General features: G+C 39.1%; 7 protein-coding genes across 8 annotated transcripts in view; 4 read left to right on the plus strand and 3 right to left on the minus strand.

The window, feature by feature from the left end:
• Positions 1-23,115: 23,115 nt before the first annotated feature.
• Positions 23,116-37,503, plus strand: pgf (placental growth factor; the record flags this gene model as incomplete). The annotated part of the gene is made up of 6 exons (XM_022750988.1): positions 23,116-23,506; positions 35,152-35,188; positions 36,289-36,485; positions 36,603-36,682; positions 37,373-37,402; positions 37,488-37,503. Coding segments are annotated over exons 1-6 (423 nt in total), but the record flags the coding sequence as incomplete, so codon positions are not given.
• Positions 37,504-39,641: 2,138 nt separating this feature from the next.
• Positions 39,642-45,279, plus strand: cipc (CLOCK interacting pacemaker). 2 transcript variants are annotated; one of them, XM_022751213.1, is made up of 5 exons: positions 39,642-39,817; positions 41,010-41,126; positions 41,594-41,763; positions 42,225-42,266; positions 42,868-45,279. In XM_022751213.1, the coding sequence occupies exons 1-5, from the start codon at positions 39,793-39,795 to the stop codon at positions 43,663-43,665; spliced, it is 1,152 nt and encodes a 383-aa protein (XP_022606934.1). In that variant the 5' UTR covers positions 39,642-39,792; the 3' UTR covers positions 43,666-45,279. The 2 variants fall into 2 exon arrangements, with proteins under 2 accessions (XP_022606934.1, XP_022606935.1); XM_022751214.1 differs by lacking the exon at positions 42,225-42,266.
• A 112-nt stretch (positions 45,280-45,391) lies between these two features.
• On the minus strand, positions 45,392-48,003 carry zdhhc22 (zinc finger DHHC-type containing 22). Its single transcript, XM_022751216.1, has 3 exons — positions 47,924-48,003; positions 46,700-47,257; positions 45,392-46,607 (listed from the first exon to the last, which is right to left on the minus strand). The coding sequence occupies exons 2-3, from the start codon at positions 47,253-47,255 to the stop codon at positions 46,330-46,332; spliced, it is 834 nt and encodes a 277-aa protein (XP_022606937.1). The 5' UTR covers positions 47,256-47,257; positions 47,924-48,003; the 3' UTR covers positions 45,392-46,329.
• Positions 48,004-49,180: 1,177 nt separating this feature from the next.
• On the plus strand, positions 49,181-78,653 carry tmem63c (transmembrane protein 63C). The gene is made up of 23 exons (XM_022751266.1): positions 49,181-49,205; positions 60,180-60,408; positions 62,887-62,966; positions 64,448-64,535; positions 66,687-66,724; positions 67,483-67,625; positions 68,571-68,622; positions 68,728-68,836; positions 69,255-69,328; positions 69,491-69,571; positions 69,661-69,781; positions 69,995-70,128; positions 70,311-70,433; positions 71,545-71,698; positions 71,809-71,915; positions 72,555-72,641; positions 72,743-72,808; positions 72,926-73,088; positions 73,183-73,288; positions 74,116-74,283; positions 74,382-74,494; positions 74,584-74,658; positions 74,934-78,653. Exons 2-23 carry the CDS (start codon positions 60,196-60,198, stop codon positions 75,162-75,164), a joined length of 2,526 nt encoding a protein of 841 aa, XP_022606987.1. The 5' UTR covers positions 49,181-49,205; positions 60,180-60,195; the 3' UTR covers positions 75,165-78,653.
• Positions 78,654-98,063: 19,410 nt separating this feature from the next.
• ngb (neuroglobin) lies at positions 98,064-99,244 on the minus strand. Its single transcript, XM_022751120.1, has 4 exons — positions 99,147-99,244; positions 98,586-98,694; positions 98,339-98,458; positions 98,064-98,216 (listed from the first exon to the last, which is right to left on the minus strand). The coding sequence occupies exons 1-4, from the start codon at positions 99,242-99,244 to the stop codon at positions 98,064-98,066; spliced, it is 480 nt and encodes a 159-aa protein (XP_022606841.1).
• A 1,676-nt stretch (positions 99,245-100,920) lies between these two features.
• On the minus strand, positions 100,921-108,084 carry fam161b (family with sequence similarity 161 member B). Its single transcript, XM_022750994.1, has 9 exons — positions 107,833-108,084; positions 106,046-106,269; positions 105,435-105,964; positions 104,767-105,071; positions 102,858-102,976; positions 102,576-102,743; positions 102,356-102,455; positions 102,101-102,270; positions 100,921-101,852 (listed from the first exon to the last, which is right to left on the minus strand). The coding sequence occupies exons 2-9, from the start codon at positions 106,261-106,263 to the stop codon at positions 101,771-101,773; spliced, it is 1,692 nt and encodes a 563-aa protein (XP_022606715.1). The 5' UTR covers positions 106,264-106,269; positions 107,833-108,084; the 3' UTR covers positions 100,921-101,770.
• Positions 108,085-108,104: 20 nt separating this feature from the next.
• coq6 (coenzyme Q6, monooxygenase) overlaps positions 108,105-113,147 on the plus strand; it is an 11,384-nt gene continuing 6,341 nt past the window's right edge. Inside the window, exons 1-3 of the mRNA XM_022750524.1 lie at positions 108,105-108,507; positions 108,845-108,979; positions 110,525-110,583. Coding sequence (XP_022606245.1) covers positions 108,306-108,507; positions 108,845-108,979; positions 110,525-110,583 — 396 coding nt within the window. The 5' untranslated portion in view covers positions 108,105-108,305. The remainder of the gene's footprint in view (positions 108,508-108,844; positions 108,980-110,524; positions 110,584-113,147) is intronic.

A 113,147-nucleotide genomic window follows, 5' to 3' on the forward strand; every position in this document is an offset into this window, starting at 1 on the left:
ATCAATGAAAGATAATCTGTCTAAAAAAAAAACTGTGCATGTCTGTGGCTATTCTGAGGATAGAAAATCAAATACGACAACCTGCAGGGATGAGATGAGTGTTAACCTTTCATTTAACCCCAAACAGAAATAGTCCAGTAAAGCACCAAGAAACACTTTTTAAGACAGTATTTTCAGCTTCCATTCTCTGCTTCCTCTCGCGCTCTGATATCTGTGGACTAATGCTGGACCTCTCAGTGATGCTTCCATTTGTTGTTCACAATAAAATATGTATGCGCTCCTCGGGAAACACAGGTTTGTCTCATGCACTGGTTCACAGCTATTGACTCCCCTCTACGTTTGAATGTGGGCCACAAGTGTTGCTTCTATTTCCAGCACTTTCACTGTTTTTCTTTAAGTATGATAACTTACAGATTATGAAGTTTGTGCACATTACTGTATGCCATACCATATAAAGTTTTTTTCTTATTATTTTCAAGCACTTATAATGACATGAATTTTATTCTAAAGGTAAAACCCAGAACAATCTCTTTTCCTCAGCTGGCCTCAGGTTCTTGTGCTGGCTCGGGGAAGCTCCCCTCGACTGGATCCCCCAGCTTGCAGTTGTTGTGTAAAAAAAAAAAAAAAAAATTCAGAAAACTGGGCTCCAAATCCAATAACACAAGATGCAGTATTGCAGTGTCTCCCCGATACGCCTCTTTCCAAGTCCTCCACTCTCTGTGTTAAATCGATTCCCAGTGTGTGGAGAATTTGCGCCCCTGTTGGCATTGTTGTGCAGACACATGCTGGGGTTTATGATGCCCTTGGACGCCAGAAGTGCTTCCTCCCCCTCTCTTACTTACTAAACCAATCTCCACCTCATGTTCTTTTGTTTCAGTTTGTTTGTGCTCCAAAGCACTTATCTCACACATTCAGTTCAGGGACAGCTTTGTGGCTACAACAATGAAATGCCAATGCCCAGAAAGTTTCTCCACGCCTTTTGAGAATTGCTAATTTATTATTGGACCCTTTCTTCTGTGCAGCTACAGTCCAAAGAAAGTTTTCTTCACTCTCCTACTTTTATTGTTCTGCTTTATAATTTCCGTACAGTTTATGCAACACAAAATGGTAAACGGCTACATTAGGAGATTATGCGTTGGTTGATCTCTTTCCTGTCCAAGGTACTCGTCGAAGTTATCATTTTCCATCAGATGCTAATGCATTAAAAAAGAATTCAGCTCAAAGAGAAAATTGCTCTCTGACAGCAGAGTGCTCATTAAAAGTCTCTGCAGCCACAACCCACATTAAGAAAGCAATTTATGCATGAGCTGTGTCAGTGTAAGTTCTGGCTTTAAATGCACATTTACTGTAGTGCGTTACAATGTCATTGCCAGATAATTTCTATTGAAACCATTGAATCCTCTGAGCAATATCTTTAAAGCTATCATGAAAGGAAGATCCTTGTATCCTATTTAATAACGTCTCTAATTGTCCCCCAGCAACGAGGATGGAATGAGGCTGGCTTCAATCTCAGACAACATGATTAGCATTCAGAGTATCCCCAGACAAGAATCCTCTGTGCATGACAATTGTCTCATCTTTGCCTCGTCCTCTTCTGTTTCAGGAGAATAATACAAAGGGCCTCATTTGAAAACTCCAATTATTCATTAGATCCCTAAACATTTCCTTTCACTTTTTTTTTTTTTGTTTGTTTTACCTGTGGTACAACATGGGATTTTCAGCTACTGTACAGCAGTGCTTGCTCTGTGCAGCCTGTGCTAGTTGGTGTGTGCACAGTGTGTGTGTGTGTGTGTGTGTGTGTGTTAGGAGATTAATCAAATGAGTTTGACCATAACTGCCTGACTGTAATAGCTTGTTGACTCTTGTCTTCAGTGCTTGTGGTAGGCATTCAACCATAAAACACAATCCTTTGCCTAAGTGGAATAAAAGGACACGCAGAGGAGACAATATGTCCCATGTGACTTCATCCCAGGCCAACCCCAGTGCACCAGCACCCCCCACAGAGGCTCAGCAAGTCACCTTAGAGATCAGTGACCGACTCCCCAGCCACCTGCTGTATAAATATTCAATGTGCACTAAAGATAACCTGGCTCGTGCAGCAGGGAGAGAGAAAGAGGCCTGTTCGGCAGAAGAAGGGGTTGTCATTTGAATATAGTGAGCGCAACTGTGTCTGCATGATGTGTTGGCCTGCAAAGGTCATGTTTGAAAGCTTGGTAAATATTTAATAGCTTTGATCGGCAGGTCTCTGAGGTAATGTATGGCTTTAATTAGAGAAAGGAAAGTGAGAACAATGAAGAATAAATAATCCTATTAAAGCTGATTTACAGTATGAATAATCACATTTTTAGGCAATGAATGTGTGATCATGCCAGAAAAGATTTGATATTTGTCCTCTTACAATAGAGGCCATTCTCTTACACAACAACACTGACAGCTAATTTTACTTTCCCTCTTCATCTATTGTGGCTGTGCACAGGATTAAATATCATAATGTCCTTTGAAGCCAGATATGACCTTTCTTTGATGTCTCCGTGCAAAGAAAAACACAGTCACCTGCTTATGAAGTCTCACAGAGCATTGAACGGCCTATAGGATTTCTTCCTCCTCCTCCTCCTCCTCCTCCTCCTCCTCCTCCCTCTTCAGCAACAAAAGTTGATTCGCCTCGAGGAGGCAATTGGCAAACAAGTCTGCTTGCTGTATTTTAACGATGCCAGTCCGCATATAAATAAAATATACAATGACCAGACCGCATTTTTAAAAATAGACGATCCACAGAGCGTAGCCTCTCCACCATGCCAATCCACTGCTCGGCCATGTTTCATGCCTGTTTGAACATTGTTTTTATAGGAAAGCAGTTAAATACTGTATGTACAGTAACACTACTGACTGTAAGTGCTGTGTGGCACCACAGTCACATGTACTATACATCAGACCCAGCTGGCAATTATCCTCAATATCACATACATGATCATCATCGAACCAGAAGTGTTTTTGCACATGAAAATTTCATTAGCAACAGTCTAGGTATCCACTTTTCTCCATATGAGGTCGGGCACTGTAAAGAAAGTACAACATGATTTAATGTTGCCTGACAGGTGACAGGCAACTGTCAGCAAAATGGAAATTAAAATATATCTTAATCATGTGGCTTGTACATGAGAAGACACTTAAACTTTGACCCTAGACAATATAGTTAAAAAACAATCAATATACTAATCGAAATGAGTGTTAATGTTACAGTGAGAGTATCCATCCCTTCAGTAGTAGGTTGTCAGTAAGAGGAATGTGTAAAAGGAATACTGTATGCGCTTTTTAGATGATTTATTGTAACATATCACACAGTTGTAGGCTACTTATACATAATTGTGTTGATATATTTTATATCACAGCCTCTCTCCTTATGATGGAAATTCAAGAGTCTATTTAGATATATCTGGAGATGTTATTCACGTTGTCCATGAGATGAGGATGAAGAAACATGAGTGCAGTTCAGTATTAACAACGCAGAAAGGCAAATAAAATGCTTGAAAGAGTTTCTGTCCTGTTATTAGGGCACATTGTTAGTCCAGAACAAGTTGAGCAGAAGTATATTTTATTCTGTGATGATACCATTTATCTTTGAGATATCTTAAAGTCGGAAAAACTACATACAGAGGAAAAGAAGAACAAGAGCCTTTCACAGTAGCCTCATGCACATGCCTCTGTATCTGTCATGTCATGTGTTTAATCATATTACCATGATGCAGAGTGTTTCTATTCTCATTTTATAAAAGTGGACAAAGGCTGGGTTCCCCAAGGGACAGTTTGACTTGATCTCACCTGCAGAATCTGAGAGGCCTCCACTGGAGATTTATGGCCCCTGGAGGTAACAAAGTTAAATCCCTCTGCGTAGTTTTTCTGCATGCTCCATCCCTCCTCGATGCAGTCAGGATGATTGATTAGGCTGCTAGTGTGGGGGAGCTGACGAGCAAAGGCTGGACGACAACAGCAGGGACGAACATTTAGTCTGATTGACCAGATGGGATTGTGAATAATGTTCACATCGATATTAGCTCAGGGTCTGCCTCACTGTCAGCCGCTATGAATTTAAATAATTCCAGGATGTTTATTGTAACAGATTCTGTTCAACAAATTGCATCTACAGATATTTCGTGTCTAGTCCACCATTGGGATGCTGACAGAAACATGATTGTAAATAATAGTAGACAAACACGCATATGCTGAGCTGTTTTGAGATAAATAGATAAAAAATAAATAAAAATCTGGCACCACTCTCTGATAAGGCACCATGTTGGGTTGTTATGTTTAATGCTCATAGGTCTCTCATAACCCATCAGGATGGCATTGGTTAAAGATAATAAGATTTTTAGAGATGAATTTTGGTTAACCTGGTCGATGGAATTTTTCACAAACAGATAACACAAAAATTTTTCATGTAAGTGGACTATGACTGATCTGTAAAGCTTTAAGCTCTAATTCCTTTTTGGCAACATTATTTAATTAAAAATGAGTGTTTATGTTTAACATTATGTTGCCCCTTATGCTTAAACGAAAGTCGAACTACAGCTATGTGAGACTGTACTTAAGCAAAGTGGTGCTGTGAGCTAAATGCTAACATCGGCTGTTTATCATGTTCATTGTCTGCATTTAGTGTGTTACTATGCTAACATTTGCTAAATAGCTGCACAGCCGACACTGATCGGAATGTCATTGCCAATTCACCAATCAGATGAACTATCTTTTTTGTTGATCTGGAGACACACACACACACCACTACCACCACCACTACCATTGCTTAAGAAAATCCGGGTACGTATATCGTACAATCAGGGTCAGTGGGACATCAGCCCCAGAAAAAGATGAGCTGTAACTTGACAGACAATCAATCAGGACTTAAACCTCAATCCATTACGCATCAGTCATTGAACCACAGCTGACCTCACTGTCTTGCTTATGGATGGTCAGCTTTTGATTTTGTGATGCTAACACTGTACTGCATCAGTACATCGACTCAGTTACCACTGATGGTAGAGATGGGTGTCTCTCCTCTGCTACACCGGCTGATTAATGGTCCCATTGAACTCTCAGCCTATGGCTACTCTCCCCACAGCTCATTAAGTACGATCTAATAGAGGGTGGGGATAGGTTGGTGGGGTGTGTGTGTGTGTGTGTGTGTGTGTGTGTGTGTGTGTGGTGGGGGGGGGGGGGGGGGGGGGTCTCAATTCTCAGAGTTCAAACTCGTTGAACTCTGATGCAAGAGAGAAACACGCTGACACTGGGAATTCAAGGTCGAGATGGGTATTGACTGGGAGATCTATTAAGAGAGTTGGAAATTCTCCACAGAGCCTTCTGTACCAGCGTTGTCATTTGTCCTTTAATGAAGAATAGTGTGGGAGGCTGCCATTGTTCTAGCAGTTGTCTCCTGTGGCTTTTGCCCAGGGCGATGTGGTTGAGACGTGGCAGAGCACACGGCCTAGTGGGTCAGAACCAGTATTGCTCTAAATGATCTTTTCCCAGCAGCTCCAGCCGTTACTGTATGTCCACTTCAATTCATTAAACCCTTGTTCTTTATGGTTCTTCATACACACAGAGCCGCCGTACAAGGAAATAAGTGTTGTCAGGAAGTGCTAGTCAGCAAACACTACCTAAATAATGCCACAAAACAGCATTTTAGTAGCAAACAACTACAACAAAGTGAATAAAAGTAAGTGTGATTATAGGTCTGTTGCAGGGCTTTTTGCTGTAATGGGCAATATGTCTTCAAGTAACACAAATTAAGCTGTTGCTCCCAGCTAAGATAAGAGTCCAGCACAAACCCCACAGTAACACTATAAGTTTTCCTTTAACAAACAACATATAACATATCAATTAATGAGCTTTAGGCAGAGTTTGTTACCTGTTGACAGTGCCAGGCTAGCTGTTTTCATATTTCCAGTCTTTGTGCTAAGCTAGGCTAACAGGCTGCAAGCAGTAATTTCATATTTACCACACAGAAACAAAAGTGGTATCAATCTTCTCATCTCACTCTAAGCATATTTCACAAAATATACTCCTGTACCTGTGAGGATAATGTCTAAATGCCTGGTGAGCAGATGTTTGACTGGTTAGAGAGGCAAAGTTGCACATCTCTGACTTGTTATTTCCGTTCGTTTTACATGTTTTGAATTCCAGTTCAGCCTCTAAAATTTCCATGCCCTCTGACCCTGTGTGCATAGAGCCCATGTCTTCCTCAGTGGTCCAATTTGAATAAACCTCTTACATCATCAGGGCGTTGTAGGTGCAGGGTCTCACTCTCTCTCTCATGGTCACTGTCTCAGCAGAGAGGTGTTTACAGAGAATCAATGCTTGCTGAAAGCTCCCAAGGGGTTTTCAGAGACAGGAAATGGTCCCAAGCACCTGCTCTGCAGTCAGCAACTAAGCAATAACGGCTGGCGTGATGGGGTTATTGGTAATTTATCATTTGTTTTGGCTGTGTGCAGTGTTTCAAATAACGATGCTGCACAGTCAGTCACTGTGTAAACTAACTCACTAACCTACTGTACATCTGCCTGTCAGCAAAAGAGGAACTTACTGACAATTTCAGGAAATATCCCTCAAACATCCTGTTGTTGTCATTGTCTTATAAAGTACTGTGATAGGTTGCAGCACCTTCAGGAGTGCGAACACAGAGTGATTGTGAATGCAGCTAGAATCTCTAATTCAAGCTCTTCTCTTTTTAGTTCTTGTTCAACACGAACACTTCAATTTAACATTAAACTTTTAAGTGGACTCAGAGTAAATGCAGCCATTACTATGTGTCATCACATTAACTTTAATGAATAATAGCTTCTTTTCACATTTCTGAATCTCAAGCGCCAGAGAATTAGTATGATAGCTTTTTTTTTTTAAATCACTGTATGACAATCTTGAGGGTTATTACTTTGCAGATTACACTGCATGTGTGTTTGTGTAATATAGGGGACTACATGAGCCCTTGTCCTGAAACACAAGGTGTCATCACATGTATCTATCTTTTTTCAAGCACTGGTGCTTAAATTCATATTATATTTATAATGTCTTGTAAATGCAGAAATGACGCAATAGAACTCATTATGTGTCAGCAGAAAATTTATGTTAATTGTAATTGTTCATACTTTTAATTAATTAGATCCATTAAGAACTGATTGCAGCTGAATGAAAAGGATGAGTATTTTGACATGATTTTTTCACAATCAAATTTTTGAAAGTGAACTCTTGTGAGAGTATCACTTACTCTCTTGTTCCTGCAGCTTGCCATGTGCATTACACAGATGTACATTTTCTTCTCTGGAGCCCAGTTTCTGATACACATCCTGGTTCTACAATGTGAGCATAGTGTTGGTGCTATATTTATCCTGCCTTGCTATTACAAGATATTATGTTGTTTACCATCATTTTACAGCTGTTACCAGAGTGCCACCCTCTGGTCAACTTGCTAATCACGGATCCACGATGGATCCCACAGGCACAGTGGCTACAGAGATGCTGCAGACAGCAGACACAAAGGCTATGGCTAGGCTAGGCAATGATACAGAGGGATTTATTGGTAAAAGGTTTCAGAGTTCGTGCAGAAGGATTTAGGATGTAGGAAAAATTATACTGAGTTGTGTCCTTTTCTGGTCTGGTGGTTCTGTTATTTTGGACAGAATATGTTCTTACGGATGTAGATGTTCTCAACTAGGACCTGCACATTGCAGATGGGCAATCAAAGTTTGTCTGATGTTCTTCTTAACTGCATTGATTTGCACTAATCATAGAATATTATTATGAAATTCAATATTCACAGACAAGGATGATGTTTTATTGGCTGAGCTTTGATTATTTTTTTGTAGATTACATGTAGTCATTCATAACTATATGTTTTCTATGTATTTGTAGTTATGTAATATTCTATAATATGTTATAGAGTGTTTGAATGTGTGTAACCATTTACATGGGGAGTAGTGTTGAGCTGGAAAGTAATGAAAGGTTTAACAGAGTGATTAGAGGAAAGAGTGTTTTTATGTGTTTTAACTCGTGGTTTTGTTTTTAGTAACGGTGTTAACTTGAATTTGAGTCTATACCTCCCAACAGAGGGGAGAGGGTGAACAGTTTTTCCTATACAAGGTGCTTAGTCCACAACCACATTTTAATGGTGCGGTCATTGAATATATATTTTAATGTTTAATATTAATATTTAATGTGAATTATTATAGATTAGGTGAAAGCTAAAGAGGGTTAAAGGGGCAGCAAAACTGAGACCACACATAATGTTATAGACAATGTTAGAGACATATTATACAGGTAGAATCGTCATTAAGCGTGTGTTGACGAACCTAGGTGGTCTTCATAAGACCAGTGAGTAGAACAGTGTTACATATTATATGTTTTTGATTTCAGGAAATCAGATAACTGCCTCTAGAGGGACACAAGAGTCATGTACTCCCTCCAATTAAAACTCATGCTCACTGACAACAGATCCCACTACTGCCTTTCAGGACTTCTAAATACCTGCTGTCTTCTATAAAGATTTAATTGGAGTCTTTTTTTTTTTAATATTATATTTTTTATTTTTTTCATATTATCAAAGACGACACTCTCATCACTTGAGGAGTACGGCATAACATCGGGGAAATGACAATGAGCACTAAATTATCTTGTTTTTCTCTGTTAAGTGCAATTATTATTCTTTCTTTTGTTCAGAATCCAAGAAAAACTGCTTTGATGAAAAACCACTTTTGTCAGGGTGCACTATGTTTGTGAGATTGAATTTATGTGCTTTTGTCGCAAATACCTATTCTGTAAAATGTATGTCATTTCTAACTTCATACTACAGGTATATACCATGTATTTAACAGCACAGTGTTAAATTACATTGATTTTCACAGTGGTGTGGAGAGATCCTGCTGAAAACTGACAGGATGGATAAATGGTCAGCTTTGCGGTAGACCAAGGCTGTCCTGATTAGAGTCATGATTAGAGCATTCACAGCTGGTTTTTTTTGCCACCACATGTGCAACAACAGTGCAACAGCCTGTAATCTTGAATACTATGCTGTTTTTATCAGATGGTTAAGGTGTCATATGCAATATTAATGAGTAAAACAAGCAAGTGAAGGTCAACATTCCTTTGAAACAACTTAATACAGAGTAGTATACACACTGTAAGACAGAAAAAACGTGTCTGGCTAAAGAACCTGTCTGTTTATACCTCCCTTGGGGGATTTAGATTCAAAGCTTTTATTTTTCATTTCATAAACTGGGATGAGAGCTGCTTTAACTGCTATAAAGGCAGGGCACAGAGGATGCATAAAACATGGTACTAAAGATTGGATTTGAGGTAAAATCCTGGTGCTCAGTTAGACTTAATGTTCTTTAAATGAACATCCTCCTTGGCCAACTTGTATCACAGATTAAAGAGTTACATCAGTTACATTCCTTTTTATCTCAAATATTTGCAACTATTTACTAGCTGACAGTTCAATTTAATTTAATTAACTAGGCAATGCACCCTGTGACCTTATATTCACGAGCAGATGAACTTTATCTGACATGCATATCCAGAGGTCTCATGACTCCGTCTCTGCAGTCAAAGGCACTGCTGCCTCTCACTCCTCAGCCTGCTGTGTCAGTGTTCACTGTGAGTTGACCAGACTTCTTTACACATGCCAAAAGTTATCGCACTGGCACCTCATGAAAAACAAAATTTAATGGGCGCGGGAGTCAGGGTGCTCCAACTGCACAGCAAGACGGCGTTTCCCAACAACTTTCTGGGAATTGAGATTAAGAGTAATTTCAGATGCTATAGCGATTGCCAGGTCTCCCAGAGCAGAGCTGAGTCCAAAACAGCAGTTCTTATAGTCAGTCAGTGAGATCAAATCTATCTATAAAACATGGCACATATGGAACTGACTGATCAGTTCAAAATAATCAATATTGCTTGTGACAGACTGGGGCAATTGAACAGTGTATCTAAAGTTTATAAAATGGTAATTTGCATTTGATTGAGCCTCCAATTATCCATGATAACGCAACGTCTCAAATGTTGAAGTATGACGCATTTGGATTGAAAATGCATGTTCATATATATCACATATGGCAAAGTTCACCTTACATATATCCCAGCTTCAATCCATGTAGACATTATGTCACAACTATGTTTTACTTTTCCTAAACACTGCATTACTGACAATTCTCTTCTCCACTGAATGCTGAGTTTCATAGAACTGCATGTATTCTATTTATAAAAAACTCAACACATATAGTGCTTTCTTTGTCAAGTCTTTCTCTCAACTTTGACACACAGCACACTCATCAGATTTAAGAAATGCTCATTGAAAAGTTTCTCTGCTGCTGAATGTGGTTTCTTGCTGGGAGTGGGGCGTGGGAATTGTTGTCTGACAAGAGCTTCAGCCATTGTTGTCTAAATATTACAAGGGGCTAAAATACGCTCTCTGAGCAGCGCTACATCTTCAGGACATTTTGGAGGCTACAGTGAGTTGCTATTGGAAGGTGACGACACCAGGGCTAGCAGGTTAGTGTGCTAACTTCAGCAGAAGAAAAGACGTAATAGAGACAAGAGTTAACATTGCCGTTGCTTTCCACCAATGGAGAAAGCTCTTGGTTAGTAAAGGAATGAAGTTTGATGCTTAACTCAAAACATTTCCTCTGACTGGTAAGTAAACAGCTGCTGAAGTTGTCTATGTAACAACAGCAAAACTTACAAATAGCTCCTTTAATTGTATTTCATTCATATTTCTACTTGAATATCACAACACAGTTTGTGAACTTCTGAACCTCAAAATGTCTTCTGTCCCTGATGGCTCATTCTTTATTCTGTTAATAACTGCTGATGTATGATTTTATTGGACATTTTTGAAAATGTGTTGAGAAAAATGCAGCACTGATCTGATAAGTGAAGCTCAGTTAAGTTTTCATGACTTCACAGCTGCTGGCTTTCAAAGACTTTGAAGCCATTGCAATCATTGTACTATTGAGGTCATGTGTTTTATACAGATGCTTGTTAAATGGTAGTCTCGACTTTTCTGAGAATTATAAATGTCATTTAGGTATTTCCAAACATTTCAACTACACAAAAACAATAGCATCACATCACACAATGACCCTAGAGTTATATTTCTATATTTTACATAGTTTTAAATCTTGTTCCTAAAGATCTTTTTTAAAAAATAGTGTTTTCTACGTCAGGACAGTGGATAGCACACTGTAACAGATGTTTCTGATTCCGATATCCGGTACAAGTCTTTACAGTTTAGACCGTTCCTATTTTCTGTTTCTCATTAAAGGTATATCAGTTCTCGTAAGGTAAATAGCAACATCTACACAAAGTGACGGCAGAAAACTGGCAGAATCAAATGCCAAATTGCATAACGTATTGTCCTCTGTGACCCAGATCATGGGACTGAACATTTCTTGTTAATTTGAGGTTTTTCACTTATTTCCCTTTTCTCAGGAGACTCGCTCTTGGCTTGCAAAGTATCACATCAACTCAGATACCATCTGCTTTGGACTGGACAATGACTGTAGTATTTTAGCTCATATCTGCCCTGCATCTTTGGAATTACAGAGTGCTCTCATCTCTTCCCCTGCTCCACTTTCCTCAGCTTCCATCTAATTTCAACAGCAGGAGATAAATACGCAGCACTCAACTGTCATTTGTGCCTTTTTGAAGTTTAGAGTATGCACGTGAGAAAAAATACAATTTCTCAGAAACGGGCGCAGCGAAGATCAATTCCATCTCCATTCACATGCTATTAAATGTAAAACATCACAGGCTATTACATGTAAAACTCAGCAGCGTGAACTGTATAATATATTTCATGAGTACTTATTTCCCATGCTGTAGTTTCTGATGTCTCCCAGCTGTTCAACATCTGCAGATTTCTGTTTCCTGCCCAGAGTAAAAAGGTCTGTCGATTCATGAGCACATTTCCCATGCTTGCGTGCTCAGCCTGATCCTGTTGCTTCCATGCTCTGTACCACTCCGTTTCTCTGAGGCCTGTAATCTGATCCTGGACCCAGCAGAATGCACAACCCAGATCTTGTAGCACACCATCCGGAGTGCCACAAGGCACCCTGTCTAATAGTTATGAGACATGCTGCCCCCCTCACCCCTTTCCCTGCTGCAAATCCCTTGTCACTGTAGACAGAAGATGAACAGCAGTGTGCAGGCTCCTCAAGTTAAGTTGGCATTTCCTTCAGTGACTTCTTCACATTGATAAGAGTCCTCTCAGGGGACACAGGGAGCAGAGGATGGGGAGGGGGTGGGAGCAGGAGCAGGGGCACCAGTGTAATTGCTGGTATCACGTGAGTGTGTTGTAAAACCCACTTGCCAGAATCCATTTGTCAGAGATTATCTGTTATTTGGAGGACTGTAGAGAACTTGTCTGGGGTTGGGGTTGGGGTCCCCTGGGTTGGCGAGCCTCTCGCCCATCTAACCTCGCCCCCGGCAGAGCCATAAAGCTGCTGGGTATCTCTGTGGCGAAAGTGGACAAAGTCACAACAGAAAGGACCCAGATTCTCTCTGGTCACAGTGTGGGAATATGTCCTCTCAGCAAGAGGCAGGAATAATAAGAAGATGAGGAAAACCACAGGGAAGAGGACAGGGGGGGGGAATCACTTGTAACTGCACCATCAAAGGCGGCAGATGTGGGACTGCTCCTTCCCCTCAGTTCCCCTTGTTACCAGACAGGGGAACCCCCTTTGGTTTGAGTCCGAGCATTGAATTCCAAATAATGGCCCATTTAGTTTCCTGCTGTACCATTTAGTCTTCAGGCCTTCCCGCATATACATTTCTGTGTGTTATGACCACACCGTCACAGTTTCCCATAAATCACCAGCATCGCACCATCCACGGTGTGGTTAATCTCTCCATCTGCAGCGTGCTGGCTGCGCAGGTGCCTTTGGGCTGGTGTTTCTTTACAGCCAGGTGTAGTGGGGTGCGAATAGAGAGACTCAAGAGGTTAGACAGTGGAACATTAGAGCAGAGTGGCAATTGTTCAGTTTCAAAATATGTCAAAAATGATAGATGAGTTCAATGCTAAGTGCTTGCTTTTGTATGTTGAGAGAAAACGGGATCAGGTGTAAACAAAAGGCGGTGATTCTTCTCTGATCACGGGCACAAAGACACCTGATGATTGTTACACTATTTTCACATCAGATTTTCAACATGAAGAGTCATTATTTGTTGAGTCAGAGGTCACAGAACAATCATTAAATCCTCCAGACTACATATGGTTAATGTCATCTGTCAGTAGCTGCTGTTTTATCTAAAATGCTCCAATCTGTCGCTCACTTCTTTTGAGTTTCTTCTGTATTACCAGCTCAAGAACTGGGGTCAAACCTAACTTACTCACTTTAGTGCAGTTTATCTGACCTGTTCATGTTCTTTGGGGTAGATACAGACTTTACCGAATGATAAATCTAATTAATGAGGTAGCAGCTCTGTGGCTGATGTGAACATGCATACCATGGCTATCCTGCTGATATGAAAGCACTCAATACTTCCTGAACAGAGATTTCAAACCCACATCGGCACCAGTTTGTCATCTGTGTGTGTGTGTGTGTGTGTGTGTGTGTGTGTGTGAGAGTGTGTGTGTATGAGTGTTCGTGTGTGGGTGTCTACCATCAAGCCACCACTAGCCTCCTTTTAATCCCAGGTCATTCAGGTCTGCTTAAACACTGAGCCACAGAATGTAAACACAGCCTTATTAACACTGCCAGACTCAGTAATCTTCCTCAGTAACCTTCAACCATGACTCAGGCTTCAGCTTCAGATGTGCACAGCGCTTTGCTCATTACTGCATGGTACAGCATAGTAAAGTTTATAGCCAACATTTTTCTCGATTTGATTGGTTTAATTTTTAATTGACATCAGCATGTTGTCACCTCACACTGCACTGAGATAAAACTGTCATCAAAAGATTTTAAATGTGTATTTTGAAATGGATTTGAATGACTTAGCATTAGCGAAAAGATAGTTGTTGGGTATTTACAAGCTGTTTAATATGATGTAAACAAGGCTCTCTTCATGCGCAGATGATAAGGGTTGCAAATAGTGTCCCAAGCTTATAACAGCAAACTATTTATAAAGGTTTAGGCAACAAAGTCCAGATGTTCCCTGATGTTCTGCTGCAAATGTTGACAGTTGTCCTAAAATGCCCTCGTAGAATTTTTCCCAAACACTTAGGCTCATGATTCATGTCAGTACTCCACCAATTTAACATTGCACTCCTGTAACATTGTTGGACTCATGACAGTTAAAAAAAATTGCCTTATAATTGTCGAAGCAGGACCAGATTAACATCTCGACCACCAACATTTCCATCATAGATTCAGGTCTGCAGAGGTAGTTGTTTTCATTTTCACACTTACACTCTTTGGTCCGAGCCGACGCTGCCTCACGTTACATCAATTGAAGCAGTTTATTAGACTTTAAAATACTGCTACAGGCTCAGCCACCGAGCAGCATCACAGAGGCTCATGGGGATAATGTGTCTTGCTCAAGGACACTTCACCGAGATTTTTTTTTTTCCTGAACTGGGGGCTTTAACCTTGGAGTTTTAGTTGAGGGATGATCTTTCTAACCACTAGGCCAGCCTGCAATCCTAGCTGCCTGAACAGTCTCATACCAAAAACCTTGTCTCGGATGATGGCACGGCAACATGGACATTTAACATGCCTCCATGTAAGCCTTATATCTTGTCCCTTTGCTCTCCCACCTCAGGATAGTGAGTCAGTCTCATCTCCAGTGGGAGCTCCTGTTCCTCCTTTTGCTGATCTGTTTACAGACCAAACACCCGGTGACTGGCCCAAAGTTCGCCTCTGTCTGTTTACGCTGTGAGACAGAGTATGCACGTCAGAGCTGAGCCTCAGGAGGAAAGGGGTTGGACTCTGGGGAAGCCGGAGCAGGGCTCGGGGGAGATGCAGGTGCACGAGACAGAGACAGAGAGGATTTATGGTGAAAGTACCAACTCCAGAGGCATGATGAGAAAAGGTCTGATCTCCATAATTCCTCTTCCTGCTGGTAGTCAGGGGTCATAAACTGGATCAACACTGGGAACAAACAAATCAAGCTTGAGTCCACCTAGAAAAGCCAGCTAACCAGCACTTGTCCATCTGAAGTGGGAATCTCCAGAACATGACGTTTTTATCAAATCGCCTTGTTTGTGTTTTTCCATGAGAAAGTTGGGAGCTCTTGGACCAGCTCCATGTGATCACAGCTCTGTACCTAAAGGCAGTGCCTCCCACAAAAAGGGCTCCTTCATCATGTGATTGGGCTCAGGGACAGCCACCCTTCCCATGGTGCTCATGTTCCTCCCCCGTCCCCGGGGGGACGAAGGGCCAGGTTTGCCTCAACGAGGGAAGGACACAGAAACAGAGTCGGTGCGACAGTGCGAGAGCGAGACAGAAAAAGAGAGACATCTGCTTCTCATCTCGATGGGAAAATTCCCCTGATCCTGGAGATTAGGATGGAGTCCCCCAGACAGAGCATGCTGGCTCCTCCGAGGTTCACCATTTGTAAGCAGGATCCCTCAGGCCTTGTTGGCTTTAATCCAGAGTAACTCATTTGAGTGAGTGAACCTCTGCTTGTATCGTAGTGACACACCCCCAACAAGCCATACAAAAACATATCAGTGATCACGGGTCTGACTGTTTCTTCTTCCATGTAAATCATATCTCATATTCTGGAGAAATTGTGATATTCTTATAATTCGTTAAAAACAAAAGTGAAAGTAATATGGGTTGACTGTGTCTCATGATAGGCCTTACCCTCCTACAGTCATTCCTCAAGTTCCATGATGCCAGGGGGTGGTGCTCTGTTTATTTTCCCCTGATTAGCACTGCACATTTTCACTTGTTCACAGCTCGGGGTGTGGGCAGTCAGTTTGTGGTCTGCGTTCATTCAACACCAGCTCCTTCCACTGAGGTTCAAAGCTTATCACGACACCTTCTAACCCCCCCACCCCCCCGACTCTTTCAGATCTGCTCCCGAGCACCCAGACGAGACCCACGTCCTGATCTTTGTTGATCTTTTCGTCAAACACCAGTTTTCAATCATTCCCCAGGCCGATCACCGAGGAGATAAAAAGCATTCACCATTGGTAAAGCAGGTTTGTATTGTCTGAAAGCAATCATGCCTGTAATCACACTTGATATTTCTGGGATGTCACAGTCTTACAAACAGGATGGATGTCCTGGTCTTCATCAGAGATGGATATTGGAAGGACCTCACAGTTGGTTTCTAAAGAAAGGAGTCTTGGCTCCACTACAGATCCTTTTGGATAAGCACACTGGATTACTGAAATCTCTGCAAATGTAATAAGAGAATTAAAAGGTCTTATGGTGTAATGTAAGAGCTGTGAAGGATGCGTAGATCAACATAATCAGTGATCAGCTTTTATTTGAACATAGGGATTCAACATACTTAATAAAATTTAAAATTACTCAAATTCAGTCACCAAATCATAAGAAAACAATATTTTATGTCTTATGTCTTATTTTATGTAATTATGTTAAATTGTTTCCACATATTTGAGGGATATGTGTGGATTAGCTGAGGTTACTCCTGTGCGATGGAGATGTTTCTAACCGCAGGGCAGACAGGCTCCTCCTTTCTCACAACCCCAGCTTCACCATCCTGGAACTTGTGTATTTATTTGCTTATTTTCTTTTTGAGGGTAATGGAAAATTAAACTTCAGCCAGTGTCATTGACAGTGTTTCCTTTATAAATGGGAAGTCAGACTGATTTTGTAACAGAGAACTAAGGCTGGTTTGACTGAGCCAAGTGAAAATATCATTCAAGATGCTCAGGTCAAACTTCCTTTTATCCACTGCATTTGCTTCAACTTAGTTAATATAATGCATGTCCATCCTGCAGACCCAGTGTCACTGTCTGGGCGTTTTATCCACTCTGGTGGTCCTCATTTATCTGTCCCCTCTGGGCAGAGCGCCATCTGGGATTGGTTGTCTCCACCATCTCCCTGGCAGCAACACTTTGAGACCAGAACCAGACACTAAATCACAGGAGTAAAACAACAAATATACACATTGTCTTGAGTAACGAAATCTCCTGTCCCAGCAAGTGCACAGTAGCCGTGAAGCATTTAGCTCAGTCTTTTTTCTTTTTTTTTTTTTTAAACCAGAGTAAATCTACTCATGATAATAAATGGAACTGCAGCCAAATTCCCATCAGTCGGCTGTATTATTTATTATTTCAAGTTATTAACTTTCCCTAGCTCTTTGACCTCCACCGATCCTCTCCCCGCTCTGCTCCCATTTCGTTGTTCCTTGTTCTACAAGCTATAGCTATTTGAGTAAATGTACTTCTCTACACAAAAATAAATCTCAGTGCACAATTTTGCTTGGCTGCGGTTTGTGTAAATACTTGCACAGATGAACTTCACCTAACACTTGCTCAGGCCGTGGCCTACTTTTGTCATTTTTCTCTCAGGGCACCTCTTCTGACAGGGAATTGGTTACTTCACCACGAAAACCTCAAAGTCACTGCCTTTAAATATGAGTCTCCATGGGTTCATTTGAATCATTTGAAAAAGTTGAGTCGTTCCAGCTTTCTCCCTTTGCTGTGTTGTTGGTATTTTAAAGATCAAGCTTGCTACAGTCATATCTGTCCCACTTATCCTTTTCATCAGGATCCAAGCATGTGTTATTTGTGGAGTAGTTTCTTTAGTAGACATTTTGGGACAGAAATTGTGTGGTGGATAATCCCCTGTAAACCATAGTGTCATTTTTACATTTTGGTTTTTGTTCAGATTAAACAAAAGAGATGAATCATATTAAATAGTGGTGGATTTTGTTACCTTTGAACAGATCCTGCTAGCTGCCCTCCCCTCCGTTTCCACTGTTGATGCGAAGTTAAAGGAGCTATTTGTAAGTTTTGCTATTGCTACATAGTTAACGTTAGCATTAGCAGCTGTTTACTTAGCAGCTTTGAAGAAACGTGAGTTCAGCATCAAACTTCATTCCTCCACTCACCAACAGCTTCTACTGAAGTTAGCATGCTAACCAGCTAACACCAGCCCGTCTCCTCACTTTCTGATAGCAACACCTCCAGCTCCTGACAAGAAACGATTTTCGGTGGCAGAAAAAACTCACAAATAGCCCCTTTAAGGTAACCGACTGCCATCCCTTGCTATTACCACGCAGCCATGAGAGTGATAGCAATCTTCTCGTCTAACTCTCTGTTAGAAGGCAAGTAAGCTAATTTCCCAAAATGTCCATCTATTATGTTGTAATTGTGAGCAGCAGAATTACAAAGTCAAGCATTACAACATATTTGTGTACAGCTATAGAAACATTTACTAGACCTTTATAAAAACTTTACTTTTAATGCCATCTTTACACTAATTGCCCCAGTTTTACACAGCTACTGTCAGTTTGCCCAGGTTTGTGAATGTGGCTGATGTGTGTGTTTATTGAGAAAACCTTTTAAAAAATCTTACACAAAGCCCCTGAGGGAGGATAAACTAATTTGAGTTTTTTTTTAAAAAAAAAAATCACTCTGTACACTGAAAAAATAAACACCAGCACTCAAGTGCAAGTGCAGTCCAGTAAATCTCGCTGTCTGATTGAATTCATGTTTACTCAAGAGTCTACCACTTCTAGGAATAAATCTAATCTCATTGCCAATCAATCTCAGTGCAACATTTACTATTAAAAGTATTCCATTAGCCTCAGCCTCCTTTATCTCGTTTAATAACATGTCAGAGTGCTGAATGAAAGGATCCTGTTGGTTTTCAAGGAAGCATGTTTACAGAGTAATCTGAGTACACCTGCTGGCTTTTAAATTATATTTACATTAAACATAATTTGGTGGTTATTATTTGAAGAGAATGTTTTAGCATGAGAGAGATGTTAGAAACATCTCATTTATCTGTTTAATGGTCCAGGCTGAATCACCACCACCAACAGCGCCAACCCATGAACTCGTGAATGTGCTCCACATGTGGGATCTCTTAATGGATTTTAGAGTATCACCACAGGCCTGAGTTATAACCTGCTCTGTGACTGCGGGACCACTTCCGCACAGTTTGCACTGCCCGCTCTTCATTAATAAAGCTAACGGCTTTTTTAACCGGCAGTGACACAAGCCGCAATAACTCAATCTCAGTGCTGTTTTTCCTTCACTATATTACCAACCGCAGGACTGTGTGGAGGTGATGAAGTTTTATTTTAGACAAACAATCAGTTTTCTCTCTGAGCTGCTTCTGCTGCTGCTGCTGCACCAGGTTCCCTGCACAGTTAGCAGGGGGTGCACAGAATCACAAACAGACACAGAGATCCTAACACAAAATCTCTCTGTCTGTGGATGTGAAAATAGTTTAACAATTTGGGAAATTCAGTTTCTTGCTGAGAGTGAGATGCACTGTTCCATCTATATGTACAGCAGAGCCAGCCAGCAATTAGACTAGCCTATCCTAAAGGCTGTAAACAGGGGAAAACAGATAGCCTGGCTCTCTCCTAAGTTAAAAATAATCACCCCATCAATATCTCTTAAGATCACTGATTAACATGTTTCCTGCTTGTTTAATCTGCACACAAACAGAAATCTAAAAAAACTGCAGTTTGTGGTTTTAGAGAAAGTCACATGTTGTAAATGCTTCTTGACCAATTCAAATACATCCATCCATCCTGCATTTAATAAGCTCGAGCACATTAAACTAAACTGACCAACTAAACAGAACACTTTCTGAGCTTCAATGGTGCTGGTGGGAGTATTTTTTTTAACTTTAGACAGTGCCAGGTTAGTTGTTTCTAGTTTTTATGCTAGGCTAATCAAGTCCTGGCTGTGCATGTAGCTCCTCAGACATAATGACTGTATCAATCTTCTCATCTAAATCTGGGAAAGAGAGGAATATTTCCCAAAATGTCAATGTATCAAGTCTTTTCCATTCAAATTTTACGGTATGGTTTGCTGTAATTGCTCCTCAAATTAAACATGATAAATTGAGCCATATTTTTGTGACATCAAGAATTAAATCCTCATTTAGCCTGTGGTTACCACTGCCAACTGACATTGTGATGTCCAAGACACAGCTGCATAAAGTTAAATAGTATCCGGAGATTTCTGCAGTGACTGATTCATGACACCTCCAGGCTAAAATAACTTCCAATTGTCTCTTAACATGTTGACTGGCTTCCTACAAAACAAAACAATGCTCACATATGAACAACAGACTGAGCATGAAAACAGGATGACACCTGACAACCTTGGGAAAATATGTCAGACATAAATATGTCAATGAGGCATGGAAGTGTAAACAGGATTTGACATGTTTTAAATGAAAGAACTTGTTGTGATATAATGCTAATCACCTTAGGTAACAGTAAGCAGCTTTTTACTCACGGCTGGAGCACTTCCTATTTACCAGTTATTTTAAATATAGTTTTCTTCACAATGATACAGTCGGTGTGGGAGGAAAGGATTCATGGTTGGTCACAGCTAATTAATGGCAGGAAAAAAGAGGTCTGGGTGTTAAATATTGCCATATCCTGTTTGGGTCTGCTGTCCAGGTGGTTCAACATGAGTAAAATCATTTTACATCATCTCCCAGAATCCTCTTGTTCAGGTTGTCCCTCCCGTAATTGTGCATTTTCTTTTTTTGGTTCGCATGTCTAAAATATGTATTCAGCATTTGGCACAGTTTTGGACCACACCATAAAATGATACTTACAAGGATTAATTAATCTATAAGAATTACAGTGACACTGTGACTAACTTCTTCTCCCTGAGGGGCTCTAACTATTGTTAATGAGATCCTTCAAAGTAAGGGGCTCTGGCTCTCCACCTTCCCCTTCAAGGCCCCACTGTGGAGGAAACCGAAGTCGCCCCAACAATGATGAATGGACATCATTAATGTTGTTCATCTGTTTACCTTTTACTCTGCAATCTGGGAAAATTAGGGGTCAACAGCATAAGGAAATGTGCTTACTTTGGCACTCCAGTTCCTGAGAGCCACCCATTTGGTCCTCACAACATGAAGAGACACAGCAGACTGCAAGGGACTTATTCATTCGACCAGCTGACCTTCCTTCAATCGCGAGGCCTTATCGCTAAACCTAATTAGAGACGAGGCTTAGCTGACATTTTGGTCTCTATTTTCCATCAGTGAACGCTTTCAAACATTTTTGATATTAATGAGCAAATTGTGAGTCTTTCTACCCCCTGTTATAGTCCATCTGTACAGCAGGCAGAAAACAGCAGACTATTTCTTTTTTTTAAAACATGTTTTCATTAAAGAGGCATCATTTAAATTTATAGCGTCGCCTCAGAATAATTCTTTAAGGAGATGAATATCCAATCTCCGAAAAAGGAATGGCCCTTTTTTTCTCCAACCAAACTGTTTGACACAGAGCAAGACAAGACACATGGTTAACACCATTAAGCTTTGTGGTTTTAGTAAAAAGCAATGAGGGCCTCAAGGTTGTTTCACACTCTGACAACATAGAGATCCATCTCCCCTGGAGTACAATATCACTCGAGCCCGGTTTGTTTGTCCTGTCAGCTTATATTTATAGTGTAAACAATTTGTGATCTTATTAGGCCCCATCAGCTGGTGCACCTTTAAAAACACTGATAGATCACTGAGCAGATGGCGAGACGGCGTTAAGAGTCTGGTTCTGTCTGCTGAGCACACAAACAAGCCTGTGTGGCAGCTGTAGCAGGGAGGAGAAGCAACGATCTTCAAGTCTTCCATTTAAAATATCTTTCAGACAAAACATGAAACTGACTTGCACTACATCATTATAGTCTTACGTAACCCTTTCTAAAAGTGGAGGTATTAATCTCACTACTTAGGAGGGAGAAAACAGCTTCTGGGCCATCTCTTGTTCATCTGCACCAGCAATATTTCAGCAATAAGATGGATAATTAGATAGTTAGAAGGAGAAGATTTATATTGCTGTACAGGAAAATGTTCACCATCCAGACAATGACAGCTCAGTGAGAACACTAAGGGCAGGACTAAAACAAAATAATTGTGGAGTCCAATTCCCTCAAGAATCACAGTTTGCTTTGCCTCCATTCTGTCTGACTTTTGAAGAGCATCCATCACTGCAATGTAGAGATACAATTTAGGTAAAGACTACTGTAATATTGCCCAGTATAATTAGAGGAAATGTCTTTCATCATCCCTGACTGTCTGCATTTACTGATGCTCCGGCCAGGACGGCTAGATGGTAATGGGTGAGATGGCTTACTTCTGCTTAAAGTGTCTGAGATGTTTAGAAACCCCACACTCCTGAGTGTGGTCTGTACAATAGCAGGAGGCAGTGGAGTGTATTGAGCACTGCTGGAGGAATGTGTGGAAGCCCACGAGGAATCCATTTGATTTTGGGGTTTCTGCAAACACTGAAGTCCCACGCTGAAGATTAACTCTATGTGTCAACAGTAATGGAATCTCCCCTTCTGTCTCTGCAAACTTGACTAAACACCAAAGCCTCCAGAGGAAAATCTCCCCTGCATCCTGGAGCCCGGGCCAGCAATGAGTATACCATCCATGTCACCACTGAAAAAGATCTCTAAATGTTTATCTTCCTGAGTAGCTCTCACACAGAGTCCTCAGAAGAAGTTTTCTCAGCAGGTCTGTGTATACTCTGTGGTGTAAATCACCTGTGCTGTATAGTCTAGAAATCAGAAATAAAGCATCAGCAGCAGTGTCGAAAGCTCTGTGATAACCATTTACAGCATCACATGATTTACCATTACAAGCTGCAGCTTAAAGGGGATATTTAAAACAAAAAACAAAAAAAAAACCTCATCGGTGAGTTCTGTGAGGACAAATGAAGCAGGGCAGAGAGGAGGACAGAGAAGGGGAGGAGATTTAAATGGCCAGCTTGTGAAAAGGTAGTGTGGGGCAATTAGAGGCAAGTGTGTGTTTCTGCCGACTGGAGCTCAGAGCAGGAGTGAAAACTGAGACTGTCGCTGCAACTTCATGCTTTTTTTTTCAGCAGAGGATCAACAGTTTTGGGCTGAACACACTACGCTTTTACTTTGTCAAAACGGGGCTGCCGCTATTTCATGTTTTAAACAATAGTTGTTGTTTTTTTTTTTTTTTTTTTTAAAGCTTTGTGCTTCGACTCAGTTGGTTTTAAATGTAAATATAAAAACAACTTTTTTTTCTTTTTTTTTTTGAGAGTGTATTATTTTATTGTCCCAGCACCTCCAGTTCGCCTCCGGGGCCTTGTTCATTAGTAAGCACAATCTACTTCATCAGGTTACACGCGGCAGAGGAGCTACGTGACTGCACTCATTCCCAGCACTACACCAAAGCGGGAGCAGATGACTTGGAAATTCTCAGTCAGCATCTTTTTTTCTTTATGAGTATTTTGGGACTCTTTTGTTGGATTGTTTTATTGTGAGCACCGGGAGCCGCCGCCCCCCCTCTCCACTCGCAGACATCGCGAAATGAAACTCGGTTTTGTCATCGAGACTGCGGTGGCGCTTTATCTGCTGCTCTCACCTGCACAGGTAGGAAGTTTAACATTCAGAGAAACTTTACTTTACTTGAAAAGGAGATGATTTCAGAGTTAAATCAGACTGTGACATAAAGATTTTCTCTCTAGTTAGATTATGTGCGTGTTCCGTGATGTCTGCTATTTAAACAACAAAGTAAGAAAAAATGTCCAAATTGTTAGATATGTTAATAGTCTGCTATCAGTCAAATGTGCACAGAAAATGCCTGAGTCAGCAGAACACTGTTAATAATGAAGTGATAACAATCCATTGTGCTTTGACACCTTCACACCGTTTTGAATGAGCGCCATCCTGCTCATTTCATTCATAAGACGGAACGTGACAAACTGCATCACTCTCCCTGTGGAACACATGATGCAAAGTGACTCACTGTTTTATTTGGCGAAGCTTACTGAGCTCATAATTACAGCCGCATCGTGCTTTAAGGGCCAGTTTCACAGACGTGGATTACGTTCACTCCTTTATGATGAGGACTTTTTTTTTTCTTTGTCTCTGTAGATTTCCATAAAGGAAATGCTCTGATTTCTACTTTAGTTGTCTAAGTAATCCCTTCTTCTATAAATATCTATATGGTAATACCTAGAGTATCTGTATAACAATATATCTGTATGATATATAATCTAATATCTATATAATATCTATATAATAACTGTATAAAGTGTTTGCAGGTAAAACAGGTGAAAAGAAAGTTTAGTCTTGAATTCTTTGCATGTGCACCGACAGTTCTTCCTTCCTGTCTTTTATCTCTGCATCCAACTTCATGTTAAATGGATACAATGCAGGGTGAAATATCAGGACAATGAAGATGAACCAGTGTGTGTGTGTGTGTGTGTGTGTGTGTGTGTGTGTGTGTGTGTGTGTAAAACTCTATTGAAGCTTCATTTCAGGCTAGTCATATCACTGTCAGGCGACAGTGGATTTGTACAAAGCCGTTCTGTTCTCTGTTGCCTGGCATTGCCTTTTAGTCTTTTAATGAAAATGTGCCAGAACAGGACAGAGCTGAAACTGGAGTGAGGCCTCTTTCAAAGGCCCTGTGTCGCGCTGTTGAGACACTTGTAAGAAGATGTGCAGTGGACAGCAGGACTTGTGCCAACTAACGCTCGGGCTGTTGAACCCATTCAGTCTCTGATTTCCTCCCAAGGTGGCTGAGGGCTGGCAGCTGTCTCTGATGTCTCTCATGTTTAATGCAAAACCAGTCCATTCCTGCATCCATTCATTGTTACTGTCACACTCCATACACTGCTGCTGCCTGTCGAACTAAAAGTAACACCGCAGCAGTTTACCTTTTTCCAGGCTGCAGTCCACATATAGAAGTATTACACACAGACTCAGTCAGGCTCTCAAGTTTGGAAAAAAGCTCCATGTCCCACCAGATTGTCTAACTGGAGACTTTGCAGCTGTTGCTGAGTTGAGGGTGAGTGGGAGAGGCATGGGATCACCACATCTCCACTAATCCTCATAATCAGCTCATGGCCTGCTTAGTCAAAACAGGAGTGACAAAATCCAGGGCCCTCAACATGTAGTAGGCTAAATGGCCCCCCGCTGCCATGAAGACTGACAGCAAATGTAAACGGTTCATTTCAGAAATTCAGCGTCCACTCTGTCATGCAGACGGTCTGTGAGGATCTGAGTTTGTTATTTGTGAGCTCTGGGTCCCTCTCTTACCTTTCAGTTGCCATTAATGGCTTTTTGTTGAAGGATCATCTGAAAAAGGAAAGATTGTTCTATTTTACTGCTTCACTGCAAACAAACACTTTGAGGTTTTTAGGCTTGAATATGTTTGAGGAACTAAATATTTCACATTTTAAGCAAACAAGTGACACTCACACTAGCAGCTCTTTTCTACTCACAGTGACAAAATGAGACTGTTATGGTGGGTGTCTGTCTTGCCAGCTCCCGCAGTAAACTGTCAGACTGGAATACCAAAGTGGAAAAAGCAAACATTGGCCATGTGGTTGGCAATGCTATTTATAAATGTCTTTCTTTGGGATTCTCAACCCATGAATATGTGCCACTAATTGATAATGATGATTCTTCATCTCTGTCACAGCTGGATCTGCCGTCAGCAGCCTTGTGACTCATGCAGTCATTCATGTCCGCTATGAAACATGGAGCGGCCAAGAGAGGGTGGGGTTAAGTTTAACTTCTTAATCATTTTGCTTTACTACCAGGGATTTACAGCAGAGTTCAGTGTGTGCGTGTGTGTGTGTGCATACGTGTGTGGTAGAAACATGTAGTGTATCCCTTTCTTTTATAAATGGAAATCCTCAGTCATTTAAATATGTTTTGATGAAATAAGGCAGATGTTAATTGTAGTAGCTGCATATTGTTTTCATCATCACATCTTCATACTGACTTGTGGTTGCAACATTGTAATATTAGTCTACTTTGGTGAAACCCAAACTTTTGGGCTTGTGACCTCATAGACAAAGCAAAGTCTACTTGTGTCTACTAGTTTACGACCTTAGAACCTTAGAAGCCATCTGAGATAAAAAAGAAATGATCAGGGTATGGTATTCACAAGAGGAAATCAATTATAAGAGAAATGTCTGAAAAAAATAAACATAATCTTGTTTACCTCCTGATTTATCTTGTGACCCCTTTTAGGGCTTTCAAACGCCATGTTGGGAACCATTGTTGAAAGTTAGCAGTGACTGTAGTTGTGCCATTGTAAAAATGAGACATCAGTGCTGCTTTAATCTTATTTTACTTAGCTGGCGACAGCAAACAGGGCACAGCACTAAGCCAGCAGCCACTGCTGTTATAGTTTGGGAGAAATAGTGGAAATAATGTCAGTGCAGTGGTCATGTACAGGCATGTGCTTGGTGAGATGTTAGGACAGCTGAGTATATAAATGATGCATCACAGATGAAAGCATAAAGTACCACATTAATTAAGTGTCATATAGTGAGTAACAATTTCACAATAGATCATTTTTGCTTAATGTTGTGATTCATCCAACATCAACATTGCAGCTGATAGAACTATGTAACCCTCTGTCATCACGGTGAGTCATATGTGCACTCTGTTAATATGTGCAGTTGGGATTCATTGTCATGAAACTCTGGTCCCATGTATATACAGTATGGCTCTTGACTGTCGGTGGAAGCACCTGGCTTTCCCTTCTAAACAATGGTGGCCTCTTGGTCACCCTATCGCCAGGGCTGTCTGGTGGAGAATATGACATAACTGCCATCCACCGGTTATTTTGCTCACATTCCTTGACACTCTCCATTTTCCTGTTTGATGTATTATTGGCACTTCCTGTGTATGCAGTGTTTGTGTATGTGTCTGTGTTTAAGCCACAGCAGTGTTACTATCCCTTCTCCGTTCCTATCTGCACTGCACTCTGCACATTCAAGGAGCTTTGCCAATAACTGCACTACCTGTTGCCTCCTGCCCATTTCATAACTTTCCCCACCTTATCACAAAACCACTGGAATGCTGTACATATCCTTCTCCTTTACTGTCATTGTGATTGTGTGTGTGAAACATACAGGTGAAATCTTGCATCAACATAACCAAACCCGACTGACATTAGTCAGTCTTTCCACGAAGAAACACTGCAGTGCTGGAGATGCTGCACTACTCAGAAATCAGCTCAAATCCTCCAAAAAAAAAGTCCATTATATTAAGCAAATCAGCGAAGGATAAGAATTATAAGCCTCTTTGGTATGAGATTATGAAATTCTTTGTTGGTTTCTCTTTTAAAATACAGCATTTTCTTCAAATAAAATCACAGAAACCAGATATGGGAAACGCTTCTTGCCCAACTCATTTGTCTTCTACTCATCACTTCTCCAGGAAAGCATGTTCCTAATGTCACTGAGCAAAAACAAATAAAAAAAAGAAGGCAATGAGCCTCACCTTCTGTTCTCATGTCTGTGTTTGTGAGGACGTGACGTTACACAGGTGTTTCCTTTACATCATCACCGGCAACAAAACAAGACTTGAGTCTGACCATTGGCATCGCACACGTGTGTCTGTGTTTGTGCTCAAGATGTGTTTTTCTTGTTCTTGTTCATATTTAGCCAAGCGAGAGTTGGCGTGATGTCACATTTCGAGCTGTTACAATGAGGTTTCATAAGCAGATTGTTTTCTTTAACAGCAACAGAAAACACAGAGTGTGGCTTTCAGTTTTTGTCAGGATGCAGCTCGAGTTATCAACGACCTAACATTAAAAAGTCAAGTCCTGCCTCCACCCTGTGTGTCTGCCTCGCTCACACACTTGAACATCTTCCTAGTTATACATATCTGCATGTGAGCCCATGCAGTGGTAGTGACCTGCTGACTGATGGGGCTTTTATTTGCATTGTTGTGGTATTTCTCTCGAGTTGTAATGTCCCAGCCCAGGGGAGAGTCTCAACCTCAATCAGGAAATATGGATTTCTCCTTCCTCCTGCGGAGGAGGAGGAGGAGCAGCGTTGCTCGGGGCAGCCGTCTACTCAGCGAGCTTTAATCTCCCATCTGGATGTAATTTACTGTGGTTTACACAGGGAGAACAGCGTTTACTGTAATAGAGACCACAATTACCACCGGTCAGCCTTATCTCAAGACCTGTGTCGTGTGTGCGTGTGTGTTTGCGGACGGGGTGAACGGTTTACACAGTGGTTGTGTGTGTTTGAGTGTGTGTCTTAGGGGGGGACGTTTGTGCATGTATTAATGGACTTATACTGAGGAAATGGTGTTTATCTAAATCAACATTTATATGGACCTTTACCTCTCCCCTGTTTTTTTACTACTCGAAGAAAACATGATCGTTCGTAACCAAGCTCACTGTCAAGAACGAAATAGTTCTATTAAAGGGGATGATTATCTTTGCATTATCTTGACAAAACTGCATCATAGTGGAATAGTTTTACATTTACATTTTGGGAAGTACTTTTATTCACTTTCTTGCTGAGAGGCTCATGAGAAGATCGATACAACTCTCGTGTCTATGCATTAAATAAGCTAGAGCCAGGAGATGGTTAGCATATGTTAGCATAAAGACTTGAAACGGGAGGGAAGCTGCCCTGTAAGTTTTCGTTTTACAACGGGTTAGGTGCCTGGGTATGTCTTATCTAACTTTAGGCACAGTTATTTCCTGGAGTCTTTTTGTCCCCATGAGGCCAGGCAACCCTCAGGGACTCCAGGAAGTCCCTGCAACCTGCCAAGACAGTACGTTACATACGCATAACTCTGGATTTCAAAGGCCCCATTCACCCAGATTTCTTGAGAAATTGTTGTGGCACATCTACCACGCTCTGTTGAAGATTGCTGGTGTTTTGGCAGCGCTCTGTGATCACAAGCCCTGACCTGACCACCCTAGAGACCCAGCTGGTTACTGTCAGACCTGTAATGGCACCGCTGTCGTTTGCAGTTTCACCCCTCTCGTGTATACAAAACAGAACCCAGCTTTCTTTTGTAGCGCTGGAGAATAGATACAGTGACCTGCAGGCCCCGTGAGAGCTCTGAGAATTAATGTCGTGGTCATGGTGTTGATGATGTGGAATCTGGCTCTCGATAAAGGATGGATGAGGGAGATCAGTGAGGCAGGGAGGTAGCTCTGTTTCTCACTCGTCTAGCTGTCTCTGTGTTTGTATTCACTCTCTCTGCTCTAGTGCTCTCTGTCCTGTGTGGTCTCATGTTCAGAGTCGAGCTTTAGTCAGAACGAGGATACAGTCCTCTCTGCCTGGCCTAGATGTTTTCAGTGAGTTGGAGATGCAGGTGCTTCACTGGCCCGGATTATGGCCAGGCCTAGCTTTGCTTTTTATTTATTATTATTATTTTCTGCTGAACTTCCCCATACCATGCATTCAACTCAGTTCAAGAGCCACAAGCTTGTGTCTCATCCAAAGATTGTTTATCCACTCTGTTACCCTCACCGAATAAGGTTAAGTTTGAACCATTGCAGAAAGCTTTGTAAACAATGGCATTATGCCCAGTAGCTAGGATCATTGTTTGCCAGAGTCAAGAAGAACTGAAGAGGGGAGGCTTCCAAAACTCAGCCAGGCCACTTTTGCTCAAAATTAAACCAAGCACATACTGTAGCACTCCTGAACTCTGACACCTTTACTAATTTCAGTTCTTTGATACTAGTGAGTCTGGTGACAATCTTCACCTCAGGTATTGCAAACCTCAGTCAGTCAGTCAAGTTGAATCTCTGGACTGAAGTGATAAATGTGTTAAGAGGCCTAAAATACACTACTACAGCCATAGTAGCTGTAAATCTGATAATACACGCGTGCCAATTGATTATACTGATAATTACATGTTTGTGGTTTTAATTTTTCACTGTTATTCTTAAGGATTTGGAACTGAAATCCACATTTTCCCTCTCCAGCTGCGGTAGGTCACTAAACTAGACCAAATACGGCAAAGAGTAGAGTACTTCTTGTAGAAGTGGTATTTAGCCAAAGTGTGCCGACTGGTAACCATATCATGCTGTTGACTTTGATGTGTGGAAATCCTAGCCATGAGAATACTAGTAAATTGTTGTACTGATAGTGACACCTTTCAGATTCTTGGCTCTGTTTTGAAAAGCATAAATGAAACCCGTTGGCACTGTCAAACACAAGAGGTGTGAACCAGAATGTCAGTCATCATTGGTGAAGTAGAGCATATGAAATAACATCTCCAAACTACCATGAATGAGCAGGTTTGGTGATATTCTGTCATCACTATGGAGATGTCAACAATATATGAATGAAAATCTGATTATTTCATTGCTAGAAATTAATATTTTTAGCATATTAACATTTTACCCCCCAGATTAAAAAGAAATTGTTTCTGTTGATTGTTTGGTGATTAACAGGATTCTTCAAGTTCCTTCTGTTTCAACTTACATGGAAACAAGGCAAGCATGATTCACCCTTTACAGTCATTGTTTTGCAATCCAAAGGAGAAGAGAAACCCCAATGATTTTTTCTAGTTTTGTATCATTCTTCAGTCCAGTCACCCAGGAGAAGGAGTCCTATCTATTTAGGTTAAACTGTCGAAGAAACCTGTCTGCATTTTGTTTGCAGTACTTTACACTGTGGAGTATACAACCTGGCTTGTATCCAGATCTTTTTGGCAACTGACCATGGTACCTGCTGTTGAATTGCCCAACGCCCCCACTTCCTCGCTTGACCCTCAAAGTTGAAAAACCTTTTATGACCATTATGCTGGGTCCCCATCATGTTTTATTTTTGCTCCCTACGCACAGTGCCCTTCCTCTGACAGATGGAGTTAAGCAAGGAGGTTAAAGATGACGCAGTTCAGCTGTGTGGGAGTGGAGAGTAATGAGGCCCGGGGCCTCTGTGGCCTGACAGCAGGAGCCCAGGGACACAACAGCTCCTCTGATCTGACCCAGAAGATGGAGCAAACTCTCAGGCAGCAGCTTACAAACCTATGCTGGAGACTTCAGAAACATAGGAGACTATTTTTTTTAAAGCAGCTTTGTAATCAAACATGACAACCCATAATGCCACGGTTTCATTACTGCTGTAACTGCTAGAGATGTTTTAATCTAACTTCTCTTGCTCCAGCTAACTGCCCCTCACTCTGCAGACCAATCTGATCAGCGGCAGCACAGATACACTGTGCTGCTTATAAAAACAGCTGTTTGAAGAAGAAAACAACTTGTACAACTATGGGACAGAGATCAGGGAAGCCTGGGGGACCGTGACTCTATTACATATCCAACATGTTAATTATCCAATGAGAATGACTTTTAGACAGGAATCCTCTGGCCCAACAGTAGTGATGAAAGGATTAGACAATTAATCAATGACAATTTTGCTAAGTGATTACTTGCTTAAGTCATTCATCAAAGTGCCAGGAAAGCTTCTCAAATTTTGTTGTTGCTCATTCTGTGTTATAATATGTAAATCTATGACTTTTTTAAGCTGTTGTTGAGAGTAATGAGCAATGTTAAGGTACCATCTTTGGGCCCTGGAACATAAGATGGGCATTTGATTTTTATGGTATTTTAAGAAACATATATATGGTATATATATAAGCAGTTTATTTAAAAAAAAATACCAACACAGTATTTGATAAAGAAAGTGTTAGCTGTAGGCATGCGATTATGCACTATACCAACTTTGACATAGATCAGTGAACATTTGTGAGCTCCAAATCTGTTAACTCTCCCATCCCGTCTTTACTCCAGCATCCACTCTAGATTTTTTCAATGCAAATGTACAGTCACCGAACACTTTATAAGCCTCGGTTAATGTTCACATCAAAATCAGAATGGGCGGAAAAAGTGTGATCTCAGTGACTTAGACGATGACGTGCTTGTTGGTGCCAGTTGGGTTGGTTTGAGTATTTTCTGAAACTGCTGATCTCCTGGAATATTCACGAAAAACAGTCCCAAGAGTTTTTACTCAGAATGGTGCGAAAAACAAAAAACACCCAGTGAGCAGCAGTTGTGCGGACGGAAACGCCTTGTTGATGAGAGAGGTCAGAGGAGAAAGGCCAGACTGGTTGGAGCTGACAGAAATGCTACAGGAACTTATATAACCGCTCTGTACAGCTGTGGTGAGCAGAAAAGCATCTCAGAATGCGCAACACGTCGAACCTTGAGGTGGATGGGCTACACACAACAGCAGAGGACCACGTCAGGTTCCACTCCCGTCAGCCAAGAACAGAAATCTGAGGCTGCAGTGGGCGCAGGCTCACGAAAACTGGACAGTTGAAGACTGGAAAAAAGCAGCCTGGTCTCACGTAGTCTCAGTAGTCTCATGAATCTGGATTTGTGCTGAGGCACACAGATGGTAGGTTCAGAATTTGGCATCAACAGCATGAATCTATGGCCCAAACATGCCTTGTGTCAACAGCCCAGGCTGGTGGTGGTGGTGGTATAATGGTGTGGGAAATATATTCTTGGCACACTTTATGCCCCTTAATACCAATAAATCATGGTTTGAATCTGAGTATCATTGCATCCCTTTATGGCCACTATGTACCATCCTCTAACAGCTACTTCCAGCATGATGATGCACCATGTCACAAAGCTGAAATCGTCTCAAACTGGTTTTCATGAGCATAATGAGTTCAGTGTACTTCAGTGGCCTCGTTAGTCACCAGACCTGAATCCAGTCGAACATGAATTTGCAGCTTACAAATTTGCAGAAATGATGTGATGCAATCATGTCAACATGCAGCAGAATCTCAAAGGAATGTTTCTGACAACGTTCCTAATAAAAATGCTTGCTGAATGTACATCACATACATTTTTCTTTACACAATTGTTGTTACCAAATAAGGGTTTGCTCCGCTCTACTTACTCCACAGCTGCTTTTCGCTCTCTTGATGTTTAATCGACCGTCCACAGCAAGATATGTTGTGTTTTTTTGTTTTTTTTGGAAATCAATCTTGCAAACTCAGTTAAGATATTTGTCCTTCTGTGAAATGGCAATAAGCTGTAAGGCAGTAAGCTTGTTGTTGTTGTTTTTAGCTAGTATCAGAATATAGCTTTTAAGTGATTTCTTTTCCACACCCCAGATGTTGTACATATAACACAGAGGACGCAGTGTAGAGGTATTTCATTTGCCAAGACTAAAAGAATTTATAGTCAGGTCGAGTGAAGTCAAGTTTATTTGCATAGCCTTTAATCACAGTTAGTCGCAAAGGTCTTAACACCCACATTATGAAAACAATAAATGAAAATGACACATGACAATGTTAGACCCTCACAGAGGACAAGGGAAAAAACTCCCTGAAAAAGGTCATCAGAGAATGAAGTGAAACCTTAAGAGTGAAGTGAAACCCCTGAGAGGACTACTCAGGAAGTGATCCTGCCTGTGGGGTTTATTCAACAAGTTTATACACTTATTGATATAAAGTGGTTCTCCCTTCTTGCAAGAGCTGAATTACCTCCCAGTCACCATTAATCACACAGTTAATACTGTAAGGAGGAAGGAATGACTACGTGAGGATCCTCATGCAGCCTGTTATAATCTGGCAGCGTCTTGTGGCCAACTCACTCTTCTGTTCTCAACCACAGGAGGTTGCCAAAGATGCTTCCTCGCCATGTCAAGGCTTAACCCATGACAAGGTCAGAAAATCCTCCCCACCTCACCACATTCTCAACGGCAACTGAGGCCAGAGCCAAAAAGCCCTTGTGATGTGGAGCAGTCTCATGAACACCCGTAGACGTGAAGAGAGAGAGAGCAGATCATATGCCAATTAACACTGGAAAAGGATTTATTTTATCAGCCTGGCATTGCTGCAGAGGATGAAAAAAAAATAATCGATGCCCCAGAGAGTGAAAATGACTTTTAACAATAACTTAAACTGAACTGTGACTTTCCCATGCTGTGCATAAAGAATATTCTGCAAGTGGAGCTTATATCCTGTGGTGCTGCTATAAAACCAGCACAGTTCAGTGAACGCCACTCTATAGAAAACTGTGCTGTCAGAGGAACAGCTGTAAACTTTGGCCAGATGACCAGCCACTCTGAGGAAAAAAAAAGGGAGATGCCTCAACAGTTCCCCTAACACAGGGAGGACTGAACCTAAGTGGTTGACCGGAAGCCCTTGTATCTATTGATATGAAGTCTGTCATATGATATGTTCTGCTGCAGAGAAGACTGATCGGCCCCAAATACAACAGACCTGTCTGACACTTATCTCAGTGACAGTTTTACAGGAACCTCCGAAATGTTTGTGTGAGTGTGAATGCATCATCATCATCAAAGCAGGACATTCCTCTTTAATCACATTGTTTGGGAGAAAAAGAAAAAAAGCTGAGTATAGCACTGTGCTGACAGATGCTATCCTCACTCTCAAACTAATTTTGGTTCATAACAGGAAGTGGATGCAATTTAGCAACGGACAGATGGTGTAAAAAGCAACAGTCCTAACTTCCATCATCTCGGAAAGTCCTTGTCTGTCTGTTTTCTATCGTATATCAAGTTTTGGCCCAACACTTTCAGCTAATCTCACTATCAGTGTGTATACAGTGTTACAGTGTGTGTGTGTGTGTGTGTGTGTGTGTGTGTGTGTGTGTGTGTGTGTGTGTGACAGAAACACTGATATGTAACACCAGTGGTGAGGGGAGATTGCGGAAGCAGGTTGTCTGCCGCCTGTCCTGGGCTGTCTGCTGGAGGGTATTTTGTTAAAATGTAGATTTCCCTTCCTGAGATGGAGTCAACTAGAGGTTTTGTGTTTTCCCTGGCGAATGAGAAATGCACTCTGTTTATCATGGGATGATGGGAAAAAATCAAGACGGAGGAGGAAACCATTAATGGGAAAATAAATAGAGAGCTGAATCTTACACCACAGGAAACAGGTTTTGAATCTAAACAGTTGGGCACACAGACAAACGTGATATATATATGAGGGACTGAATCTGCTGCTTGTCAGGAAGACTTTTCCACCGGAGAGTGGAAAACAAAAAAGCTGCATGATCATCCACTTTATATCAGTGTAGCTCCAACTTTCACCACTAGAGGACAAAGATGCAAAACTGCAGGCTCATGCTGTTTTCATATCTACAGGAAATTTTGTTTGTATTTCATGTTCAAGTTTGAAAGGTGTGGGTTAAGGGAAGGGGGGGGGGGGGGGGGGGGGGGCTTGTAAGGTTTGAACATGTCTATTTCTTTTGTTTGTTTTTATCTATGTTTCAGTTTTCACCATTTCATTTGGATGTTTTGTGTGTTTTGCAGAGTCTCCCTTTGGCAAGTATAAACAGTACAACTGAAGGTAGGAATTTCTACTTGTTTTATTTCTCAAATGGGTGTTACTTTTAAAAAAAACATTTTACAGCAAGCGAATTAAGATTACTTTGAAAAAGTAGCTCACTGTTTTTGTAACTGTTTTCTTAAACTGCTAGAGTCCGATGCTAGTTCTGACAAAGTACCTTTAAACAGAGGTGTATTCACCCACACTGTGTTTGTCATGCACTGCTGATGAATATAAATGACTAAGCTCATAAATGGGGCACGTGCGTTCGTCAATGAATTTGATTTGGATTTAAAGAATAGCAGGACATGTCTGGACTAGCAGGGATTACTCAGCTGCTTACCTTCCCTCCTCATGTCCTCTTTCTCCCTCACTATGAATTAATGCTGCTAAAAGGAAAATTGATTGGACGTTAAAGACTTGTAGAACTTGCAGCCAGAGAGGATTAAGAGGACATACAGTGAGCTCAAGGAGCAGTAACTGGCCAGTGAACTGGCCCCTTTGCGCTGTACAACATTACGGTTCGTGGCTTCATCTTTCTACCGTAGATGCTTCCCCAGCCATCTCCTCCCAGCCTGTCTGCTTTTATAAACAGCTGTTGTGGTGTCAGGCTCCATTCGGTGACCCCAGGGGTCACTGCAGTCCCAGAGGTGCCTGCGGGGTAGCTCCGCTCCAGCTCCAGCAGGGTTCTGTTCATGGCCATGTTTCCAGTGTTTGTTTTCTCTTCCCTCTCTGTTTGTTCGGCTGTAGTCGTCCCTGTTCCTCCCACACAGACTGTGCAACTGGGACACTTTTACACATATACTCCCACAGGAAAGCATACTGTACATTATACAAACATTTTTATTTCAAAATGATAACAGGATACACAGTGGCGTATCGCAGCTGCTTTTAGGTTTCTGTGTATGTGATATGAGGATGGCATAGTTGGATTATTGAGGTAGCTACTGATACTGCTTGTTCACGACAGCATCATCAACAGTGGAGTTTGCATTTATTCGCCTGTATTCCGCTCTGCAACTATGTCATCGTTTGAAAACAAAATTCCTCATAAGAAACACAAGCTGAGTGGCTTATAATTCCAAAGTGACCCATTCTTAACCTCTTATTCTCATCCACAGTGTTAATGTTTCAAGAAGTGTGGGGTCGAAGCTTCTGCCGGACCATTGAGAAGCTTGTGGAGGTGGTGCAGGAGTACCCGACAGAAGTGGAGCACATCTACAGCCCCTCCTGTGTGCCGCTGGTGAGGTGTGCAGGTTGTTGTGGGGACGAGAACCTGGAGTGTCATCCAACACACACCACGAACGTCACCATGCAGGTAAGAAAAAAAAAATCGCCTGGTTCAATATAATTGCTCTTGTTAAATTTGTGTGATACATTACAATGTCTACTGTATTTCCTTCTATTGGTAACCTTACCTCATTTTACCCCTCAGCTGTTGAAAATCAGGCCGTCAGAGCCGGGTCAGGAATATGTTGAGATGACGTTTGTGGAGCATCAGACATGTGAATGTAGGTAAGAAAACAAGTCATAATTTGTGACATGAAATATTCATAAGTATGCAAATACCAACCCTAGAAATGACATTTGTATGCTACTAATTTATAACAACAAAGTAATGCCGCTGAGTTGCATTTTTACTTTCAACATAATGAGGAAAAGTTTTTCATAAATCTATCTGCCAAGTTGCAAAATGTACACACTGTATCTGCCAAAACTTCACTGACAACATATTTCACTTTTTTCCCTACAATATCCTCTCATAGCAGCTGACACATGATAATGTTTCTTATGGTTAGGTTTGGGCAACAAAATGGAAAAATCTGTGTCCTGGTCAGATACTGAAAAAGTCAGTGGAGACAGAGATGGGACATGTTTACTTCATTAGCACTTAGCTGAAACCACAAGCTTTTCCTAAATTTACAAAAAGTGCTTTTCTTGCCTTAACCTAACCACACAAACCCCAGTCTCCAGGTTCCATCATCCACCCCACCCTCCCACATGTAACTTGTGTGTGATACAAAAATTTAATGAACTTCCTTCACTAGACAAAATGTTACCAGTGAACATAATCGTAACAATCATATTTGGTAAAACAAATTAGGGGTACATAAATGTCTCTTCTAGGAGACAGGGTTGGAAAATACTTACCTTGACTTTAATAATATTGCACCTGGATAATCTTTCTAATATTTTACTCCTCAGAGTCAGGAAACCTGTTGTGAAGGTTGAAAGGTAAGAACACAAGTATACTGTTGTAACATCAGTTTGTTGATCTTAGTGAACTAGAGGCTTACTGGTGATTTTGTTCTCGTTGTAGGAAAAGGCAAAGAGGAAAAGGAAGGAAGAGAAAGGACAGACAGAAAGTGAAAGAATGTGACAGGTGATGGCACAATCTTGGGAGAAAGAATTCAAATACCCTCCAGCTATCAATTAACAGCTTTCTTTATTGTGTCTTTCAGGTGCCAGATCCCTCGCAGGTAACTGCAGTGGTGACCCAACCCCCTGTTGCAGTGTGGCTCATTATTTATTTCTAGCCCAGTGACGGCATCAGGAGTCTCCTCCACTCATCCATCAGTGCTGTGTCTGCAGCCAAAGACTCCAAAAGCTGGGTTGTTTTGCTGACGTGCCCTCCTGCTGATGGGCAGAGCGTTTGTATTGACAAGGTTCAACAGGAAGTGTGTTTTTTAACTGGTGGAAACACTGCTGTTACACACCTGATACAATGGATATCCCTGGGAGCCAGTGCAATGTAGAATCAAACAGACTGATGCCTTTTCTTTTATACTAGTTATTACTGTATCAGTTATTGTAATTTGTCGATTTATTTGGTATTTAAAGGTGGTTATGTTTAAAAAATCTATATTTATTGATACAGCTGAATATATTTGGACCAGCAACTTGTAAAAAGTTTGTCAAACAGTCTTTGTTCAAACATTATCCAAAAGATCTTCACTTGTCATAGCAGCCTATGTTGGACTGAGTGTGCAGATGCTTTGTACATGCAGTAATGAAATGTCTCCCTCTAGTGTTTATGTTCTAAACTGCTCTAAATGAAAGTATTTTTCTCTGTCAAATATACAAATAAGATTAGACAGACAGTGTTATCAATCACAAGCAATCATGCCATCAGCTTAAAGGCAATTTATCAGTTATGAAAGTAACAATCCCATTCTCCCTCCATAGCGCCATGTGACCAGACAGGAGTTGGAGGTGTTTTACTGCTAATTCACACCTATATAAGAACAATATTGATCAGAAAAGTTTATCAACTGAAAACTCCGCAGAAGGTTGTATATAAATAAATATATCAAATTGTCAAATATCCAAATTGTTCTTTGAAATCTCCCTTTATTGCTTGTTTTTGGTGGACAGGATAGAGCAGTAATTATAGCTGCTTTCTAAATAAACAAACCTCAGCCATCTGGAATCAGCTTATTAAAAAACACACCAGAAAGTGTGCAGTAGGCTGCATGGTGGACATGACAAAGCCCAGTAGGAAAGGGCAGATCACAGGGCAGATTACTACAGTAATCAATACACTCAAGCAGCCCTCATTTGCTTTTGATGCTTATTAAAGAATATTGATTACAATTATTGTTATTTTGTTGTAATTTGGTCACAAGGTTTTCACAGATATATAAAAAGTATTTCTGTTTGTGTGGACCCTGGTGACACATGACTCACACACGCCCACACCCCAGGTGTCTTCCTTTGTCTGTTTTTGGAAACACTGAAGTAGTTATGTAAAATGATGTCCTTTGAAATTTTTTTCATGAACTACACAAAGAAAATCTCTATGAAAATGTAAGAAGTAACATTTCTACTGTTTTAGCATTTTATTTCATTTAAATATTTATTTTGTAATTAAATTGTTATGGTTTCAGCTTGTCTTGTGTGATTTATTTTATTTAACACAGACTAACCCCTACAAATGATATCCTAATAATAGCCTACCTTTAAATGAATTGCTGTCAATATCTTTTTTCACATTCTCACAAACAATAGCCCTACAATACCATATCGATATTTGTTTTATAAAAGACGTGTATCATATACAGTAGAATTAAAATATGAGTAAATAAAAACTAACAAACAGGTAGGCTATTTATCCCATATCTACAGCTTGAAGAGCCACATTAGCCTGCAGGGGCCACACACACTGCAAAATCAAGAGCCTCTGTTGCCTCATCATCTGGATCAGACCCGTTTCCCTGGCAACTCCTGTGCCCAGTCATGTTTGATAAGGGCATTTAGCCCCTTAGTACTGACTTAAAGGTCCCTACACTCAATTCACTCCTCCCTTGAAATAAAAAAAAAAGACAGACAACCACTGATTTATAACCTATCCTACTTAGGCATTATGTTTCCAAAACAAGAGAAAGCACTGGGTTGTTGCATAGTTTTTTGCAGATTAGGAATTTAACGCCCTTGATTAATTGCCAAAGAAAAAGAAGTCTGCGGCAAAGCGAAAGTTTCACTGGAGACCTGCGGTTGCCTGTAAGACGTCGTTGAGGAATCAGGTTCTCTGTGTAGTTTTAATAAGGCGTAGCTAACATTAGCTTGACAAGAGACTTGGTAACGGTAGGAAAACTATAACCTTGGATGCCAATATAAACGCATACATGTTTTCAAGCAAACGACGCATCGGTAAGGATGGCAAAAATTAACTATTAGCCAAATATTTTATCGATAGTACAGTGATGAGCTGGTTGCTAAGCTAAAGCTAAGAAAGCTAACGTTAACCTAGCTAGCTGAGCTAACAGCGAGCAGGGTAGGGGCAGGGCAGTAAACGGAGAGACAGACTGTCGTGGATACAGACAACAGCTAACGTTGCTGTTGTTAATGTTGCATTTCACGCACTGACATGTTGTTACTTGTCGCAGCTTAGTTGTTTTTACAAGTTGAAGTTAACCAGTGTATGTCAGTTTCCAGCAAGTTGTTAACAGTTAACTAACGTTAGTGTTGAACAAAGTTGCGTGTGTATGCAACAACCGCTAGCTGCATTAAGATGTTATAAACACTGGAGAGTTCAGACTCCCAGCTAATGCTATTTATTGTTAACCTTGAAGTCTTTTCTTCCTTGTGATATATCATACGTTACATATATATATAATGACGGGTAATGGAGAAATCTTCTCTTTCATTAGCTTTATAATCAGACTGGTTGGTTGAGGGGGAGTGGCAGGCCTTTAAACGCTAACCTCAGATCAACAATTAAAATAATATTGTACGTTTTTGACCTGCTTCATGTCCTATTCCAAACATTATCTCAACCTATTCGTTGTCACCACAAGCTTTTCTCTCTAAATGAAGAGGACAAAATAAGCACCTGTTTATATAATGATATTGAATACAATACCAGCACAAAGCACATGCTTTAAACATATTGTGCAATTTAGTTAACACACAAAAAATTTAAAGTAGCAGTTTTAATAAGATGCAGTATTTTAAAGAGGGAAGCATGTATAAATAGCAGGGTTGTTGTGTGGCCTTGCAGACTGCTGTTTCTGATTTTGGCACTGACTTTCTGACCCATCAGTTATTTGTAAATAATTTATGTAAACACAGATTAAATAGTAATTCAGTCAGTCCTCAATGACCCATACTTTGAGACACCAAATTTATGGAGGAAGATAAACCAAACCAAAAAAAAACCAAAGACCTACAACATTATAGGTACAAGTTAACTGTTTCTCTTTACTTTTTCAGTCTTAGTTCCTATGATCTTTGCAATTACATAAACTCAAGGCAGAAACAAACTGAACTCCAGCAGGGCTTTGCTAGGCTTTGCTCTTATGAAATCCAGGCTAACTGTTTTGATTTTCAACCCTTAACACAGAAGAGACAAGGATGAGCAGTTTTAGTAGACCTGACAGACACAGGACACCGGCATTCACCAGGGCAACACACCTTGGAACATCCAAGCCTGACCTGGAGAGAGATTCAGGCTTCTCAGGTTTGATTTAGTTATGTTTCTTCTCAGAAATAAACATTTGAGTTTCTTGTTTCCATATAGGTCTTTTATCCTTCTATATTTTTGGAGGCTCACTTGATGAAGTGGTGTAAGTTCATATAATTAGTAAGTTCTGATTAGAAAAATTACAGTCAAGACATAAGCAACATAAACAAGGTCAAGTTTAATCAAATCTGGAGATCTAGGTCACATTCTCTATGTAGCTTATCCTCTATTGGGGCAGTTTTTCTAATGACCTTTATTTCCACTATGAAGATAGACTTGGATTTGGTATAATCCTTCTCATCAGGTTGATGGTATCCTTTTCAAGTTGCTCTAGAGGTGCTTATCTGCAGCTGCCACAATTTTCATGGTACTAGTGTTCTGTCTCAGTTACTGCACACAATAGAGAGGTCAATCTGTTGCTTTTAAACATGATGAGACCCATATGCTTGTACTCCCCTCCGCAGATGCCAGCTCTGAGTACCTCAGTACAGTTGATCTGACTGACAATGAAGATGCAGGAAGGATTGGGTCCATATTCGGCCAGGACCCGAATGGTCCGCAGGTGGCTGTGATGGGAGGCTCATACGCTGGACTGTCTCCCATGATCATCATGAACAACTTTGTTCTAAATCAGGTAAAATACAGCAATGTATGTTTGTCTCTCCCTAGCACTGTTTGTTTCATTACTACTAGAAGATTTAACATTGGGCTTGTTTGGCTTTTCACCCTAACTGTCAATATATGGTTTTCCATCCAAATGTTGTGCAAATTTAGCTGAATTTCATGAAATCTAGGAAAAGAATGTGAGTTAATGCACATTTCCACCCACTGCTGTTATGCAAATATTAGGAGTTGGGCCGTAAAGATAAACAACTGGTGCCATCAAAACCATTGTCGAAGAGGAGAGTGAACAAGATGATGCAGATAAAAGAGCATTAATCAAACCTTAAGCAGTGAAAACTATATAGAAAACATGATGGAAATATGGCATTTTTGTGTGTTTTATGTATTAATTTAAGGAATTTAACAGTCTCATTGCTCATTGCTCCACACATATCTGATGTTTTCGTCTGCTGCCAATATCTGTCCCTTCAGTGGAGCAGAGACTCCAGTGAACATTTAAGTCACATGCTTCATGTAAGTCATTCATTTGTTAGGTTTGTTTCCCATTTTTCCAATTTGGCTTCACCACATTTCCACTCTTTTTTTTTTTTTTTTATACACAAATTGAAAACAGGTGGAAGGACACACATCTAAGGTGTTTCACTCAGGACATTAAATTAGCTGCTAACCCAGTCTTTTTTCTCAAATCATTTTGTCACTGTGATTGTCTGCGTTTGTTCTGGTAACTTAAGGGGCTTGTGTAGAGATTTTTCTCCCAGTTTATAAGAGAAACTTGACTTGTTGTGGCGGCTGAGTTTCCAGCCAACATTCCTACCTTTCTACTGTTCTGTTTTTTGGTTTAGGCTTTTCTCTCATTTGGTCATAACTCTTGATTGCAGTAAACCAGGGCTTTATTGTCAATTCATGGTTAAATTTCCATCAGCTAAGAGAATGCATATGTACAGTCTTCATGGTCATTGTAGTTTGATTGTTATTTTTAATGTGTAATACTTACAAAAGAAAATGATTTCATTGTTTTTTCCATTTGTATATGATCCTTGTGTTTTAATGACTAGTGTATCATACATAATGTATTGTATTATAGTGTAATATTAAAGATATTTTTCTCCCCTAGGCATCTTCAATGGCTCCAGCAGAAAAACAATGGGGTTTTCCTTCACCCTTGGAGGTGATGCCTCAATCACAGGTGGTTCTTCTCCAACCCATGGTGTCAAATGGCAGCAGCACCTCTCCAAAGACTTGCTCTGAAAATGTCCGGCAATCAAAAAGCTACATGCCCATCCTTAAGTCGTACCCCAGAATCGCCCCTCACCCCTCGGAAGTGCCCACTAAGAGGGCGGGATCCTCCAGGGTGAGGGGGCACTCAACATCAGGGTATGACCAGCGACAGAGGAGGCACCACCACAGCCACAGGCTCTATAGTTCCCCAAGCCCACAGCCAGCACTGCAGACTCCAGTCAAACCCGTCTCCAACTCTGAAGCTTCAAACAACCAGGCACAGACAGCCGAGAGTCACGAGCAGCTCAGTGACAAGGCTCTCTACTCGCTGGCAGGAATCAGCTCTCCACCCCCCTGCACAGATGATTTCAGGACAGAGGAGGACAGTGACAGGATCCCTGCTGACAAATACCAGGACGCCCTCTCAATAGGCACCAACAAACTGAAACGTTTCAGCAATACCTACAATATTCTCAGCAAGTCAGGCTTGCTGGGGATCACCATGCGCACAAAGCAGCTGATCAAGGAGAATAAGCGCACTCAAGGCCAGCTACAACAGCTTCAAGAGCAAACAGCTCTGCTGCTGGAGGCTCTGAGCAGCAGAGACCCACAGCTCTGGACTAAACTCCAGCTCTCTCTGCAGGACATGGACAATGAACAGTGCGGGGCTAAAGCTCAAGGAGTCCTGGCTTAATGTATCGGTGCATGGGACCAGCAGTTCTCAATCATGGGGATAGAGGATGATTTACAAGAAAAGCTCTTTCTTTTTTGAAATAGTCAACACAGCATCAAGCAGTATAACTAACCAAACAATAACAGAACTAATCCATATGCTTTCATGCTTTGGCAGGAGGTTGTAAGTACAAATCATCTTAAATTTGCAAATAATAGAGACAAAAACATTCAGAACTGCTGGTCTAAGTTCCAAACATGAAGCTGCAACACATCCACTATTCTCAAGTGGGAGGTAGGAAGCATGCTTAAATTTCAAACCCTTGCCTATAAGAAATTTTCTTGCCTCTGCTGTTTCAAAATAGCAAGTATCACTTGCAATAGGGCTATGCCTTCTATATGTCGAACTTTAATTGCATAAACGCATGCCTTACAGCACATGTGAGGACACATGGGGTTAATTCCTCATACATGCCTTGAATGTGATTTCCATAGAGAAAGTATAAGCATCATTTTTACTTTTTAGGTAAAATAGAAAACCCAGTTTGTTTGTTTTGTTCTATTAACTTTTTTATTACATTGTATAGTAATGTAACTGAATGGGGAGATGTCTCCTTTGTCAGGAAGTGGATTGCTTACAGTTAAGAGTTCATTGTTTTGTTTTGTTTTGTTTTTTAATATAATGTTGTTAGTTGGTGTCAGTATTATTTATTTTTAATATTGTTTTTGACCAAGACTAAAGCTGTGTGACTAATATAAACAAACCAAGCACATTATAACGAGTTTGCCAGTTCTCTGACAAAACAAGCTCTTTTTTTCAAGATACCTTTAAAGACGTAGGATCGTAGGAATTTGCGAAAACTTAAAATGTAGCAAGTGAAGTGCTGTAGCCATATAATTGTCTTGACTTTGTATATGTTGCTGCCATTCTCATTCCTCCCTGCAGTTTTAAGCTTAATATGATGTAGTATTAACTGACTTTAAGACAGAAATGACAGCTAAATATTTACATATAGTTTCCTATTACAGACTCTTGCACTTTAGTTAGAGGATTACTGGCAACATTATTAGACAAATGTTACGACTTGTTTCTTTACATGAGCGTTCTGTCTTGATAAAATAATGTGAATATAAATGTTTAACTGGATGCCTGTGCCTTTTGAATATGTTTATGTTTGTACTTCATATCAACGCTTGAGCAGCTTTGATTTCTGTATTTCTTTGTGAGCTTCATGTAGAAGAAAGTTGAATGTACTAAAAGGTCTCCAAAGAACTAACATTCTTCTTTAAAAGTTTAAAACAAACCATAGCTCTGGTGCCATAATACATTCAGAGTTGCAGTGGAAAGATAACCGTAAAGACAAATGAAGTCATAAATGGTTCAGTTTTAATCATTAAGTCTAGGTCAACTGTTGTTTTATTTATTTCAGCAGCAAAACACTGCTGTTGCGATATTTTCTAATCATGAGAAATTGTAAAACTAAGAAATCATCAAATCAGTCTTGGTTTTAACGGGGGAAAAGGAGAGCGACAAAAATTTGTTTTCAGAGATTGCTTTTTCCCTGTTATTGTGAAACGTGCTTTCTGTATCACTTTTAGTCACTTTGACTAATAATGACCTGTCATAAAACTTTGTTTGAAGACAACTTCCTCTCTGTCATTTATTGCACTTTCCTCAGCATGTGCAGTTTTGAAAAACAAAGATTCGCTGCTTGTTGCAATTTGAATACTTTTATTGTTATAACAGGAATAGACAAAATAGCTCTAAAAAGTATACTTATTGAAATCCAAAACATCTTTCACATGATTTTGAATATGTCAGTAGCTCTAGCAGCAGCATAACAGTGAAAAGTCCTTACTATTCTTATACAGAGGGCCCTATCATTAGTGGTTTAGTGAATACCTCATCTTTGGGGTCATCAGTAAGCATGTAAGACACAATATTATGGCACATTGTGAATAATACCCTGGATAATAATATGGTAATCATCTTCACATTTTCCTTGTCCCTCCATTCTTATAAAGGAGCAGATGACTGTACCTTCATCAAACTGTCTGAGTCACATTCTTTTGAGTAGAAAACATCAGGCTCAACAACATGTAACAGTTTATTGTCTAAACAGTGGTGTCAAGCCTGGCAGTTGATGCTATAGACACTGTAGTTTTCTCTGTCTGCTAGCCCTTAACGTCAAAGTGAATTATTGTCGTAAAAACTAATTTCCTGAATGTCACATTGTAGCATCCTACAAGGAAGTCTGGAAGAGCAATACACTTTGACCAATAATCTCAGAGCACTGCCATGCGGCGGTCAAATCAAAAGCATAATACAAATTTGCAAAGCTGTGAATGCATGCATTTTTAATGTAAGCATGTAGTAGTGCATGTAAAACTGTTGTACCTCAAAAACAACTAATTTATTTGTCTTTAATATTGCCTTGTAAAAAGCTACTTAAAGGATAAACTTACACTATGCACTTATTCAAAAGTTTCACATTGCTTATATGGCTCCTGTCCTTAAAGGAATGTATGCTAACAGCTAACTATTTCATGGACTACTTTAGAAGTCATAAAGCAGCCATTTAGTATTTAGAATTAATCACCACATGGATCCCAAGAAAGCATTTTCTACAACTTGTGCTGCTTGTGTGAGCTATTGGAAGCTATTGATATGACCTGTAGTCATCACTCAGTCTTGTTTGTGTGCATCTGTGTCGTCAGAGCACATCTCCACTGTCTGCACGGGCAGGATAAGGCCGAGGATCCAGCGGGTACCAAAAACATCCTTGAGGTTGGTTCTCCAGGGGCTGCGGTTCTCCACAAGCTGCCCTCTCTGCATCTGACACCAGGTCTGTCCCCGTGCCACCAGCAGGACCTGCTGGCAGCAGAAGCCTGCGCAGACCAGGCCGATGCCCAGCCACACGTACAGCATCAGCACCACGAACAGCTGCAAGCCTGAGATTGTTCCTGAGGAGAAGTGTGAGAAGGAGAATGTGAATTCCTTAGGAAGTCATGTGCCTTAAATGATTGGCTTTAACTAGAGATACACAGCAACTCACCCATGAAGAAGTAGCCAGTGGAGAGGGGGAGAAGAGTCAGGAAGGTCAGCGGGTTTTCAAAGGAGATGGAGTACTCCACTGTTAGAAAGGCCACACCGAGAACCAGAGAATACAAACATGTGCATGATGTGTAGATGCAGAACATGATGAAGTAGCGCATGTTTTTGTTGCCGATGCAGTTTCCGGTGAAAAAGCAGTGGTGATCCCTCTTGAGAATAACCTTCTTGCACAGTTTGCAGAAGTGACGGCCGTTCAGGAGGTAGTGAGCGTCCACTTTGTCCGAGCAGTGTGGTGAGCACACTGGAACCACAGTCTCGTTGGCACTTTCAGCAGGATATTTGATAGTCATTATGTAATTCCCCAGTGCATTGAACATCAAGAAAAGGAAAACAACTGTGTGAAGAGTTGTAGACCCCCTCAGTGATGTGTCCGGGTTTGGGAATATCGTTGGGATGAAAAAGCAGAAGTGCAAAATGAAGGTGACTGCTGTAGCTGTGAAGAAGTATGCAGGTGCCACAGCATTGAGAAGTCTCAGTTTTAACATCCTGGTGAACATGTCTGTGTGAGAGTGAAGAAGACACAGTAAGCATGATGTCATCATAAACTATATGACAGTAAGAGGCCAGAAAAATATACAACATACGCAATGTTTCAGTTGGTTGTCTTTACAGATTACCTTTAGATGACTGTCCCTTCCAATTTTATGAACTGGTTCAGGACTATTCAAATAAAGCATCTGATTGAAAGTAATACACCCCCTATTAGGCAAGATAGGTTATAAATATTATATGATCTGGCTGGTCTTTTAAAATAGATAATGTCTGTATAAGTCTGCTCTGAGAAAAACTAATTTCTGAGCAAATGTAGGTCTGGGGACTCTCAGGGGCCATTGAGAATACCAAGAATATCCCAGCCTTTTCACATGTCATCTGCTAACCTACAGTAACAGACAGTGCAAACCACACAGTGAACCTAAAACTGGGTCTTTATGCTCTTAAACGGGGGCTTCCGCATGAAAACACCAGGAAGCTCCATTGCAGGCCCATTCATGCCCCAGATGACAGGGAGCATTTTATACGATCAAGTGCTGTTTCCTTCAGGAGACAGATCAGACCGGTATCAGTGATGGCGCCAATCATTTCATTTCCATGACGACGCAATTAAAACAACTGTGTAATAAAAAAAAAATAATAACCCCGTCCTCACCATGTCCGGGCTGCCTACCTGCAGGTGTCAGAGAGCAGAGGAGCTGTCCTTTCAGCACCACGGAGCCTCGGCTCACAGCTCAGCACGTTCATTCAAACGCAAAGACGAAGGTGATGTTGAGCCACATTGACGTCTTTTTTCATTAAAAGGGTGTCTGTTCCTTTGTCTACCGCCGCCTGTTGGTCTGGATGCGTCTGTTTTCTTTCTCTCCTTTTAAAATTTTACTACGTTTACTTAAATTTTATCTTTAAGAAAATCTCACCTTTTAAGGCAGACCACATCAATAGACTAATAATAGACCACAAAACCCACGTAAGATAAGTCAGGCTGTGTGAAAATATAGTGTTTGATGTTTTCTTTCGTTTTAATAAAATTGATATTTGTTAGTCACAACATTTGGCTAAGGCTTTTTTTTAATAGGCTTTCACCTTTATCCACTCACTGAATGTGGAGAGCTCCTATCCTTGTAAACATTTTATTGTTGACATTGATTGAGGAGGTGTTCAGAGCCTTCTAGTAGCAATACCAGACTGTGGAGATACTTTATTACAAATAAAAATCATTAAAAAGTGATTTAAAAATTTAATAAAAATGTCACTTAAGAAATAAACTCATGTATATTAGGCTAGTCTTAAATTACTCAATGCAGAATCATATTTTATTTTATATTAAAGTAGCCTAACTGTAATATATTGTAGTGGAATAAAAGTATGGTTAAGTGTCATTAAATGGAAACACTAAAGTAGAAGTACTTCATCTGTATGTACTTGAGTAAATGAAAAAGAGACGGAAAAGCAGACATGTTTGGTCTGAACAAATTAGACGGTAGACGTTTGCAAGAAAGACAGTTTTCCTGTAGGTGGCAATGCAGCCTCAGTCATTTTACCTCTCATGTCTGACTGCTGTCATATTAGTGGTGTAGATTTATCATGTTTTGCTGTTATGTTCCTCTTGCTTACCTTGTTTTCCTCATCTCCTCAACCACTCGGCCCACACTCCTCAAACCTTAAAAAAAAATTCACTTGAGATAATTTAATCCGCAAATAAGTAACTTTAACCTCGACAGTTGATCACATGATTATACCCGTCTGACATAATTCATTCGCATATCCTAAAATCAAAATATTCCACTCAGCATATCTTGACGCTCCCTTAGCAGCCTATTGTGGCAGGTGTTTAATTGTCAGACGGTCCCTGAGTAGGTGGGAGTTTCTCTTGTTTCTTGGTGTTGGGTGAAAAAAAAAAAAAACAGCAGCACCTCCATCACCACCAGACGCCAGCGATCAGGACGCTTCCTGAGGTGAGCGACGTGAAATTTAAAAGTCATGTAGCTATATTTAGTGATTTAAAGGTGCGTTGAAGCGGTTTATCGGCGCTATTTGTGGCGCAATCGTTTTCATCAAGTTACAGAGCTGGAGGAAGGCGGGTGTGCAGACTGTTGTGAGTGCTGCAGTAAGAGGGGGAACACAGAGTCGCCAAAAATTGCCCTTTTGGCGAGAGAGCCCCCCTTTCTTTCAATTATGATAGTCCGATTATAAGATTAAGTCAAATCTTCGCTTTCTGAAGCTCCTTGCATCACGGTTCAGTGTTGTTGTTGGCTGGTGAGGATGATGATGTTTCTGGCAACGTGTCAGACCTTTACACCCAAAACAGGTACAGCCCTTCCTCTCACTACCGCACCTATTGTGTTCCTCATGGAGTCAGAGGGGTGCTGAGCCTTTGCTGAACACCAAAGACTGTGATCAGAGGTAAACATTTGTCAGATGAGGAATCTTTGAGGCTTCCCTTCATGCTGTGGCCATGCTGTCTTCACTTTGCTGTCGTCTGCTGTTGTTCAGTCTGTTGGGGTTGTGTAGACACAAAGCCTTGTATTGGTCAAGTGAGCAAGTAGTTTGACCTGTTGAATCCATGTTAATTCCACTGTAGGTTTTAACACAGAAATACAGGCTTTTGATACTGTTTTAGATGATTTTCCTGAGGTAAACTGAGGTCATCGCTAGATGAATTTGCACTTTTTGACAGTGTGGTCATGTTAAATGAACTCCTGCCATTTGCACCTGACTATGATGAAAGGAAGTGACCTTTAAAAATGCCAGATTTATGAAGGGATTTTCATTTGGAGAAAAGGTCTTAGTATTTGTAGTGGAAAGTGATATTTAGGTATTAAAATGAATTTTAATGAGGAGGCAAAGAGTCATCTTATATGACGAATGTGTCAGCTGATGTCCATACACACACGTAACTCATTACATAATGGCAATTTGTTGTTCATTAATTAGACAGGAGCTCCATCCTGTTTGCAGGATCTCATTTATGAATCTTCCATAAATAGACATATTAGGCTTTTGAAGACATCTAATGGTTTCAATGAACATCTTTAATTACTGTAAGAGAGTCATGGCTTTTAACTCCACCATCCCCGGCAGACTTGAAAAGTTACTCTAAAGAGTTAGTAGCTTTTAAAAAAACATGGAATCTATTGGAAATTATTTCAAGCTGACCACAGTGTTTAAAATTGAGGAACAGTGCAGGTGTGTGGGTAATTAACTCCTGCACAGTATTAAATGTATGTATCTTATCAGCTGTTTAAAATGTAATTGACTTTTCTCCTCTCCGCTGTTTGTGATTTCACTCCCTTTTTATTGGGTGGTTCAGTCTCTAGCTTAGGTTTACCTTTTTTTTTTCATGGTTCACTCCTGAGGCAAAGGTCCAATCAAAAGCTTTTCAGTGGGCTACCACTTTAAATTTTAATCTGTGACAGCTCCAGGAAGAGTGCACAGTAAGTCTCCCAAGAAAAGGGAGCGAATGAATGCTGGTCATCTTCAAGTATCACACATGCATTAATATTTCAGGAGACTCTAAGCTGAGATTGAAAAAGGAGCTTGCAGTAGTGAGATGGATATTGTCTGCTTGTACAACATCTAACAGCTGCTGAACATGAGTTATTCTTTTGAGAAATTCATAAGCAAACATAAGCCTCTTTCCATGGATCTACTTTATGTGCTCGTTTTTTGTTTTTTTTCTTTCTTTCTGAGCAGGTGGACAGTCTCAGCTGAACAGAACGATCAAACAGTAAAAACTCTGAAGTAGGTGCACAAAGATCCTTTGTAGTTTTGTGAGTTATCACTTCCCTCTAACGGTGTGAAGCATCAAATAATCACATAATCTGCTTTGCTTCTCATGGAAAGAGTGAAAGAGGCAGAGTAATGTCTGCTGCACTGAGGCTCCAGGAATACCAAACATCAAACCAGTAGGAGCTTGAACGTGACTTCATTCCCGAAAAAGATTTGAATTACGTCAAATCATTTTTTGTCACATAGGAATTTTATTGTGCAGATCTTGTACCTTACCCCTGAATTAAAGTATTCTTTCTTCTATTATGTATTAATTGTAATGTCCTTTGACATTGGTCATATGTTTTTCCAGTTATGAGTGAGCAGTGGTAGTATACATGTTCTATATAAGGGTGGGTGAAGTAGACAAAATCCTCTATCATGGTATATTTTATACAGCAGTGCTGGTCTTTATATATCAGTGTATTACATTTTCTGAAAATTCAAATAAGAAGCCATTTGTGGAGACGGTAACTAGACATGAATGGTTTAACATCTAATTCAGGGATTTTAATACATGAGCAGTCAAGGTTTTTTTAAAAACTTAAAAAGAAAAAAGAATTAAAATAAAATCCATCACTGCCTTGAGTATAACTCCCAATGGTCTAATACACTCAAAGATATCAAAGAAATAGCTAAAAAAGAATTTTGCTGTCTCACAAAATCTATTGTTATATCGTCCAACCCTAACGCTACAGGTGGATACATCATCTCTGACTCCTTGTCTTTAATACAGAAATGAACTAGAATGATTCAGTAAAGCGCATAGGCTACCTCCGCCAAGGCCAAACAATCCTACATGTCTTTTGTTCTCAGGTAACTTTATTTATGTATCGTAGTCATTCCTTATGCAAGACAGCTGTATGGTTTTATTACCTGTTGTATGAAATGTATTATACAATTCATATAAGCTCTACAGCAGGGTCAATTGTCTAATTGTTATGTGGCAGCCGCTACTGTTATTGTGTAATTTTATTACCTGCATGCTGAATGAAATACTGATGTAAACATTCCTAAATGCTGCTGGTGCCTCATGCACCATTACTTACTAAACTCTGTGTGTAACATGGATTCAGCATTTTCTTCCACCAGATATGAATTATTATCTGAATCTTATCTGAAACCGTACAAACTCAAAGATGTCAACACCGTAAATATGTTAGATTTTTTTTTACATCAAGATCCATACATTATTTCCTGAGAAATTTACAAAAATTTGGACACATGCCCTATCTCACAATGTTTAGGAAAGTGATTTAAAAAAAAAAAATCCTGGATTCGCCCATTTAACCAGATCCCCATCAAAATGTTATGGTCCTCCCTGGGCCATGACCCATCCCTCCAACAAGATTGGAGCGAATCGGTTCCGTGCTTTTTGCGTAATCCTGCTGACAAATAAATAAACAAACCAACAAACAGAGACGGATGAAAACATAACCTGCTTGGCGGAGGTAATGAGAGTTAACTCTACACACAGGATCTGAGCGGAGCAGCCCACGCTGTTGACAGATTGCACACACCACTGTGTAGCACCAGACAGGCATCATCTACCAGTGCACGTTCTCTCCTGTCCTCTCTGCTAGTGATGATGGTGGTGGTGGTGGTGGTTGTGGTGCTAGGAGTGAGATGTGTGTGTGCTTGTATGTGCGTGTGTGTGTGTGTGCCCCGTGCGTGTGTAATACATCTAAGATTGCATCATATATTTCTGTGACTCATCTCCCCAGCCACATGTCACCGGCTACTGGGTATGAATAAATATGTCAGAAAACACTTTGGTGAAAACCTCTTGAGAGAAGATGAAACACAAACAGAATATCAGAACAAAACAAGAGCTGATGATACCCTCTAAATCCCATTTCGATCGCTCAACTTAAAAGTTTATTGGAAACGGCTTGCACACAAAACTTTTTAGTGTAGTACAGTAACATGAAAGTTAAGAGTCTTACCAACAATTCCAGAGTTGCTCCCAGTTCTGGTGGATGACTGATGCTGAGGCAGTAGTATGTTGAAGTTGTACATCAGTACAAGGGCATTGCCAGAACTGGTAACACTGACATTCAAGATGGTCTGGTCCATTGAAATCGTGCTGAACATTTGTGTTAGCTGTGAAACCCCCATTTCTATTCCACCTGCTATATAACTGCAGTAGTTCTGTACCATAGACTCGCCTTTGTTCTTTTTATGGCTTTGGTGGAGAGGAGGCCCGCTGCTATTTGAGATTCCTGCTCTAAACTTCCCAGTTATTCCACAGGGGTCCATCACAGTGATACTGACGCATGCAGCATTGTCACTGATGTATTGTGCACAGATACTCACCATTGAAGCTCATGCTGCCATACGCATGTGCTTATAATAACAGTATTTGATATTCAGAGATACACATTTTATACTGACTGTGCCTTTTGTATATGCGCTGTGGGCTAGAAGATCTATCTGATGTAAAAGATATCCTGTAGTTGCATCAGATATGAGCAAATAGACTAATGACAGGAAATGAATCTGCAACTAGTTTGACATTTGATCAGTTTTTCTTCTTGTTTCTAGCAAACATGCAAAAAAAAAAAAAACTGGTCCCAGATTCTCAAATGTCAATATTTACGTTTATAGTTTGTTTTTTATTATATTTAATTTTTTTTTTTTTTTTGTGATAGTAAAGTGGTCAGAATATTTAGTCTATTTTAAACGTGTCAACATTGGCTTTGTGACTAATAAAATATTTCACATTTTTTCATACCATACGCTTTTAGATTGATCTCCTGTTTTCTGCCATTAATTCCATTAGAGTATGAAATTGAAATACTTCTCGAGAAACTGTATTTTCTGAAAAACAGACAAACAATAAGCAAACATGGATGACGAGAAAAGAATAAAATAGATTTTGGATGTTTCCTGCGTTATAAAGGCTGCTGCTCAGCAACTGATTCTGAAATCGTTTGTTGATCACAATACCAACCGTCCCTGATGGGATGTAAATTTGACAGAAAATAAAGAAATCTTAAGCACAGTTACAGCTTTTAAATTTAAAGCAGGGAAGAAAGAGAAATCATCATGGCTGGCAGTAGTGTGGCATTAAGAAGGAGCGTAACTAACACATCAAAAGCAGGTGCAGGGCAACTGGAAAACAGTGTTGATAAAAAAAAGAGTCATGCCTGAAATTTGATTCCAGCACACATTTATTGATAAACTGACCTGACAGACACTGGTATGGTCCTTTAATTTGTTGTTGAACGTCTGTGCTACCTCAAGTAAAAATAATAAAAAAGCTTAGATACAAATAGCCAGATAGAGAAAGTGATGTCTCAAACTAAATGCATGATTGATGTGTCGGTATGTTGAGACATGATGTATGTTGAGTGACTACATTTTACTTTTGAATATGGCTTCGATGCTTTACAGAGAGAACCATTTTTAGGATCAGCTCCAGCAGATTTTGCAGTGTAAGAAGCTGTGGGTGGAATCTTCCAGAAGCTCGGGGGGTGGGGGGGTACTGCACTGGTTCAGTGTCATCCAGCGTTCATGTTAGACTCGACCCGTCACTGAAGCCAGATGGGTCCTAATGAGGAATGAGCCCAGTTCACAGCAGCAGCAGCAGCAGCAGCGGGGCAGACACACAGCGCTCCCTTGGGGGTCCACTGAGCATGTGCAGCCAGACAGCAAGCAGGTGTGTGCGTGCAGCCATCGCTCCAGGCAGGTTATGGCTCATTCAGCCTTCAGAAAGAGGCTGGAGAGGGGTTGGGAGGGGTTGGGAGGGGGGGGGCTGCATTAGATGTGTGCTCTGAGCAGACACACCTCAGTGATCTGTGTTTGTGTGTGAAGTGATGGAGGGAGAGTGAGGTATGAAAAGAGCACAGCCTCCTCCCTTCTCCACTGAGCAGGTGGTGAGCAGATTGTGCTGAAAACCTCCGCCCCTTTTCTCCCCCTCAGGCTGGGTCTGCCCCTCCAAACACCCCCAACACCACCCTCCAACCAGAGCCATCACAGCAGAGGCCTGTAGCTCCTGTAGAGCTGAGAAGAAGATGCATTCACACATGGCATCCCCATCATTAAAATATCAAAACTACACAGTAGATGGGGCCAAAAGTATGTAGATGCTCCTGTCAATGATTTTCCTGGTTTTGGCCCCCAGTTCCAATTTAATGGAAGATAAATCTTAATGCTACAGCATATAGTGATTTTTTTTTTTGGATGTTTAGTTTAGTGTGCTTCGTGTTTGGGAAATGCCCTCTTCTATTCCAATATGACAGTTCCCCACTACACAAAGCAAAGTCTACAAGAGATTGTTTTTCCTAGTTTGTTCAACCACAACACTTCTCGTAGAGACAGACCCACAGAGAGCCATCGCTACCAGCTACATGGAGCATTTTTTAGCATCTTTATGCTAGTTTTTCTGGTTTTGGCCCCAGGTCCTGCCACATCAGGCAGCTGTTTTCAAGTTAAAAGAACACACCACCTTCCCTTGTACCAACAGCACACAGACAGAGTTAGCGACTAGCTGGTCCGCATATAGCAAACTAAAATGACAGATATTTCCTTCAGGAGTTGGTGGAGACTAAATTGAAGCTAAAAGGAAAGTGAATATCAGACTTAAATTTTTCCAGTGTCCAGAAACAGAAATGTTTTTTTTCCGCTTCATGTGTAAAAAGTCAATTGTTTGCCAAATCATTCACCATATCAACGTTATAAAGTGATATGATATGTCAGTTGTTTTGATTTCACTTAATTCTGTTGCCCACAAACGGCCATGAAAAAATTAATGCAGCGTTAAAACTGAAATTCTTTTAACCAAGAATTGTTTGCATTATTTTGCAATCAATCAATTAGAGGAGGAGTCTTTTTTTTTTTTTACAGATTACCCATTAAACACCAGCCTTTCCATAACCAGGAGCTCAGTTTTGTATTAAAATGCAGAGCACAGCTAAAAAAACACTCATACATATTTTACCAGCTTGGAGCCTTTGAGATGAAGCCAATGACAGGGGAAATGTCAAACCTTTCCTCTCCATGCGGGTATTGCTGTCTCACACAGAGAGAACAGTCTTTGCCAAGACAAACACGTTAGTGGCAGGGGCAACTGCATGTTTAACCAAGCTGCAGTCAGTGCAGTCGAGAGACGACAACAGCTCTGAAACCATTATTCTTTTATTTATGGTGATTGCGAGTTGTCCTTGGGGGTAGTCTTTTATCGCACAGTGACTGGCAGTTGATTAGGTGCAGAGGTTTGGAGGTCAACACAAGTTCACATATTATTTATGACTCATTTGTCTGGCAAAACAGGACCATCTCTCTCATTCCCTCAGGCAGGTAATGTCATTTGTCTTGGTCCAACTGAAAGTTTGACGATGGGAGGGAAAGCTCTTCCGGGGCTGTTCACCAAATGCTTCATGGTGTCAATTAGGGTTTTGGTGCAGCTGGGAATTAGGATGCAACCTGTTTGAAACTTGTTTAAGTGTAAAGATGTTTCCTGTCACAGCTGTTTTTTTATGATGACATAGATACAGCTGCTCGTGTCAGCATTACAAAGCACTAGTTCATGTTTACGTCGGTGGTGAGGCACATGGCATAGATGCTGACCGGTGTTTGCAGTTGGGTGTGCTGCGTGCTCGGTTCTACTGCACCAGACAGGAAATCTGCCACACGAAGGTCCTTCCCCTGTTTGTATATCACCACCAAATGATAAAGTCAGAGTTGCAGTAGCATTCTCTGCAGCCATTTTGGGGAGGGTTTTTTTTGAAGAACGCTGTGTACGGTGATGCAGTCTCTTCCATGAAGATACTGGTCAAACTTGTCACATGCGACTTGTCACTTTTGTTTTCGCAATTTGTGCATATCTCTGCTCTGTGAGGGTTTCCTGACAATGAAGCCTGCTGATTTGGTGAAACGCTATACCTGCTAAATGTTACCAAGATTACCATTCTTCCATTGTCAGTCATTGTGAGCATGTTTTAATGCTAGCTTTAGCATTTAGCTCAGAGCACCACTATGTCTAAGAACAGCCTTAGGAAATCTCTGGTTTGGCTGCAGACACTATTTTAAGCCAAAACATTAATTAGGTGGTGACAGCGCCAAAATATTGGTGCTCTGAAACACCATGGTACAGCTGCAACAGAAGTGATTTAATCAAAATATTACAAGGGAGTGATGATAGATATCTGGATTGAATCAGGATTTATTACGAGTTATCAATCTTCTGACTTACAATTTTATTTGTTCTGTCTAAATCACCTCAGGGACAATATCCTCTCTCACACACAGACACACACACACAGATACCTCAGCTGTTTTTTTTTTGGTGCAATGAGCAGATTAGCTGACCTGAGCTTTCTTTTTTTTTCTGCGTCTCTGACTCAAACTCAGGTATATCTCATCACCAGTTCACGGCTCCTGCACTGACTTCAGAATCTGTGATCATAGCAGTCTAACTGAGCACAGAGAAGGGATTTCACTCATGCTGCCAGCGGGAGGCACAACACTGCTTCCCAAGCCAAACATCAGTTTGTAATCTGCTGTGTTGGCTTGGAGGCTCGACTCAGGGATGAGGAGGAGAGAAATGAGCAGAGGATTAGAAAGACTTCAGACTTTCAGTTGAAAAAGCTGGAGAGGAAATGGATACCATGGGATGCATGTGAGCGTTTTTATACATGAGGAATGAGGCGGAAAGAAAATCCATCGAGTCTCATAGTCAAACTGCTGAGTCATGCGGTGACGTTTGTCCAAATGTTGTGTGAAACCACACCACAGTCAGCCTGTATCCTTTAGCATCCTGCTCTGCTCTGGAGGTGGGGAGGAAGAGTTTCACTGTTGACATCAGCAGCCGGTGGCGTTCGAATTTAATGACTCGTCTGATGCAAGAAGAAAAACAGCTCAATGAGCCGATAAAGGTCTGTTTAAGCCTCTGCATGTCAAAGTTTGTCAGTGTGTTTCCAGTTTACAGCTAGTTAGTTGTGTTTTTCTTTTGTAATGGGGCATCGTTTCTGTTTGATTTAGCTCCTGTTGCACAGTTGACACAGCTGCTCTTTGATTTGTTTGCTACCATAAGCTCATCTCAGGAATATAAAAATAGGCACTGAATTGTTTACTTTTTTTTACTGCAGCTATTTATATCAGGCAATGCATTCTCTCTAAAGAAACAATTCAGACTCTGTCTGGAAGCTTTGGATGGTTTGTTTTTCTATTGATCACAGAACGTCAAAATCTCCTGTCAATCCGTTTGTCCATCAGTTTGTCTGATAATTTGTTTCCAAAATGACAATTTTAGACACAAACATTCACCAAATCTACTATTTAATGAGAGTAGGATGCTCTGTTTTCATTTTCCTTCGGAGAACTGTATGTTCTTTGCTTGTAATGTAAGCCTATGTGGTTGTTAATCAATTTTTAGCAGTAAAATAATCCTTTTGTCCATATCGGTGCCTTAATTCATTATCAGCAGAGAGAGAAAGCCTGAGATATAGTACACCAGCTTCTGTGGAAACACATTCTCTGCAGTGTGCTGTGTGTGTGTGTGTGTGTGTGTGTGTGTGTGTGTGTGTGTGTGTGTGTGTGTGTGTGTGTGTGTGTGTGTGTGTGTGTGTGTTAGGGATTTGCCTTGTGATCCATCCTCAAGGAATCCCCAGTCGTCTCCACAGGGAGGCTCAGATGCTGTGTATCTGACAGTATCTGGATATTGACTGCAAGCTATCCACTTTCACAACTAAGAAAGACAGTAGAGTGGTGCAGAAAGAGCAGCTAAAGATCACTGAGTTGTATTTTTATACCTCTGTTCTTCACCAGACCTCTCTGACAGTGTGATGTACAACGGTCCAGCAGCACTGCCATTGATCAGCTCGCCTCCTACACAAGACATCCTGCTGTGGCTTCTGTTGCACAACAAGCACCATTTGGGAAATGCTTGACAAAACTGTTATGGAGCTTCTCAGGAAGTGGCATCATTGGTGCAGTGATAAATCACACCAAGGTTTGGTTCGGTATTGTGTGCCGGTTTGGAGGCCTGTAGCTTTCTCTGCCTTTTCTCACTCATTTAATTCTCATGTTACCTCACAGCTCCTGTGAGAGTTGGACGGCAGAGGACTGTGATGCAGTTTTGGCTGCCATGTACTGCTGCAGAGCAAACACCGTGTTTACTACAGAGCGCGTCGTTCTGTCACGGTCCAGCATTGCTGGAAATAATGTGGAATCTGTTTTTTTTCCCATGAAATCCGATGATTGATGTCATTCACTTAGGTGAATTTGCAGTATTGATGCAAAGCTTTGTCAGCACTCCACTGTTGTTGCTCCATTTTCTCGGACTGTTTGTTCAGCGAGGAGCGTACACGAGCAGAGCAGCTGGGAGTCAGGACTGTATTGATTGAAAGAAGGGAGAGTGCGTGCTGCTGGAGGACAGATGGTTCAGGCCTACATTCTGTGGTCATGGCAGTGTGAATGATTATATCCTGTGCATGCTTCACAGACAGAGAAATACGCAGAAAGTGGTCATAACTGCCAACCCTCAACAAGCTGTTCAAAGCTGTTTTGTCCATCAATATGGACAAAAGGATTGTTTTACTACTAAAATGGATAAATAACCACATGGTTTAAGCTGTTATTCTTGGACTATTAAATTGAGTCTCACAACAAAAGTACTTTCTTGTCTGCATGGTTAAATGGACTTGTTAGCATCATCCTGTTACACATTAAAGCTTTTTAGAGCGTCAACAGTCAGTTTGTTGCTTTCATGTGACATCTCCACTTCCAGTTGTCAGATAAAGAAACGCAGACACAGATCAATGGCTGCTAATGGACCGTGGTGGTCATTAGACCGATCCTTGCAAATGGTATCATAATTGCACTTAGAGTGAGTGACAGACACTTCTGATAAAAAATGAGTCACAACAATGTTAAAAAGAAACACAGACCATTATTTATTAATTTAAGCAGTTAATGCCATCACCACAGCCTTACCCACTGTGTCCATTAAAAGGCAAAAACATTGTAATTGTACAGGCTGAGTGAGTATTCAACAGATTTAGATTCATCCCAAAATTGTCACTCATTGCCCAACTCAGTGTGATATCAAAGCGACTGCTCGGACTTGAGAGCTTCAACAGGTGTGGCTCGAAGCTTAAAAGAAAACCATCTGTATCATTCTAATGCTCTCTCTCTATTAAACTCTTCTTTTTCTTTAGGTATGGTCCAGTGCTGATGGCGCACTCTGAGCTGTTTGTGACGAGAGCTCCCCCTGTGGTGGAGGGGAGTGCTGTGGAGCTCAATGCTCTGGGCTTCCTGGAATCCTTTGGGGAAGAAAACAGCACGGCTGAGAGATGCTACCGCTCCCACTCCCGCAGCAGCGTCCTCCAGGGCCTGCCATTTGGAGGGGTGCCCACGGTCCTCGCCATCAATGTGGTGCTCTGGATGGTACAGACTCACGTGTACACTCACCCAATGATATCAAAAGTGTCAACAATAGCTCCAGAAATGCTATGGCCAAGTGATATATGACTGGAAATTTTAATATGAAACACTTCTCAAAATGTCATATTATCATTCTCCTATAGGCCCGCCTTCTAAAATATTGATTAATCTATCTAATTGTTTTCTTGATTCATTGTTTGGTCTATAGAATAGCATGCATACAAAAAATACCCAAACCTTTTGGTTTAATAAAATAGCTACAAAAATATCTAGCAATCCAAAACGGGGGGGATATTCAGAAAGTCCTCAAATTTGAAAGCAATTATCACTAAAAAGTGCTACAAAAATATTTAAACATTACTTAAACAACTAATTCATTTTCTGTTCATCTTCAAATCAGTTGATCAACTAACCATTTTATCCATACTCAGAACCATGTTTGCTCTCCTAACAGGAAGCTTAATGCCCATCTTTTATAGTCCAGATCAGCTCTTCTTTGTTTACTTCTGCAGCTTGAGAGACCTTGACTACAAGGTTTCTGAATATATCCAAACTACCAACACCATGTTGAGCCCTGATACAAAAAGACAACAGGAGGTGGTATGTGTTCAGGGGGCTGTCTCTGTGAAAGTGTAGTGTATAATGGACATCCTGTCACCAGCACCTCACTCTGCTTTTGATGATAATGGAGTTCAACAGCAGCATCAGGCGTGTTAGTAATGTTGGACATCATTGGTGAATGTGTGACATGAATTCTGAGGTACTGCGTATTCGCTCATTTTTTAAATTCATTGTGAGGACCTTCCAATGATTTTTTATAGAGCGCTCACTATCAAGTGCCTAAATATAGTTGTAATCCTCACCCAGTGTTGATTTTAACCCTTACCCCAGGTCCTAACTAACCTTAACAACTGTCTTCATAATAATCTACTAAAGGTCAGGATATCCCAGCCTATGCTGCTTAGATTTTGTTTTTGTAATCCATCCCCGCCTTTATGGAATTGGACTTGACTAAATCCTGGAATTTTGTGTGGAATGAACTGAAGTAAATGTCACAAAATTGGTCTTATCAGCTTTAATTTATGGTGCTCTTTGTGGGAAAACAAAAAAAAAAGCTTTAAGGCTGAATTAACCTCTTAGGAAATTCATGCCTGCCAAAACAGTGTCACTGTGGAGCTTTTCATTTGTCTTCTCCTCATCTGGGCTTTTGGGCTTCATAGTGATGTACATGAATACACACGAAGGCATACGCATTATTGTGTGCATGTTGCAGATAATATTCATTTGCACAAAAGCTTCATGTCTTAGCTTTCCTTCTGCAGTGTTTACAAACATAGTTGCATATCTGTCTCCAGATAATAATAGGCTTCCACTTTCAGTTGTCAACTACCTCAGTTCCACTGTCAGGCCTTGTCAAGCTTGATCCATGCACTGCTATCACTCTCAATCAGCCACCTCTGTGTTTTAATTGGCTCATTTTATCGCTGTCTGGTTGTCATGACAACACAGATGGTTGAGCGCTGTCTCTTAATGACAAGCATGAGTCAAAGCACTCTTCCCCCCCCAGGTGACGGGAGCACGCCTCTGCATCAATTCCACCATCATACAGAATAAATCATCTGTGGGACTTGAGGAGAGCGTGCCCACGCATCAAGACGAAATAAAATAAAACAACAGAGAGGAGATGGACAGTGAGGAAACAGCGAGATAATGGGGGAGATGCTTATTTAAAGGAGTTTGGGGCCTGTCTGCTGATGTGAACACACACTCATTATTCATCTTAAAGCCTGAGTCAAGGTTGCCCTGATTGTCTATGCAAGGCTTTATATCACTAAAGAATGAATCATTCAACATTCATGGGAGCTTTCTTCCTATTAACATGGCTGTCATCCCCGTCCACTTAACCGAATGTCTTCTTGTACAAATGGGCAAATGATTTAATGCCATAACGAAAATCAAACACTCATCAGCACTTTTACTCCATTTGCATTTGTCAACATTCATCCATCGTGTTCCAGTTATGCTCTTGGATTTTGAACCAGGGCTGAATCCACTGTTGTGTACTATAATATGTGGTTGGATAGGGTTTTTTAAATTTCATTGCGATGTGCAGTTTGCTCTCTATTTGTGGCAGATTGGAGGCGATTTAGATTTATTCTTGCTATTGACCAGACTCATTCATTATTAGTGCACAGCATGTGTTTGCATGTGCATGCTGACCTGTCTCTGGTAGTTTCCAAGACAACCATGTACTACTCTAAAGAAAGAAGATGGCTCATTATTGCTGCTGCTTTTTGAACCTATCAATTATCTGTAGGGTCTTCATGAGAACACAGAGACGGGCCTCAGCTTTCAAATCAAGTGGTATGCAAAGGGTGTGGCTGATGATGGACCCAGAGCAGATGAGGACATGGAGTGTGTGTGACTGTGTAAGTCAGATCCCCAGGAGATCTGCATTCATGTTCTTGTTTTGTGTTTCAGTTCCTGTTGCTCATCTTCTCCTGTCTGAGAAAGGCTGCTTGGGACTACGGCCGCCTGGCTCTGCTGATGGAGAATGACAGGTAAATCCCTCACTCTTTGTCTTACACTAAAAAATGGAATACACTCACTCGCCTGTGAGTCATGTCAACAATTAAGATGGAGTAATAAGTCCCAGTGGAACCGCTCCTGAGTCCTGATGCTGCAACCTCCGGCTCCCTCTAGTGAGTATAAATGGTACTGCATAGAAAGCAAATTACTGCAGACAGCTTCTGCTGTTGTTGTTGGAGTGGTCGGTACCTTCTATATGTTCTCAGTGAAACTGGAACCCCTGTTTTAACACAAGTCAGACATACATATGTACAGTATATATATAAACATACAGTGGTCTAGATGAAAAAATATCTCATCTACTTGAATATTTTCATTATTGATTAATATAGAGACTGTTTTTGTTTTTTTAGAGCATAAAAAACATACAAACAAACATCTTTATTTTGTTGTTTTGGCCAAAACCATAAGATGTTCAAAATACAATCATATAAAACAGAGAAAGATATCAAATCGTCACAGTGAGAACCTGGAACTAGCCAATATTTGGCATTTTCACTTGATAAATAATTTAAAGGACAAGGCTAGAAAGCTGGTTTTATTGTTTATTTTTTCTTATTGTCAACAAATGAAATGAAAAGACCAAAACCAACAATGCATTCTTCCCTATCTTGTCTGTGGCACAAGATATGAATCCTAAATAATTTCCAGAAACAGCTGGACACAGTAGTTTATAGCAAACGTTAGTCAAACAAGTAAATAATGCATATATTTGGGGCTAATTTCAGCTGCGGATTAACACACATTTGTTGTGTTTTTAAGCCACCAGAACAAAATAATACATTCTGGCTACACAGATGATACTTGTTAGTTTGATAAAAATTGATTTGGGTGTTTTCATGTGATTTCTCAACGGTAAGAAAAGTAAAGAATATCACCAGACTTACCCTTAAAACAGTTAATCAATTGTTGCCAATTCCTTGTTGATCGAATAGTATTTGGAATACCTTGAAGGTTAAGAAATGAGTCCAGGTTCACCCAGCAGTCTGCATGAGTCTGCAGTGGTTTTATTCTGCTTGACCGGAGTCCCCTCTCTGTGGGAGTGCCGGCTTGATTAGTTCTGCCTGACCGATGGCGGCTTCATAGCACCCAAGGGCAAGCAGCATCTGTGTGTTTTGCCAAGCGGTCCTCTCAAGTACTGATTCAATTATGCTGCTTAATTTGACGCGCTGTCGAACTGTCAGTGGTACAGCCCACAGAGAAATATCCACAAATTCAATCATCGCACTGGCTTTATTAGATTTGACCATATTATATGTGTTTTAATATGTCTTCATGCACACTGGGATAGATTTCAGACAGGTACTATACAGGGACCGTCTGCAGCAGTTACATTATGATATCCCCTACAGCACAGAGTTTAATACTGGATATACTGATAAGGTCGTGTCAGGCCACAGTCAATGTGATGATCCTGCTATTTCTTTGTGTATGTCATCTGCCCACTTCATAGTCTCACATCCCTGTTTTATGGAGAACCAAGTGAGAAAGAGAAGTCACCCTCAGAGTCCAGCCCCTCTGACTCTGAGACCAAGGACATGGTGAGTTTTGAGTTTGAGTTTTTCATCTGTTTTTTAAAAGCACCAAGGAACCCCTTAGTAGCATTCTCAGATCAATTAAAGGAACCCTATGGAGTTAACCATAAACAAAGGCTGCTTTGTTTCCATTTGGCTTCTCTCAACAAAACATATAAAATATTTTATGTGCCCTAAACGTCTAATGTATTTCTTACCTCGTAAAATGTGTGTTTAGTGTGTCGTTTAAGTTTTGAAACTTGCGTTGTTTACATTCTGAGTTTACATTGGAGTGTGGTCTTTTTCTTTTGCTGTGAATTTATTATAAAGCTGCACTAATTAATATTTTTTATTAACAATATATCAAATAACTGTGTGAAAGGTGTCATATGTAGTGACAAACCCACAGAGAATTATCACCCAGCTCTGCAGTTACCATTGTGGTGTGTTTTTTGTTTGTTTGTTTGTTTTTTTTTTGTTTTTTTTTGGCATTTTTCAGCTAATTTATTTACATTAGGCATCTCAAGCTCAACTCTTATCACAGTAGACTTCAGCCACAGCAACACCTGCTTCCAACAAAAAAGAAAAGTTCAGATAAACCGTCTTTATGCTATCTGCCCTGACCCAAACTACAGAGAGACAAAATTAGCAACTATTCAGTAAACATGAAGCGAAAGACTCAAATATTTTAGAAAAAACTAGTGGAAATAAGAACAGAGCTAAAAGGAGAGTCAATATAAGACTTAACCCCTTGTCTGCTGGGTGTGTAAATAGGCAACTATTTGCTAACACAATGTCGTGTGGCCAGAAACTATATAACTGCAGCTTTAAGATTGAATATTTAGAAGATTTTATATTTAGAAGTGTTTGGGTATAATTAACTAGAACTAGCTCTGCTAAACAATGCCACCACTGTGTTGGTTTAAAACCCTCTCCATCTTTAGTTTTGTCCACTGAGGAAGAGCCGTGATAATATTTAGAAATTTTCACATTTTCCATTGAGCACTCTGGCTTCCTTCCCCCGCCGGCCCGGCGACCAGCTCAGTCACCGTGCAGCCATCGGCTTGGGCGCAGAAAGAAATTAGCTAAACAACTCCGTACCACAGAATGGAAAATATTCCACTGTCTCTCCCTTTACTGCTGGCCAGTGCAGCTCAGCACGCACAATGATCATGTGTGCAGCAAGTGAAGCTAGGAAGGGCAATCTGTAGTGCGCTGGCATTTTATCACAGAACTAGGTTTTACTCCAAATAGTGTTTAGTTTAGTTTTAGTTTTACAGTGGGACAAAGCCAGAGAAGTTAATTTAAGGGCTCTGGGATTATACAAAAGACAATGTTAAAGCTGTCATTTGACATCTATCCCCCTCTCGCTATGTTATGTCACCCCCATGCTTCTTATGCACATGCTTGTTACAACACATACAAACAATAAAGGGACCTGCTCATCTTAACACTGCTATACAGCACCACTAGTGGTTAAAAACTCCACAGGGTACCTTGAATCAGTGAAATAGTATAATTAGGGTAAAGAAGCATAGTATTTGAGGAGAAGACCGGCAGACTCCAGTTGTCGTTACACTGCAAAATGTGATGGAGAGAGCACTGTGGGACATACGGCATGAAAACATGTCTCATTTTAAAAAATGCTATAATCAACAATATGTCTGTGTGAGACAGTCCACCAGTCCTCTTGATCATGTACTGATTTGTTTACAGTAATTATAATAAGGCGTCACATTTAATTTGTTAGTGACATATTGATTTCTAAAAATGCTGCATGCTGCATTTGATAATAAAGTCCACTTGTCTAAGATGACTGCATCAACTGTTGTAAGAGGAAAGTTTGGGTCATGACTCAGCTGGAATATCTGACACCATGACACCTGTGTGATAGACTGAGGTCACTCCCCGCATGTTTACAACGGTGTAAGACAAAGAGTCAGACTGGAGTCATCGCCCTGTGCCTACACAAAGCTGAGGCTGCAGTAAAGTGGTTACTGCTGCAGGCTAGACCTATTAAACCTCCATCTCTATGTCACTCTGCAGATCTTATTACTATGCAAATAATGGATGCATGCAAGTAGACAGATGTGGTGTGCTCAGACTTGCATATATATGTAATTTATTATCTTTAATAACCAATCCATTAGATGATTTATGATTCTCCTCTCCTTCCAGGGCTTCTGCTCGTGGCTCTCATCTCTTTACCATATGAAGTAAGTACACAAAGCAGTTGCCCTTGTAATTATTTTACCCTTCTCTCATCTTAGCTTCCATCCTTTTATTGGCCCTCTGTCTTCAAAGCTGAGGTCACTGTCAAATGTAAACTCTCGTGTTATATCTCATTTAGCAGCAAAAACAAACGAGTCTGGGCTCATGCGACCGCTGGTGCCATGGTTTCCAGTTGCATATTTGCACTTTGCCCGAGTCTGACTGCACACAACACATTTAAGCCCATAAAAAAGCGATTTCCATGGTGTCCATGGTTTCCATAGCATTATGGTGGCGTTTGCGTGCTTCTCTTTTTAGCTCTCGTGCCAGTGGCTCACCCTGTGATCCCTGGGAAAAGTGCAAACCCACCCTGCAAGTTCGCAATGTGTGGGCTGCCATGAGACCGGTGTACACCTCTTTTTTTTTTTTTTTTTCATGTATTTGTTCTATTTTACGACACTGTTTTTTTCTAAACCTCCCGCCTGGTAACCACAGCTTCTGGCATCAAATAGTGGTGCCACAGTTTTACTCATGATGAGGTATAAGCTGTAGGCCCATTTGTCTTGGCAGCAGACAGGACTGCATGCATATGTTTGGTTAAGACTGCACCCCTCTGAGTACTATTGCATCTGTTCAAGTGGAAATTTCATCACTGACACCTCAAGATGATAACAGTGTCTTTGTTATCATCATGTTGTGCAGAGAGTTTGGGGTGTTTGGTATTGAAGGATTTTGAAAGTCTCTCTTCTCTCTCTTTTTGCAGGGATGAGGAGATCCGTAGCAAATGCGGCATCGACGCCGTCACATACCTGTCCTTCCAGCGCCACATCATCCTGCTCATGACAGTAGTTTGCTTGCTGTCTTTGGCCGCGATCCTGCCGGTCAACTTTTCCGGGAACCTCCTGGGTATTTTGGTCCTCATACGATGGTCGACCTAGCCAAGTGTCTGAATAGCCAAGGGATATCCTTAACCTCAGGAGAGGCACCTCGCAGGGAGAGAGGCCAGACCACACAGAGACAATCACACACATTTACACACCAAAGGACACACTGGTTAAATGCCTAGAAATTTCATCTTAAAATAATCTGTGGTAAAACTGAGGTGAAAAAAAAAAAAAAATCTTGCAAAAATGGAATAAGATCAAAACTGAAATCAACTTGAAGGATAATTTTAACTTGAACTATAAAACAATATTATGGAGTAAAACTCTTTTTATTTAACACATAAACACATACATACACAGGGGCTGCACTTCATCTAAAGGGAGTTACTAGCATGCCAGTGGCAAATCATCAAGTGATTCCCCAAGTCAGATTATAGGAATAGAAAGTGCTTCATTTCCTCTTAACATACACATATAGGTGTCAGGGCTGGGATGGTGAACAAAACCAGCTGCTAAATAACAGCAGAAATGCCTTTTGGCAGTTGTGTGCTTTTTATGTAGGAGCAGGATGAAGGCAGGAGCCATTATGGGGTCTATGAGGAGCTAGGCTGTCCGCAAAAGCTTTTTTATTACTGCTGGCTGACATCTTATGGACCAGTGTGTCACCCTAGTCATTAAATAAACCAACACCCGTTGACAGACTGCCGTGGCAACAGCAAACAAAGGGTGCCCAAAATTAAAACAACAGGAGTTAGGCACGTGTGCGATGTTTGGATTTTGTGTGATTGAGATTTCATTAGATTGGAAGGGAAACATTTTCTCTGAATAGTGACATTGCTTCATTGTTGCCTCACCCCCCCAGACAAAAGAGGCGAGGGGGAGGAGGTGGAGGGTGGGGGGGGTTCCCCGTTAAGTCATTTCAAAATTAAAACGTCTCGCTCTCTGTCACGTTTAATTATTTCTACAGGAGACAGTCCTGAAAACTTCGGAAGAACAACACTGGCTAATGTTAGTGCAAAGTGAGTGTAACACCGTATGAATGAAATCAAATCTCATGACATATCACAGAAACACTGGACTCTCCTTCCACGTTTGAATTACAGCGGTGTTTTTGTGGCCGACAGGGACAGCTTTCTGTGGCTCCACAGCATCTTTGCCCTGGTTTACTTCATCATCACGTTGCTGTGCATGGCTCACCACTCGATACGGCTGGAGTACAGGGAGGACGAGAAGGTCCGTCACCATCACATCACACTGTTTAAACATCATGGCCTGGCTGTAAAAACATCCATCTTATCGAGTCAATTTCTCTATTTTTGAGTTTTACTTTCTAACAAAACACACATTTTTTCCCAAACAATCAAAAAAAAATGCTACAAAAGAAAAGAAGACGAGAGCAGACTTCTGCACTGGTATCAAGTTAACTGTTAAAACAACTTGAAATGACAGATTTGTTCTGTTGTTTTAAGAAAATACGACTTCCGGGGCCAAAATGAATAACAAGACAAAGAGTCACAGCCATGCCAGCAGTTCTGGAGCCTGTACTTTAATGGCAACCAAACCCATGGCCGTTTGACTCTAAACCACTTGATCAGATGGATTTTTTTTTGCAGTTCATTATAACTCATGGTGGTTGCATTATGTGTTGCAGATAGCCAGGACACTGATGATTACCTCCATACCCAGAGAGATCTCTGACCCGGGACTCATCACCAAACATTTCCAGTACACATTTACTGCTCTATTTCTATTTTTCTATTTTGTCAAGTCAAATTCCTTATGTTTCCTTCCTGTCATGAGGACCCCCGGCCATTTTTTTTTTCTCACATCTATGTGTACAACTTCAGTACATTCTTTATGAATAACTTCTTCTGCTCCATTCACTAGTGAGGCCTACCCCAGCTGCACTGTCACTGACATCCGTTTCTGCTTCGATGTCCACAAGCTGATGAGGCTGGACCTGGAGAGGTATAGCAACTGCTGCAAATCCGAACAACACAGTTTTGTGATCAGTGTGAAGCTCTTGTCTGAGGATGCTGTTTTTTTTTTTTTTACAGACGCAAAGCGATGAAAGGCAGGCTGTATTTTGCCACAAAATCCCAAAAGGAGGGGAAGATCATGATCAAGACCCATCCGTGTGCTCAGATATTCTGCTGCGACATCTGCGGCTTTGAAAAGGTACATTTTATCAGTATTACTGGGACTTGCACATGGCTTTCCTTGTAGAGTTGCAGCATAGTTGTGCTGCACAGAAAAGATATTACCACTGGATGGCACTGCAATCCAAATGTAGGTAAATGTAGTAACAACATATCTTGCCACTGCATATCTGGGGATCTCTGAGAGTAAAAAAATGCAGTGAGTAATGTGTGCTCTAACTTTTTTCTGCAGGTGGATGCAGAACAGTACTACAGTGAGTTAGAGGAAAAGCGGACTGACGAGTTTAACGCTGAGAAGAATCGCATCTCCATGAAGAGGCTTGGCATCGCCTTTGTGACTTTCCGTGATGAGAGGATGACTGCTGTGTGAGTAAACAACAGCACGACACTGAGGTTTATGTCTGTCAGATCCTCTCATCACATAAACCCATGTCACAGCAGGCAGCACACTTAAAATTCATGGAGAGGCATAAAAGCAGGCGGGAGACTGAGCGCTGATGCAGATTTCTGCAGCAACTTCATACGTCTCGTTTTGTTTTGTTTTCCAGGATTGTGAAGGACTACAGTCGTGTGCGCTGCCGTTGCAGACCCCAGCAGTCCAGCATCACCACTGTGGTGCAGTCTCACAAATGGGGGGTCAGCTATGCACCTGCTCCCAGTGACATCATCTGGTCAGTACCAACATCACTGGAAATCACAGTTTTCTTTTGGTGCTTTTTGGTCTCAATATTCTTTTTGAATTCTCCGTTAATTAGTCAGATTTTCCACACTGACAAAATCATACTATTACTACTTGTTGCAGCTACAAACAGGAGATATCTATACTTCCATTATCTATACCCACTTATTCTGTGCATGCTCACGGGTAGCTGGAACCTAACCCCGTCACATTCACACCTATAATACAAGCAATATATTAACCTATCCAACATGTCTTTGGACTGTGAGAGGACACCGGAGCACCCAGTGGAAACCCAGGGAGACACAGAGTGTAATACCCAATTTTATGCGTCTCATGCATCATTTAGACATATTTCCCTTTAATTATCCTGACATGTTTAGTATCTTTGGAAACCTCAAGATCATGACTAGACTTTAAACCAAAGTTCTGTGAGCTTCAATAATTCATGTCAGTGCAAAATTAGCTCATAATGATGGACTATCTATGCATTATGCATCTCAGCTTTGGCATTAGTGTTAATATTCCTATTTCTTTTTCATTGGGCACTGAGCACAACATTCAAGATGTATCAGTGTGTTGCTGCTTGTGTGAAGCAGATCGCAAACACCATTTAAAGCTCATTCCTTATCCATGATTGGATTAGCCACGATGCATGTGTCTCATCTTGGAAAGCAAATGCAGCAGCAGTCCCAGTGTGATTATGTAACAAATGAGGGATGCCTATGTATGGGAGATTGACTAAAGAGATGGTAGCGCTCACTGTTTGTGCTTCACGCCTGATTGGCTGCAGTGTGTTTGTATGCGAGTGTGTTTTTGCACTAACTAGACTACTGGAGCAGTTGCAGGCTGCGGGGTTGAGCAGGGACTTTTGTTCCTTTGTTAAAACTGAGCGTTGAAGTGTGCTGTTCCCAACCTGCTCTCCAGTCCAGTGCAGTGGAAATACAATCACCAAGTCACATAGAAGAAACGACTGAGCTGGCTATTTCTGGCTTATGTCAATACATGCAGTACAGGCGTGTCAGGGGAGAAAATGTGTTAACTGTCCCGTCTGTCCTGTAGGATGATTGTGAACTGAGGCTCATTATTTCTCCTGTCACCAGGGAAAACCTGTCAGTGTGTGGATCTCGCTGGTGGCTCCGCTGCGTCCTCCTCAACATCCTCCTCTTCTTGCTGCTCTTCTTCCTCACCACTCCTGCCATCATCGTCAACACCATGGACAAGTTCAACGTCACCAAGCCTGTGGAGAGTTTGCGGGTCAGAGTTTGAAATTAATTTGAACTTTGTGACCTCAATGTTTAATTTTGACCCTCTTCGGTGTCATTAATTAGCCTTTTTTTTTGCTTTTTTTTTGCTTTCCAATATAGAGCCCTGTCATTACCCAGTTCTTCCCCACCCTCCTGCTGTGGGCGTTTTCGGTGCTCCTGCCCTTCATCGTCTACTACTCAGCCTTCTTTGAGTCCCACTGGACCAGGTACTCACCAGCCATCGACCACCGCTCCCCTCTGAAATGGAAATGCCTGTCCTTTACTTCTTCAAACAGACTCTTCATATGTAGCTGCCTGTCTTCCTCTGAACTCTCAGCATTTCTTTTTTATTTTTCATCTCAATTATTTTTTTTCTCTTTCACCCTCTTGCTCTTTTTACTCTCTCCCCTCTCTCTCCCTCCTTCTCTCTGTCACTCTCCCTGCACTGTTATTCTGGGCAGGTTGTCATAGAGATCTCCATGTGAGGATAATGATATGCACAGTAGTCACCATGCGCAGAGGAGCACTGCATGGTGACTACTAGTAGGAGGAGGAGCGAAACAACTGTGCATAGGGAGACAACCTCATGTAGCACCTATGAGCACCCTTTCTTTACATAACAACCCCCACAAACGTGTTGTGCAGGCGTGATGTGCGAGGGGCCGAATGCAAATCAACTGTTTAACTGGCGTGAAAAGCGTAGTTCCTGCTAATGAACCCAACAGTCAGCTGACTTTGCATTACATTATTTCACATAAATGCATCTATTATGTTGAAAGGAAGGGTGTAGGTGTGTTTTAGAACTAAATATGGATTACACAATGACCCCTGGGTCAGGATATCTTGTCTGTAATTGAACGTTTCAGATCTGGTGAGAACCAAGTAACGATGCACAAGTGCTTTTTACTGCTGGTCTTCATGGTCATCATCCTGCCCTCACTTGGTCTATCCAGGTACACAGACTCAGAACAAACATATAACTTCTGCTTTTATTTTATTTTTTTTCCGACTTTCTTAATTTTTCACTACCTTTCATATTTTATTCTTTCTGTAGTCTGGACCTGTTCTTCACCTGGCTCTTTGATATCAACTTCCTGGATGAGAAGAATGTCAAATTTCAGTAAGCTTTTTAAAAAAAAATATATATATACTGTATATATATATAGCAAGAGTTTTATTAATCCTAAAAAGGCATTTCAGTTACAGCCCAAAACTCAACATTGTTTTCTTGGTGCAGGTGTGTGTTTCTTCCTGACAATGGTGCATTCTTTGTAAACTACGTGATCACGTCCAGCCTGATTGGCACATCTATGGAGCTGCTTCGTATCCCGGCGCTGACGGTGTACGCCCTCCGCCTCTGCTTTGCAAAGTCCCAGGCTGAGCGGATTCATGTCAAACGGGTTAGTGGAGCCTTTCGTGCTTACGTCAGTGTTTTTTATGTGAGTGTTGATTTAAAATCTAAAAAGCTCACTGTGTTTGTGTTTTTGTCCGCAGAGTCAGGCCTATGAGTTCCAGTTTGGCCTGGAGTACGCCTGGACCATGTGTATCTTTGCAGTCAGCGTGACCTACAGCATCACATGTCCCATCATTACGCCCTTCGGTGAGCAACATACTGTTCATCCTCATCTACCTCTTCCTTTTTCCCCTGTTTTCTCTCTCTTTCGTGTTTGTCTGCGCTGTGTCTCCTCATACTCTAACCTCACTCTCCTCTATTGCCTGCCAGTCCGATGCAGACTGTGTGAATTTGCTGCTGTAGTCCCAGACACCCAGACACAGTGAGTTGCGAGCCAGACGCCCACTCTGCTCCTGTCTCTGCCCAGAGCTCACTGAGCCTCTATTTACTTCTGCAGCCTAATCATCAGTCCAAACAGGCTCTTTTATATCTCATACCTTGCTGCTCCATTTATTTCACCTGTGTTGTTTCCTGCAGATCACTGTTTTATTTATTTATTCATTTCTTTGTGGCAGAGCTGAGGCAAATAATCTCGCTGGTTGAGTTAAAACCTCACTGAATGGAACCACAGAGAACCAACACAGGTTTTCATTTAAGGACCAAAGGGCAAAATATTCATTTGAATTTTTCATGTCCCCTTTTAAAATATAATGTCACACTGGAGCCGGTAGTAGGCTCCCATTGGTTAGCATGTACTTGCCTACTTTAGTTTAGTACAGTTCAGTTTAGTACATGACACTTGCAATTAATTACAAATTTGTTTGCTAATATGTAAACTAATAATAGTAATACACTTTGGAAAGGCACAATATGAACTGAAATGGAAGGCCAAAATTTAACTTTTAGCACTATAATACATTTTATATTATTACGATATTTGTTCTTCCTGCCTGAACTGTGCTGGAGTTTCCTCTCTTTTTTATACTTATGGCACTGATCAGTCAGTGTATGTGTGTTTTATTGTGCCCCTCCAGGTCTGCTCTATGTGATCCTGAAGCACATGGTTGACCGATACAACATCTACTATGCATACGTTCCCACTAAACTAAACCAGCGGATCCACAGAGCAGCAATCAGCCAGGTCATCATCGCTCCCCTCCTCTGCATGTTCTGGCTGCTCTTCTTCTCTGTGCTCAAATTAGGTACTTGATCACTGCCATGTATATCCTGTTACAGTTTCTATAACTGTTCTGCATAATAAGTGTTTTAAATTTGTTTCACTCTCTCCTTAATATTGAAGGTCCAATGCATCCCATCACCCTCTTCACCTTAGTGTCCCTGCTCTCCTGTATTGCCTTTTCCCTCTTCCGCTTGTGCCTTAGGAAGCAACCAGACAAGTCAACGAGCTACCAGGTGAGCAGCTCCACTATAACTCAGGGACATCAGGTTTTTCTGAGGAAGCGGTAATACTCAGTGAATAGTATTTATTCTCTTTGTTTCAGATGTCTGATCAGCCAGCAGAGGGGACATTCACTGATGCAGACAGGAGCACCGTAACATCCACCACGGCCTCCAATGTACAGTACCACATTTTTCTCTTATTAACCAGTACACCATTACAACCTAGATCAAATTAGTATTAGATCTTAACTTGGTGCAAAGATATAATGTTGCAGTGACTCTGTACAATACAATAACCATGATACATTTATAAGTTTAGGGATATTTACATCTTAATTGGGGAAAAATACCCCAAATTTAAAAGCGTACTCTCATCTCACACACTCCCTGTGAATTGAGTGATTTACTGTGTGACACGATCATAAACTGTATGTTGATCTGGCTTCCTCAGCTGTTTGTGGCGTCCGTGCTGCTGGAGCCAGAGCTGGCTTTGACTCCGATGCCCTCCCCGGCCCACCACAGCTACGGCGCCATGGCTAGCTCCCAGGGTTCAAGCCACAACGCGGTGGAGGAGGAGGAGGGTGAGGAAGACCATGCCCAGACCCATGAGACTGAGCTCCAAGACCCTCCAGACCCCTGCTGCTCCAGCCCGCTCATGGATAGCCCTGTGGGCTACCAGTAACACTAAATCCTGCAAGCTGATTTCCACGTGTCCTTCACCTGGGGAACACAGATTGCTAAATGCTGCAATGCTGCGTTTTTGCCACTGACCTCAGACTCCAACTTAGCTGCCTCAGACCCCGACATTAGACTGGGCTTGTTAGAAAGGATGAAGAACCTGAAGGAGCTTGAGAATACAGGAGCAGAATCCATATAAACATCAGTATAAATGTATAGACATAGACACAACGGACATGAACCACACATCAATCTTGATAGAACAACTTAAATGTACAGATGATTTTAGTTGAACTATTGGATGCTCCATCACAGGGATTCCATCTTCTTCTGTGGCTTCATTTGCAAGTTAAAAAGGTTAAAAGTAATTGAAATGAATGGGGTGGAATTGCCTTTGGGTATCTATCAGAGATACTCTGTCCATGCAGTGCCACTTGGACATGAGCGGAGGTGAAAGTTTCCATCAGAGTGGGTGGTGTGAGCAGGCTTGCCCCAGCAGACTGACAGAGTGGTCTGGGCACTGGGTGATATCTGGTTCCTCGGCAGCAGAGCGTGGAGTGAGTGAGGGTGAGGGCAGCTAGTTGTGAAGCCATCTGCAGCGAGAGAGCAGACAGACGGAGGGCCGAATGTAACTCAGAGATGTACTGTAATAAATGTACACTCTCTCCACGGAGGCACAAGCAGCTTAACTTGTACCTGAAGCTTGTTGTAACTATTATCAATTCAAGGTTGCTATTTTTGCTACAGTATTTTTGGTGTCATTGATATTGTGCTTTGGGTTGGGAGCGGGTGCCACTGGAGTCTGGTCAAGGATTTGCAGAGCTGTCCCATTTTAATCAGAGTATTCCCTAATTATGCTGTTTTGATTGTATGTGACAGAATTGTATTTTTATTCATTTATTTATTTATTTATTTTGAATGAACAGTTGAACATTTTGGGAAATATTCTAATTTGGTTTATTGCTGAGAGTTAGATGAGAAGATAAATACCAGCTAGCTACCGGCAGGAGCTTAGCTTAAAGGCTGGAAACAGAGGGAAACAGTTAGTCCAGAGGCAGAGACGGGACTATTTCTTGGCTACGCACAGTAACTTCTTGTTGTCCCAAGCAGACACTGCAGGACGTTTGTTGTTGTTCTAAATATAAATAAGCTAAGTTAAGCTAATGAGCTGCTAGCGGTAGATTCACATTTAACAGATACGAGAGTGGTATCAATCTTCTCATCTAACTCTCGGCAAGAAATTGAACAAGAGACTCAAAAATTAGAAGCACACCCTTGATTTACAACATTTTGAATATATGTCATGGAGTCTACTTTCTCTAACTTCAAGACAACAATGGAAATCTAGAAGAATTCATCCATGTTTCTAATTACATGAAATATCGAAAGTAACTTCAGCTTGTGTTACTACTAAAGCCATTATATTTATTTATTTTTAGTTTCAAAAATACTGAAAACAAAAAGTATTCTGTTACTTTAATGGCTCAAAATCATTTATTCACATTCATTTGTTTAGCGTTAAATGTTTTTGTGCTAAAACGTCACAAAAACAGTAAAATTCAAAAAACACTATTCTACACTATGATTTCAGTCACAGTCCACTGCATGTCAGCTATGTTGTATAAATGAGGTATGCATTTGTATCCTTCTGTATCCCTTAGTCAAGTTTCGCACATGTTTATCTTATTGATTTACAGTCAGTCTGTATGTCTGCAAGTTTTGTATTTTGGGGTTATTTTTATTTCCTCATGGTGGGATGAAAGTTTTTCTCATCAAACTGAATGTAAACTAGATTGTAGTTTGTTTTTCATGTCTCTTGCTGTGCCTTGAAGAAAACTCCCTTTTGTGTGACAATCCAGCATGGCCTGAAATATGCTGCATGGACTGAAAACTAAAGAGCGGGGAAACAACCAAGTCATGAAACACAACAACAAACTCAAAAACTCAACAACCCAGAGTAATGATTTTCATTCAACAGTCAATTACTAGTTAATTCTGTTAGTCAGCAGACAAGCAGTGAACTCCTTCCACAAAGATATTAACAAAACAATCTTAACAAAAGATATGCTTTCTACCTTTTCCTGAATTGCTTTCGATCATGTCACATGGTCTTCATAAGAAGATTAGTTTGCTCTGTTGCCATAGGAAAAGTATATGTTTAAACTTTCCAATATTCTGTGCACTTTTAGGACTCTCATCCATGTTGATGAATGTTGAGCTTAATCGTTCATTTTTGACCTTATTGAGAAGAGACCCCTTTCAAGGTCCATTTACTTGCTTTTTCTGGAGTTTTCGAGTATGAGCCTTAAGCTTAGGCAAAATCTCGTTTTATGTCTACGTGTATGAGAGTGTCATAAAGGTACTCAGTATAATGGAAAGTTTGAACTTCTACAGCTCTGTGACAGCTCAGCAAACTTCATCTGCTGATGAAGACAGTGTGACATGGTCGAAAGCTCTGGAACAAGCAAGTAAGTGGATCCTGGGCGAAGACTTTTTGGTCAAATGCTGTTTCCAAGGTCAGGAATGACAACACTAAGCTAACTTACTGTGTCTTTATGTCACAGCAGTTGTCTCGCTTTTTTAAGATGTTTTGTAATGTGGCCTTGTTGGTGCCTTGTTGATTTCAATCCTTTCAGTTCTCAACTGCTGTTTTCTTTGACCATATAGATCTTTGTATGATGTAGCTCTTTGTCAGCTTTAAAAGCTGCTTCTCTTACGTCTCTCAACACGTTTGACTAACGTTGAGAGTTCTGTTGTTGATCAGTTCATATCAGTCCTCTCCCAGAACAGCTGAAAAACGTGTGAAAAATGTTTGTCAGTAGAGTGGATTTGAATACATTTTATGTTCTGTCTGAGAAGGTTTATTATAACTTTAATCATATTAAATCATATGCCTGTGATGTGAAGTTTTTTTACTTTTTATTTTCACTTGTACTTTCATAACACTGATGGCATATTATTTCATTAAATGAGATGTATTGCTCCATTTTACAAGGAATCTAATTCTAATTCCTCGTGCTGTATAAAACAGATCAAAGCTGGCAGCAGAGAGGGTCTGAAGTGGTCAGTGCAGAGAATCATGAAGTAAAATCTATTTGGAAAAAAAAAACATCAAAGAGCATCTCCTGTGGGTTTCTCTTCCAGAAGCTTGTTTCACAGATCATTAAACATGCTTTCCTTTGAAAAATACAAAATAAAACTTATATTCTTAGGATATTCTTAGTTCTAATGGCCATGCAAGAAAAGGATTGTCCATTTTCATGCTTAACTAGTTTTATTGTATCCTGTCATGTCTGTTCATATACTGGGTAGATACATCAGCTTTCCAGACGTGTCGATTCCTTTTTGCTCTTGGTTATGAAATGTGTGTCTCATACATGATTTCAAACTTGAGCCTGCTGTAAATGTGGGTTGTTATATCGCCAAGGAGTTTGAGGTTAACGGACAGTTTGCCTTTGAGATTGATCTGTCAGGCTAACGAGTCTTCATCTGTCAAAAGTGAAGTGCTGTGATCTGAAATTAAAATTAATTCAGCTCAATCCACTCATCTTGTGCCATGACCTCCTCATTACTCTCCTCTACTGTGTTCTATGATGAAGGGTTTCTGAGAGGCATTGAGTCAGACTTTATATGGTAAAAAGTAGTACAATGTGCACAGGATGCCTTTAGGAAATGTGTACATTTCTTTTAGCATTAGTCAGTACCAGTTTCTGACTTATGCTAAAGTTGACCATTTAAATCAATAATTTAATATTTTGGAAAGTTCAGCTATTTGCTTTCATGCCTAGGGTCATATGACAAGAGTGAAAACACTCATTCACGCACTCTCATTGAATATGAATGTAGACTGTGCGGCTGGTTAGCTTAACTTAGCACAAAGAGTAGAAACTAGAGGAAACAGCTTTTTTTTTTTTACATTTAGGGTTTGGCAGGCAGACAAACTAGTGAGATAAAAAATGTCAATTAGTGAGCTTTAGAGGTGCATTTAGACAGGGACAGGCAAACTAGCTATTTTTACTGTTTCCAGGTTTGTGTTAAGCTTAGCCAACTGGCTGCTGAGTTATATCCTCATCAAACTCTCAACAACAACAAAAAAACACATTTCCCAAAGTGTCAAACTACAGTGATTCCTCTGATCTGGCCGCCTGTCCAGTGACAATCACCGAGCAGACACTTTCAGAGCAGGGGGGGGCTCAGGTAATGAATGCAGGTGCATGTTAGCTTAGTGTCTGAAGCAGTGTGTCTGCTTTCAAACTAGCCTTGGGACAAGCCTCTGTACATACTATAGACCTCATGGGCCCCTGAAACCACATCAGTGGGTGGATGGTGCTATTAATTGTATGAGCATCTGCTTTTATCCAAACCACATTCGAAAGTGGTTACACCATAGTGCCAATGGCAGATACAGTTCCAGCAAAGTGGTGCACAAGTTTCTTTTTCTTAAAAACATCTCACACTTACTGGATAATTTTCCTGCACCCAAAGGGTTCATAAGGTGGTGGTGGTGGTGGTGGTGGTGGTGGTGGTGGTGACATGCCTGCAATAGCATGCCTGCTATTATATACAGTGCTACTTCATTACCAAGACTTACGAAAGAAGAAAGGAAGGTCCCTGACATTTCCCATGTCACCCGTGGCAACTGCTAAGAGCCTGTTTCTCAGAGAAAGATGAATTCCTCTGGGTGTGTGTCCCGCCACTCACCTTTCTCCTGCCCAGATGCCTAGAATAGAAAATGTCTCTGCCTCCTGCAGCAGCCATATTGTCACTCCCATGTGGGTTAGTTTCAGCATGCAAATACAAAGTTGGTGTTGTTTAATATTTACATAATATAGAAGCTCTAAGTAGTAGGTTAGCTAATTAGTATGGAACTTTTAAAAAGTCTGCCCTAGAGTATGGTATATTCTTGCAACATTTATATATAAGTATAGTCATGCTTTGTAGTGCAAAGTGAAATTGAGGCTGGATCTTAGAGTCTTAACAGGACATTGAGATTCAAGGTTCATCCTTGACCCTGGAATTAGCAGTTGACAAAACAATCTTACCACAAAGTCCATTCAGTAGCTGTCAATAGCGGAGTGCTGTAAGAGACTATAACTCTATTTGGTAGCTGTTCAAGCTGTTTTTAATCATACCGCACAATCTTTCTCAACTTTCAGTCTGAACCATGTGCTGACACTGTTTTGTGTATGTGATAGGAAGTGTCTCACGCTGGGATTACCTTTTTAAACTGAAAAGGTCTCAAGTATAAATTGCCTTCCTTCATTAGATCTAACAGTGGCAAGAACAGTTATCTGATGCAGCACACCAGGTCATTGCAGGGCATACAGTACAGCCCCCACTGCTGTATACCTCAATTGCTACTTCACCTGTCATATGACTACCAGCTGAACAAGGAAGTAACCACAGAAAATCAATTGTCATTGGATTTAATTGGATACCATGTGTAAACTTACACAGTGATAAATTTGTCCTTGAAGAATTGGTCAGATTTCTTTGCTTGAACTGATCCTCTCACACTCAGGATTAGACTGGCAGTATTCTATATTTTAACATGTGTCTGGGAATATCAAGGAAAAAAAAAAAGACATCGAAAAATAAATGAATCCTAATTGACTTTGTGGCCAAAGCCTGATATATCTTATCCCTCTGACCTCCATTGCTGTCCAAAAAAACACATCAATGAGCCACACTGTTGAATAAAAATACATACAGAGGTAGATATGCCTTACTATACTGACATGTTTTTTATGCATTACTACACTGTGACATTTGTCTTAACTTTTTATATATTACTGTACTATGATGTTTTTAGGACTTTTCTTGCCTCACTATACAATGACATTTTTATGCCTTATTATGTCATGCGTTTCTATGACTTTTTATGCTTTACTATACTATGTCATTACTATACTATACTATACTTTTTATGCCTTACTATAGTATGCGTTTCTATGACTTTTTATTCCTTAGTATACTATGACATTTTATGGCTTTTCATGCCTTACTATGCTATGAAGTTTTTATATCTTTTCATGCCTTACTATATTATGTCATTTTTATGACTTTTTATGCCTTGCTATACTATGTCATTTTTATGACATTTTAGGCCTTACTATACTGTGACATTTTTATACCTTACTATACTGTCGTTTTTATGACTTTTTATGCCTTGCTATACTATGTCATTTTTATGACATTTTAGGCCTTACTATACTGTGACATTTTTATACCTTACTATACTGTCGTTTTTATGACTATTTATGCATTGCTATATTATGTTATTTTATAACTTTTCATGCCTGACTATATAATGTCGTTTTTATGACTTTTCATGCCTTACTATACTACGTTGTTTTCATGATTTTTTATGCCTTACTATACTATGATGTTTTCATAATTTTTATGCCTTCCTATACTATGTTGTTTTTACGACTTTTTATGCCTTGCTATACTATGACGTATTTACGATGATTTATGCCTTATAATACTATGATGTTAAATGTTTTGCTATACTGTGACATTTTTATGACTTTTCATGGCTTACTATACTATGACATTTTTATACCTTATTATACTCTCACATTTTTGTGACTTTTTATGCCTTACTATACTATTACATTTTGATACTTTTTTATGCCTTACAATACTGTGTCGTTTTTATGACATTTCATGCCTTACTATACAAGTCGTTTTTATGACTTTTTATGCCTCACTATACTATGACATTTTTATGACTTTCCGTGCATTACTATACTATATTGTTATGACTTTTTATCCCTTACTATACTGTGACATTTTTATGCCTTATTATACTGTCACATTTTTATGACTTTTTATGACTTACTATGATATGTCATTTTATGACTTTTTATCCCTTACTATACTATGTCGTTTTTATGACTTTTTATGCCTCACTATACTATGACATTTTTATACCTTACTATACTAAGTCGTTTTTATGACTTTTTATGACTTACTATATTATGTTGTTTTTATGACTTTTCATGCATTACTACACTATATTGTTGTTATGATTTTTTATGCCTTACTATACTGTGACATTTTTATTCCTTATTATACTGTCACATTTTTATGACTTTTTATGACTTACTATAATATGTCATTTTATGACTTTTTATCCCTTACTATACTATGTAATTTTTACAGCTCTTTATGCCTGACTATACTATGTCGTTTTTATGACTTTTTATGCCTCACTATACTATGACATTTTTATACCTTACTATACTAAGTCGTTTTTATGACTTTTAATGACTTACTATATTATGTTGTTTTTATGACTTTTCATGCATTACTACACTATATTGTTGTCATGATTTTTTATGCCTTACTATACCCTGTAGTTTTTATGACTTTTTATCCCTTACTATACTGTGACATTTTTGTGCCTTATTATACTGTCACATTTTTATGACTTTTTATGCCTTCCTATACTATGTCGTTTTTACAACTCTTTATGCCTGACTGTACTATGTCGTTTTTATGACTTTTTATGCCCTACTATATTATGTCGTTTTTATGATTTTTTTATGCTTTGATTTTTTATGCCTACTGTGACATTTTTGTGCCTTATTATACTGTCACATTTTTATGACTTTTTATGCCTTCCTATACTATGTTGTTTTTATGACTTTTAGTGACTGACTATACTATGTCATGTTTATGACTTTTTATGCCTTACTATACTATGTCGTTTTTCTGACTTTTTATGCCTTACTATACTATGTCGTGTTTATGACTTTTTATGCCTCACTATACTGTGACATTTTTATGCCTGACTATACTAAGTCGTTTTTATGATTGTTTATGCCTTACTGTACTATGTCGTGTTTCTGACTTTTTATGCTTTGACTTTTTATGCCCTACTATACTATGTCGTTTTTATGACTTTTTATGCCTTACTATACTATGTCGATTTCATGACTTTGTATGCCTCACTATACTGTGACGTTTTTATGCCTTACTATACTATGTCCTTTTTTATGATTTTTTATACCTTACTGTAATGTCGTTTTTCTGACTTTTTATGCCTCACTATGCTGTGACATTTTTATGCCTTATTATATTATGTCGTTTTTATGACTTTTTATGCCTCACTATGCTGTGACATTTTTATGCCTTACTATACTATGTCGTTTTCATGATTTTTCATGCCTTACTATACTATGTCGTTTTTCAGATTTTTATGCCTCACTATACTGTGACATTTTTATGCCTGACTATACTATGTTGTTTTTATGATTGTTTATGCCTTACTGTACTATGTTGTTTTTCTGACTTTTTATGCTTTGACTTTTTATGCCCTTCTATACTATGTCGTTTTTATGACTTTTTATGCCTGACTATACTATGTTGTTTTTATGATTGTTTATGCCTTACTGTACTATGTTGTTTTTCTGACTTTTTATGCTGTGACATTTTTATGCCTTACTATACTATGTCCTTTTTATGACTTTTCGTGCCTTACTATACTATGTCATTTTCGTGATTTTTTATGCCTTACTATAATATTATATGGCGTTTTTATGATTTTTTATGCCTTGACGTTTTATGCCTTACTATACTATGTCGTTTTCATGATTTTTCATGCCTTACTATACTATGTTGTTTTCGTGATCTTTCATGCCTTACTATACTATGTAGTTTTCATGATTTTTCATGCCTTACTATACTATGTTGTTTTCGTGATTTTTCATGCCTTACTATACTATGTCGTTTTTATGACTTTTTATGCTTTTAATTTTTATGCCCTATTATACTATGTCGTTTTTTTGACTTTTGATGCCTCACTATGCTTCGACATTTTTATGCCTTACTTTACTATGTCCTTTTTATGACTTTTCATGCCTTACTATACTATTTTGTTTTCATGATTTTACATGCCTTACTATAATACTATGTCGTTTTTATGATTTTTTATGCCTTACTATACTATGTCGTTTTCATGACGTTTCATGCCTTACTGTACTATGGCGTTTTTATGACTTTTTATGCCTCACTATGCTGTGACATTTTTATGCCTTACTATACTATGTCCTTTTTATGACTTTTCATGCCTTACTATACTATGTCGTTTTCGTGATTTTTTATGCCTTACTATACTATTTCGTTTTTCTGACTTTTTATGCTTTTACTTTTTATGCCCTACTAAACTATGTCGTTTTTCTGACATTTTTATACCTTACTATACTATGTCCTTTTTATGATTTTTCATGCCTTACTATATTATGTCGTTTTCATGATTTTTCATGCCTTACTATAATACTATGTCGTTTTTATGATTTTTTATGCCTCACTATACTGTGACGTTTTTATGCCTTACTATACTATGTCCTTTTTTATGATTTTTTATACCTTACGATAATATTTTTCTGACTTTTTATGCCTTGACTTTTTTTGCCCTACTATATTATGTCCTTTTTCTGATTATTTATGCCTTACTATGCTGTGACATTTTTATGCCTTACTATATTATGTCGTTTTCGTGATTTATCATACTTTACTATACTATGTCGTTTTCGTGATTTTTCATGCCTTACTATACTATGTCGTTTTTATGACTTTTTATGCCTTAATATACTTTCACATTTTTATACCTTAATATGCTTTGTTGTTTTTTCATTTTTTATGTCTTACTATATTTTGTTGTTTTTATGCCTTATTATACCATCACATTTTTATGACTTTTTATGCCTTACTATACTATGACGTTTTTTTTCATTTTTATGCCTTACTATACTATGACATTTAATGCTTTGCTATTATGTCTCATTGTTATGACTTTTCATGCCTTACTATTATAATAGAAAAATCATGTTCTGCATTTTGTATAACCTGGTTCTGCACTTTGTATGGTCTGACTTTGTATAACCCTGGACATTAATCTGTCCTCACATACATAATCCTTATTTGGTATTGTCTTTTTTCACATATTAACTCCTCGTCAGGTATTGTTGATCTGTTCCTACATGTGCACTCCATATTTGGTTGTCTGTTACAAACTAGGGGGTCCTTTTCCTCGAGTACGCAGCTGTTTCTTTTGTAGTTAGCTTCCATAATTGTTCACAAACACACATTTCCTGACCATGCATCCCCCCTCTTCACTCTTCCTATAAAGTTCAGATATACTCTTTGTTTGATATCAGTCTGCGATTACACTCTGTTTGACTGTACATTGATCCTTTGCAAAGCTCTTACTAAAATATATGAAGACAACTACATCATTTTGTCAACTGTTCATTTTCAGATTTCCATGACACTTTTACTACTCTCAGTTGTGAGCGTGCCGCCTTACTCACTCTATATATAATATATATATCTTATGACTTTATATGCCTTACCATAGTATCACGATTACTGCCTTACTATACTGTGACATATTTTTGAGTTTTCATGCCTTGCTATACTATAACATTTTTATGACTTTTTATGCCTTATTGTACTATGACGTTTAATGGCTTGCTATACACTGACATTTGTATGACTGTTCAAGCCTTACTATACTATGAATTTTTTATGTATTTTCATAACATACCGTACTATGAGGTTCTGTCTAATTTTTATGCCTTCCTATACTAAGATTTTTTTATGACATTTTGTGCCTTACTATACTGTGACATTTTTGCGCCTTATTATACTGTCACATGTTTATGACTTTTTATGCCTAACTATACTATGAAGTTTTCTATGACTTTTTATCCCTTACTATATTATGTAGTTTTTATAACTTTTCATGCCTTGCTATATTATATCTATTTTATGACATTTTATGCCTTACTATACTATGTCATTTTCATGAAATTTTATACCTTGCTATATTATTTCGTTTTAATGACTTTTTATGCCTTACTGTATTTTGTTGTTTTTATGACTTTTTGTGCCTTACTATACTATGTCATTTTTATGACTTTTTATGCCTTGCTATACTATTACCTATTTACGACAATTTATGTCTTATTATACTATGATGTTAAATGCTTTGCTATACTGTGACATTTTTATGACTTTCTATACTATGTCCTTTTTATGAATTTTTATGGCTTGCTATATTATTTCGTTTTAATGACTTTTTATACCTTACTGTATTTTGGCATGATTTTTTAAGCCTTACTATACTATGTCACTTTTATGACTTTTTCTGCCTTACTATACTACGTCATTTTATTGACTTTTCATGCCTTACTATACTATGTCATTTTTATGATTTTTTATGCCTTACTATACTATGACATTTTCATGATTATTCATGTGTTACTATACTGTCATTTTTATGATTTTTTATGCCTTACAATACTATGACGTATTTAAGACGATTTATGCCTTACTATATTATGACATATTTACGGCGAATTATGCCTTATAATACTATGACATTAAATGCTTTGCTACAGTATGACATTTTTATGCCTTCTCATGCCTCACTATGCTATGTCGATTTTATGACTTTTTATGCCTCACTATACAGTGTCATTTTTATGATTTTTCATGCCTTACTATACAATGTCATTTTAATGACTTTTGATCCCATACTATATTATGTCGTTTTTATAACTTTTCATGCCTTGCTATACTATGTCGTTTTTCTGATATTTTATGCCTAACTACACTATGTTGTTTTCATGACTTTTTATGCCTTACTATACTATGTCATTTTTATCACTTTTTATGCCTTGTTATATTATATCTTTTTTATGACTTTTTATGCCTTGTTATATTATGTCTTTTTTATGACTTTTTATGCCTTACTATACTATGTCGTTTTATGACTTTTTATGCCTAAATATACTATGTCGTTTTTTTGACTTTTCTTGCTTTACTATAATATGTCGTTTTAATAATTTTTTATACCTTACTATACTAAGACATTTTCATGATTTTTTATGCCTTACTATACTATGTCGTTTTATGACTTTTTATGCCTAAATATACTATGTCGTTTTTTTGACTTTTCTTGCTTTACTATAATATGTCGTTTTAATAATTTTTTATACCTTACTATACTAAGACATTTTCATGATTTTTTATGCCTTACTATACTATGTCGTTTTATGACTTTTTATGCCTAAATATACTATGTCGTTTTTTTGACTTTTCTTGCTTTACTATAATATGTCGTTTTAATAATTTTTTATACCTTACTATACTAAGACATTTTCATGATTTTTTATGCCTTACTATACTATGTCGTTTTATGACTTTTTATGCCTAAATATACTATGTCGTTTTTTTGACTTTTCTTGCTTTACTATAATATGTCGTTTTAATAATTTTTTATACCTTACTATACTAAGACATTTTCATGATTTTTTATGCCTTACTATACTATGTCGTTTTATGACTTTTTATGCCTAAATATACTATGTCGTTTTTTTGACTTTTCTTGCTTTACTATAATATGTCGTTTTAATAATTTTTTATACCTTACTATACTAAGACATTTTCATGATTTTTTATGCCTTACTATACTATGTCGTTTTATGACTTTTTATGCCTAAATATACTATGTCGTTTTTTTGACTTTTCTTGCTTTACTATAATATGTCGTTTTAATAATTTTTTATACCTTACTATACTAAGACATTTTCATGATTTTTTATGCCTTACTATACTATGTCGTTTTATGACTTTTTATGCCTAAATATACTATGTCGTTTTTTTGACTTTTCTTGCTTTACTATAATATGTCGTTTTAATAATTTTTTATACCTTACTATACTAAGACATTTTCATGATTTTTTATGCCTTACTATACTATGTCGTTTTATGACTTTTTATGCCTAAATATACTATGTCGTTTTTTTGACTTTTCTTGCTTTACTATAATATGTCGTTTTAATAATTTTTTATACCTTACTATACTAAGACATTTTCATGATTTTTTATGCCTTACTATACTATGTCGTTTTATGACTTTTTATGCCTAAATATACTATGTCGTTTTTTTGACTTTTCTTGCTTTACTATAATATGTCGTTTTAATAATTTTTTATACCTTACTATACTAAGACATTTTCATGATTTTTTATGCCTTACTATACTATGTCGTTTTATGACTTTTTATGCCTAAATATACTATGTCGTTTTTTTGACTTTTCTTGCTTTACTATAATATGTCGTTTTAATAATTTTTTATACCTTACTATACTAAGACATTTTCATGATTTTTTATGCCTTACTATACTATGTCGTTTTATGACTTTTTATGCCTAAATATACTATGTCGTTTTTTTGACTTTTCTTGCTTTACTATAATATGTCGTTTTAATAATTTTTTATACCTTACTATACTAAGACATTTTCATGATTTTTTATGCCTTACTATACTATGTCGTTTTATGACTTTTTATGCCTAAATATACTATGTCGTTTTTTTGACTTTTCTTGCTTTACTATAATATGTCGTTTTAATAATTTTTTATACCTTACTATACTAAGACATTTTCATGATTTTTTATGCCTTACTATACTATGTCGTTTTATGACTTTTTATGCCTAAATATACTATGTCGTTTTTTTGACTTTTCTTGCTTTACTATAATATGTCGTTTTAATAATTTTTTATACCTTACTATACTAAGACATTTTCATGATTTTTTATGCCTTACTATACTATGTCGTTTTATGACTTTTTATGCCTAAATATACTATGTCGTTTTTTTGACTTTTCATGCTTTACTATAATATGTCGTTTTAATAATTTTTTATACCTTACTATACTAAGACATTTTCATGATTTTTTATGCCTTACTATATTAGGTTGTTTTTATGACTTTTTATGCCACACTATACTATGTCATTTTTATGACTTTTCATGTCTTGCTATACTATAACGTATTTTACAACAATTTATGCCTTTTAATACTATGATGTTAAATGCTTTCCTATACTGTGACATCTTAATGACTTTTCATGCTTTACTATACTATGTCGTTTTTATGACTTTTTATACCTTACTATACTATGACGTTTTCATGATTTTTTATGCCTTACTATATTATGTCGTTTTAATGGATTTTTATGCCTTACTATATTATGTTGTTTTTATGACTTTTCGTGCATTACTATACTATGTTGCTTTTATGATTTTTTTTTTCCTTACTATACTATGACGTTTTCATGATTTTTTATGCCTTACTATAATATGACATTTTCATGATTTTTTATGCCTTAGTATACTATGTTGTTTTTTATGCCTTTTTAAGCCTCACTATACTGTGACACATTTATGCCTTACTATACAATGTCGTTTTCATGACTCTTTATGCCTTACTATATTATGTCGTTTTTATGACTTTTCATGCCTTACTATACTATGTCGTTTTCATGTGTTTTTATGCCATACTATACTATGTCGTTTTTATGACTTTTTAGGCCTTACTATACTATGTCGTTTTTATAACTTTTCATGCCTTGCTATACTATGTCATTTTTCTGATATTTTATGCCTAACTATACTATGTTGTTTTCATGACTTTTTATGCCTTACTATATTATGATTTATTTACGATGAATTATGCCTTATAATACTATGACCTTAAATGCTTTGCTATACTGTGACATTTTTATGACTTTTCATGCCTTAATATACTATGTTGTTTTTATGATATTTTATGCCATACTATACTATGACGTTTTCATGATTTTTTATGCCTTACTATATTAGGTTGTTTTTATGACTTTTTATGACATACTATACTATGTCATTTTTATGACTTTTCATGTATTGCTATATTATAACATATTTTACAACAATTTATGCCTTTTAATACTATGATGTTAAATGCTTTCCTATACTGTGAAATCTTAATGACTTTTCATGCTTTACTATACTATGTCGTTTTTATGACTTTTTATACCTTACTATACTATGACGTTTTCATGATTTTTTATGCCTTACTATATTATGTCGTTTTAATGGATTTTTATGCCTTACTATACTATGTTGCTTTTTTGATTTTTTTTTGCCTTACTATACTACAACATTTTCATGACTTTTTTTGCCTTACTATACTATGCTGTTTTTCTTAATTTTTATGCCTCACATACTATGTCATTTTCATGATTTTTTTATGCCTTACTATACTATGTCGTTTTATGACTTTTTATGCCTTACTATACTATGTCGTTTTTATGACTTTTTAGGCCTTACTATACTATGTCGTTTTTTTGACTTTTCATGCCTTACTATACTATGCCGTTTTTCTTAATTTTTATGCCTCACATACTATGACATTTTCTTGATTTTTTATGCCTTACTATACTATGTCGTTTTATGACTTTTTATGCCTTAATATACTATGTCATTTTTATGACTTTTTAGGCCTTACTATACTATGTCGTTTTTATAACTTTTCATGCCTTGCTATACTATGTCATTTTTCTGATATTTTATGCCTAACTATACTATGTTGTTTTCATGACTTTTCATGCCTTACTATATTATGACGTATTTACGACGAATTATTCCTTATAATACTATGACCTTAAATGCTTTGCTATACTGTGACATTTTTATGACTTTTCATGCCTTACTATACTATGACGTTTTCATGATTTTTCATGCCTTACTGTACTATGTCGTTTACATGATTTTTTATACCTTACTATACTATAACGTTTTCATGACTTTTTATGCCTTACTGTACTATGTTGTTTTTTATGACTTTTTATGCCTTAGTATAGTGTGACAAATTTATGCCTTACTATTCTATGATGTTTTTATGACTTTTCATGCCTTACTATATTATGACGTATTTACGACGAATTATTCCTTATAATACTATGACCTTAAATGCTTTGCTATACTGTGACATTTTTATGACTTTTCATGCCTTACTATACTATGACGTTTTCATGATTTTTCATGCCTTACTGTACTATGTCGTTTACATGATTTTTTATGCCTTACTATACTATAACGTTTTGTGACAAATTTATGCCTTACTATTCTATGATGTTTTTATGACTTTTTATGCCTTACTATACTATGCCGTTTTTCTTACTTTTTATGCCTTACATACTATGACATTTTCATGATTTTTTATGCCTTACTATACTATGTCATTTTGTGACTTTTTATGCCTTACTATACTATGCCGTTTTCATGGTTTTTCATGCCTTATTATACTATGCCATTTTTCTTAATTTTTATGCCTCACATATTATGACATTTTCATGATTTTTTATGCCTTACTATACTATGTCGTTTTATGACTTTTTATGCCTTAATATACTATGTCGTTTTTATGACTTTTTAGGCCTTACTATACTAAGACGTTTTCATGATTTTTTATACCTTACCATATTATGTCGTTTTTATGACTTTTTATGCCTTGCTATACTATGACATATTACGACGAATTATGCCTTATAATACTATGACGTTAAATGCTTTGCTATACTGTGACATTTTTATTACTTTTCATGCCTTACTATACTATGTTATTTTTATGATTTTTTATGCCTAACTATACTATGTCGCTTTCATGATTTTTTATGCCTTACTGTATTGTTACATTTTTATGCCTTATTATACTGTCACATTTTTATGACTTTTTATGCCTAACTATACTGTGTCGTTTCTTTGACTTTTTATGCCTTACTACTATGATGTTTTTATGACTTTTCATGCCTTACCATACTATGTCATTTTCATGATTTTTTTATACCTTACTATACTATGACGTTTTCATGATTTTTCATGCCTTACTATATTAGGTTGTTTCTATGACTTTTCATGCCTTGCTATACTGTGACAAATTTATGCCTTACTATACTATGACATTTTTTGACTCTTTATGCTTTTTGTGTTTTATATGTCTTATTATGACAGAAAGATGAAAAAGTGAACACAATGAGACCCACAATTCAATACTTCAATGTGGCTGTTTTTATTCATGCACGAATGACAGATCTGGTACAAGGCACACCAAGGTATCTCTCTCACTCTATAAAAGTTTGACTGCTTGTATGGTCTTTTGCTCGCCAATCAGTAGAATCTCTTAGCTGATACTCATCCTTCCTCAGAGCTCCTGAGATCATTCTCCATCCTTAGAGCTCTAACCTTATAAGCAACCTCAAACTGTCATCAATCTAAGCAGGACCTCCAGATGTGTCCTTAATGCCTCAGTGTCCTACACATTTATGCAGTCAAACATATTTATATCCTAAAGTCAAAGTTATATCCTTGTAAAACTATTAATACCTTACACTATTCTATGTATTACGATACTATGACGTTCTTTAATTTTTATACCTTACTACACAGTGTCATTTTTATGACTTTTTTAGCCTTACTATACTATTATGTTTTTATTACTTATTATACTAAGACTTTTTATGACTTAGCCTACTATACTATGACTTTTTCATGATTTACTATTCTATTACTTTTTATGCCTTACTGTACTATGACTTTTTTAACCTTACTATACTATGATGTTTTTTATTACTTATTATACTATGACTTTTTATGACTTAGCCTACTATACTATGACTTTTTCATGACTTACTATTCTATTACTTTTTATGCCTTACTATACTATGACATTTTTATGCCTTAGTATATACCATGACATTTTCTGCCTTTCTATACTTGGACATTTTTATTCCTTATTATACTATGACATTTTTATGACTTACTATACAATGACTTTTTATTCCTTACTATGCTATGACCTTTTATGACTCAGTCTACTATACAATGACCTTTTCATGACATTCTATACTATGACATTTTTATGCCTTACTACACTATGACTTTTTACTATCCTATGACTTTTTATTCCTTACTATACTATGATGTTTTAATGCCCTACTATATACTATGACTTTATGACTTACTATACTATGACTTTATTCACCTTAAAATACTACGACTTTTTTATGCCTTACTATAGTATGATGTTTTTATGACTTTACTATACTATGACATTTTTATGCCTTAGTATACTATGACTTTTTTTGGCCTTACCATAATATGATGTTTTTATGATTTACTATACAATGAATTTTTATGCCTTACTATATTATGACTTTTTATGACTCAGCCTACTATACTATGACCTTTTCATGACTTACTTTACTATGATTTTTTATGCCTTACTGTACTTTGACTTTTTTATGCCTGACTATACTGTTAAATTTTTATGCCTTTCTATACAATGAATTTGTATGCCTTACTACACTATGACTTTTTACTTCTTACTATCCTATGACTTTTTATTCCTTACTATACTATGACCTTTCAACGCTTTTTATACTATGATTTTTTATTCCTAACTATACTATGAATTTACGATGGGGTGGCACAGTGTGCAGTGGTTACAACTGTTGCCTCACACCAAGAAGGTTCTTGGTTCAAACCCTGGGCCTGGGGCCTTTTTGTGTGGAGTTTACATGTTCTCCCTATGCCAGCATGGGTTCTCTCCATGTCATGCCAACTGTTAAATGATGGTCCAGAGTTGTTTGTCTGTGTCATTGCTCAATCACTCACTCATCCAAAATTATGTTGTGGAGAGGATTTAGAAGTGGACAGACACTACAGGTGCAGGCTCAGGTTAATAAGGTTTGCTGTGATAGCTCTCTAGGAGCTGCAGCCTGCAACACAAGCCTGCCAAGCAACATCCACAACAGTGGGAAAGAGCTGCCTGTTAGCAGCTGCTGCAACAGTTAGGGCAACCATGAATCACAATCAGTTAAAGGACTAAGCTGTGTTAGTCGTATATTTTCTGACCATCAACAAATCCCATGAAAAGATTAAAACAATGTGTTTGTCAATCTGTCACTGCTTAATCACTTGTTTTGGCTGAGTGATACAAGCCGATTTTGGTTCAGAGTGGTGGAAAGTTTGTTTCAAAACTCTGTGTGTGTAAAAATTGAAATCCACAATCATAGAATTGAGATCCACAAATACTTTTTTGCTTCAGAAATATAAAATTGATTCACAAATGTCTGTTTGAAAGTTGTAAATGTGAGGAAGATATTAATAAATGCTTTTCATTTATTTGTAAATTAATTGAATGTATTCACAGATACATTTTTTTATTTGTGGAATTTGTTTGTGTATTTGCAAATTCATTTTATATTCGCAAGATATTTTTGTGAATTTTCACATTTATTTTTTGTATTTGTGGAATGTGTTTTATATTTACAGATCACACATTTACGGATTTTCGATCTGTTCACACAGATAATATTGAAACAAATCTACCTTCATAAATAAGCTTCAGGGTGCATTTACACACAGAAATAAAAAATACCAAATAAACTATCTACTCTTGTTTGAGTAACATTTGCTAAAAACTACAGTGAACAGCTGTTTTAGCAAATTTACTCAGCCTTTTCTTAATGCAACAATATTTGTGACCCCCTTTTTTTAAAGATTTACACCTTCAGTATTAACCATCGCAAATAGGATAAGGAATTCAGAAAGCAGTGAGAGATTGACAAACACATTGTTTCAATCTTTTCATGGGATTTGTTGACAGTCAGAAAAATATATGACTAACACAGCTTTATCCTTTAACTGATTGTGATTCATGGTTGCACTAACTGTTGCAGCAGCTGCTGACTGACGGCTCTTCACCACTGTTGTGGATATTGCTTGGGAGGCTCGTGTTGCAGGCTGCAGCTCCTAGAGAGCTCTCACAGCAAACCTTATTAACCTGAGCCTGCACCTGTAGTGTCTGTCCACTCCTCGCTCCTCTCCACAGCATGATTTAGGATGAGTGAGTGATTGAGCAATGCCTTGCTTTCCCCCTCTTCATCAAAAACAAACACACGCACACATATGATTCTGGACCATCACTTAACAGTTGCCATGACAACGTTGAATACCCCTTCATTCCAAAACACATTGCAGACATTCTAAAAATAATGTGTGTTGTCTTTTCTCACAGACTCCTCTCCAGACGACAGCCTTCAGTGCAAATCCTCGTACACAATAAGGCAAGAATATGGAACTACAGGGAGTGATTAATTAATTACCACAAGGGAAATAAACACACACTGTATTTTACCTCGTAGCTTACTGAAGTTTGTTGCAATCTAACCATTGGTGACCTCAGAGAAGGTCAAGTCAGAGTCTCCAGTGACCAGACAGCTCTGGCTCAGTGTTCTGTAGGCTGAAGCAAGACATGGAGCATGGATCCAACATAAATACAGCAGACTCTTTGCAGGACAGAGAGAGTGAGGATACTGTTGGCAGTGCAGAGAGACAGATTAAGGCCATGTCAGCAACTGCTCCAACAGCAGAACAGACAGCCAGCTCACGGATGTGACTTTTACAATGATACAACCAAATTGTGTATATGGGAGAAATGAGCCCTGTGTATTAAGAAAACTCATCATAACGACCCTCCTTTCTCCACTTTCCTCATTACTAAGGCTTCACCTACACACAAATGTCTGTAAGGTGTTTACTTGTATTTGGAGGAAAATAAAAACAAAACAGTCCACATTTTAAGAACAGTTTCCTGATGATTTTTTGAAATTCTGTAAACAATAGTGATGTGACATTGTGCAGTTGCATGAGTAAGTGGGCTGATGTGCCTGAAGTCGCCCTCGTCTCTGTAGCCAAGGGCGATGAGCCATTCGGCGCTTGTATCTTATGTAACACTAAGGGATGGGCTGTCAGCGGGAAGGAAATCAGGCATTGTGTGATTGATTTCAAACGCTGACCATTGTGTTGTAACCATCATCAGTCTGTGACAAACAATCTGAGAGCAAGAGGAAAACACACTGACCTCGTTGAGCAGTAAAATATCCACAGAAGATTACTTTATTTAGTCTCCAGTAAGCACACAACATGTTTTCCTTTAAATTGTAGGATGTAATCCAGTTTACAAAGATTGCGTGCTTGTATTAACTAATAATGTGCCTTTTTTTTTTTTTTTTTGGTTGAAGGATAACTAGGTGAAGTTATCACTGTTCAGTAGCAGCTGATAATGATGAGGTAGACAGTGACACACCCAATATGTACAGAGTTGGATGTTAACGGGATAACATGCCAGTTGTCAGTCATGCCTGCTAAAAAGACCTAATGTCAGGTAAAGTGAAAACAGAGACATGGAGATCAACAACCTGCATAGGGCTGTGTACTGATACTAAGAAAAGAATCACTATAAATAATACACCACCTACACAGACGGTTAACAAACATTACACCTGTGGTCTGGAAAGTACAGACTGAACAGACTATGCAGGGATAAAATAGTTCAATAGAAAACTTTTATAATTATCTGTAAGGATTGCACATATAGAAGTTGATAATATTTCTATTATATTGATTCAATGAAACCCACTTAAAAGTAGCAGATTTGCCTATTAGTCTTCTTGTATTGGGTTCATTAACAGGAAATCCACATAAGGTTATATTTCTTGAGGATATACTGTACATCACATTTGGAAAAAACAAAAAAATCAATACTCTTTAACTAAACAAACATTTCAGAATATAAAAATAAACTTTATAAATGTAAACTCAGACTAAAGCGATAATAACCACATATCAGCAGCTTGGATTTACAGTTGTATGGTGTTATTATCTAATACTTGGCGCACTGTTGCTAAGTTACTTGGCATTAGGATCATGAATGTAAATAACAGCTGAGGATGATAAATACAGTGTTATGGCAGCAGTAATAATATGCACAGATTGGATGGTGTAAGCACACAGTATTTCTGTATGATTTGTTTTGTGTTCATAAATTGAGAAGATAATCGTCATCAATTAAGTTAGTCGCTGTTTCATAATCCAAAACAAATCCATGTAGACGCTCTGTGCTGGAGGAACACAGGCCACTCTGCTTATCTTCACCTCTAAAGCCGAGGTAATACTACGTTTGTAGCCACAACAACACAGTTAATAATCATCACGGATATAAGTGACTACAGTACAACAAAACTACTTTACACTGACAATGACTGGAAACTGAGAGTCAAGGAACAAAGATGTTATAATTCCTCCTAGGTGCCCTTTACTTTTAAACTCTAAAGGTCACATAACAGTCTATTCGTGAGAGTTTAACAGTCAGCTGAAGCCTATTGAAATCCTCTCAACCTCTACAGGGGAGAGCGAGGTGCACATGGACGCCTTATTAACAGTCATAGATCACTGAAGAAAGCTATCAGAGAGTATAACAGTTCTTGTCATTATCTATTGAAGATCATTTTTTAAATATGCTTTGTTTATCATCAATATGTTAAATGTTTGATAACAAAGTCACACACAAAAAGAGGTTTAGGGATGTGCAGTACTGATTTAAAAAAAAAAAAAAAAAACACAGTAATGATTGTGAATAAGGTGATGGGATTTTCTTTTTTTAAGGTCACATTGCTTTGTCCCAAAAGTTTGAACATGTATTGTAAAGTATCACTGTGTTCCAGTTTGATAGAGAGCTGCCGTGCTGGCCACAGTAACCATCACAGTTTGAGTAGTGTGTGATGCCTAAATATAATATCTACTGCTTCACAATTGTTCAACTCTTTTAAGATACATCACAAAGACCACTACAGTCACTGGTATCGTTTGAGTATATATATCAAAGCCATTATATACAAAGAGACTAAACTGTTTTCCTTTTTCTCAGTGTGAGGAGCTCAGATTACAGGTCCAAACTCAGATGAACCAAACCAGGCTGGCTCAGATCCTCACAGCATCATCTGGTAGCTAAACATCCACAGCAAAGAAAATAAACTCTGCGATTGGTTGATCCAATTGTAAAGTGTAACCACACCTTACATTCGCTACGCTATGCGACCCCACTCACAGAGCAAATGTACAGCAGCCAAAGCCTCAATGCTGCAAGTTACACAACCTTATTCCATGGCAACCATGTTGAGTGATTTGACAGCAACTGCTCAGCAGCTCCTGCTGCGCGCCTCAGTCGGCCTTGTCCTCGCCGTTCTTGGCCCACCCTCGGCTCATGGCGGCTACCACGATGCTGTACATGTTGAGCCAGGCCTGACGCAGCGGCGCCGTGTAGGCCTGGCCCAGACTGCACTGCAGCATGTAGAGAAGGGACTCACCCACCACCTGCAGAAGTAAAAAAGAAAAAGAAAAAAAGAACACAAATAGGAAAAAAAAAACATTTTTTTCACAGCTCATTCACTGTGAAATTGCTTTTTGTGAGTTGTGGAATAAGGTGTTGGTCCTACAGCAAATGACTGTGTGTTGACTCCCACTGCCTGATGCTTCCTCCCAAGGTTGAGGAGAAAGTCCTCCAAGGAGTGAAGGTCATCCAGGTGGCTGACTGCTGCATCGATCACAAGCATCACCTGGTATACATACAAAAAACACACACAGATACACGAGGAAAGTGTTCACAACTGTGCATAAGAAAAAAAAACTAAGGCTTCAAATGTCTGTATACTTGTAGCGGTCACTGCGGCAGACGGAGCTCACCTTGGTGACATGTTCCAGGAACTCAGGGCTGGAGAGGCAGTCTTGTGTGGAGCCACAGTTTGTACTGTAGTGGAAAAGACTGAGCAGCGCAGGGTCCAGCTCAAACAGTCTACCACAGACAAATACCACACTGTTCTATAGGTATATACAGGCGGCATGGGTTGCCAAACATCCACACAGACACAGAATCAATCTGTAAATCATACATCTACAAATCTCTCCTGCTAGAGTCTGATTTAACGGCAGCTGTCTCAAAGTAAATTGTGGATTATTGCAGTCTGTCGCCAAGCAACAAGTCAAGCCTCCGGTGCCTGCATGGTGAAAGTGTGCAGCGAAGGATCTATCATGATTCTCTCTGCACACCTGTGTTACATATTCTAACACCACAACTATGAAGCAACAACACAGAAAATAGCAAGAACATATTACTTACGCATTAAGCGTATTAAGCATGTTAGTGAGGGGCTAACTGTACAGAATAACAACCAAGTGTTTTCTTCTCTTACAAGTCACTTTATTGTCTTATTCTATCTGAATCATGCTGATTGTGTGGGACGTTACCTGGAAAACATGATGACACCATGTGGAACTTTGTTCTTGCCCAGGCTCTCCCAGCTGCCTCTTATCAGCTCCTTGTCCTTCCCTGACAGCTTCTCCATCCTCCCTCAGGCTGGTAACACGAGACAAGTTCTTCTAGAGGGGAAACACACAACTCCTCTACAGGACAAGAAGCCTCAGTTTGAGGAAAGCCATAATACTCAAGTGAATCCACACACGAAACTTCCGCCAACCCACCTGAAAAACAAAGTGGAGCATCAAGTGAGTGTAACACAACTGATTTGCTAAAAATGTTTCAGGGGGACACGGCTGTAGGAGATATGATGCCTAGGCTAGAGACGCACACACATACTGTACCTTCTTGAGGTCAGTCTTCTCTCTGAACTTCCTCTGGTGAAGCCAAGCTGAGGGGTCTGTGTGTGTATGTGTGTATGTGTGTGTGAGTGTGTTTGAGTGTGTGCAGGCAGCAGCCTTGCCTTACACTCTGGTGCACTTGCTCTCTTTCCCCGGCCCACGGTGCAGTCAGGGAGACAAGTTCTGCCACGCTCTTATCTGTCAAACTGGCTGCTATCTCTCTCCCCTTCCCGTTTGCCTCTTGATATGCTCTCTCTCCAGCACTGGGGATATTATTCATGCCACTGAAGGAGAAAAAGAGGGATCTCTCTCTTCTGCTCCAGAGAGGCTGCGGCGAGCCACAGCTCCTCCTGCAGGTGAACCAAGGACTAAAACACACAGAGACTCGACGTGCACACAACTCTGCAAATACTGTAAATACTTGGCCTTTGCACTTTTACTTTAAGATCAAGTGGATTCAAATAAACAAGAAATTAAAATGAACAACATAACAATATAAGAACCCTAAGCATTTCATATAGTGAAATTGCTGATGTTTTAACGCAGGTAAAGTGCATTTGAGGCCTATATCATCTATTCTAGGGTGTGTCCTCGGCTGCCTACATTTTCAAACCATGCATTTACGGAATTAAATGTGTGGGAATTTTAATATTGTACAGCGGCTAGAATAATAAGAGACCTGAACACACCACCTTGGTGAAATTATATTGTTCATCCAGTAAGTAGAGCCACTCCTCAAACAGCGTGATCATAACATTTGGTGGCCAAGAGCATGGCCTCTCATTAATCTAAATGAGATGTGTTTGTTCCCTTTCTCAGCCTCTACACACATCCACACAGCTCCACAGTTTGTTTAAAGACATGCCACAGGCGTCTGCTCCCTCACGGATTTCACGGATGCAGGTTCCCACTCGGATATTATCTAACAGGTTGGGCGAGATTGGTTTTGTTTTCAGCTGTGCAACGGGGAATCAGAGGTGCACAGTGTTCTCCTGAGGGACTATAAAGCAGAGAGGGGAGTGATACACGGTTCCCATGACAACCTGACAGAATGGAGCCCTTGAAGCTTTGTCATGTGATGTTTGAGATCTCAAGGAAGGGACTCTGTGACAATTTATTACATCTATATGAACCATGTGACAACATTTTGGCTTTTCAATGATTTTAATCTTTTTGATTATGCAAAATTAATCATAATCATAACATAGTGGACGTTTATCTGCATGGTACATTTCAAACATAAGATTTCCATAGTGTTACTTTAGGATAAATCACTCTGATTTCTACCGATATTTTGACCTGAACTCATGTAAACACTGACTTCAGTAGCTTCAACGTATGACCCACTAGCCTACAAAAAGTAACCATATGGTATGTACTGCGCTCCATGATGACTTTTTGATTATTATTATATTCATCTTCAGACATTCCCATGTGGTTTGTAAGTTAAAATGATCTTTCAGCTGTCTAAGGGAAAGTAAACAGTGAAGGCGTAACAACAAGAGTGCTTGATGTGGGTCTATGGGCTCAGAGCAAACCTCTGAACTGGGCTGTGTGAATGCAGATGCACAGTGAGGGCTGTTTATTTAGGTGGCAGTGTGGCTATAGAAATAATTGGAAGATTTAACCCAGCCATCCGAGAAAGGCCAATGTCAGATTGGTGTCCTTACAGGGTCTGTCCAATTAAAACTTTTTTTTTTTTTTTTTAAATAAACTAAATAAAATACATAGAGCAGTGGCAGATACAATATCTCACTGCATAAGTATAACCCCTTTTATATGGCTATCAAAAGTTAGAGTTGGTAAAACACAAATCAATGTCACAGACTTTCAACTGGTGTCCTAATTTTGTTTTTGAACTGTTTATTCTGGTAACCAAGTGTTCATCATCCTTGAAATTACAGTCTTCATATTCCTTAGCAAAATTGTTGTCATAAAACCAAAAGTAGCATTTTTATTTTCAGTTTAATCTGCTTGAAATGTTATGCAGATCTGTATATATATGTGAGTGTGTTAAGCTCAAAGCATATAAAATATTAATTACTTATAAACATATTCAGTTCTATAAACTTTTATTTTCTTCCAGTTGTAATTCCCGACATTTGTGACTGTAAAGTCCAGATGTTTTGTAATTTCATAATTTATGGTTGCACATCTTAAACTGTCAAACGTTTGGTGTGGATAGTTAGCCGTGACATGAATCATTTTTGAAGACAGTGTTGTTTTCTAGTGGAGAGGCCACAAAAAGCTCTGTGCCGCCTGAACCTTTTTGATCATGGCATTTCTTCCCCTTTGGACTTCACGCTCTCCTCTTCCACATCTTCAATTTTCTCCCCGTCGTCTACATTTTCTTCCCTAAATCAGACATGTTGGGTTAGAAAATGGCTATATTGTAATTACATCGAACTTTTACTTGGCTACAGTATTTGTCTTTTCTTCACTAAAGACTGCAGGGCAAACTCAGAAAATTATGTAATATAATATGACCGAAACCACATGAAGTCCTTGGCTCTCATGCAGCAGTGCTATTCATAATTTTACTGGACACACTGGGATTACATAGTGGATGAACAAAACTTGCTAAAAATTCTCACTCTGCATACCTGCTATGAATGTTATTTTCATTGCTGTGGTTATTTACATCATCCTCAGATCTGGATGAGACTGATGTTCCTTCAGTTGTTTCTCCATTTTCTTGAACAAATTGCTCCTTAAGGCCAGCTTTCCTCAGTTTGTCTCTGTATGTCTGCTCTGCTTGAGCCTTTGCATTTCTCTGCCAGTTAAAAACCCAAAGTTATGCCACTGGAGATGCATGTTATTTACAATATGATGTAATGTTTAAGCTTCATGTCACGTACCTGTTTCACCTGTTCGAACAAATAAGGGCGTTCACTAACTCGTGCCTTCATTTTCCGTAACTCTTTCATGTAGTCTCTCGTCCTTTGTCGGTCAGCCACGCTTTATGTAAGAAAAAATTATACTTTTAGCCGCTGTGGCTGGCGTGTGTGGTCGTTGTGATGTGAGTCACAAAGGTTGCAACATTGCAAGAATGAATTGTCTCTCTTGACCAGTACTCACATATGGTGCTTTAGTTTTTCATTATTTACTTCCTTCAAGCTGCTGTGTGGGTCCATCAGCTTTGCATGGAGGGCAACTGTCTTCTTCATGGCCTGGGACCTCATTTGGTACTTCCTCAACCAGTCTGCACTCTCTTGATTCTTACTATCCCTCAACTCCATTGACTTTCTGTGAAGGTAAAAATATATATCAGTAGATCCAATCATTTAGTGTGTAGACATTTTAAAAAGAAAAAATGTACTATCCAAACTTCAACAGTCATGCCAAACTGATCCAGTTCACCTGATGGCCATGCAGCGCTTCCTCACAGCATCTGTGATGTACAAGGGGAGTGTGTCTGTGGACAGTGATGTTAAGGTCCCAAGTGACTTGCTTCTACTGAGATGACTTATTTTTGGTTCCTGTCAATGAGAGGAAAAAAACTTTTAAAACATTTTTCTTAGCTCAAATCAAAACAAAATATATTGCTTGACCACATATTGCATAAACTTCATTAATTTAGAATGAACTTAAAAACCTACAGGACGTGATGTGTATGCTTTATGTAAGTTTTTTGTGAGAAGACAGAACATAGGATAACTGGGTTTGTGGAAAAAGCTGTTCATTTGCTGTGGTCAAAGCCACACAAAAAGAAAAGAAAACATCTAAACATCTTAAAGAGTTATTTTTACTTTGAAATCTTAAGTACCATAGGAAAATGAGAAACCATTACCTGCCTCTATAATTGATGACTTATATAAGAGATTAAAAAAACAAAAACAAAGATTTCTAAACATTGCACCTAGTAATAATAGATTTCCTTCTTACTTCATCAAAATGACAGATTAATTGGTGAGATACTGATGGTTCTAGGACTTTACAGCAAGACTGCTGCCTGCACACACACAGTATACTTTATAGATTCCCTATAGAATAATGGTTGTCAGTTTTATTATTTTTTATGAGAAACCACACAGTAACAATCCCAATTCCCCAAGTTAAACATGTATTTACAATATAGTCATTTAGTGAGGGAAAAATATAACTATATATAACCACTGGTTAAATCAGATTTTGCCCATGAATGTCTGACATGGTCCATAAAATAGAATTCTGGTAATTGTATAATTTTAGGCAGAGCCAGAGATATATGAAAGGAAGCCAAACAGGAACTTTCACTGATCACAAAGTTCATCCTACCACTTTGGATCCGTTTCAATTACTGTTTTTCTTCCTTAATTACTGTTATAATTAATCTTACTCTGTAATGACAAATTTCAATGAACATATATTGGATTGTTTTGAAATATGTGATTAAGCTCATAAAAAAATATTGCTATTTGCACTGAGGGACAAAAAGTGAACAAATATTTTATGTTTGTTAAGTACTGCAGAAATGGGGCTTGGGTTAAAATTCATAAATTATGAGCTGGAAAAAGTTTGAAATAGAACCGTTTAAGGAAGGGGAATAGTCCTTCTTTGATGATGTCCTAGTGTACATATTTTAAATAGCTTTTCAGTTCCACATCTGAGGGAAGTGGTCTGAACCGCCTCAAAAATGACACACTTGACATAAAAAAACTTAAACTGTACTATAAATCTTTTATCATCAAACATATTGCTCCCATGGACACATAAAATAAAATAAAAATTGACCTGGTCGAATTCCTTTGTCACATTTTATGAAATAAACACTTCTTGGTGTTGAGGGACTTCAGGAATACATAGTAGACCATTATACAATCAGCAAAAAATGCATGGTAATCATCTGTCCTAATTAAACCAGTTTCTGTACATTTAATGCAATAATTACTGACACAGACCTTTTTAAACAAGAAAGGAGGTAATCAGCATTATTTATCATCTAGAACATTAGGGCCTTTAAGGAACTTTAACGGTTTCCTGTCATCCTTAAAAAAGAGAAGGGTATTGACTTGATTAAGAGGTGGATGGATGTGTCTTGAACATCCATCAAGCAGAGAAGATGTGAGAGACTTCAAAAAATGTGATGGAAAACTGAAACATGAAACCATCTGGACCTGGATGTCTCTTTCTTATGTAAATCCTCAAGAGACACTGTCTTCTAAAAACAGACATTTCCCTTCACATTTACTGATGTGATATTCTGAGAAGTAATTAAACCAAACTGCATTATAAAGAATGAATGAGTAAAAGCAACTAAATCTGATCTGAGGTGAAGAAAATGTTTTACCTGTGAGTTTTCTGGGCTCATCCTACTTTGCCTTGCAGGGAGAGCTGATGTCCTGAGGTAGAAGGGTTGACACTTTGTCACTTCTTTACTCTGTGTTCTTCTCAGTGCCTCTGTCTGCAAGGCCTTGTGCAACCTGCTGAAATCAGGGATCTGATGGATGATTTTTGGCTGGAAGCTCGGCTTCTCATCCAGGAAACCCAGCTTTTCTTTCCTGGTGTGCTCAGCAATGCGAAGTTTCGGGCTGCAGGACGAAGTGGAATTCTCCTGTCGCTCTGTTGTGTGAGTGTGGACGGTCCTGCAAAGGTCTGCGCAGAATTACAGTCAGATAAGGTAGAAGCTGTAGTCATGTTTCTGTGTTGAGTGTTTTAGACGCACTTTATACATGTATTCAATATGAAACGGTATCAATTTGATGTGTAACAGTTTAAACAATTGCAATGTGTCTCTCAATTACAAGCTATAAATTCAAGACATGTTCAAAGTCTGAAGAACAAATGTATTTTATATAGGGCTCTTCATTGAACTGCTCACAACTCATGGACAAATACAATTTCACAAGCAAAAAAAGTTGGGAAACAGTGGCCTATATCGGTCAGTATATAGTATAATACACTCCACTAGCCAGCATCATCCCATTTGGAAGGAAACACATCACACAATCAACCTACCTTTCAACTCAGAATCTAGTGAGTCATTTTCTACTTTGTGAAGAGATTTTCTGACAGTAGGAATCTTGTTCTTCTGATCCTGTGAGGCTTGGTTTAACGTAGCTATCAGCTTCTGCCTTTTTTCCTTTTCTCTTTCCTGGAAGCTGAAAGGTTTTTGTATGGAGAGCAAAAAGTTCTTTCTCTGCTCATGACCCTGCTTCCTCTCTTTCTCTCTAAGCTCAATCACCTCCTGATAGAGGGGCTGGGTAACATGGTTGGGGACTGGGACAGCACAGAACTTCTTCTGACATTCAGCCTCGGCCTCCTCCTCTTTGCTCATCTGTGTTGTTTTAAATAAAGCTACCTGTTCACATAGTTGTGTCTTGGTAGGTGTCAGTGGGGAAGTACTGACAGAACAATGCTTGCAGTTTGTTGGAAATACCCAGGCTGGAGAAGATGAGTTAGGCCTCTCTGACTGTCTAAGATGATGGGAGGTCTCTTTGTCTGAGGTCAGGCCAGATGTAGAGATGGATCTCCTCATTCCTACATCTCTGAAAAATCAGTAAAGATATTTAAGAAAATGGGTATATTATAATTAAAACAAAACATAAAGGACAATCGAGCAAACCTACTTGGGCTGACGGTTGACTTCTTTTTTATCACTGGACTCTTGGTGTATATCTGTTGACAGGAGAGCGTCCTGATGAATCCTCCTTTCCAACTCCTCTGTCTGTCTCTTCTCTGACTCCTGCAGCTGCTGTCTGAGGGCCTCACTGAGGGTCTTCAGCTGCTGCTTAAGCATTAACTCTGATCTGAGTCCATCTTCCAGCAAGGCCTCTAGCTTTGACATGTTTCTCTGACAAAAAAAAACAAAAAAGTAAAGTAAAGGAGAGAAGGAGTAAGGAGAGTAAAGTAAAAAAGTAGAACGTGGAACTTTGTTTATTCCTGTAAATTAAAAACAAAAGAAAATGTAATCATTAATCAAGGGGAAATACCAAACTTCTTATGTTTCCATTGTTACAGTCACTTTGAACATTTCCAATAATAGATTTTCACACAAAATACATGCCCCCTTTTTAAAATAAACAAAAAATATAAATTGTCGGGGCGTCTATATATGGGGCGCAGGCGCCCCATATATAGAGGCTATGGTCCTCGCTGCAGCTGGCCCCCGGTTCGACTCCCGCATTGGACGGCCCTTTCCTGTGTGTCATTTCCCCTCTCTCTGCCTCCCCATTTCCTGTCTCTCTACTGTCCTGTCCATTAAAGGCACAAAAAAAAGCCAAAAATTTTTTTTTTTAAAAATATATAAATTGTCTGCCAATACTTTCAACCACCTTAAAAGAAATGTGCACACACCTACACAAACACTGACACAATGACAATGACAGACTTAATGTTGACATTACTCTGAACATTACTGCTGCAGTGGACAGTTTTCACTATTTACTGACGTTTTACAAATATAATGGAGTGCTTGTATTTTACTTCAGTATTTCCATTTGATGCTACTTTATATTTCTATTCCACTACATACACATTACAAATTGACAAATTAGTATCAGGAGTGTAATAATCTCACATTTAGTAATCACAGGCCATTTTACTGCAGAACCACTACTCTTACTTTGATACTTCAAGTATAATTCTCTCATAACACTTTTGAACTTTTACTTACAGTAAGTAGAATTTTGGATGTAGGACATTTACTCGTCATTTACATATTTTCAGTGGTGGAAAATAAATTTTGAGGTAGCCTATATGTACGTTACTTGAGTATTTTCATTTTCTGCTACTTTATAATTCTACTCCACTACAATTCAGATTTGATAACTTTAGTTACTAGTTACAGATTAATAAGTATGTAAAGTAATTGAAGTCAGACCCACTTTTACCAGCTGCAAAATGAATGTGCACATTGATCCATCAATAATTATAATCCGACAATATAATTATTCTGAAATGAGCCATTATACAAAATCAGTACTTTTGGCTCTGATTTAATTCTACACTGTGATATTACTACTTGTACCAGAACATTTATATACTACACCTCTGATGATTGATCAATTCATCGAAAAAATAGTTGACCAATTAATTAAAAATTAGAATACTCATTAGTATTTCTGATAATATATACTATGATATTGCATTGATATAAAAAAAAGTTACACACTTCAAACTCCACCTCCAGTCAGTCTGTGTGAAGTAGTTACCATGGTAACCAGACCTCTCTCCTACAGCAGTGTATGATGTAGATTTAGTGTTAGTATTTACCGTTAGCTATGCAATAATTTCAATATGTATTTACTTTTGTAATTATATACAAACATAGGTTCTATTTTCTACCACTTAAAAGCACATTATAGCCGAAAGAAATCAACGAAATTCAACTTAAAAGCAATAATGAGCCACCAACCTGGCAAAAGACGAGTTTCAGGAAGTAGTATTTCTCTGTCGAGGCGGTTTCCAATATCTTCCCTGACAAGATGCACTGCAAGACTTTAGTGCACTTTAGATGCACTGCAGCTAAAGATGTCTGTTGTTTATAAAGTTGACACCGGGTTAATATAACACTCGAAACTAAGCAAGTCTTCTCTACTTGTACTCAACCGTCAGTTTTTGGTAGCATTAGCACCGTCGGCGGACAGGAGCGGCAGCACCAGCCGTGACGGACGTCTTCTGTGATTGGACGTGAAACCGGAAGTACTTCCTCTGGAGCGCTTGTCAACAGAACATGGCAGGATTACACAGCTGCTCTTATTAGGACACATTCAAGGGGAATCAACTGTCTGATTGTCATATGAAAGTATCCAGGCTTCCGGAGTTGGACTGCTCTCACCTATTTAATACGCGGCTTGTCTCATATGAAGACAGGGTGACGACTGAATAATGCACAAGCTTTCAAAGGCGGCGCTGGCCTGTAACGGACTTGGCCGGTGTTTTATAACAGAGAAGCATGTATCTGCTGTAAAAATCATCAGACGAGGATTAGTGTGCGCAGAACATGGGGACGATTCTGGCAAGAATGACGTTTATGATGTTATTATATCCGGGGGAGGGATGGTTGGATCTGCAATGGCATGTTCCCTTGGTGAGTGATGCCCTCCTAGCACTCAGTGACCACATTTCAATGTGTGACAGCTATTATCAACCTGTCCATATCAAAACTAAAGGTAATGTTAGACGGCAGTGTAAGGTAGTACTATTTCCATTCACCCAAACCAGAGAGTCATATAGAAACGCGCCACAGTTATTCTAAAATATATTAAAAAGTAATTCTAAGATGTTATGTAACAGGAAAAACATGGTGTAAAATGCCTTAATTAAACACTCATAGCTACACCACAAGATGTTAATAATCTTGTAAGAATGAGGCTTATTCTTACATATGTGCTGTCATCTTTTATACAACATTTAAATACTGACAGGCATGGATCCCAACTTGATGGGTAAGAAGATTCTGCTGCTTGAAGCGGGCAACAAGAAAGTGATGGACAAGGTCCCAGACATCTACAGCACCAGAGTCAGCTCCATCAGTCCAGGTTCTGCCACCCTCCTCAGCGGTACAGTATACCCTGTTATGACCTAACACAAAGAAACAGCAAGTTTTGTTGTGTTTGGAATGACAAACAGAAAATAAATCAAAAAGTTATTTATGTGGTGATTAGCTTCCTTCTGTGAGAAGCTTGTGGTGCCAGACTAGTAAATGACTTCCACAAGGTAAGCCAGGGATCAGACACTGTCCAGTCACCCGGGCTTAGCAGGGATCATATCTGACCTCAGTTGTTCCTCTTCACCTCTTCACCTGGTCACCTGAGATTTCTCCTGACACAGTTTTTATTTTTTTCATAGTTGTGAGTTTTTCTATGGCCCAATTTTGAACATAAAGGTATCTCTCAGCGTTATAGATTTTGGAAGCCAAGGAAAGGGAGAGTCAGAGATGCCAGGTAGTGTAAATTTATCTCAGCTTAAAGAACGTGTCTGTGAAACATATCCTTTGTCCAAAATTACCGTCTCAGGTCTGGAATCATCGAAAACTAGCTGAAACATGAACATCAGTCCAGACCTGTGCATTTTGTTATTGCATGGAATTATGCAGACAACAATCATTAGGTTAAATTACTTTGATTGTTGGACACTTAAGTCCATCCACATTTATCCTGACTCATGTCTTAAAATAACATCAAGCACAGCATGTGGTCATCTGTACAGTTCAGGGATAAGAACATGGGCAGCAACAAATACAGCATCTCCCCAGTGGGTCCAATGCAGCATGGTAATATTTTCAGGTAATAATAATCTTGAAAGTGAGAGACAGAGGCTAAAGTTTTGCTTAACATCTCAAATAAATTCTGCTCCTTTGCATTATGTTTGAATAATTTATATAAATAATAAATAATTTTACCCCTTAATCTGATTAGAAACCTTATCTGATTTTGACACTGAAATGTTGTCAGGGTGTTTGATAGGAATGCAGTGGTGCAGTGTGAAGGAGTTAATGTGAAACATTGTGCTTGGCTGTGACAGCATTGCCTCCCATTGGCACCCGCGCACCAAGTAAAGACATAAATTGAACTTGACCCATGTTTGTGGAACACTGCTACACTCCTTTGTAAAGTTTCCAGACTTGGCCACGTGTCACATGAAACATTACATGGTGCTTTAAATTCTTATTGTATTGATAATGTAGATCCCCACTACCACATAGTGTAGGCTAAAGTTCTAGTATTTAGCATTTCAGTGTAATCTCATCACATAATAGTCAATAGTCAAGTTTACCACAACTTTGTGTCCTCCTTTAAACATTTACAATGTTTTTTTTTAACAGATTGACTTTGACTCATTCTCCTGAACAGTCGAAAACACATCCACATCACTAGATTCACACCTGGCTGTTGGTCCCAGTGCAGTTCAGACTTGACCCTGATAGACCCACATTATCTAAACATATTCTATTTTTATTCTTTTACAAAAAATATTAAGATTCACAGAATTCATGTTTTGATTGTGTAAGATGACTGATATGATTAGGATTATTTGTAATACACTGGCATGCATTGTTGCACTGAATTAGTAATGTAATTGTTTTGATGTATTTGTACACACAGGTATTGGAGCATGGGAGCACATTACAGAGATGAGGTGCAAGCCATATAAAAGGATGCAGGTATGTTGATCTTCAGTGCTCTTTTTGTTTTATTGCTTTTTTATCTGTACAGTAAAGTGCAGTAACTGCTATTGTACTGCTAAGTCAAAAGTTCAGAAAAGTATCATTTCAAGACAGAAAAAAACTGGAACCTTCTGCAACACCGAACAGCTTCCAAAATCCTTCTGTTACACAACTTGATTTTTTTCCGCATATATCCTCAACACTTTCTAATTTACTGGCATACTATATGTATTTCTGCCATCCATCAATCATAGCACCATACAATTTGTGGAGAGAAAAATCTGTGACACTCAGCTTCTACTCAGTCATTCAGCGTAATGAACAAGCAACACAATACTGTATCATATAATCATGTATATGGCATATAATTGTTCACATTCAAATGGCAAACAGTGGTTTCATGTAACATGCATTTTGTTCATTCCTTTGTACAATTTATGCCTTTTCGGTAGCTATGCTGGCTCTGTGGCACACTGAAAGCCAAAGAATATAAAGTATAGTTTAAAAAAAAAAAAACACTGTCTCAGTCACCCGGGCTTAGCAGAGGATCACTAATCTGACCTCAGTTTGTTTCGCTCTTCACCTCTTCACCTGGCTCACCTGAGATTTCTCCTGACACAGTTTTTATTTTTTTCATAGCTTGTGGAGTTTTTGCTATGGCCCAATTTTGAATATAAAGGTAGTCTCTCAGCGTTATAGATTTTAGAAGCCAAGGAAAGGGAGAGTCAGAAGATGCCAGGTAGTTGATAAATTTATCTCAGCTTTTAAAGAACGTGTTCTGTGAAGACATATCCTTTGTCCAAAATTGACCGGTCTCAGGCGTCTGGGAATCATCGGAAAACTAGCTGAAACATGAAACATCAAGTCCAGACCTGTTGCATTTTGTTATTTGCATATGGAATTATTGCAGACAACAATCATTAGGTAAATTACTATTGATTGTTGGCACACTTAAGTCCATCCACATTTATCCTGACTCAAGTCTTTCAAATATGAGTGAATACAGGCATCAAGCCACCAGCATGTGCCCGTCATCGATGTTACCACTTCAGGGATTCCAAGAATCTAGAACTCGGCCAGCAAACACTAAGTACAGCAGCGCTCTCACCGCAGAATGTGCGGTTTCCGAACAGTAGACAGCCGATGCATGTTTGGCCTGGTAATCATTTCATGGATAAGAATAATGTTATTAGGATGCGTGTAAATGCTTATGAACAGTTAGAGATACCAGAGGCTTAAAGTTTATGCCCTTAACATCTCTCGCACAATATAATTGCGTCTGGCCTTCCTTGATCTGCATTATCGTTTTGAATAAATTCCTATGATAAGATATTTGATAAAATAATACATTTTTACCCCTTAATCTGCATCTAGAAACCCTCTATTCTGATTTTTGACAGCTGAATAATGTTGCTCAGGCTGTGTTTGTGATAGGAATGCACTCGTTGCGTGCGAGTGTCGAAGAGGGTATGAATGTGCCGTGAACGACATCCTGTTGCTTGCTGTGGCGCACAGCCCCTATTCTCCTCGCCATTGGCCACCGCCCGCCACCCAAGATAAAAGTGAATCACTTTATCAACATGTAACTTCCGTATCCGCCCGAGCTGTGATTAACTCAGTGGAACGTCTTACACGGCTACACCGTCCTTTGGAATTGCTCAGACGTGTTTATCACGACTCATTTCTGGCGTCTCACTGTTGTCACATATGAACCAACCAGTAAGAATCGTAAGCATGGTGCATCTTAAATTGCTGGTATTGACTTAGATACATGTGATGACATCCCATCCCTAACTAACCACAAGTAAGGTGTGCAGGGCTAAAGTGTCTAGTATTTAGCATTTCAGTGTAATCTCATCACATAATAGTCAATAGTCAAGTTTACCACAACTTTGTGTCCTCCTCTTAAACATTTACAATTGTTTTTTTTTAACAGATTGACTCTTGACTCATTCTCCTGAACAGTCACGAAAACACATCCACATCACTAGATTCACTACCTGGCTGTTGGTCCCAGTGCAGTTCAGACTTGACCCTGATCAGACCCACATTATCTAAACATATTCTATTTTTTATCTTTTACAAAAAATTATTAAGATTCACAGAATTCATGTTTTGATTGTGTAAGATGACTGATATGATTAGGATATTTGTAATAACACTGGCATGCATTGTTGCACTGAATTAGTAATGTAATTGTTTTGATGTATTTGTACACACAGGTATTGGAGCATGGGAGCACATTACAGGAGATGAGGTGCGCCATTATAAAAGGATGCAGGTATGTGCATCTTCAGTGCCTCTTTTTGTTTTATTGCTTTTTATCTGTACAGTAAAGTGCAGTAACTGCTATTGTACTGCTAAGTCAAAAAAGTTCAGAAAAGTATCATTTCAAGACAGAAAAAAAACTGGAACCTTCTGCAACACCGAAACAGCTTCCAAAATCCTTCTGTTACACAACTTGATTTTTTTCCGCATATATCCTCAACACTTTCTAATTTACTGGCATACTATATGTATTTTCTGCCATCCATCGAATTCAGTAGCACCATAACAATTTG

The sequence above is a fragment of the Seriola dumerili genome, unplaced genomic scaffold (assembly GCF_002260705.1).
Source record: "Seriola dumerili isolate Sdu_G_001 unplaced genomic scaffold, Sdu_1.0 BDQW01000149.1, whole genome shotgun sequence".
NCBI classification, from domain to species: domain Eukaryota; kingdom Metazoa; phylum Chordata; class Actinopteri; order Carangiformes; family Carangidae; genus Seriola; species Seriola dumerili.

What these genes read in the sequence shown, in the direction of transcription:
- cipc (XM_022751213.1), top strand. Translation starts at nt 39,793, where the DNA reads ATGTTTTCAAGCAAACGACGCATCG. An exon ending in ACAACTTTGTTCTAAATCAG is followed by an intron (nt 41,764 to 42,224) that starts GTAAAATACAGC and finishes CTGTCCCTTCAG; the next exon opens with TGGAGCAGAGACTCCAGTGA. An exon ending in ATTTAAGTCACATGCTTCAT is followed by an intron (nt 42,267 to 42,867) that starts GTAAGTCATTCA and finishes TTTCTCCCCTAG; the next exon opens with GCATCTTCAATGGCTCCAGC.
- zdhhc22 (XM_022751216.1), bottom strand. Translation starts at nt 47,255, where the DNA reads ATGTTCACCAGGATGTTAAAACTGAGACTTCTCAATGCTGTGGCACCT. An exon ending in CACTGGCTACTTCTTCATGG is followed by an intron (nt 46,608 to 46,699) that starts GTGAGTTGCTGT and finishes ACTTCTCCTCAG; the next exon opens with GAACAATCTCAGGCTTGCAG.
- tmem63c (XM_022751266.1), top strand. Translation starts at nt 60,196, where the DNA reads ATGGCGCACTCTGAGCTGTTTGTGACGAGAGCTCCCCCTGTGGTGGAG. An exon ending in CTCATCACCAAACATTTCCA is followed by an intron (nt 69,329 to 69,490) that starts GTACACATTTAC and finishes TCCATTCACTAG; the next exon opens with TGAGGCCTACCCCAGCTGCA. An exon ending in GCTCCCAGTGACATCATCTG is followed by an intron (nt 70,434 to 71,544) that starts GTCAGTACCAAC and finishes TCCTGTCACCAG; the next exon opens with GGAAAACCTGTCAGTGTGTG.
- ngb (XM_022751120.1), bottom strand. Translation starts at nt 99,244, where the DNA reads ATGGAGAAGCTGTCAGGGAAGGACAAGGAGCTGATAAGAGGCAGCTGG. An exon ending in TCCTGGAACATGTCACCAAG is followed by an intron (nt 98,459 to 98,585) that starts GTGAGCTCCGTC and finishes TATGTATACCAG; the next exon opens with GTGATGCTTGTGATCGATGC. An exon ending in TCAACACACAGTCATTTGCT is followed by an intron (nt 98,217 to 98,338) that starts GTAGGACCAACA and finishes TTACTTCTGCAG; the next exon opens with GTGGTGGGTGAGTCCCTTCT.
- fam161b (XM_022750994.1), bottom strand. Translation starts at nt 106,263, where the DNA reads ATGTCAAAGCTAGAGGCCTTGCTGGAAGATGGACTCAGATCAGAGTTA. An exon ending in AAGCGCTGCATGGCCATCAG is followed by an intron (nt 102,744 to 102,857) that starts GTGAACTGGATC and finishes TTACCTTCACAG; the next exon opens with AAAGTCAATGGAGTTGAGGG. An exon ending in TGTTCGAACAGGTGAAACAG is followed by an intron (nt 102,271 to 102,355) that starts GTACGTGACATG and finishes TTTAACTGGCAG; the next exon opens with AGAAATGCAAAGGCTCAAGC.